Here is a 144,179-nt window from a genome sequence, read left to right as displayed (position 1 = left end):
CAAAACAGCATGGTACTGGAACAAAAATAGGCACACAGACCAGTGGAACAGAATTGAAAGCCCAGAAATAAATCTCAACACCTATGGGCATCTAATCTTTGATAAGGGGGCCCAAAGGATTAAATGGAAAAAGGAGGCTCTCTTCAATAAATGGTGCTGGGAAAACTGGGTTATAACATGCAGAAGAATGAAATTGAACCACTTTATCTCACCAGAAACAAAAATCAACTCCAAATGGATCAAAGACCTAGATGTCAGACCAAAAACAATCAAATACTTAGAGGAAAACATTGGTAAAACAGTTTCCCACCTATACCTCAAGGACATCTTTGATGAATCAAACACAATTGCAAGGAAAACTAAATCAGAAACAAACCAATGGGACTACATCAAATTGAAAAGCTTCTGCACATCCAAAGAAACTATTAAACAAACAGAGAGACCCTCTGGGAGAAGATCTTCACATGCCAAACATCAGACAAGAAACTAATCACCAAAATATATAAAGAGCTCAGCAAACTTATCACCAAAAAAGCAAATGACCCCATCCAAAAATGGGCAGAGGATATGAACAAAACATTCACCTCAGAGGAGATTCAAAAGGCTAACAAACATATGAAAAACTGCTCTAGGTCACTGATTGTCAGAGAAATGCAAATTAAGACAACACTAAGATACCATCTCACTCCTGTAAGAATGGCATACATCAAAAAGGACAGCAGCAACAAACGCTGGAGAGGATGTGGGGACAGAGGAAACCTTTTACATTGCTGGTGGGAATGTAAATTGGTACAGCCTCTGTGGAGAGCAGTCTGGAAAATTCTCAGAAGGCTAGACATGGACTTTGCATATGATCCAGTAATTCCTCTCCTGGGGTTATACCCCAAGGACTCCATAACACCCAACCAAAAAGAGGTGTGTACTCCTATGTTCATAGCAGCACAATTCATAATAGCTAAAACCTGGAAGCAACCCAGGTGACCAACAACAGATGAGTAGTTGAGAAAGCTGTGGTATATATACACAATGGAATACTATGCAGCTATCAAGAACAATGAACCCACCTTCTCTGACCCATCTTGGACAGAGCTAGAAGGAATTATGTTAAGTGAACTAAGTCAGAAAGATAAAGATGAGTATGGGATGATCCCACTCATCAACAGAAGCTGACTAAGAAGATCTGAAAGGGAAACTAAAAGCAGGACCTGATGAAATTGTAAGTAGGGCACCAAAGTAAAAACCCAGTGGTGAGGGGTAGACATGCAGCTTCCTGGGCCAGTGGGGGGTGGGAGTGGGTGGGAGGGATGGGTCACTGTCTTTTGGTGGTGGGAATGGTGTTTATGTACACTCCTAGCAATATGTAGACATATAAATCAGTAGCTAATTAATATGAGAGGGGGAAATTCAGTTGTATGTCTCAAAGTTTCTCAAAACACAAACTGAATCTTTTTAATATATAGGCTGTGTATTTGATATGCAGACTCTCTCAAAAGCCTAGACCAAGTAGATTAGAAGCATCCAATAGCACAGCTATATACAAGATACTGGATACTGTACAGCAAACCATAACAAAAGGACTTTTCAAAGTTAACCCAATTACCAAATAATGTGATGATAACATTAACTATCGATTGTCTTTTTGAACCCTAAGACAGCAGGAACCTCACATCTCCACTATAGAGCCCCTACTTCCCCCAGTCCTGGAACCCTTGGATAGGGCCCACTTTCCCGTATGCGTCTCCCAATCCAAACCAAATAATATTGCATCCGCCGATCACAACCTAACCAACGCAACGATTGCCACCTCAACATGCTTCACCTCAGACTGTGTCCAGAGACTTCACGTGTGGAATGGCAACCCTTCAGCTTCATTACTTGGGTGAGACCTTTCCTTTTATAGTACACTCTAATTTCATCTCAGGTAGTTCACTTTCTAACAAAGTCCCATAACCTAGATATACACCAGTTTCTGTGAGAGAGAGCTTATGTTCACACATATCCATAAACTACTGCAAAATATATACCTGAAAGCAGAAGTACACTAGAGTTTGCAGTGAGTACCTCCCTAACACTTCCTCTCCACTATTCCAAGCTTGGGATCCATGATTGCTCAACAATTTGTTTGGCTTCGTATGTTAACTCTCTTTTCAATCACCAGGTTCGAGATGCCACCAGGATGCTGGCCAGGCTTCCCTGGATTGAAGATCCCACCAATGTGTCCTGAAGCTCAGCTTCCCCAGAGACACACCTTACTAGGGAAAGAGAGAGGCAGACTGGGAGTATGGACCGACCAGTCAACGCCCATGTTCAGCAGGGAAGCAATCACAGAAGCCAGACCTTCTACCTTCTGCAATCCTCAGTGACCCTGGGTCCATGCTCCCAGAGGGCTAGAGAATGGGAAAGCTATCATGGGAGGGGGTGGGTTATGGAGATTGGGTGGTGGGAATTGTGTGGAGTTATACCCCTCCTACCTTATGTTTTTGTTCATTAATCCTTTCTTAAATAAAAAATTTTAAAAAAAAGATAGGGTATATGTTCACATGTATCCATAAATCAGGGCAAAATATATACCTGAAAGAAAAAGTACACAATAGTATATAGTGAGTCAGTATGAAGTTCATAATTAAATAGTGTCTACTTAGACTTAGATACCCTCCTCACCTACTTCCTATTATACTTTTCTCAGTCACTCCAAAGCTAACCTTATCAAAGCAAGGACTGCAAAAGCTGAAAAAGGGCAAGAGACTGGCATACTTTAACAATGACTTTTTTTTTTGATTGAGAGATGTTTTATTTATCAGTTCTGCACACAAAAGAAAATCACAATAAAAAAAGGCAAATACTGAACTAGACAATATAACCTCTTGGTCAGGTCAGTGGTTGCAACAATCCCAGGGTAAAAATTCTTTTTTTTTTTATTTTATTTAAGAAAGGATTAGTTAACAAAACCATAAGGTAGGAGGGGTATAACTCCACACAATTCCCACCACCCAATCCCCATAACCCACCCCCTCCCATGATAGCTTTCCCATTCTCTAGCCCTCTGGGAGCATGGACCCAGGGTCGTTGAGGGTTGCAGAAGGTAGAAGGTCTGGCTTCTGTAATTGCTTCCCCGCTGAATATGGGCATTGACTGGTCGGTCCATACTCCCAGTCTGCCTCTCTCTTTCCCTAGTAGGGTGTGTCTCTGGGGAGGCTGAGCTCCAGGACACATTGGTGGGATCTTCAATCCAGGGAAGCCTGGCCAGCATCCTGGTGGCATCTGGAACCTGGTGATTGAAAAGAGAGTTAACATACGAGGCCAAACAAATTGTTGAGCGATCATGGGCCCAAAGCTTGGAATAGTGGAGAGGAAGTGTTAGGGAGGTACTCACTGCAAACTCTAGTGTACTTCTGCTTTCAGGGATATATTTTGCAGTAGTTTATGGATACGTGTGAACATAAGCTCTCTCTCACAGAAACTGGTGTATATCTAGGTTATGGGACTTCGTTAGAAAGTGAACTACCTGAGATGAAATTAGAGTGTACTATAAAAGGAAAGGTCTCACCCGAGTAATGAAGCTGAAGGGTTGTCATTCCACACGTGAAGTCTCTGGACACAGTCTGAGGTGAAGCATGTTGAGGTGGCAATCGTTGCGTTGGTTAGGTTGTGATCGGCGGATGCAATATTATTTGGTTTGGATTGGGAGACGCATACGGGAAAGTGGGCCCTATCCAAGGGTTCCAGGACTGGGGGAAGTAGGGGCTCTATAGTGGAGATGTGAGGTTCCTGCTGTCTTAGGGTTCAAAAAGACAATCGATAGTTAATGTTATCATCACATTATTTGGTAATTGGGTTAACTTTGAAAAGTCCTTTTGTTATGGTTTGCTGTACAGTATCCAGTATCTTGTATATAGCTGTGCTATTGGATGCTTCTAATCTACTTGGTCTAGGCTTTTGAGAGAGTCTGCATATCAAATACACAGCCTATATATTAAAAAGATTCAGTTTGTGTTTTGAGAAACTTTGAGACATACAACTGATTTTCCCCCTCTCATATTGATTAACTACTGATTTATACGTCTACATATTGCTAGGAGTGTACATAAACACCATTCCCACCACCAAAAGACTGTGACCCATCCCTCCCACCCATTCCCACCCCCCCAATGTCCCAGGAAGCTGCATGTCTACCCCTCAGCGTGCTGGGCCCATAACAATGACTTTTAAGTTACTATCAGGCCACCCCATCAGCTGGGGCAATAGTCAGGGAGTCCTGAGATTCCCAAACAGACATGATGGGCCTAGACCTCAAATAATCCCTCTCTCCATTGTTATTGGTTATCTCTAACAAGAACAACAAAACAGACCCCTTTGTGGTCCCCCCATAGGACCTTGCCCTCAACTTGGATCAACAATGGTAGAGAATGTTCCATCCGCTGAAGGGAAGCTGGACAACATACTCTATATTCCACCTGAGGAAGATGGGTCCTGAAATTAGGGCAGCTTGGAACGGTTCTACTCATGACCACAGAATGTGAGCTCAGATCTACAGGGATGCAGAGGTTACACAGGCTCCTGAGCTAATTATGGGCCCCAGATCACATCAAATTGATGGGGTCTACAGTCAGCAATATTTATACACCTTTCCCATATTTGGGACTACTCTCTACCCTGATCCAGCATTCTGGTTCTTTTTCCAGCTACAACATCATCTTCCCCAGACAATAACTTGAACCCACCTGTATATCAGATTTCAGGCTCAGGGGGAAAAAAAAAAAAACCTAGTATAGGCATGGGCCCTTTGAAATATAACTAAAATATGCCTACTAGCTATCTACAAAATGGAGACACCTCCCCCCAACTGTTCATACGAACTATTCCTGCCTTTAGGTTCATGATTAATCAACAATTTGTTTAGCTTTATATGTTAACTCTCTTTTCAGCCACCAGGTTCCAGATGCTACCAAGATGCCAACAGACTTCCCTGGACAAACAACCCCACCAGTATGTCCTGGAGCCCTGCTTCCCCAGAGCCCTGCCCCACTGGGGAAAGAGAGAAGAAGGCTGGGAGTATGTATTGACCTGTCAGTGCCCATTTTCAGTGGGGAAGCAATTACAGAAGCCAGACTTTCCACCTTCTGCACCCCATAGTGACCCTGGGTCCATACTCCCAGAGGGATAAAGAATAAGGAATCTATCAGGGAAGGGGATGGAATATGAAGTTATGGGGGTGGGAATTGTGTGGAGTTGTATACCTCTTATCCTATGGTTTTGTCAATGTTTCCTTTTTATAAAAACAAAGAAATAAAAGCTTTAAAAATTAATCATTTTATATAATAATGGTGCCAATTATGACAATGGTAATATCACAATATATTATTGTATTGGGTGCAGGTAGATAGCATAATGGTTATGCAAAGAGACTCTCATGCCTGAGGCTCCAAAGTCCCACGTTCAATCCTCTGCACCACCATAAATCAGAGCTGAGCAGTTATTAATAATAATTAATATTAATAATAATAATAACAGTGAGACATTATCAAGTATTTACTAACAGGATGAAGTGTTCCTTTGATGAACTTTTCTTAGAGGCTTATAGGGAGAATTAAATATAGGTATTTGATATCACAAAAGCAGAATACTATCTAAAATATTCAATGCCCTATGTGTGATTTATGCAGTCAGGTCTGTCAAGCCTACTGTTGTTTTTCTTTGTGTGGTAACAGGGAAATGTGGATGTCACATTTGAAGACTGACAAAAGTAACCACTAGTACTTCCTGAGGAAGTGACAGGATGACAGAGTTGGAAAGGAGAGCCTATAAGGACCAGAGCAAGGAAGTGGAGGTGTTTACACTAGAAAGCAAGAAATGCTTTCAAATCCAATTAGACAGTGTGGAAAAGGGATTACATGTATTGTGAGTGGTTCAAAAGGACAAACTATAACATGTCAAAGAAGGTCACAGACTGGAAAATGTGGGTGGAAAAAGAAAACTTCACCAGCAATCCCAGTGCAAGCTACCTAACATGAAGTGGGCTACTGCCTTGTAAAACACTGGTCTATTCCAAGATATCTACAAGAATCTAAGCTTTGAGCTGAGGAAATAGCATTATGGTTATATAAAAAGACTTTTCTGTGTGAAACACAAAAGGTCCCAAGTTCAATCCCCAGAGCCACTATAAATCAGAACTAAGAGGTGCTCTAGTTAAAAAATAAATATAAAAAGGGCAGAGGTAGATGACATAATGGTTATGCAAAGCGACTCTCATGCCTGAGGTTCCAAAGTCCCAGGTTCAATCTCCCACACCACCATAAGCTAGAGTTGAGCAGTGCTCTGATAAAAATAAGTAAATAAATAACAATAATCTGAGCTTTAGAAAAGCTATTTCCATGGTCCAGGAGATATCACAGTGCATAAAGCATTAAACTCTCAAGCATGAGGTCCCACATCCTTGCAGCACATGTCCCCCTATCTTTCTCATTAATAAATGAATAAAATTAAAAACAAATAAAATAAAAGTGATTACCAAATTAAATGTTAAAAAACTAAGCCAGATAATATCAAAAGATCATTCTAAACCTAAACTGCTATTATGTGATACCTCCAAAATTATAATCTCTTTAATTCACCACACATACTTTCTATAGCAATCTCAGAAATGTATCTGTGCTGAGGCCAACCTGCATAAAAGTGATACCCACCCCCATAGGACCTTGCCCTCAACTTGGATCAACAATCATAGAAAATGTTCCATCCTCCAAAGGGAAGATGGACAACATATTCTATGCTACACCTGAGAAAAATGGGTCAATACTGGGGCAGCATGGAATGTTCCTACTCATGAGCACAGAATGTGAGCTCAGATCTATAGGGATGCAGAGATCACACAGGCTCCTAAGCTAATTATGGGCCCCAGATCACATCAAATTGATGGGGTTTACAGTCAACAATATTTATACCCCTTCCCCATATTTGGGAGCTACTCTCTTCCCTGATCCAGCTTTCTGTTCCTTTTCCCAGCCATGACATCATCTCCCCAGACAATAACTTGGATCCACCTGCATATCAGATTTCAGGCTCAGGCAAAAAAAAAAAAAAAAAAAAAAAACACTAGTATAGCTACAGGCCCTTTGAAATATAACTAAAATATGCCTACTAGCCATCTACAAAGTGGAGGAACCCCAAAAACTTTATCTGTACTATTCCAGCCGTTAGGTCCAAGATTGTTCAACAATTTGTTTGGCTTTATATGTTAACTCTCTTTTCAACCACCAGGTTCCCAGATGCTAGCAGGATGCAACCAGACTTCCCTGGACAGACAACCCTACCAATGTGCCTTGGAGCTCCACTTCTCCAGAGCCCTTCTCCCCTAGGGAAAGAGAGACTGGCTGGGAGTATGGATTGACCTGTCAATGCCCATGTTCAGTGAGGAAACAATTACAGAAGCCAAACCTTCAACCTTCTGCATCCCACAATGATGTTGGGTCCATACTCCCAGAGAGTTAAAGAATAAGAAAGCTATCAGGGGAGGGGAAGGTATACGGAGGTCTGGCAGTGGAAATTGTGGGAAGTTGTACCCCTCTTATCCTATGGTTTTATCAATTTTTCCTTTTCATATATAAAAAAATTTTTTAAGTGATATCCACAAAATTTCAATACACAATAGACTGAGTTAGGAGAAGTCAACTGGAGAAAGAATAAGTCTTTCGAAAGAAAAAAGTAAAAATATTTGAAGTCACATTAAGTGAGATAACTGAAAAGAGAAGAATAAGGAGTGATCTCACTTATATGCAGAACTTTAAAAAAATGGGAACAGAAAGGAGAAACACAAAGTAAAATTTGGGCTGTTTTGGTGTATTACACCAAAGAAAGACTTTGGGGAAAGAAGACAGGGAGAGGGAGCTTTGAGGTCCTGGTGTATGACAAAGGAAAAGGATCTAAGGTTTTTTGCAGACACAAGTCATAGTGAGATAAAAAATTGTGCCCATGTGTCAGAAACTTTACCATAGCCATTAAATCATCCCCCAACTAAAAAGAAAAGAAAATGTATAGTAGACCACATAAACATTTCTGTCCTGTACATGTTTAAAGTCTTTATATTAATATGTCTTTTGTTGTGGTGGTCACTGGGCTCTCAAGGAAACACTCTAGGTCAGCATTACATTTATTTTTTTAAATATAGAAAGGGTGAAGGGCTAGTAAATTAACTCTCATGTGCATAGTGTGCTGCATTCCCATGTGTAAAGCCTGGACTCAAGCCTGGCCCTTACTGCACTGAAAGAAGGTTTGGTGTTGTGGCCTCTTTCATTTTTTTTGTCTTCTCTGTCTTTATCTAAAAAAGAAAAAAGAAAGAAGAGAGAGAAAAGAAGGAAAGAGAAAAAAACAAAAAGAGAGAGGGTGTCGGGTTATAGTGCAGCAGGTTAAACATACATTGCGTGAAGCATAAGGACCAGCGCAAGGATCCCAGTTCAAGCCCTCAGCTCCCCACCTGCAGGGAAGTCACTTCACAGGTGGTGAAGCAAGTCTGCAGGTGTCTGTCTTTCTCTCCTCCCTTTGTCTTCCCCCCCCATTTCTCTCTGTCCTAGCTAACAACAACGACATGAATAACAATAATAACTACAACAACAATAAGGAAACAAGGGCAAGAAAAGGGAAAATTAAAAAATATTTTTAAAAAGAGGGGGTGGGGAACAAAGACACTACAGCATTGGAGCTTTCCCAGTGCCATGAAGGCCCAGGGTTCAAGCCTGGGTTGAGAGTATAACCAAACAGGCCTCTTCTCAAGTGAGCTATCATTCTCTGTATATACTGAGTCTTCACTCTGCCCTCTGCTGAGGATTTTATAGAGCTCATAAAGAAGGCTGTTTAAAGAAGGGATGTGTTGTATAGCAAGAAGAATCCTGTCCTCAACCTCAGGAATACCTGGACAGGTCTCTGAATTCCCAGGAGACAGTACTGATCTTGCTCCAGAGAACAGGGCCTTCCTTCTCCATCATGCTCTCCAGAGAAGGGAAGGTGACTTATGCCCACTAGGAAAGAAAAAGTTAGAGATCTTAGATGTGCCGAGCCGGTCTTCATCTTACTCCCTGGATCAGCAATAGTTTCAACATATGCTCATTAGAATGACCTTAAAGCCAGAAGGGGAAGGGACTGTAAACCGGAGAGGAGGAGCATGGTTTGCTGTCCCAGATTGTACCCTGACTAAGAAGGTAGAAACTGCCTTGGTAAGAGATAAAATTCCCTGTGACTGCAAACACACACAACATATGAAATCTAAATAAAAGCCTGGTTAACAGTTTTACATTGATTTTCTGTTTTTCATTATTCTTTTTCATTTTTATTAGTGATTTAATGCTGAGTTATAAAAGTATAAGATAACAGGGGTATAATGCCATACCTTTCCCACCACCAAAGTTCTATGTCCCCATTTCCTCCATTGGAAACTGCAGTAGTTTTCTCAAGATCACAGATATGTATTGACTATTATTTCTATAATTATCTGTCTATATTTATATATATATTTGTCCATTTTTTTCCTGTGGCCCTGCACCCTTATCCATTCAATATTACTCCCATATCTGCTACTACTTCTCAATGTCCTTCCTCTTTCCTCTTTTTTCTCTGGGTCCTGATGGAGTTGGAGTTCAGAGCCATCAGGTTATTGTCCCCTATCATTTCTCTCCCTCTGGGAGTATGAAACAAAAATTTTTATGAGGTGCAGAAAGTAGAAGGTCTGGCTTCTGTAATTGCTTCTCTGCTGAACATGGGCGTTCACAGGTGAATCCATACCCCCAGCCTGTTTCTGTCTTTCCCTAGTGGGGCAGGGCTCTGGGGAGATGAGGTTCTAGGACATTGATGAGGTCATCTGCCCAGTAAGGTCAAGATGGAATCATAGTAGTATCTACAACTTGGTGGCTAAAGGGCAGTAACATATAGAGCAGGATAAAATGTTTAATAAGCAGAAACCCCAAAGTAGGAATAGAGCAGATGAGAATAGGGAGTTTAGGGTGGAAAGAAGCTAGGAAGTCTATTTTAGGTAGGTTCCTAGAGGCCCATGACTAGTAATTTTTGCTTGGACTTGAAAGTTACCATGGAGGAAGACAAAAATATTGTCTGGGAAGATGGTGTCAGAGTTGAGAATAGGGCTAGAAAGTTGAATTAGAGCAGAGAGCAGCTCCCAAACTTGAAGAAAATATATAAATAGAAGTAATTATTTACCACATCAGTCTGACCCAGGGCCCATCTATATTCACATTTAGCACAGGAGCCTGTGGAACTTCTGAGTCCCTGTCAGTATGATCTGACAGTCCATGGTCACGTCACAGCTGGAACAGTCTAGACTGTTTTGAGGACCCATCAGGACTTCCTCAAGTGGCAGAGCAGGATGAACCAACCTTCCTTCAGCAAGTGAGGCAGTCCCTACTATTGCTACTTTATAGTGAGGACAAGGTTGTGAAGAGGCCCTCAAGAGGGCTTATAGTGACATTCCTAAAGGATGTGATCAGTGATGGTGAAGAGAATGATCTATCAGAGGTCTAGGCCCATCTATATGGGAATCTAAGGGTTCCCTGAGTAGGACCTCAGGTGATAAGATAGCCTGGTAGTAACCAAAAAAAAAAAAAAAAGTCATTATTAAGTAAGCCAGTCTCTTGTCCTTTTCCAGAACCATCAAACATAATGGGTAGCCTTTTCCAGGGACTGCAAAAGAACGAAAGGGAAAGTTAGGTGCATTGAAATCAATAGAGAGGTTGTGAAGGCTGCAGTGTCACTGCTGAGTCTGACTTTTGACCAGGATGGCTTACAGGGCAGTGACCAATTCCATAGTCAAAGAGATGACTCCTCAGACATCTGGGAACTTTCATGAACACAGAGAGAGAAGTACCTTTCATGAAGTAAAGAAATCTATCAGATTGAGAGAGTTGCTTCTGTAATCAAAAGCTACAGTAGCAGAACAGCAGTGGCATTTAACTTAGAAAGCTGAACACATTTCAAAAGCTACATGCCTGTGCAGTGGGTCTGAGTCTAAACATGGGACAACAATGAAGAAGACCCAGATTGGCAAGGACACATTTACAAGCCAAGGAGGGGGCGGTAACACAAAGGAGAATCTGGACTAGAAGAGTTGGCCACTCTCTCACATTCCTCATGATGTAGACACCACAACTAGCTCTTTTGTAGTCTCCTCAAAGCCTCCCAGTTTTGTCTGAGTACTTCTCAATTTAGATATCCAAACTTCTGAGTGCTGACACTCATCTAAGAGAAAAGAGACATTATTTAAACTAGAGAGGCACTGGCACCATTTCAGTCTGATTTTAATGCCTTTTGATGTACTTTCCATAGTTGTATTCTTCAGGTTTCTAGTCTTACAGATAGAGTACCCAGCTCCAATTTAAGTAAATAAAAAGTAAGTTTAATTTGGTATTGCAAAGACTCAGAGGCATGACTATGGTTTGCCCTTGGGAAAATCCTCAAATATTTATGATTCAGGAGGATAGTTTCCTAGAGAGGGAGGGGGAGAGAGAGAGAAGCAATCTGATGCATTTTAGGAAGGACCTGGAATCCCAATGCCCACAAGTATGAAATATATAGGTCACCAGAGCAAATCTAGCAAGTCTTCCCCCTTTCAAACATACTACTCAGGCTGACCCTTCTTGAATGCTGCCCTGAGCCTGATGCCTATGGATGTGAACAGTTACATTCTGCTAAGAGAGGGGGATATCCTTTATTTTAAGTATTTTTATTTGTTTTATTTTTGAGAGAGATGCAGAGAGAGAAAGACACAGAGAGAAATACCAGAGCACTGTACATCTCTGGATTTTGATGGTGTGAGGGATTGAACCTGGGACTTCAGAGCCTCAGGCATGAGAGTCTGTTTGCATAACCATTATGCTATCTACCCCCACGAAAGGGGTAGATATCAACAGCAGATACGACTCTTCTTTTTCTGCACCTCATTGACCCAGCTAACTCTGAGAAGGCACTTCCACCCATTCATTGTGTGAAATGAAAAGTAGTGAGAAAAGAGAGGTGTCCATGTTAATGGAGTACCTATATTTTGTGTCTGACACTTGACACTGTTACCACCAGGCATAAAAGAACTCTCTAACACTATCTCAGCTCTTGTGCAACTTCAGCTTGAAACTGGAGGAAGCAAGGGTGAGGAGGCATGAGGGTGTGCACCTCATAGAGTTGATAGCTACCAATCACGTACCAATTCAAAGAGGCCATGTTTGGAGATGTCCGTTTGTGAGAGTTGGGGCATGCCTTTTAGTACAGGCCTCCTTGGCAAACAGATTTACCTCCCAAGGTAATGGATAGATAATATCTGGAAATAAGTCAGGAAAATTGTTACTATTGGTCACAAAGTCAACCTCTTAACAAAATCCCCTTCTACTATCACCTCCACAGCTGAAGAACAAGGGATGGACCGATGGAGAGGAGCAGGAAAAGGCATTCCATGTGACTGTCTACCTGGAATTTGTGTTGCAGATGAAATAATAGTAAGAACAAGAGTGCTTATGTAAGAGAATATGATCTGGAGGGTGGGCAGTAGCACATCGGGTTAAGAGCACATGGCCTGAAGCACAAGGACGAGCATAAGGATCCTGGTTCAAGTTCTCGGTTCCCCACCTGCAGGAGGGTCGCTTCACCAGCAGTGAAGCAGGTCTGCAGGTGTCTATCTTCCTCTCCTCCTCTCTATCTTCCTCTCCCCTCTCAATTTCTCTCAATTTCTCTCAACAACAGCAATGGCAACAATAACAACAATAACAGCAACAATGGCAATAGAATGGGGAAAAAGGCCTCCAGGAGCAATGGATTCATAGTACAATCACCAGCACCAGCAATAACCCTGGAGCAAAAAAACAAAAAACAAAAAAATGGAGGTAGGAGAAAAAATTATTTTTAAAGTGCAGTGTTTACTAGCAAGTGCCATCTTTAGACCCACTTTGCAACTGTAAGACTAAAACTAAAAACAGTTGCCCTAGTAAAGATGAGATGCCCTCTGTGTGGAAGCCCTGCTGGCAGACAATGTCTCTTTCCACATCAGTGGGGTTGTTGATGAGCACATAAGAGATCACCCCCACAAGAAAGGGAAAGAAGACTGATGATGAGAAGTGCTCTCTGAGAAGGGGTTTGAGGCAGGCCTGAGATTTATTGTACCCTGACCATTCAGATGCTCTCTGTGTGGATCTACCAGACACTCAGGATTCAGGAAACACTAGTCTTTAATGAAAACAGTATCTTCATTTTACAAATTAGGATCCTGAGTCCTGAAAAAAGTGACAAGATGTCCCCAATGGATCAGAATGAGCTAGCAGCTGGTACCACTTGTGTGTGCATTTTACCCAACTTAATGCATTACTTTGACTAAACAGTTATCTTGGTCCTGAGCAAAGGGGTTGCTGAGGGTTTATTTCTCACATAAGAGTCCTGTCAGTAGGCTGTTTCATCTGTCATCAAAGTATTCCCAAAGACCCAGAAAGAATAACTGAAAGTATGGAGCTGGGCAGTACTGCAGCGGGTTAAGTACAGGTGGCTCAAAGCTCAAGGACTGGCTTAAGTATCCCGGTTCGGGCTCCCGGCTCCCCACCTGCAAGGGAGTCACTTCACAGGCAGTGAAGCAGGTCTGCAGGTGTCTATCTTTCTCTCCCCCTCTCTGTCTTCCCCTCCACTCTCCATTTCTCTCTGTCCTATCCAACAATGACAACAATAATAATAACTACAACAATAAAACAAGAGCAACAAAAAGGGAATAAATAAAAACATGTTTAAAAAAAGAATAGCTGACAGTAATACTTAACCTGGCTTTTTTTCCCAAAAAATAAAAAGGAAACATAACTAACCCAGAGTCTTTGATGACTAACAATTTCTAACACAATTGTGTAAAAAAATTTGCGAAGTCATTAGCAAAACCATTTAGAAAGTTTTAGATTGTTTTTCCCCCAAAGTCCTGGAGCTGCCCTAAGGACTGTGAGCTTGAGAGCCTTTACCCTGATACTTTCCACTTCCTGCTCATCCTCCTGTTACCAGGATGTGAATAGGGTGCAGAGGATAAGAGAAACTTCCTGAGGCTGCAGAGCTAAGGCAGGACTGACCCAGACTGGAGGAGATTCTGTCCAGCAGGGCTGGGAGGAGGAAATCTTGTTTCCTCTTCAGTCACCCAAAAGGTGGTACAGAGGGACGTGTAGGAAGTCAGGTCATTGTTGCCGAAGTCACAGCTTGTTTCTTAAACATGAGAATCAGAACTCCAGTTACCTGAGAGCTGAGAGAGAGGAGGGACCACATGAAGAAAAAACACTCTGGTTGAGGAGTCACATTGACTCAAGAAGGTCATATGACACTCCCAATCAAGAAATTCTGTGCCCAGGCACACTGAATACATTGGCCTCCCACACTAACTGTACCACTTAGTTTTATGCTCTACCAAAAGCAAGTAGGAAAAAATTCTAGTTTTGAAAGCTACTCCTCTATAGTTCAAATCAGAAATATTCAACATGCTTGGGAGGGAGACCAGGGAAGGAAGGCATTTGGGACCTATTGTTAGCAGGAGAAAAAAAATACTCACACTGTAAACATGTATAAATGGTCTGGGTAACTTAGTTGCCCAAGATCCTGTTGAGAACTTTTACTCATTATTCTTGTTATTGTTATAATCGGAGACATTCCCTCCTACACATCCTTCCTTGCTCTTGGCAGGAGATACATCTTGATCAAAAATAAAGAATATTCACACTCCCAATTATAAAAGATGGGGTTAGTTTGGAGTGAGGGGGAAAGTACACTATAAGAGCATTTTCCACCATTAATAAAGAATAGAGATTTTTATATACGTTAGCCAAGATGAATAATTTAGTCCATATAGTGACTTGTAAAAGAAATACAGTGGTCTGGGAGGAGGCACTGTGGATAAGCACTATTCTCAAGCACAAGGACCTGCGTTCAATCTCCAGCAGTACATATACTAGAGTGATGTCTGCTTCTTTCTCTCCTCCTTTCTTTCTCACTAATAAATAAATAAAGTCTTTAAAAAATAAATAAAAAGGAAAAAAATACAAGATCCATGATTTAGAAAGTGGTAAAGAACATTTTAGGAATTGCTCTTTGTAGAGTGAAACTTTCAGAATGGAGACATTGAAAATATATATATATATTTAGATTTTTTAAATTTAATATTTTTTTAAATTATTCAGTAGACAGACAGAAATTGAGAGGAAAGAGGGTGACAGAGAGGGAAAGAGACAGAAAGACACTTACAACATTGCTTCACCACTCGCAAAGCTTCCCCCCTGCAGGTAGGGACCAGGAGTTTGAACCCAGGTTCTTGAGCACTGTGTGACATGTGCACTTAACCAGGTGCACCACCACCCACCCCCAAAAGCTTACTTTCTACCAAACTTACAGAGATAAGATGCCACACCACCAACTTCAGGTATGAATTTACATGAATGAAGTTTAAATATAAAAAGGACAATCTGAAAGAAGACTGGTAGCACACCAGGTTAAGCACATGTAGTATGAGTATGAAGTGCGAGGACTCATGCAAGGATCTTGGTTCGAGTCCCCGGCTCCTCACTTGTGTGTAGGGGGGTCTTCAGAAGCAGTGAAGCAAGTCTGCAGATGTCTATCCTTCTCCCCTCCTGTCTTCCCCTCCTCTCTGAATTTCTCGGTCTTATCTTTTTTTTTTTTCTAATGGAAAAAAATGGCTTCCAGGAGCAGTGAATTCCTGGTGCAGGAACCGAGCCCCAGTGATAACCCTGGAGGCAAAAAGTAAATTAACTTTAAAAAATAATGCATCCATCTCACTGGCAGGAGAAAAGAACTGGGGGAGCCCTGCTATACACCATGGTTCTTCCCACTGAAGCCTGATCTCATTATTGGCACTATGGCTCATTGAGGGGGAGTTCCCTCTTCTCATTGAAGAAGTGGCAGGAATGGGAGATCTACCTCCCTTTTCTTTGCCTGACTCCTTTTCTGGTGCCAACTCCCCTTCAGAGAAGACTTACAAGGAATTGTTTGTGTAGGGAGTGGTTCAGTCTTCCCTTTCAGTCCCTACAGCCACCCCCTTCTGAGCTTCACCACCTAATTCCCAGCAGCTGTTTTGTTGTTGCAATAAGTGGGAACTCTTTCTTAATGTGGCACAGAGGTGTCTGTAGGCAGCCAACCATGGGACACCACTGGCCACAGCAGGCTAGATGTAGTTTTAGAGACTTGTTTGTGCTCCTGTGTGACTAATACTTACCTACATGTTGGCTGGCATGAGAGCTCTCTCCTACTCATCTGGCACTTGGAACACAATCAGATAGTTTCATAGTCACTGCCAAAATTATTCACAGGCAAAGTTAAGATGAATGACAAGTCCCCCAGAGCTCCAGGGACTCCTAGACAATACTGGGGTATGCTATTTTCCAGAGAGTTTACACTTCTTAGTTGACTATGTGTGGTCTGTTAAAGGAGTGGAAAATATACAGGGATGCCTTTAACTTCAGTCAAACAAACCCATGTCTATTTGCAAAATGACATTATATCTAAAAGAAGGAGGAGAGGAGAAGAAAGAGGAATGGGTGAGTGGGAAGAGAGGGAGCAGGGAGTGAAAAGGGCAAGAGGAAGGGAGCAGGGAATGAAAAGGGCAAGAGCAGGGAGAAAAGAGCAAGAGGAAGGGGAAAGAGAAGGAGAAGGAGGAGAAAGGTTTAAATTAGCTAAGAACTTAGTGATATAGCTAGCACCTAACAGGCTTTAGGGTTGAAAGAATAGTAAATAAACAAATGAGTAAGTAAATGAATAAATGGGCTGATAAGGAGACTTGGGAGAACAGAGGAAATAAACACACTCTGTACTCTAGGAATTCACCCAACAGATGCCTTCCATACATGAAAAATGACTAGTGAAAGACTGAATAAATTACAAAGCATTCAAGTTCAGAAATAAAATACTATGTGACTGTATTTTTAAAAGTTACATCTAGGGAGTTGGGTGGCAGCATGTTAAGCACAGGTGGCACAAAGCACAAGGACCAGCGTAGGATCCCAGTTCAACCCCCCCCCCCCCCCCCGTTCCCCAGCTGCAGTGGAGTCTCTTCACAATCGGTGAAGCAGGTCTGTAGGTGTCTATCTTTCTCTCCGCCTCTGTCTTCCCCTCCTCTCTCAATTTCTCTCTGTCCTATCCAACAACAAGGACATCAATAACAACAACAATAATAACTACAGCAATAAAACAAGGGCAACAAAAGGAAATAAGTAAATATAAAATAAACTTTAAAAAATTTTAAAACCTGAAAACTGAAAAAAGTTACATCTATACATATATGAACATGAAAAATACACAATATCTACTTTGAGTGAAAAAAAATCTGGGGAGTCGGGCTGTAGCACAGCGGGTTAAGCGCACGTGGCGCAAAGCACAAGGATCCTGGTTGGAACCCCGGGTCCCCACCTGCAGGGGAGTCACTTCACAGGCAGTGAAGCAGGTCTGCAGGTGTCTATCTTTCTCTCCTCCTCTCTGTCTTCCCCTCCTCTCTCCATTTCTTTCTGTCCTATCCAACAATGACAACAACAATAATAACTACAACAATAAAACAACAAGGGCAACAAAAGGGAATAAATAAAATAAATATTAAAGAAGAAAAGAAAGAAAATTTTTAAAAATCTGGCATAATGGTTATGAAAAAAAAAAAATTCATGCCTGAGACTCCAAGTCCCCAGATTCAATCCTCAGCACATAAACCAGAGCTGAGCAGAGCTCTGCTCTTTATCTGTCTATATCTCTCTCATTAAACTAAAATTTTAAAATACTAAAAAAAAAAAAAATCTAGAAACGTAACAGTATAGATTAGTAATGTGTTATCATTCGTATGGATTAAGATTTTTATTTATTTGCATAAACATATAGACTTTCTGGAAGAGTACAACATGAACAGTTATAATGATCATGTCTGAACAGAGAAAGATGGCTAAGGACCTGAGTGGAATCTTCTTCCTACTGAACACTACCATGAATTTTGAGTATGCATATGTAACCAGAGTAGATTTTTGTTAATAAAATAAAATCAAATGATAAAGTAGATTTATATCAATAGAAATAAACATACAGCTCCTGGCAGCCATTTTTTTCTATTTTATTGGAGAGAAGAGAAAATTTGAGAAGGGAGGGGAAGAGATAGAGACACTGCGACCCTTGCATTGGTCCTTGTGCTTCGTACTATGTGCGCTTAACCTGGTGTACCACCACCCCCAAACTTTTTTTTTAAAAAAAAAAAGAAAGAAAAATATAAATCACATCTCAGATGGTTCACTTTCTAACAAAGTCCCAAAACTTAGATATACACCAGTTTCTGTGAGAGAGAGCATATGTTCACACATATGTAGTATCCGTAAACTACTGCAAAATATATACCTGAAAGCAGAAGTACACTAGAGTTTGCAGTGAGTACCCACCAACACTTCCTCTCCACTATTCCAAGCTTTGGGTCCATGATTGCTCAACAAATTGTTTGGCTTCATATGTTAACTCTCTTTTCAGTCACCAGGTTCCAGATGTCATCAGGATGCCGGCCAGGCTTCCCTAGACTGAAGACCCCACCAATGTGTCCTGGAGCTCAGCTTCCCCAGAGACCCACCCTACTAGGGAAAGAGAGAGGCAGACTGGGAGTATGGACCGACCAGTCAATGCCCATGTTCAGCGGGGAATCAATTACAGAAGCCAGACCTTCCACCTTCTGCAACCCACAATGACCCTGGGTCCATGCTCCCAGAGGGCTAGAGAATGGGAAAGCTATCAGGGGAGGGGATGGGAAACGGAGATTGGGTGGTGGGAATTGTGTGGAGTTGTACCCCTCCTACCCTATGGTTTTGTTAATTAATCCTTTCTTAAATAAAAAGAAATAAAAATAAAAAAGAAAGAAAAATACAAATCACATCTTTAAAAGAAAAAGAGATCACAAAATATATACCACATGTTTTTTAATTTTTATTTATTTATAATAAGGAAGTACTGACAAAAGCATAGGATAAGAGGTGTACAACTCTACACAATTCCCGCCACCAGAACTCCATATCCCATCCCCTCCCTTGATAGCTTTCCTATTCTTTAACCCTCTGGGAGTATGGACCCAGGGTCATTGTGGGTTGCAGAAGGTGGAAAGTCTGGCTTCTGTAATTGCTTCCCCACTGAACATGGGCATTGATAGGTCGATCCTTACTCCCAGCCTGTCTCTCTCTTTCCCTAGTGGGGCGTGGTTCTGGAGAAGTCTGGCTGGCATCTTGGTAGCATCTGGAACCTGGTGGATGAAAAGAGAGTTGACATATAAAGCCAAACAAGTTGTTGACTAACATATTTTTTTAATACTCATGTGTGTGTACATAAGACATTAATTCTGGTTCGAGCCCCCGGCTCCCCACCTGCAGGGGAGTCGCTTTACAGGCAGTGAAGCAGGTCTGCAGGTGTCTAACTTTCTCTCCCCTTCTCTGTCTTCCCCTCCTCCCTTCATTTCTCTCTGTCTTATGCAACAACAACGACATCAATAACCACAACAATGTTAAACAACAAGTGCAACAAAAGGGAAAGTAAATAAGTTTTTTTTAAAAAAGATGTTAATTTATTTAAGTTGTGGGGGGAATAGAAAATTAGCACACATGTTACAGTGCACAAGGACCCAGGTTCAAGCCCCCAGTCCCCATCTGTAGGGGGAAAGCTTTGCCAGTGGTGAAGCAGGGCTGCAGGTTTCTCTCTGTCTCTATTTCCCCCTACCTTTTCGATTTCTCGCTATCTAATAAATAACAATAATAAAAAGTTAAAAAAAAAAGAAAAAGGAGCTTTCAAATTTTACTTTATATATTTCTGGGGTTTTGCTTTCTTTTTTTCTCCTTGGATGTTTGTATATTTCTTGTATTTTTTTATTTGTTTTTACTACAGCACTGCTCAACTCTGGTTTATGGTGGATGAGACTGAACAAGATCTTGGAGCCACAGGCATGAAAGCCTTTTGCATGTTCCCATTCCCTCTATTAGAAGCTTTATGGCATATTTATTAAGTAATTTAAAATATATTTTATAAATGAGACTGCTCTACATATTCTGATTAGCTATCATCTCAAAGATCTAGTATTAAGTTTTTTTTTAAAAGAAGAAAGATAATTTAAAAAGATACCAACAATCATTTGAGTGAGAAATTTGCACATGATCACATAAAGACAGTCTGAAAGGATATCTGCAGAACTGATAGCACTGGTTCTCTCTGGGGATTGAAAACAGATGACCAGGGAAGAAATCAATAGGAAGACATCCTTTACATGATGTGTAACTTGTGTATTTTTTATTTTTTTTTATTGTTGTAGTTATTGTTGTCGTCGTTGTTAGATAAGACAGGGAGAAATGGAGAGAGGAGAGGAAGACAGAGAGGGAGAGAGAAAGACAAACACCTGCAGACCTGCTTCACTGCCTGTGAAGAGACTCCCCTGCAGGGGGGGAGCCAGGGGCTCAAACTGGGATCCTTAAGCCAGTCCTTGCGCTTAACCCTCTGCACTACCGTTAACTTAACCCTCAACTCCCGTAACGTGTGTATTTTCTTTGTGCAATAGATATATACCACCTAGTGCTGTAGTCAACATTTTTATTACTTCTTTTTAAAATTTTTTTTTTGCTTAGGGTAGAGACAGAGAGAAATTGAGAAAGAGAGAGAGAGACAAAAAGAGAGAGAGAGAAGAGAGAGAGAGAGAGAGATGCAACACTGCTTCACAGCTAATGAAGATTACCCCCTATAGGCAGGGACCTAGGGCTTGAACCTAGGTCTTTGTACACTGTAATGTGTGCACTCAACCAGGTGCTCTACCATTTGGCCCATAAATTGTATTTAACCCTTTAAATATAAAAAATCCATTAGCTTAGACTGTGTCAATAATAAGATTAAATATATAAGAGAATTTGATAAATCAAGTGGCTAGTTCCCTCAACACCTGTACACACGATTCCCTTTCTCTTCTAGACATTGTGTTTTCTTGGGAACTGCTGTTTCCAGGCACCTGTGAAATCACCCCCTGGAAAGACCAAAGCACAGTTCCTCTCCTGTTCTGTCAGTAGTCATCATCCCTTGATATCCAGCCTACAGGCAGAGCCCATCCTACATAAAACAATATTGGCGCACGCCTGAAACCAATGTGTTGCAGTATTTTCTCTAAGTAAGTTATTGTAATCATTCAAAAATGGTTATGAGACTGCTGTGTGTAGGGACTAACAACTCATGCCACATTTCTTTCTTGCCTGTGTCAGGATCACAGATGAGATACTTTTAAAAAATCAGATTAATCCAATTTGATAGAAATTCATTTTCAAGTCTACCTTCCTTAAGTCACAGTGAATAGAGTATGTCTTCTGTCAAAAGGTCCTTTCTCTGGACAAAACCTACATTTTATATATAGTCCCACAATTTGCCTGGATGTTTTAGCATCTGGTTCCTAAAATAATTGCTCGAAAATTGGTCCAATTTTCCGAGAGTCCTAAAAGAAGGTCCCTCTGTGTCCACTGTGCCCTCCTCTCCCAGGCTTGGGGATCAGCTGCTGTTCAGACTCTTCACTGGTCTCTTACCTGCTCCTCTCTCTTTCCTCACTGATACATGATGGGATTTGTGGTTCACCTCAAATGTCTCGCACTTCTGACTGTGTAAGTTCAATCATCAAAAGGTCTTCCCCTGTTCAACAATTTGTTTGGCTTTGTATGTTAACTCTCTTTTCAGCTACCAGGTTCTGGATGCCAGCATGATGCCAACCAGACTTCCCTGGACTGACGACCCTACCAATGTGTCCTGGAGCTCCGCTTCCCCAGAGACTCACCCTACTAGGGAAAGAGAGAGGCAGACTGGGAGTATGGATAGACCCATGTTCAGCGGGGAAGCAATTACAGAGTCCACCTCCAGCAACCCACAATGACCCTGGGTCCATACTCCCAGAGAGATTGAGAATGGGATAGCTATCAGGGGAGGGGATAGGATATGGAGATCAGGTTGTAGGAATTGTGTGGAGTTGTACCCCTCTTATCCTACAGTTTTGTTAATGTCTCCTTTCTTAAATAAATAAATAAATAAATAAATAAATAAATAAATAAATAAATAAATAAATGGTCTTCCCCCTCTTCCACCAAGTGCAGTCTGCTGTTGAGACTCAGTCTAAACCTCTGAATCTATCCTCTTTCTCTAATGGCCCACCCCAGCCAGCACTCTTCCTCCTCACTGTCAGCCTTCTGTTGGCTACCTTTCTGGCAACTCACTGAAACATCCTAGGACAGACGACTTTTCTCCTGTGAAGGTCATTACTCATATTAGCTGGAAATAATCACAGTAAAGATTGGACCTAGGGCTTAGGTGGTAGGAAGAGAAGTGGGCCGGTGGAACAGAGCCATGCTATAGTGGTAGAGCCTGGCAGAAAGGAGAAAATCAGGTTAGATGCACCTTTTCTGGCCCTTCGTGTCAGGAGGGGAGCAACCCAGGAGAGGAGTGGGAGTGGAGCAAGCAGCCAACTCTAACTCTCTGGATTATCTCAGGCCTCCTCCCCAGAGTTCTGTGACTTGAGTACCGGAGTGGAGTCCAGAGACAAATATCCTCCCTTGCTTTCTCCCCACCCTCACCTTCAAGGTGCTTTAAGTCCTCTTCAGAGAACTGTCCCCAAGTTACTGAAACCACTTTACCCAAAATGCAGAGCCTGAGGCCCCGTGGCTCTTGCTCAAGGCAGCCCTGCCTAGTGACAGGTGCTGAGATAATTTGGAGAAATAACTGTCATTCCAGGATTATTCCACAGAATAAAGCTGAAAAGATTATGGTGGGGGGGGGATGTGGCAGTCTAGGACTTTGCCTGAAAAGCAGGGACCTTGAATACCCACAGTCCAGTTTTTTTTTTTTTTTAATTAACAAAAATATTTGTTTACTTGTTTAGGAGAGAAAGAGAGAGAACCAGAGCATGATTCTGACATATGTCATGCTGGGCATGGGGCTCAGGAGTCCATGCTTAAGAGTCGATGTGACCCTTTATCTACTGTGCCATTTCCTGGGCTATTCACAGCCCAGCTTTATCTGTTGGCCTGTCTTCCTAAGGAGCACGTGTTTCATATATCACAAGCTTGTGAAGGGTAGATAGCAGAATGATTATGCAAAGAGACTTTCATGCCTGAGCCTCCAAAGTCCCAGGTTCAATCCCTCACACCACCATAAGCAAGAGCTGAGCAGTGCTCTGGTAAAAAACAGAAATAAATAAATAAATAAATAAATAAATAAATAAATAAAATAAACATAAATCACAGGCTTAGGAGGCTTTCTCTGAGGGACAACTTCTGAGGAGCTTGGCCGGAGCTAGGAGTTAGGTGAAGGCCCTTAGCACACTGGAGAGCAACATGGTTTGGTTTGAGTTTTCTGATTTCCTAGAACATCCAACTTCTTTGGTGATTCCAGAGTGGTAGCAACAAAAAGAGATGGAAACTACGAGGATGACTCTTCATGTGTACTTACTTTATTTCTCATTGATTAAACCAAACTGTGAGGATTCAAGGTTTCTGCTTTCTATCATTCTGTGTTTAACCATGACTCTAGACTCTCTTAATCTGCCTCATATGCTGGCACTAGGAACCTGAATGCTGTACTTGCTCAAAACCAGCTGCCCTGATGTGAGAGCTCTGTAAATTATCAGGGGTAAAAGTCTTCAGAATCAGCAGATGTCAAAGTAATCATTAATCATTTGAACTAAATTTTACTAATTTTTTTCATCTTTTTTATTTCATTTTTTTTTTTTTTAGCTCTGGTTTATGGTGGTGTGGGCGACTGAACTTGTGACTTTGGAGCCTCAGGCATCACAGTCTGTTTGTATAGCCATTATGCTATCTACATTACCCTCTTTTTTTATTTATTTATTGAGGGATTAATGTTGTACATTTGACAGTAAATACAATAGTTTGTACATATATAACATTTCCCAGTATCCCACATAATGATACAACCCCCACTCTGCCATCCTGTTCCAGGACCTGAACCTCCACCCACTGACCCCAGAGTCTTTTACTTTGGTGCAATACATCAACTTTACTAAATTTTTTTATTTTACTTATTTTTATTTTAATGAGGAAGAAAGGGGGAAATAGAATAGAGCACTCCTCAGCTCTGGCTTATGGTGGTGACAAGGATAGAACCTGGGACATATAGATATACAGTTATAGAATCAGCCCATATTGTTGATCCTGGAAGAACAATTTCAGTTTTTAGTGAAAGGGATGGGGCACAAAACTCTGGTGGTGGGACTGTATGAAATTATAACTTACAATTTTGTAAATTAATATTAAATCACTAATAAACTATAAATAAATCAATGCCACACAGATGTATGTAAAAACTCTTCTTAAACCTGACAGAGTATCTGCTGGGGGTTGTACTGTTATGTGGAAAACTGGGAAGTGTTATGCATGTACAAACTATTGTATTTACTGTCAAATGTAAAACATTAATCCCCCAATAAATAAATTTAAAAAAAAAAACTTGACTAGAATTAACCCTTTAGTTTACTCAATTAAAGACTATTCCACACACTCACTCATTAGGTGGCTATCAATATATTTTAACAGAAGCACAGCACCACTGTAAAAAGATACTGTCACTACTCATCTAAAGTCAGAAAGAAAAGATGATTTCATTTATCAAGCATGATGCTCCTCTTTATTTTTTGTTTGAGCTGTGGCTATGTCAGCTAAGATCTGAAGTCTTTCTTTTTTAAAAAATGACTTATTTATTTTTACTAGAAAGAAACAGAAAGTGTTACACCCAGAGGTTCGAGTCCTGATCACACACAAGGAAGACTAGAATCACATTCAAGTACAAGAGCCTTTATTAGCAAGTTTAAGCTTGGACCACTGACACCATTCCATGCAAGGGAAGAGGGGAGACTCCGTGACCCTGATCATTCTTCATCCCACCTTTTTATAGTTATCACAGGGTGGGTACAGGTGAAACTATTTACACAGAACTAGGAACAGTTGGTTTCGGGTTAACAGCTGTTCTCAATATTCAGGGCTTTTCTCTAACCTCCACATTCCCCCCCCCCCCTTGTCTTTTGTAACTTCTGGGGCCCAATCTTGGGCCAATCTCTGTTTCTGACTACTGTCCTGGTATCCAGGTGAGGTTCAATGGGGTATGAGGAGCAGTAGCAGCAGGGACGAAGATTAGAGTCACCAGGAGAGAATTTGCAAAGTTTCCAGCAGAGCAACCAGAGCTTGAGCGGGTGTTTGGGGACAGACTCAAGTTGCCATAGGTCTTGAACTCTCCCGCCTCTGCTGCATGGATGTGGGAGTGGCGGATCCAAAGGCCGATACTGTCCACCTTCAGAGCCATGGGGGTGGCTAGGATGACAGTATAAGGTCCTTGCCACCGAGGCTCGAGTGTCTCTTTCTGGTGGCATCTCACCAGGACTGAGTCTCCGGGCTGGAAGGGATGAGGGTCTGGAGGAAGTGCAGCTTCATGTATTGCTCTCAGACTCAGCCACACATGCTTTGGGGCTTGAGCTATTTTCTATAAAGAGGCAAGTAGGTCCTAATCATTAATATCAGTGAGCAAGTCTGATATCAAGGCTGGGATTATGGGAGGGGGACGACCAAACATGATCTCAAATGGGGTCAGCTTTGCAGTATAGGGGGTATTCCTTACTCTATAAAGGGCAAAGGGAAGGAGAGTTATCCAGTCTATGCCAGTCTCCATAGTTAATTTTGTTAAGGTCTCCTTTAGAGTTCTTTTCATCCTTTCTACCTTTCCTGGGCATTGGGGCCTGTAGGCGCAATGTAATTTCCATTTTGCCCCAAGGACACCTACCAAGTTCTGGCTTACCTGGGAAGCAAAGGCTGGACCATTATCTGAGCTTAATTGAATAGGCATACCAAACCTGGGAAAAATCTCTTAAAGTAGTTTCTTCACCACTGTCTGGGCCATCTCCCTCTTAGTCGGGAATGCTTCAGTCCATCCTGAAAAGGTATCTACAAACACTAACATATATTTATACCCATATTTTCCTGGTTTTACTTCAGTGAAGTCTATCTCCTAGTAGACGCCTGGTCTGGTTCCTTTCTCATGTGCCCCGGAAATTCTAGGCTGACTGTTATCACCTAGACTTTTCTCCCTCAGCCAGTACCTCCCTTGCCCTTAGCTGTTCTTAAACCCCACCCCAGCCCCAGGCTGGAAACCCCCCCTCTGTGTAAGTTATTATTTTAAATCAAAGTTTACAGAGTCAGGTGGGAGTAAATAGCAGACACTCTCTTGCCTGAGGCTCCAAAGTCCCAGGTTCAATCCCCCCACACCACCATAAGCCAGAGCTGAGCAGTGTGCTGGGAAAAAAAAAAATCTGAGGCTCCAAAGTTTACAAAGTCTATTAGTGACCATGTGCCCCCCAAACTTTCATTTGCTGTATTTATTTCATGGATATCTCATAAAAGAGAAAGATGGAAAGAGAGGACAAAGCCCCACTGTGGTGTATGCAGTACCAGGAGCAAGCCCAGAGGCTCAGGCATACAAATTCTGTGCTATTCCTCCAGCCTGCCAAGACCCCTCTCCTTACCTCTCTCTCCCCCCACCCTGAAGACCCTGGGGGCCCTCTCCTCACCCTCTGCTCTGGAGAAAAATGGACTAAAGGGAGAAGGAGGGCAGCCACTAGCTCCCCACAAGGCCACACCCCTTCAGGCAGTGGGTGTTGAAGCCTAATACTCAACCTTGGCTGCTTCCCAGGGGTTCCCCAGTCCCCTCTCAAGGACAAGTCTACCATTAGTATGGGATTCCAGCAAAGAACTAGAAACAGTGAGACTCCACATACCCGCAATGGGAGCCCCAGATCCAGGTCAAGGGCTTGATATGTTGAGGCTCATGACACCCCAGAACAGACCCCTTTACTGAGAAGGCCTTCTGGAATATTTCCTAAGAAACACCCACACACATCCCCCTCCAAGTCACCCCTCCCCACACATCACCCATCTGTGTTCAGTTTGAACAGCACAGACATAATAACATAAAATAAGGTAAAATTAAAATAGATCTACTGAAAACTTGGGAGACAAAAGAAAATCTGAGATATAAACCTGACCGGTGTCATGGTCTCTATGTTCCTGACTCTCCAGATAGATTTTGTGCAGCAGCAGAAGCCACATGGTTGCAGCCACTTCCAGGCACTGAGATCCCATCTCTGGAGCCCATTTGCTCATGTGTAAGATAGTGATGATCACGTCTCACCAGTTGTTACAAAGACTGGGGGAGGAAGCACAGTGAAGAGCACTGGATTCTCAAACATGCAGTCCTCAGTCTGATGCCTGGCTGTATATGTCAAAGTGATGCTTTGGTTCTCAATCTCTCTCTCTCTCTCTCTCTCTCTCTCTCTGTGTGTGTGTGTGTGTGTCTCTTTCTCTCTCTCTCTCTCTGTCACACACACACACACACACACACACACATACACATTCTTTTTTGTTTTTTAAATACTTTTTAGAAGATTGGGGAGATCATTCCCAAATAGCACAAAGTTTGTCCAGAAGTAGACCACACAGTATCAGTTACTGGAGTTCCCACTGAGAACTCACTGTTATTTAGAGGTTTACATTATGTATTAGTGCATTTATGGATGAAGCATGCTATTTATGGATGAAGCAGGAGGACTGTGGACTTAGGGAAGGGACAGGTATCTCATTCTTTTATGCTTATTCCCGAATGCCTCTACCCCCTTCTTGGGAGAGACCTGCTTTCTAAGATGGGAGCAACCATTACTTTCCAACCCCAAGGACCAGTAGTTAAAGAAAAGAAAACAGTGCTATAGCCTGGGAAGTGATGTTCTGGTTCTCTATCTGTCCTCTTCCCTCTCATAAATATATAAATCTAAGTGGTGGTGTTTTGGGGGGAAATGGGGGAAGGGAAGGCTGACACTTGCTCCCTGCTCCCCATTATAAAAGGTCTGTCACACATTTTCTCAGCAAAGAATTGAAGGGAGAGCATGATTATCAGGTATATTATCTTTTAATTAGAAAGCATTCACACGTTAGGGCATGAAAGACAGACTTACATTACTTGGTGATCTGAGCAGAGAGATGGAGGGAGGGAGGGAAAAGAGGAGGAGAGGGAGAGAGAGACAGGGAGAGAGTAGGGAGAGAGGGAGGAGAGGGAGGGAGAGAGAGACAGGGAGAGAGCAGGGAGAGCAGGAGGAGAGGGAAGGAGAGGGAGAAAAGGAGAGACAGAAAGGGAGAGAGAGGGAGAGGGGGACAAGGAGAAGAGAGAGGGAGGGGGAGGGAGAGAGAAGGAGAGGCAGGAGAGGGAGGGAGGGGAAAAGATCAAAACTCCAAGGTTAAGCCCTTTAAAACCAAAGCTCCGCCTACCCTTTCTAAGCCAGGTCTGTAACCACTCCTACTTCTGGGAGGGACTTTCTCCCTCAGTGGTGGTACACATATTATCATACTCTAGGGCCTAGATTCAGTGCCCCAGTGCCAACTTGCAGGAGGAAAGCTTCATGAGCAAGAGAGCAGTGGTTCCTTCTCTTATTTATTTATTTATTTATTTATTTATGTATTTATACCAGAGCACTGCTCAGCTCTGGCTTTGGTGGTGTGGGGATTGAACTTGAGACTTTGAAGCCTCAGGTCTGAAAGTCTCTTTGCATAACCATTATACTATCTATCTATCTATCTATCTATCTATCTATCTATCTATCTATCTAATCTTTCCCTCTCTCTCTTTCTCTCTCTAGCTCCATCAAAAACAGGGGAGGAAATGTGGGGTTGCTGGGACTGGTGGAATTGTGTATGTACAGACTCCAACAGCAACTCTGGTGGCAAAAATGAAGAAATGAAGGGAGGAAGGGAGGAAAGGAGGGAGACAGGGAAGAAGGCAGGCAGGCCAAAACTAGTGCCATTGCCATTAAAGGCCAGGAGTCAGGATTGCTGTGTCTAGAGAAAGCATGAGACCTTAGATGCATTTGTGATTTCTGCCACCCAGTAAGAAACTCACTATTTAAGTTAATTTGTGACTTAGTGAATTTTATTTATTTTCCCTGTTTGGGGCAGTTCATGCACAACAAACTTTCCATCTGCTTCTGAGACAAGTGTTCCTCAGTCAATGTATGCTGGAATGTTTTTTTTTTTCTGGCTTTGTGCTAGGGTTTTAGCATTCACTAATATTGATTTTTTTTCAGTTTTTTATTCCTTTATTTTTTATTTTCTATTTTCACTGCAAGCCCCCCCCCCCCAGATTCCATCTCTGTAACTAACAGATGTCACAAGAGCAAGTCCAAAAATTCTGTTCATGAGAGGATGAGATTAGAAGGAGGGAGTTGAGAACTTTGCCTTGAAAGAGTATCTTTATAGTAAGCACACTTTTGAGGGAAGTTTAAGAATAGTGTGCTGGGTTTGGTGTTTTCCACTAAAGTAGGGCATGGGGGGAGGCTCCTCTCCTAGAGCATGATGGTCGAGGAGGACCTAGGTGGGGTCAAGAGTGTTATGCAGGAAACTGAGGAATGCTACACAAGTACTACCTACTGTACTTACTATTGACTAAAAACCATTGACACTCCCCCAATAAAAAATAAAATAAGAAGAGGGACACCAAACTTTCTCTCTGATTAAGAATGAAATGGAGGCACAAGTAGGTTTATTTTACAGAATAAGTAGTTAGACAGGTATGTTTGCTTCTATCATCACTAGGGCTTCACTGCTCCAGGCTGATATTTTTTTCTAAATAGAGAGACAGGAAGAGAGGGAAAGACACCAAACCACACACACACCCCAAAAAAGTCTCAGTCTCTTTCTTTGTCTCTCTTTTTCTACCTCTACTTCTCTATCTCACCATCTCCTTCCCTCTCTGTCTCAGAAAAAAAACTGTTTAAAGCATAGCAAAGTGCCTCTAGAATTTCTCACACAATTGATAAGTAACAATTATCTATGTCAAAAGTCATTATGAATATCATTATCATATTATTACTGATTAGCTTGAGCAGGGACTGATGATGACCATGAAGGGTGACAAAGTCACATTTTGGCTATGATTGTCCCTATTGTCAGCAGGTTATTCAGCACATAGCAGACATGCCAGCTCTGGCCTGTCTTGCCAGGTAAAGCTTCTAGAACTTTAGACTCAGCTCCCAATAAGTGACAAGGCAGAATCTATCACTATTACCATTAGATGCTTCTCTGTCTTGAGACTTGATAGCAGGAGATAGGGCAAACACACATGTGGAATGAAGGCTAGTAGAACCCTAGGAAGGTGCTTACCGAGTCACAGCTGAGTGAGTACAAGGATAGGGCCAGCTGGAATTAATGTGGGAGCAGTCTGGGGTGGAGGGAAGATCAGAAGATCAGCACTCATTGTTACTTGCTGCTAATTGAAAACAAAGGGAAAGGTAAATGTTATTTCAGATTCTTGACTAACACAGATAACTGAAGTGGTCATGAGGAACACTCTTGAATTTTTTTTTTAATTGATGACATCTCCCCAAGGAGTTGAAATGGCTAAACTGCCCCCAGATTCCCAGGTTCAGCCCTTCATTCTTTCCAGGGAATACTAATAGCCCTGACTTGCCTGAAGATTTTTCTGCCAAGAATGGGAGCAGGAAAAGCATGCTTCTAGAGGTATCAGCAAGTAACCTGATGGCCAGGCTAATAGTAGCCACAGGGAGTCGGGCTGTAGCGCAGCGGGTTAAGCGCAGGTGGCGCAAAGCACAAGGACCGGCATAAGGATCCCGGTTCGAACCCCGGCTCCCCACCTGCAGGGGAGTCGCTTCACAGGCGGTGAAGCAGGTCTGCAGGTGTCTATCTTTCTCTCCTCCTCTCTCCATTTCTCTCTGTCCTATCCAACAACACCAACAACAATAATAACTACAACAATAAAACAACAAGGGCAACAAAAGGGAATAAATAAATAAATATTAAAAAAATAAAAATAAAAAAAGAATTATATTAAAAAAAATAGTAGCCACAGTTCATCTTCAGAGCATCTTTGTATCCATGGAAATACTTCTTGATATACTAATTTTCATTCGAAAGTAGCCTGGGAGATGATTCAACAAATAGAGCTACATGGGTTCAATTCTAACACCAGACAGGAGCACCAAAGACAGAGACTGTTGGACTAGTGATTTGTGCTTCCAGTCAATCTCTCCCCCCCCCCCCCGCCCTCTCCCCTCTCTCTCACACACACACACAGAATGAAATGGGATGGGGAAGTGATTCAGCATTAGAGTGCATATAAAACAGACTTGGATTCCACTGCAACAAGAAAAGGTCAAAAATATGTGAAGTTCAGAATGTTCCTTTCCACAAAAGCCATCCTGTCAATCTGAAACACTTAACTCATCATTAATCATGAGAAACAGATTTTGAGGGCAGTACTCTGAACAAGCACCCAACTGCCGTGAACTCCTATTGCAGTTGCTTCCTATAGGTGAGAACACTGGATTTGAATACCAGGAATGTGCTTCTTTCAGATCTGAGGGAGATGAGATGACAAGAAAGATTTATTTAACGCAGCTACCTCTCTCCTTTCTTCCTTAGACTTTTTTCTGTTGAGTAAAATTTGATTTATTTAGAGATCAAGCCTGGTTGTAAACAGTCTTGAAAACTTTTGCACTGTTTTACTGCAAAAAAATTAATTTCTTTATTGGGGAATTAATGTTTTACATTCAACAGTAAATACAATAGTTTGTACATGCATAACATTTTCCAGTTTTCCATAGAACAATGCAACCCCTACTAGGTCCTCTGTCATCCTTCTTGGATCTATATTCTCCCCACCCACCCCCACCCACAGACCCCAGAGTCTTTTACATTGATGCAATACGCCAATTCCAGGTGAGGTTCTATTTGTGTTTTCTCTTCTGATCTTGTTTTTCAACTTCTGCCTAAGAGTGAGATCATCCCATATTCATCCTTCTGTTTCTGACTTATTTCACTCAACATGAATTTTTCAAGGTCCATCCAAGATCGGCTGAAAAAACTGAAGTCACCATTTTTTATGGCTGAGTAGCATTCCATTGTGTATATATACCACAACTTGCTCAGCCACTCATCTGTTGTTGGACACCTGGGTTGTTTCCAGGTTTTGGCTATTACAAATTGTGCTGCCAAAAACATCTACACAGATCTTTTTGGATGGGTGTGTTGGGTTCCTTAGGATATATCCCCAGGAGAGGAATTGCAGGATCATAGGGTAGGTCCATTTCTAGCCTTCTGAGAGTTCTCCAAACTGTTCTCAACAGAAGTTGGACACAGAGATATTGGTCTGTATGTTTCTTTTTTGGTTGTGTCCCTGTCTGCTTTTGGTATCAAAGTGATGTTGGCTTCATAGAAGCTGGAAGGGAGTATTTCAGTGTCTTCAATCTCCTGGAATACTTTTAAAAGTAGAGGTATTAGTTCTTCTTTGAATGTTTTGTAAAATTCATTTGTAAAACCATCTGGTCCAGGACTTTTATTTTGGGGAAGATGTTTGATAACTGTTTCAATTTCATTAGCTGTGATGGGCCTGTTCATGTTATCTACTTCCTGTTTACTTAGTTTTGAAAGTTGGTAGGTATCTAGGAAATCGTCCATTTCTTCCAGGTTCTCTAGCTTGGTGGCATATAGTTGTTCATAGAAGCTTCACATGATATGTTGAATTTCTGTGGTGTCTTTTGTGATATCCCCTCTTTCATTTACTATCTGATTTATTTGGGTCTTCTCCCTTTTTTGTTTTGTGAGTCTGGCTAAAGGTTTTTCGATTTTGTTCACTCTTTCAAAGAACCAACATTTACTTTCGGTTTGAGCCCCCAGCTCCCCACCTGAAGAGGAGTTGCTTCACAAGCGGTGAAGCAGGTGTGCAGGTGTCTATCTTTCTCTGCCCCTCTCTGTCTTCCCCTCCTCTCTCCATTTCTCTCTGTCCTGTCCAATATCAACAACATCAATAACAACAGTAATAACTACAACAATAAAACAACAAAAGCAACAAAAGGGAATCAATAAATAAATGTTAATAGAAACTCAGAGAAGGATGGTGATAATTTGGTGTACATTAGCACTAACGCTTATTTTTTCCAAAGTCCCCACCTGTAGGTGAGTAAGCTTCACTAGTGGTGAAGCAGTGCGGTAAAGTCTCTCTTTCTCGTTCTCTGTCTCCCTTCCTTCTCAATGTCTGTCTCTATCTAAAATAAATAACCAAATAAGTAAATATTTTTTGAAATCAAAATCCACATAAACCTAAAATGTAAGCAACTTTTAAAATGTTTCTGTATATTCACATTAGGATGCACTTATCCTGGTCTAATTTCTGCAAAGCCACATCATGCATACAGGCTTGCGTTCACTTGTTCAATCTTTCCTTCCTAATATACTCTGTATTAGGCTATGCAGCTGTGCAGCTGCATGTGATGCTTGCTGGGTAAGAGGGGGTGACTCAGCATCTCTTTCTCTCTTCGTGTTCCTGTGGATTGGAACTTATTGTCATGGACTTTATTTTAGGGAAACAATGTGACAGGTGAATTACTCTGCTCTTCATTCAGATTTTCTGACATGTTGGGGTTACAAAGAGAAGACCCAGTAAAAGACATACAAACAAGGTGTTGACTATTCTAAGAATCAAAGGAATCATTCTATAGGGCAAAATAATAATGGAAAAATAATGTTCACAGTGGGCAATTGACACTTTGTTGCTCCAAAAGAATTTCCTTAGTAGTCCTTCTCACAAAAAGAAGTTGTTCCGAATACACTGAGAGTTTTGTCTGCCTTGAGGTTTTTGGTATTCTTGTCACTTAGAAAAGTGGATGAGAGAAATCTGTTGAAAATTGGGCCAGCAAATAGCCCGCTTGGACAGTGGTCTTGCTTTTCCATGCATTTCACCTAGGGTCAAGCCACTGGAAGAAGTTTTAATGTTGTGGTGTGTCTCCCCACTCCCATATCTAACTGAAAAAATCAGCCAGGAGCAGTGAAGCCCTGACAACAATATCAACAACAAAGTTGCTGAATTTTGATAAAATGCAGCTACTAAAAAGGTAAAATTTTACCTTGATCTTGGGACTTGATTTGTTAATATGTTAGTATCAGTTCATTCATAGAGCCATCAGGTGTTCTGACTCCAGGAGCTCTTGTTGAGTACTCACAGGTGGAGTCATAAGGCCTAAGGTCACTAGAGGGACTACAGTATAAACACTGATCTGAAGAACTGTACAGTTTCAAGAACCACACAGCAACCAAAAGATAAAGAAGCATATAGAACCACTGACAAATCATAGCACTAGTAGTGTACAGTGCATAGTCCGAGGACTAGCTCTAACCATATTTAATGATATACATCTTTAGTCTGCACAGAAAAGCTACTCAGAAGTCAAACACATCCTCTTGAGGCCCTTTGTGAGATTTTACATGTGTGAGATTCTATATGCACTGAAAGCAATGTTTGTGAAAGAAAGATATACTTATTAGGATCTCTTTTCTTTTAATATAGCATGAATGAGATGACAAAGGACCTAGTGGGGGTTGTACTGTTATGTGGAAAACTGAGAAATGTTATGCATGTACAAACTATTGTATTTACTGTCAAACATAAAACATCAGTCCCCCAATAAAGAAGTTAAAAAATATATGCCATGAATGAATGACACAAAAAACCTTGCACATGTGTGACATCACCGATTTTTTAACTTTATTAGTGACTTAATATTGGTCCACAAAATTATGAGACAACAGGTGTGATTCTGCATTGTTCCCTTCACAAAGATTGATTATATGCTGGGCCACAGAGATATCCTAAGCACATATACAAATATAAAAATTATAAAATGTGACTTCTCGGACCATAAAGGTAATAAATTAGAAATCAACCAAAAAAAGAAAAGAAATTTCCCCAAAGTCTGGAGACTAAACAATATGCTTCTGAACAATAAAGGGATTCATTGCAGAGATCAAAAAGAAATTGAGAATTACCTTGATAGCAATGAAAATTAAATCAGCAACTAGACCCTGTGGGATGCAGCACAGGCAGTCCTCAGATGGAAGTTCATGGAAATACAGGCCCACCAGCAGCAACAAATGCTGGAGAGGCTGTGGGGACAGAGGAACCCTTTTGCATTGCTGGTGGGAATGTAGATTGGTACAGCCTCTGTGGAGAGCAGTCTGGAAAATTCTCACAAGGCTAGACATGGACCTTCCATATGATCCAGTAATTCCTCTCCTGGGATTATACCCCAAGGACTCCATAACACCCAACCAAAAAGAGGTGTGCACTCCTATGTTCATAGCAGCACAATTCATAATAGCTAAAACCTGGAAGCAACCCAGGTGCCCAACAACAGATGAGTGGCTGAGGAAGCTGTGGCATATATACATAATGGAATACTATGCAGCTATCAAGAACAATGAACCCACCTTCTCTGACCCATCCTGGACAGAGCTAGAAGGAATTATGTTAAGTGAGCTAAGTCAGAAAGATAAAGATGTGTATGGGGTGATCCCACTCATCAACAGAAGTTGAGAAAGAAGACCTGAAAGGGAAACTAAAAGCAGGATCTGACTAAATTGAAAGTAGGGCACCAAAGTAAAAACCCTGTGGTGAGGGGTAGACATGCAGCTTCCTGGGCCAGTGGGGGGTGGGAGTGGGTGGGAGGGATGGGTCACAGTCTTTTGGTGGTGGGAATGGTATTTATGTACACTCCTAGTAAAGTGTAGTCATATAAATTACTAGTTAATTAATATGAGAGGGGGAAAATTAATTGTATGTCTCAAAGTTTTTCAAAACACGGACTGAGTCTTTTTAATATATAGGCTGTGTATTTGATATGCGGACTCTCTCAAAAGCCTAGACCAAGTAGATCAGAAGCAACCAATAGCACAGCTGTATATAAGATACTGGGTACTGTACAGCAAACCCTAACAAAAGGACTTTTCAAAGTTAACCCAATTACCAAATAATGTGATGATAACATTAACTATCGATTGTCTTTTTGAACCCTAAGACAGCAGGAACCTCACATATCCACTATAGAGCCTCTACTCCCCCCCAGTCCTAGAACCTTTGGATAGGGCCCACTTTCCCGTATGCCTCTCCCAATACTTATCAAATAATATTGCATCTGCCGATCGCAACCTAATCAACACAACAATTGCCACCTCAACATGCTTCAGCTCAGACTGAGTCCAGAGACTTCACGTGTGGAATGACAACTCTTCAGCTTCATTACTCGGGTGAGACCTTTCCTTTCATAGTATTCTCTAATTCCATCCCAGGTGGTTCACTTTCTAACAAAGTCCCAAAACCTAGATATACACCAGTTTCGGTGAGAGAGAGCATATGTTCACACGTATGCATAAACTACTGCAAAATATATACCTGAAAGCAGAAGTACACTAGAGTTTGTAGTGAGTACCCCCCTAACACTTCCTCTCCACTAGTCCAATCTTTGGGTCCATGATTACTCAACAATTTGTTTGGCTTTGTATGTTAACTCTCTTTTCAGTCACCAGGTTCCAGATGCCATCAGGATGCCGGCCAGGCTTCCCTGGACTGAAGACCCCACCAATGTGTCCTGGAGCTCCGCTTCCCCGGAGACCCACCCTACTAGGGAAAGAGAGAGGCAGACTGGGAGTGTGGATGGACCAGTCAACGCCCATGTTCAGCGGGGAAGCAATTACAGAAGCTAGACCTTCCACCTTCTGCAACCCACAACGACCCTGGGCCCATGCTCCCAGAAGGATAGAGAAAGGGAAAGCTACCAGGGGCGAGGGTGGGATATGGAGATTGGGTGGTGGGAATTGTGTGGAGTTGTACCCCTCCTACCCTATGGTTTTGTTAATTTATCCTTTCTTAAATAAAAAAAAAAGAAAAAAAGAAATACAGGCCCATATTAATAAACAGGAGAAATCCCTAGTAAACCATCTAACAACCTAAACCAACTAGAAGTGGAGCAACAAAGAGACCCAACAGTCAGCAGGATACTGTAGACTTGATATCCCTGATGAACACTGATGCAAAGATCCTCAACAAAATCTTGGAATTGAATCCAATAAGATATTAAGAGAATAATCCATCAAGATCAAGTGAGATTCGTCCCTGGGAAACAGGGATCGTTCAACATCTGCAAGTCAGTCAATGTAATCCACTCTATCAACAAAAAGAAAGATAAAAATCATATGATTTTATCAATTGATAGAGAAAAAAACATTCAACAATTGGGAATGACTAAATTAAACTATCATTATTTTCAGATAATATGTTGATATACCTAGAGGATCCCAGAAACTCCGCCAAGAAACTACTAGAAATAATCAATAAATTCAGTAAAGTAGCAGGCTACAAAATCAATACCCACAAATCTGTGGAATTTCCCTACACAAAAGATGGGTCAGAGGAAATGAAATTGAAGGAAGCAATCCCATTTATAACTGAATCTATAAAGAGTAAATACCTAGGAATAAATCTAACAAAGGATGTAAGGGGCCTTTTCAAGGAAAACTATAAGGCACTGTTAAAAGAAATAGAAGATGACAAAGAGAAGTGGAAGAACATCCCCTGTTCATGGATGGGAAGAATAAATATCATTAAATAACAATTCTGCCAAAAGCAACCCATAGATTCAATGCAATCCCTATTAAAATCCCAACAACATATATCAAGGAAATTGAACAGATTCTTCAAAAATTCATGTGAACTTTTGAAAAACCACGAATAGCAAAAGAACTCCAAAGGAAAAAGAAAAAAAAATGGAGGTGTCACAATGCCTGACTATACTACAAAGCAGTGGTAGTTAAAATAGTGTGGTACTGGAACAAAAATGGTCATATGGACCAATGAAATACAATAGAGGGTCCATAACGTAACATACATATATACATATAGGTACTTCATATATGACAAACTGGTCAAATCTGCCCAATGGGGAAAAGAAGTTCTCTTTAACAAGTGATGTTGGCAGAATTGGATAGCCACATGTAGGAAAATAAAACTAGACCAGCAACTAACACCATACACCAAAATTAACTCAAAATGGACCAAAGATCTGGATATTAGACCTGAAAGTATAAAATACATAGAAGAACATATCAGTGAACCATTTCATTACATTAACACTGAAGATGTATTTGGAGACTTCACCCCGTGGGCAAGGGAAACAAAAAACACGATTGAACAAATATTAAATTAAAATTAAAATATTAAATTAAATTAAAAGTTTCTATACATCAAAAGAAAATTCTGTAAGGATAAACAGAAATCCTAGCAACTGGGAGAATATATTTGCACACCATACTTCAGACAAGCAGTTGATATCAACTGCCTATAAAGAACTCATGCAGCTCAACAAGGAAAAAAAAAAAAAGAACAACCCAATTAAAAAGTTCTCTAAAGGACATAGTGGGGGTTGTATTGTTATATGGAAAACTGGGAAATGTTATGCATGTACAAACTATTGTACTTACTGTCAAATGAAAAACATTAATTCCCCAATAAAGAAATTTTTCAAAAAAGTGTTCTAGCCGCTTCCCCAGAGACCCACCCTACTAGGGAAAGAGAGAGGCAGACTGGGAGTATGGACTGACCAGTCAATGCCCATGTTCAGCAGGGAAGCAATTACAGAAGCCAGACCTTCCACCTTCTGCAACCCACAATGACCCTGGGTCCATGCTCCCAGAGGGATAGAGAATAGGAAAGCTATCAGGGGAGGGGGTGGGATATGGAGATTGGGTGGTGGGAATTGTGTGGAATTGTACCCCTCCTACCCTATGGTTTTGTTAATTAATCCTTTCTTAAATAAAAAAGAAAAAAAAAGTGCTCTAAAGAAGAGAGATGCATGGCCCAAAGACAGAGGTAGAAATGCTCCAATTTACTCATCACCAGAGAAATGCAAATTCAAAGGGATATATGTACCCCATGTAAATAGCAGCACTATTCACAATAGCCAAAATTTGGAATCATCTAAAATGCCTTTTGACAGATGACTGGATAAAAATGTTATGGGACATGCACAATGGAGTACCACTCAGCAATAACAAAGATGATTTTACATGCTTTGGAATAAAATGGATGTAACTTGAGGACATTATGCTTAGTGAAGTAAGCAAGGAAGTAAAGGAAAACCACAGGATGATTGCACTCATGTGGAATTTAGAGAATTGAACACACATACTTGAAATAAATAAGCAAACTAAATGCAACCCATATTTAGACTATGAAAAACTATTGTGGTTATCTAGAGGGGCAGGCACAGAGTAAAGTGTGAAATTATAATCCTATTGATTTATATTCTCATAAATCACTATCAATGTTACATACAAGAGGGGAAGTAGATGTAATACTTCGAGTTCTTTAACTGCCTAAGTACAAACATCTGCTTTAGCCTAAGTACCAATACCTCATATTTGTAAGATGATCAAAATCTGACACTGGGCTTAAACTGTTTAAGGAGCTCTAAAAATATATCTGCATATATAGCATTTTAAACATCTAAGTCAAACACAACTTTAGGTCAGACAGACCAAGACCACTTGGCCCTGTCAGTATCTAAAATATGAAGATGTTCAGATACCACTAAAGGGCACAAAGCAAAGTGAGGTCTAATATATTACTATAGATACTAACCATTGGATTAGCATAGCAAACAAACTCCCAACTAACCTGGTTTTAATAACAATTAATTAAACCTATTCTTTTTTTTTAATTTTTTTAGATTTATTTATTCCTTTTTGTTGCTCTTGTTGTTTTATTGTTGTAGTTATTGTTGTTCTTGATGTTGTCGTTGTTGGATAGGATAGAGAGAAATGGAGAGAGGAGGGAAGACAGAGAGGGGGAGAGAAAGATTGACACCTGCAGACCTGCTTCACAGCTTGTGAAGTGACTCCCCTGCAAGAGGGGAGTCGGGGCTCGAACCGGGATACTTCTGCAGGTCCTTGCACTCTGCGCCACATGAGCCTAACCCGCTGCACTACTGTTCGACTCCCTAATTAACCCTATTCTAAGCTTTTTCTTATTTATTTATTCCCTTTTGTTGCCCTTGTTGAAGCTATTATTGTTGTTTTTCTTGATGTCGTCACTGTTAGATAGGACAGAGAGAAATGGAGAGAGGAGGGGAAGACAGAGAGGAGGAGAGAAAGATAGACACCTGTAGACCTGCTTCACTACCTGTGAAGCAACGCCCCTGCAAGTGGAGAGCCAGGGGCTCGAACCAGGATTCTTATGATGGTCCTTGAACCTCTAGGACTATGCCCATACTTCTTCATATTTCTTCTCTCTGTTTCCTTACCACCATACCACCTATGATGATCTCAACCAAATTGCTACTAGTGCTGTCATCCCACGTTATGCTGCTACTGAATTCTTACTATGGACTGCAATGAGAGACATGGAGCCTGAGATGTCAACCTTGCAACTCTTTCCTAACACATGGGACTACCTAAAACCCCCTTTCGATGAGACATCATCTAACAATGTTACAGATACTAGTTATAGGGTAGTGTTTAGGGTACTGAGTACAGGTGTACATGTAAGCTTGGGGCAACTATATAACTAAAAGTAATAGTATTCAGTGGTCCTTGATGATTAGACTTAGACCTAATAAACCTGGAATCCTAGTTGCAGTGCCTAAAGAAGGCATTATAAATTCTCTAATTGATCAGACCCAGACCAAATTACCTTAGCAATCTAACAGAAAGGCCCAAAGAAGACAGATCCCAAAAAGCTAATTCTAGTTGGACTGAACAAATGACACTCAATGCTTAAACAACTGACAGAAAGCCTAAGGTCATCAGACAAAGAGAGGACTACAAAAGTTGAATAAGGGTAAGAGACTGGCTCACTTAATAATGGCCCTGTTGGTCAATATCACACCATCTGGGGCCCTGGTCAGGGAATTCTTGGACTCCCATACAAATATGATGGGACTAGACCACAAATGGATCCCTCTCTGTACGACTACTGTTCACTTCTATCAGGAACATCATTACAAGCCCTCTTGTGGGCCTTCCCAGGACCTTACCCTACCCATAAAGCAGTTATGGTAGGGAATCTGCCACTTGAGGAAGACTGGCCCTGAAATGAGTGCATCCTGCATTATTCCCAGGTGTGATCATGAGCTGCAAGCTCAGACCAATAGGGACTTAGAGGTTACACAGGTTCTGGTGTTAACTATAAATATAAACATGAGCCATGGGTCAGGTGAATGGAGGTAAATAGTTAATTCTATCTATCCACAGAATATTTTCAATAATGGGAGCTACACTCTGTCCTAATCTCACTCTCTAACCCTTTTCTCTGACACCATTTTCTCAGACAGTGTTTTTAGCCAACTTCATGCTAGCTATCAAAATCAAGCAAAAACTACCATAGTCATGGGTCCCTATAAACATGCCTAAAATGGACTTATGAGCTTTCTTCCAGCCTAACATCGCTAATATCATCAGCTCTATTCCTACTTTTTGGTTCTTGTTCATTAATCATTTTGTCTTGCTCTGTATCCTGCCACCTTCCAGACACCAAGTTGCATTTGTTACCATGATTCCATCCTGACTTCTTTAGACAGCCAATTTCACCAACCTCACCTCTCCAGAGCCTTACCCCACTAGGGAAAGATAGAAACAGGCTGGGGGGGGGGGTGCAGTTTGGACAGTAGCACAGTGGGTTAAGCGCACATGACACGAAGCGCAAGGACTGGTACAAGGATCCTGGTCCGAGCCCCCGGCTCCCCACTTGCAGGGGAGTCATTTCATAGGTGGTGAAAGCAGGTCTGCAGGTTATCTTTTTCTCCCCCTCTCTGCCTTCCCCTCCTCTCTCCATTTCTCTCTGTCCTATCTAACAACAACATCAATAACAACAATAACTTACAACAACAATAAAAAAATCAAGGGCAACAAAAGGGAAAATAAATAAATATTTAAATTTTAAATAAATAAATAAATAAACAGTCTGGGGGAATGGATCAACCTGGCAATGCCCAATCCAGTGGAGAAGCAATTACAGAAGCCAAAACTCCTGCTTTCTGCAACCCAAAAAAAACTTTAATCCATACTCCCAGTGGGAGAGAAGTGATGGGAGGAAGAAGATAAGAGGGCTCTGAACTCCAGCTCTATCAAGGCCCAGAGAGAGAGGACAAAAGAGAGAGAGAGAGATTAATGTAGTAATAGGGTTATGTGTGGCTTGAAGGAGAAGAGAGGGCTAGACCTGGAAGAAAAAGGAGGTAATTATGTACAAATGTAGACATAGGTGTGGAGATGACAGTTAACCCATGTCTACAACATTAGAAGAACCACAGTGGTTTGCAATGGATGGACTCAGGATTCAGAACTCTGGTGGTGGGACCAGTGTGGAATTATACCTCTGTTGGCATGTAATTTTGTAAATCAATATTGAATTGCTAATAACCAAATAATTCTTCATCGTTCCCACCACCACTTACTACAGTAAATTATTCTCCCAAGGTTGCAGATATGACTTGACTATTATTTATATAACAATGTCTATATTTATATATATTTCCCATTCTTTCTATGGTATTGCCCTCTCTTCCTTTCTAAGTCACACTTACATCTATTACTATTTCTGAATGTCTTTTCCACCAACACCCCCCCTTCTCTTGCAACGTCCTGATGGAATTGGAATTCAGAACCCTCTGGTCATCTTCCCCTATCATTTCTCTCCCTTTGGGAGTATGGAACAAAAAAAAAATTTTTTCCCTTTTGTTGTCCTTGTTATCATCATTGTTGTTGCTGCTGTTGTTGTTGTTGGATAGGACAGAAAGAAATCGAGAGAGGAGGGGAAGACAGCAGGTGGGAAAGACCTGATTCACCACCTGTGAATCAACCACCCCCCCCCCCCGCAGGTGGGAACCAGGGTCTCAAACCAGGTTCCTTGCATTGGTCCTTGTGCTTTGTGCCATGTGCGCTTAAACCACTGCACCACTGCCAGGCTCCCTGGAACAAAATTCTTTACGGGGTACAGAAGGTGAGAGTTCTGGCTTCTGTAATTAATTGCTTCTCCACTGAACATGGCATTGGCAGGCTGATCCCTACTCTCAGCCTATTTCTATCTTTCCCTAGTGGGGTAGGGCTCTGCAAAGTTGGCGTTCTATAACACATTGATGAAGGCATCTGCCTAGGAAGGTCAGGATGGAATCATAATAGCATCTGCAACTTGGTGGCTAATGGACAGTAAGACATAAAGCAGGACAAAACAATTAATGGACAGGAACCAAAAAGTAGGAATAGAGCAGATGAGAATATGGATCTTAGGGTGGAAAGAAGCTAGGATGTCTATCTTAGGTAGGTTCCTAGAGGCCCATGACTAGTAATTTTTGCTTGGACTTGATAGTTAACATGGAGGAAGACAAATATATTGTCTGGGAAGATGGTTTCAGAGTTGAGAATAGGGCTAGAAAGTTGAATTAGAGCAGAGAGCAGCTCATAATCTTGAAGAAAATGTATGAATAAAACTATTTATCCAGGGCTTATATATACTCATACTTAGCGCAGGAGCCTATGGAACTTCTGAGTCCCTGTCAGTCTGATCTCACAGTCACAGCTGGGAACATTCTAGGTGTAATCATTTCAGGAACAGTCTTCCTTCAGTAGTACAGCAGGAGGACCCAGTTGCCTTTTGGAGACTGGTGCAGTCCCTACCATTTCTACTTCATAGTAAGGGTAAGCTCCTGGAGTGGCACGCAAGAGGGTTTATGATAATGTTCCTGATAGAAGTGACCAGTGATGGTGGAGAGAGAGAGAGACCTATTAGAGAGCTAGCCTAATCATATCTGTATGGGAATCCAAAGTTTCCCTGAATAACAAGTGTTGTTAAAATTCAGAGGCTCTAGCTGGCCGGGCTAGCTTCATGGGCGGGTAACAGAGACGACCAGAGACATACGGCTGGGCAGGGAAGCTGTATTTCTTTATTCAGGACCAACGATTCATAAACTAAGACAAACTAATCACCAAACAGAACTCTGCTGTCTCTTTGCGGAGCAAGCACTCTCTCTTACTCTGGAACTCAGGAACCCTCTCTCAGGGTTACTAGGGGCGGGGCCAAACGGGCTGCGAAACTAACTGGACTGATCCAATTCTCTTGGCGGGGGAGAACTAGAACAACCCAATGTAAAGCATACAACAAACAAGAGTCCTATGAGATTCAATCTAACTGAATAACGGAAAACCTACAAAGCAAATGGGGCTTTCATTGCCCCTTCTCCTTTGGTCTGGCCTTCTACTTTGCAGACTTCTAACATTATAGAATATCTCCTACCTCTAGTGCTATGCTTCCTAATTTCATAATGGATCTGTCCTTTGACCTCCAAGCTCTGCTGGCTACTAAATTTTCGAATAGCTGCATTAATAATGAACATTTATCCCATCCAGTTGGTATAAAAGCAACATAAATGTTTCAAGGAGAGACATTTTAAACAGTAGAGTTCCATCAGGTTGGGCACCCATTTACAATGTTTAGACCACTCTTAGAAAAGGAACTGCTGTGACACCTCATAAAATAAAATAAAAATGGGAGTCAGGCACAGCGGGTTAAGCGCACGTGGCACAAAGAGCAAGGACCAGCGTAAGGATCCCAGTTCGAGCCCCCAGCTCTCCACCTGCAGTGGAGTCGCTTCACAATCAGTGAAGCAGTTCTGCAGGTGTCTATCTTTCTCTTCTCCTCTCTGTCTTCCCCTCCTCTCTCCATTTCTCTCTGTCCTATCTATCAATGACGACATCAATAACAACAACAATAACTACAACAACAAAGAAAAACAAGAGCAACAAAAGGAGAACTAAATAAATAAATAATTATAAAATAAAATAAAAATGAACAAAGTTTCTGAGTAACTGGGAAAAAACAAAAAGATTCATTTTCTATAACACCCTTCTTTTCCTTTTCCCAAATAATGATCACATATATAAACTTATTTTGACAATAATGATAACACATACCTGAAAAGTAATGCCTTGGACATCAATTGGCTCTTTTAGCATGCCATTCAGCATGACAATGAGTCATTTGTATTTTTACACATGTAGAGAAACTATTATTTTTTTGTAGGTTCATTCTTATACTTTCTCCAGATAGGCAGGAAGCAACCTGAAGTCATTTTCATGTTACTTTCTATTATATGTCTCCATACTACATACGACCATCTTCACACTTTGGAATATTTGTTAGCAGGAAGGAGATGCTATTTTTTCCCAAGAAACCTAATAGCAAGGCAAGCAACATGCCAGGAAGCAGTGTTCTTCAGCAGAGGAATTGCTTATGACTCTTTGACCCTCAAGACTATATAAAAGAAAGATCTTTCCTCATCCCTACAACCATGGCCCCATTAACCCATCTACAGTGAGGTGAGAGAAGAGCTTTGAGAGACAGTGGAAATGGGAACCCAGGAAATGGGAAATGGATTACTTAAAGTTTTATTAGTGGGTTATACCAAAATAAGACTTTCTAGCCAGGGCCTCTAGGGCTTCACAAGAAAATAAACACTGTAAGGGTGTTGCCTACCCAACCACCAGGTGGTGGTAATTCCTGCCTGCTCCCCAAACACATATGTTCACAACTCCCTGGATTCCAGTTGAGAGTAGGAGGCAAAGAGTGGAAAGGTAGGTCAATCAGATACTTAGAAATGAAACAACCCAGGTGTGAAGCCAGAGGCCAAGTGGCTCTGCATGAAAGAGAGGTGGCAATTTTGTTTATCTCAAAAAAGCAAAATGAGAGCCCAAGTAGACTCAGTGATACCTGTTCATCTCTTCTTTTCATACAAAGTAAAAAATGCAGCTCCTCAAGCAACTTGGAAAAGATAGGATTTAACAATATCTCCTAAAGACAACATATTTTAGCCAGAGCTTACCAAAATCTTTCCACAAAATACTCAAGGAGATATAAACAGTAGTCAGGCAAGGTCTTACTGGAGAGGTACTAAAGGGAATTAAAAGGGGCAAGTGGGTGGTGCACTGGGTTAAGTGCACATAGTATGAAGCATAAAAACCCCTGCAAGCATCATAGTTCGAGCCCCTGGCTCCCCACCTGTTGGGGGGGTCACTTCATAAGTGGTGAAGCAGGGATCTTGCTCTGTCCCTCTTTATCCTCCCCTCCTCCTCTCTGAATTTCTTTCTGTACTATCCAATAAAATGGAGGAAAACGTCCACCAGGAGCAATGGACTCATACTGTAGGCACCTAGCCCCAGAGATAACCCCGGAGGAGAGGGAGTGGGGAAGAATTAAAGAGTATTACACGGTTCAACTTTTTGTGTTTTCAAAACTTTGCTCCATAGAATATCTGGAGTTCTAGACTATTTAGACTTGATAAAGAAATAGTTTGCATAATACATCCACAGAAATTCCCAATGCCTGTGTCAGACAGATAGATGGACAGATGGATGGATAGATGGATAGGATATGGAAGGATGGAAGGATGGATAAGGCAATGGGTGGATACATGGCTAAATTAAAATCTCTACTGGGGCAGGAAGAAAACACCTCGCTGACTCTCCTCAAGAAATCTCTTCAGTGGTCCAGGAGGTGGGGCAGTGGATGAAGCACTGGACTCTCAAGCATGAGGTCCTAAGTTAAATCCCCAGCAGCACATGTGCCAGAGTGATGTCTGGTTCTTTCTATTTATCCTCCTATCTTTCTCATTAGTGAATAAATAAATTCTTTATTAAAAAATCTCTTCAGGGGGCAGGTGGTGGTGCACCTGGTTGAATGCACGTTACAGTGCACAAGGACTATGTTCGAGCCCCCCGAGTCTCCACTTGCAGGGGGAAAGCTCTGTGAGTGGTAAATCCAGGTTGAAGATGTCTCTCTTCTTCTCTATTTCCCCCTCCCCTCTTGATTTCTGACTATCTCTATCCAATTAATTAATTAATTAATTAATAAGAAAACTCTTCAGTTGCTGGCATCTCTGAATAGAGACAAGATTTCCAAGCCAGAAGAGAAACTGTAGAGTAGGGAACACAAAGAAAAGGTCTAACTTGTATATAAACAGCAAAGGGTAATGAGAAAGACGGGGGAGTGGTAAATTTTCTGCCTCACCCCTCCCTGACCCCCAAGCCCAGAAGCTTGATTCAGGAAGGAAGAGTGGGCAGGCTTCTGAATTCCAGAGCTGTTCCAGTCTTTGTTTTCTCTACAGTGTGAACACAGAAGAGCCACCTACTTTAACAACAGCTATCCCCACCCTACCTTTCATCTTCCAGCTTCACCTACCAGTAAGACACATCACAAGATGGCTGCCTACAGGGGTCCAGTAACCAACATATCTTGCAAAGGCCACCTTGCACGATACCTGAACAGCAACATAAGACCCTAAGTGCTGCTGCCCCTACAGGAAATGACAGTTCCCCATTCCTGAATTTTCCTAGAATTTCAGATAGCCAACCACTGGCCTGCAAGAGCCTCTTGACAGAAACTTCAGCCACAATCAGTGTCCTTCTACACCCTAAAGTGATCAACAATTACAGTGAAACCTCATCAACTAGTGAAGCTACACTACAACTACTGCTCCTAACACAGAATCTAAGACCTGGCGCATCTTCAGCTGCAAGTCCCACCTGACCAGTACACTGCTGTCAGAGAAACTTGTGCACTGGGTTGTACTGCTCTGTGACTTGGGGTACACTTCTAGGTACATAACTGAAGTAGTCAAAGCATGATCTCAAAGAGATATTTGCACCCCTATATCGTCACAGCACTATGTGCAATAGCTGAGGCCTGGAGAGAAACGTAGACCTCATCAATGACTGAGCAAAGAAAGGAAATGTGTTGTATGTAGTAGAACAATATTCATTTACAAAAAGAAGAAGACTGGACTTCCGGAGGCTGGGCTACAAAGCAGCAGCTGTGTTTCTCTCCTCTCCTATCCCAGGTCAAGTAGGAATACCAAAGAAGATTACCTGAGACTGCAACAAGATTGGACTAGAACAAATTCAGGAACCTAGTAAATCACCGATGAGTGTAAACACATGTGGCTCGAGAACATGTGCCTAAGGAGAGATTGAGCACCTGGTTTACCAGTTGAGGCACCACCTCCAGTCTGTTTTACCAACAAAAAGGCTGCTGAAGGGAGGAGAAGACTCCCCTAACACTCACCAAATGCAACTGTGAGTCTCCATTACTACTTCCCTCAGAGGCTGGAGCAGCAGCCAGGAGGCCCTGTGCTGACATCTGGAGGCAGAGAACTGACCAGGAAACTCAGGAGGCCTCCGTGGTCTAGGAGTGGGGCTGTATAATGGGAGCCTTTCCTCATTGTTCTCCCGATGAGAACATGGTGAATAATTGCCTCAGAAACTACAGACTATAAAGAGGGCTTGTTTAGAAACTCACAGGGCCCACCAGTGCTGCCTGGCTTGGCAGAAAAGCTGAATTGAGTCTTGAGCTTTGGATCCTTGGTGTGTGAAAGTCTCTTTATAGAGGTAATACCACTATATTATCTCTCCCCCACCTTGCTTTATCTCTTGGTCGGGAGTGAGGGATTAAGCTAAGAAGCCAATTTATAGTTTAAAATCCCTGAGGATCCCATAGCCTACAGGGAATAAAAATAACAAAAGAGGCTTTAATAACCAATATGCTCCAACTCAGGGGATGAAATAATACTGAAACAACTTTGAATTTCCACAACTGTGAACTCTTAAAGTACCTTACTTAGACACAAGTCAATCCAGGGAAGAGGGATCAGTAATTTGAAAAGAACTGAGAAAGAGTGGCCTCATAAAATATTATATAGAATGGTTAAACCAACAAGAAGAAATATTGGAGAAATGAGCCAGGACAAGAGTCCAGCTAAAAGCCCCCCCCCCCCAAAGGGTGAAACACAGAATAATGAGGTCACTATCCAAACACTAGTTAAGGAAATAGTTACAGGAGTGAGTAAAGAGTTTGAAAGAATTTTCATCAGAAATGCAGAAACAACAAATGAGACCCTGGAAGAAAATACTAATTATCTTAAGGTTATTAGAGAACTGAAAGCTGAAATAGCTGAACAAGCTAAAACAGTATCAGAACAGGGTAACAAAATAGATGAACTCCAGAAAACAGTATAGAGGAGAGAGAATAGAATAAATGAGGCTGAAGACAGAATTAGCAAGATTGAGGACATATTAAGGACAACTAAAAAAGAAGAGATTAAGAGATATTGAAAACAACAAAGGAAACCTATGGGATGACTTCAAAAGAAATAATATACCCATTATTGGCTTACCAAAGGAAGAAAGAGAGGGAGGGGAAGAAAGCAGTCTTCGGGACACAATAGCTGAGAACTTCTCTAGTCCAGACAACATAAAAGACATAAAGGTTCAAGAACCCCAGAGGGTGCCAAAAACAATTAACTCAGACTTAAAGACACTAAGACACATCCTATTTAGAATGGAAAGGAATAAGGATAATGAAAGGATCCTGAAGGCTACAAGAGAAAAACAAAGAGTCATCTATAGAGGAAAACCCGTAAGATTAGCAGCAAACTTCTACATAGAGACACTACAGTCCAGAAGAGAATGGCAAGATATCTATCGAGTACTCAATGAGAAAGGCTTTCAACCAAATATCCTGCTAGACTGTCATTCAGACTACATGGAGGGATAAAAACCCTCTCAGACAAGCAACAATTGAAAGAATCAACTATCACCAAGCCTGCCCTGAAAGAAGTCCCAAAAGTTCTCCAATGAAGAGTCAGACCACCATAAATATGCCATATATCAGAATATACAAAAAATCTACAAGAATGGCATTAAAATATCTTAAGTCCTTGAAATAAATAAATGTCAATGTCCTGGATTACCTATTAAAAGACACAGAGTAGGAAGATGGATCAGAAAACACAGCCCAACAATATGCTGTCTACAGGAAATCCACCTAATTCAACAAGACAAACACAGACTCAAAGTGAAAGGAAGGAAAACTATCATACAAGCCAATGGCCCACAAAAAAGTACAGGAACAGCTATTCTCGTATCTGACATGATAGACTTTAAAACAAATAAAATTTTAAAACATAGGGATGGGGAGTCAGGCGCAGTGGGTTACGCACACGTGGCACAAAGCACAAGGAATGGTGTAAGGATCTCAGACTGAGCCCCTGGCTCCCCAACTGCAGGAGAGTCACTTCACAGGCAGTGAAGCAGGTCTACAGGCATCTGTCTTTCTCTCCCCCTCTCTGTCTTCCCCTCCTCTCTCCATTTCTTTCTGTGCTATCCAAAAATGATGACAACAATAAAAAAGGGCAAAAAAAGGGAATAAATAAATATTTTTTTTAAAAAAAGATAGGGATGGACATTACTTAATGCTCAGAGTATCAGTCAATCAAGAGGACTTAACAATTATTAACATCTATGCAGCCAATGAGAGGCCATCTAGACACATCAAACATCTACTGAAAGAGCTACAGTCATAGTAGGGGATTTCACCACCCCACTCTCTCAACTGGCAAATCATCCAGGCAGAAAATCAATAAACACATGAGGGAGCTAAATGAGGAGATAGATAAACTAGAACTATTGGACATTTTCAGATTCATTCACCCCAAGAAACTGCCATACACATTTTACTCAAGTACACATGGGTCATCCTCAAGGATAGACCATATGTTAGGCCACAAAGACAGCATCAGCAAATTCAAGAGCACTGAAATCATCCCAAACACCTTCTCACACCACAGTGGAACTAAACTAACACTTACCAATCAACAAAAGACTAGTAATAGACCCAAAATGTGGAAGCTCAACAGTATACTATATAACAACTACTGGGTCAAAGAGGAAATAAAGGAAGAAATCAAAATGTTTTGAGAGTTCAATGAAAATGAAGACACAAGCTATCAAAATAGCTAGGACACAGTACTGAGAGGGAAGTTCATAGCTATACAAGCACACATTAGGAAACAAGAAAAAGCACAAATAAATAACCTGATTGCACACCATAAAGACCTAGAAGAAGAAGAACAAAGTAACCCTAAAGCAGCCAGAAGTGCATAAATAACTAAAGCTAGGGGAGAAATATCATTGTAAATAAGGAAACCATACAAAAGATCAACAAAAGTAAATGTTGGTTCTTCAAAAGAGTGAGCAAAATTGACAACCCCTTAGCCAGACTCACAAAATAAAAAAAGGAGAAGACCCAAACAAAGAGGTTTGTAAATGAAACAGAAGATATCTAAAAAGACACCACAGAAATTCAACATATCATATGAGTCTTCTACGAACAACTATATGCCACCAACCTAGAGAACCTGGAAGAAATGGACAATTTCCTAGATTACTACAAACTTCCAAAATTAAGTAAAGAGGAACTAGATAACATGAGCAGGCCCATCACAGCTAATGAAATTGAAACAGTTATCAAAAACCTTCCCAAGAATAAAAGTCCTGGACCAGAAAGTTTTACAAATGAACTCTACAAAACATTCAAGGAAGAATTAATACCTCTACTTTTAAAGTCTTCCAGAAGATTAAAGACACAGGAATACTCCCTTCCAACTTGTATAAAGCCAACAACACTCTGATACCAAAAGCAGAGACACAACCAAAAAAGAAAACTACAGACCAATGTCTCTGATGAATATAGATACTTAAATATTGAACAAAATTCTTGCCAGCCAGATACAACAGAATATTTAAAAGATTGTTCATCATGACCAAGTGGGATTTATACCAGGGATGGAAGGTTGGTTTAATATATGTAAATCAATGTGATCCACCACATCAATAAAAGCAAGTCCAAAAACCACATGGTTTTATCAATACATGCAGAGAAAGCCTTTGACAAAATACAACATCCCTTTATGATCAAAATGCTACAAAAAAATGAGAATAGATAGAAATTTCCTCAAGATAGTGGAATCTATATATAGCAGCCTACAGCCAACATCATTCTCAATGGTGAAAAACCGGAAGCATTTCCACTCAGATCAGGTACTAGACAGGGCTGCCCACTATCACCATTACTATTCAACATAGTGTTGGAAGTTCTTGCCATAGCAATCAGGCAGGAGCAAGGAATTAAGGGGTTACAGATTAGAAGAGAAGTCAAACTCTCCCCATTTGCAGATGACATGATAGTATACATGGAAAAACCTAAGGAATCTAGCAAAAAGCTTTTGGAAATCATCAGGCAATACAGTATGGTGTCAGGCTACAAAATTAACATTCAAAAGTCAGTGGCATTCTATACAAACACTAAGAAGAAATTGAAATCCAGAAGTCAATTCCTTTTACTATAGCAACAAAAACTATAAAATATCTAGGAGTAAACCTAACCAAAGAATTGAAAGGAAATTGAAAAAGACACAAAGAAGTGGAAAGATATTCCATGTTAATGGGCTGGAAGAATTAACATCATCAAAATGAATATACTCCCCAGAGCCATCTACAAATGTAATGCTATCCTCATCAAGATCCCAAGCACATTTTTAGGAAAATAGAACAAATGCTACAAAGTTTATCTGGAACCAGAAAAGACCTAGAATTGCCAAAACAGTGGAATAGAATTGAGAGCCCATAAGTAAGCCCCCATACCTATGGACATCTAATCTTTGACAAAGGTACCCAGACTATTAAATGGGGAAAGCAGAGTGTCTTCAACAAATGGTGTTGGAAAAAATGGGTTGAAACATGCAAAAGAATGAAACTGAACCACCATATTTCACCAAATACAAAAGTAAATTTCAAGTGGATCAAGGACTTGGATGTTAGACCACAAACTATCAGATACTTAGAGGAAAATATTGGCAAAACTCTTTTCCGCATAAATTTTAAAGACACCTTCAATGAAACGAATCCAATCACAAAGAAGACTAAGACAAGCATAAATCTATGGGACTACATCAAATTAAAAAGCTTCTGCACAGCTAAAGAAACTACTACCCAAACCAAGAGACCCCTCACAGAATGGTAGAAGATCTTTACATGCCATACATCAGATAAGAGGCTAATAACCAGAATATATAAAGAACTTGCAAATCTCAACAACAAGATAACAAATAACCCCATCCAAAAATGGTGGGAGGACTTGGACAGAATATTCACCACAGAAGAGATCCAAAAGGCCGAGAAACACATGAAAAAATGTTCCAAGTCTCTGATTGTCAGAGAAATGCAAATAAAGACAACAATGAGATACCACTTCACTCCTGTGAGAATGTCACACATCAGAAAAGGTAACAGCAGCAAATGCTGGAGAGGTTGTGGGGGTCAAAGGAACCCTCTTGCACTGCTGGTAGGAATATCAATGCATCCAACCTCTGTGGAGAACAGTCTGGAGAACTCTCAGAAGGCTAGAAATGGACCTACCCTATGATCCTGCAATTCCTCTCCTAAGGATATATCCTAAGGAACCCAACACACCTATCCAAAAAAATCTGTGTATACCTATGTTCATAGCAGCATCGTCTGTAATAGCCAAAACCTGGAAGCAACCCAAGTATCCAACAACAGATGAGTGGCTGAACAAATGGAATACTACTCAGCTATTAAAAATAGTGTTTTCACTGTTTTAGTCCCATCCTGGGATGCATTGGATCGACCTTCTCGTGGTGCATCCCGTGAGTACCCATTCATTGGGGAAACTGACGATCCTTCCTAGCCGACTGAATCCACATGGATCCCAGTCACTTTCAAAGCCAGCAACAAGCAGCTCCTGCCAGCTTTCAACCTGACCTGTTGACTGGCTACGGAAGAAGGGCAAACGCTAGAAGAAGAAAGTCCCATCCTGGATGGATGGAGCTTGAAGAAGTCATGTTAAATGAAATAAGTCAGAAACGGAAGAATGAATGTGGGATGATCTCACTCTCAGGCAGAAGTTGAAAAGCAAGATCAGAAAATAAAAGTACAAGTAGAGCCTGACTGGAGCTGGTGTATTGTAGCAAAGTAAAGACTCTGGGGTGAGTGGGGGGAAGAGTACAGGTCCTGGAAAAGGATGACAGAAGAATTAGTAGGGGGTGTATTGTGATGTAGAAAACTGAGAAATGTTATACATGTACAAACTATTGTTTTGACTGTCACTTGTAAAACATTAATACCCCAATAAAGAAATTTTTTTTAAATACCGGTCATTTTTGACAACATGGATAAACATGAGAACGTTATACTAAGTGAAAGTAAGTCAGAGAAAGACACTCTATGCTCTCACTAACATGTCCAATCTTAAGAAACCGAATTAATACAAGAAATGACCAATTTGCTGCCGGGGTGAGGAGATGGAAGGAGAGAAATGGACTTAATGTGACCAAAGACTGTGAAATTAATAAAATGAATGAATCTGGAATTTTAACATACAATGTAATGACTATATTGACAATATTGTGTTGTATACTTGATAACTGTAAAGACAGTAAAGTAAAAAATCTCACCACATAAATAGATTATAGCTATGAGGTGATGGACAAGTTAACCTAACTGTAGTAACCTTATTGTGTTTGTAATAGGTATATATGGTAGATACACTCCACAGTAAAACCACCAGCCTTTTCCAAAATAGAGATCCCAAAACTCATCTGCTATATTCTTGCCTTTAGATTCCTATTGAAAAATTTTTATTTATATCTTAATGTTTTTTCTTTTTTAAGATTTTTTAATATTTATTTATTTACTTTTTGTTGCCTTTGTTTTTATTGTTGTTGTAGTTATTATTCTTGTTGTTATTGATGTAATCATTGTTGGATAGGACAGAAAGAAATGGAGAGAGGAGGGGAAGACAGAGAGGGGGAGAGAAGATAGACACCTGCAGACCTGCTTTCACCGCCTTGCAAGTGGGGAGCCAGAGGCTTGAGCCAGGATCCTTGCACTGGTCCTTTTGCTTCGTACCATGTGTGCTTAACCTGCTGCACTACTGCATGACTCCCATCTTAATGCTTTTTCAACCACCAAGTTGCAGATGCTACCATGATGCCAGCCTGACTTTGCCGGACAGAGGATATCACCAATGTACCCTGGAACCCCACCTCTCCAGACCCCTGCTCAACTAGGGAAAGATAGAAGCAGGCTGGGAGTATGGACTGACTTGCCAATGCCCATGTTCAGCAGAAAAGCAATTACAGAAGCCAGACCTTCTACCTTCTGCACCCATAATGATCTTGGGTCCATGCTCCCAGAAGGATAAAGAATAGGAAAGCCTTCAAAAGAGGGGATGAGATATGGAACTGTGGTGGTAAAAACTGTGTTGAATTGTACCCCTCTTATCCTCTAGTCTTGTTGATATATTTTACTTTATAAGCAAACTAATAACAATAAAATATATATGTAAAACACTAAAATTATAATTTAGAACATGTCAATTTTTCATGAATGAGTCTGTGATGGGGCTTAAGATACCCTTATAAACAGGAGTCGGACGGTAGGACAGCGGGTTAAGCGCAAGTGGTACAAAGCACAAGGACCAGCGTAAGGATCCTGGTTCGAGCCCCCGGCTCCCCACCTGTAGGGGAGTCCCTTCATAGGTGGTGAAGCAGGTCTGCAGGTGTCTATCTTTGTCTCCCCCTATCTGTCTTCTCCTCCTCTCTCCATTTCTCTCTGTCCTATCCAACAACAACAACATCAATAATAACTACAACAATAAAACAACAAGGACAACAAAAGGGAATAAACAAATAAATAAATATTTTTTTAAAAAAAGATACCCCAATAAACATACAGGCAATGCCCAAACTGCCTCATATCAGAGCACATTTTGAGAAATAAACCTCTGTATTCAAGATATATTCACCGGCATGAAATCCTTTGCTCTAGGTAAATTTGGATTCAATCATAGTTCTGCCAGTAGCTGACAGCCCAGCTGGATCTACAGGGGAAGATCCAGCCTACTTTGTGGCAATTGGGAGATAAGACAAAGTTCAGTACAGAAATGGCACTGAATAAGCTGAGCAGTAATGTTCAGTATTAGCCTTTGACACCACTGTGTTTTAAGACTTTATTTTATTGCATATAGGAATGAAAAAGGAAAGCAAAGAGGTCAGAGTAAACACCACTCCAGAACATGTGCTGTCAGAGACCGAGCCCATGACCTCAGGCAAGCAAGTCCATGTTCTTTACCAGCTGCTTTATTGTTATATCTGATTTTCACCAGTTTAACACTTATTGATCTTAATTTAAAAAAGAATATTAACCATTTGTAATCAAAAGTCAGATATTTTTGCAAATATTTTACATTTGATTTCAATAAGAATATTTCATAAAACCAGATGAGAAAATAAATTAATAGGATTGTTATCAAAACCTGGATAGTGGCACACCTGGTTGAGCACACATGTCAAATTACACAAGGACCCAGGTTCAAGCCCCCAGTCCTCACCTGCAGGGGGAAAGCTTTGTGAGTGGTGAAGCAGGGCTCTCTCTCTCTCTATCACCCCCTTCCCTCTCGATTTCTGATTGTCTCTATCCAATAAAGATACTAAAAAAAATTTTTTAAAGAAAGATTTGTTATCCAAACCCAGAAGTTTATGAACATTCCTATTTTTCTCCTCTCTCTATCTTTGCATATCTCTCTGTCTCTCTCTCACCTTGATCTTCTCCCTCAAATTCCTGATGTAGGTTTTTTCCACGAGATATCACATGTGTACATTTGAATAATTTAATATAGATTTGGATAGAGTGGCAGAGAGATAGAGTGATCCCAGTACAATGCTGTCACTTCAACGTGAAAATTAAGGTGCCTGTGGTCTAGAAGGTCCCACAGTGGATGAAGTGCTGGACTCTCAAGTATGAGGTCCTGAGTTCCATCCTTAACATCATGAATGTGCCACAGTAGTGTTATGATTTCCTTCCCCCTCCCCCATTAATAAACATTTCTTTAAAAGAAAAGGCATAAATTTTGGTGATTTGTCCAAAGTCTCTGTATTGAAATAAGTAGTTGAGTTTATATCCTTTAAATTAATTAAATTAAATAAGTAGTTGAGTTTATATCCTTTAAATTAATTAAACAAGGAGGCTATGAGCCAGGTAGTAGCTCACCTGGTTGAGCACATACATGCAAGAACCCGAGTTCAACATCCCAGCCCTCACCTTCAGGAAGACAGCTTCAAAAGCAGTGAAGGAGTGCTGCAGGTATCTTACTATCTCTCTCCCTATCACCCCTTTCCCTCTCAATTTCTCTGTCTCTAGCCAAAATATAAATTAATTAATTTTTTAAAGAAAGTCATGAAACTGAGGTTGTTCTGACATCTAACTAGCCTAGGGAAGCAAACCAAAACCTAGGCCTGTTACGCCTCAGGAATAAAAAATTAAAGCTCAAGGATAGACACTCACTCACAAATAGTGAAGATTTTTCCAGTGAAGGCAACCAATTAAACTATAGTCAATAAAAAAAAGGATAAATAGACAAACTCTAGTCAATCATAATTTTTAAAGATTTATTTTAGAAGAGCTTCACATGTGAGAAAGAGAAGCCAGAGCACTTCTCTGGGTCATGTGACAGCAGAGACTGAGCCAGATACATCAGCCAAGCTACTCAAGTGCTGTACCAGCTGAACTCCTTCCCCCGAGTCTAATTTTTTATTTCCTATTTCTCAAGCCCAGAAGGCCTTCTGGGTTCAGGACCAAAAAAAAATAAAAATAAAAATAAAAATAAAAAAGCTTGACTTGGTGGTATAAGATCTTGGCAAATAGTTTGAGTGGTCCAGGAGGTGGCGCAGTGATAAAAGCTTTGGACACTCAATCATGAGGTCTTAAGTTCGATCCCTGGCAGCACATGTGCCAGAGTGATGTCTGGTTCTTTCTCTCTCTTCCTAGCTTCTCATTAATAAATAAATAAAATCTTTAAAAAAAAAAAAAGAAAGAAAGAAATAGTTTGAGGAGAGGGAAGGGCTTTCTGCAACAAGACTGAGCAATGTAGGCTTTATATCTGTTTGGGCTTCACATTGAGTTCTTATGCCCTATTTGGGAGACAATAAAAGGCAGGAGAGCTGAAGGTTGATGCAGGCCAGTGGGAAGAAATCTAAAAAATACTAGAAATACTGTCTGCTGACACCCAGAAAATGATAGATTTTGGTAGGTGCACACATACTATGATATATGTGGGTTACAATGTCATCTCAGTCTGCTACAGATGTCTTCAAATGTCTTCTAAGTTGTGTTTGCCTTCATAAAACAATCAAACCTACCTGTAACAATTCATTAATCTGTTTGGTTTATAGTTCCCTGGATCATCCTTATAAGACATATAAAATTATTCTACAATATCCCTCTGGGAAAAGATAGACAAAGAACAAGGAAGCACTGTGTTGCAATCCTAACACCTTAGTACTACAGGGGGAAAAGAAATCAGACCTACTACCTCCCCATCTACTTACCTTCCCCTCTCCTTAAAAGGCAGGGAAATATAAATTGCTGTGTCTAGACTGTTTTTCTCAGACAGCTGAGAAAAGAAACATTTGTTGCTTTTTTGAGTCCTGGATCTAGAATCCTCCAGATGAAGGTTCAATGGGTAACTAAATTGATGTTATTTACAGAAATAGGTCTCTCTCAAAGTGGATGGAACAAGAAGTGAATAAGTAGAGAAGTAGCCTTTGATAAAATTAATTATTATTATTTAAGAAAGAGATAGCAGAACACCATTCACTTGTGTGTGGTGCCAGGAATTGAACCTAGGACCTCAGACATACAGAACATGTGCTTCACATCTGAGCCACCTCCCCAGCCCCAAAGTATCTAATTTTAAGTCTTCTCTATTTCCATTTCCTACTCTATCAGAAATTAAAAGAAAGAACCAACTACTAGTTCACATTTGAGAGTGTATCTTTTTTGATTAAATTTTTAAGATTTACTTATTAATGAGAGACCATCATAGCATTACATTGGCACATACAATCTTAGGGATTAAACTTGGGGCATCAAATTTGGGAGTACAAAGATCTATCCACTACACCACCTCCAGAGCTGCAAATTAATTAATTAATGTTTATTTTTTACTACAGCACTGCTCAGCTCTGGTTTATGATAGTGTAGGGGACTGAACCTGGGACCTTGGAGCCTCAGGCATGAGATTCTGTTTCTATAACCATTATGCTATCTCTCTCACTCCTTAAATAATTTTTATTGAAGAAATGTTTTGTAAAACTGTGGCTAAGAGGTGCAATTTTACGTCTTCCCAAAATATATGCTAATACACCACCATCAAAATATCATCTCTCTATACAGGAGGGCATGGAGTCCCCTCCTTCCTTTACTCTCCACCCCCCATCCCCGTAACCCCACCCTTAATAGCCTAAGCTCTACAGGCATGGAATACAGGTATATTACTGTTTTATCCTGTCTTTTTCCTTTGTTTTGTTAAATCTCACATAGCGGTGAAGTCATTTGGCATTTTTCTTCTTCAGACTTATTTCACTTAGTATGATTCCCTCCAGTTTTATCTGTATTACAGAATCACATATTTTTATCCACTCATTTGTTGTTCAATATGTAGCTTTTCCCCTGGATTTTGACTTTTGTGAACAATGCTACCATTAACATAAGTTTGCATTTATTTATTTCCATTAGGGTTATCACTGGGGCTTGGTGTCAGCACGACAAATCTGCCATTCTTGATGGCCATTTTCCCTTTTCTTGTCCTTCCCTTCCCCTTTCTTTCTTTCTGTTTTATTGGGTAATACAGGAAGAAATTGAGGGGAGGTGGGTTGAGAAGGAAAAAATAAAGATACACTTACAGACCTGCTTCACTGCTCATGAAGCATCCTCCCTGAAGATGGGGAGGAGAGCTGGGACTTGAACCTGGGTCCTTGTGCATAGTAATATGTATATTTAACCAAGTGTGCCACCACCTGGCCCCCACATATATCTTTTTAAAATGGTGAGTTTGCTCTTTTTGGATAACTAAAAGAGAGATAACTGGATCACATGGAAGATCTATTTTTAAGTTTTAAAGAAATCTTTATACTGTTCTCTGTAAAGCCTAGGCCAACATACTTTCCCACCAAGAATGTATATGTGTTCTTTTTCTTTTTCTTTTTTTTCCATGCTCTCAAGTAGAACAGACAGGTGGCCATAAGGCACAAGAAAAAAACTGATCATCACTTATTATCAATGAAATGTAAGTCAAGACAACACTGAAGCACAACCTCCCACCTGTGAGATGAGCCTACATTAAAGAGATCAGAAACAACAAATGCTGGAGAATGTCTTTAGTCCTTCCGTAATTCTTTCCTTTGTTTGATTTCCTGTTTCCTTCACCTGCTGGAATGTTAACAGCAAACCTTAAAGAAAAGAATTTGTGAAAAGGACCAGGGCAGATCTCAGCATTTGTATGTTCAGGAACAAGGTGGGACCACTGAGATTCCCCCGATGCCTGAAGGAAAAGACCAATGAAGTGAACAGATCAGAGTTTCTGCTAAAGGCCATCTACAGTAGCTTCCACCCCAGTTGAGAGAAAAGAGGTTGTTGACCTGTCAACACACCGCAGTCTTTTGTAGCCCAGCCCAGCATTGAAAGGGATATGTTTTACCAATTCTACATGAAAGTGGAATGGAGCATCTGGGAAGGTGGTCCAGCAGTAAAGCATGGGTTTTACAATATCCTATGGTTCATTCCTATTCTCTTTCTCATTAATAAATAAGTAAATCTTGTAAAATAAGAAATTGGAGTTCAAGTTCAGCAAAAGAGCTCACTTGACTAATTTACTGCTTTGCCCCCACTACATTGGAGGACATTGCAGTACTGTGATCCCTCTCCCTCTCCTTCTCCTCCTCCTCCTCTATTTCCCCCTCCCCTCTCAATTTCTCTGTCTCTGTCCAATAAAAAATTAAAAATAAATAAATAAATATTAGAGAGAGAGAGAGAGAGAAATGCCTGCATTTCTTCACTATTAATGAAGTTTTGCCCTGCAGCTGGGTACAAAGGGTTTGAACCTGGGTACTTGCTCATTATAACATGTGCACTCTACTAAGTGTGCCACCACCGTCTATCATTATTTCTGCAACTGATTCTATTTTATCTTTTGGCATAGCTTAGCATTGCAATTACTTTTCCTCCTGTTTTATAAATCCTAGGAGACCTTGGAGAAGTACTGGTAGGGATTACAACTTGGGGTAAACTAACCTGAAGATGATGACTGATGGTATTAGGTTACCCATCTTTATTCTGATCCTCCCAAAATTGTTCTCAACTGAAGTTTTATTAAGTACTTTTCCTGTAAAGTATTTGAGAGGAAAGAAATATTTCCTGTAATGATTCATAATTTCTTCCTAGAATGGAAAAACTACCAATTCCTAGAGTACAAACTGTTATTTTAAAAGTACGTCACTGCAGACCTAAGCCTCCACTTTGTATTTGACACACTCAGGTTGTGACCACACCCTGATGTGGCTTTTGTCCTAATAGAAAGACAAATATATTCTTTGACACCTTTAAGAGTGAGTCTCTTGCCTGGAATTGACTAATGTCACTGCAGGGTTCCAGAACTGCAAAAACAGTCCAAGGGAAGAGAAGGGACACATTTTCATTTCAGGCCCACTCTGCCAAATATTATGCTTGGTAGTTCACAGAAAGCATCTCATTTAATTTTAACAGTATTGTAAAACAGTCTATTGGGCATGGGTAGATAGCATAATGGTTATGCAAAGAGACTCTCATGCCTGACACTCCAAAGTCCCAGGTTCAATTCCATGTACCACCATAAGCCAGAGCCGAGCAGTGCCCTGGTAAAAACTATATATATATCAGTCTGTTACTCACATATGCAGATGTATGAAATGAGGCTTGGGTAAACTAAATGTTATGACAAGCTAAGAAGTGAAAAAATAATAATAATTTGATTCTAAATCTGTTCCTACTCCAAATATTTTGTTCTTTCCAATAAATTCCATAAATTTTGAGAAAGATAATACAAAAAGAGATACCATTTCCCTAGATCTTCTACTGCAATGCTTTTTTTTTACACCCCTCCCCTGCAATGCTTTTTAATATATATAAAATGCTTAAATTTATTTTAATCTAAAATGTACCTGTAGAGCACTGACTTAATAATGAATGGCATTACCACATCACAGTAATAAAATGTCATCACCTTGGAACTTAATGGAGTCAAATAAGTGAGGAAAACCAGAGAGAAAATGATAAATACTAGATGAGCTTACTTATAAGCGGAAATTTTTTTTTAATTTTTTTATTTAAGAAAGGATTAATTAACAAAACCATAGGGTAGGAGGGGGTACAACTCCACACAATTCCCACCGCCAAATCTCCATATCCCACCCCCTCCCCAGTAGCTTTCCCATTCTCTATCCCTCTGGGAGCATGGACCCAGGGTCATTGAGGGTTGCAGAAGGTAGAAGGTCTGGCTTCTGTAATTGCTTCCCCGCTGAATATGGGCGTTGACTGGTCGGTCCATACTCCCAGTCTGCCTCTCTCTTTCCCTAGTAGGGTGGGTCTCTGGGGAAGCTGAGCTCCAGGACACATTGGTGGGGTCTTCAATCCAGGGAATCCTGGCTAGCATCCTGATGGCATCTGGAACCTGGTGACTGAAAAGAGAGTTAACATACAAAGCCAAACAAATTGTTGAGCAATCATGGACCCAAAGCTTGGAATAGTGGAGAGGAAGTGTTAGGGAGGGTACTCACTGCAAACTCTAGTGTACTTCTGCTTTCTTACTTTGATGCCATACTCCAAACTCAGTCAATTTCTGCTTTGCGTTTCTACTTTTTTTTTTTTTTACATGCATAACATTCCCCAGATTCCCATTTAACAATACAACCCCCACTATTTCATTCACCATTTTTCATGGACCTGTATTCTCCCCACCTACCCACCCACCCCAGAGTCTTTTACTTTGGGGTAATACTCCAATTCCATTTCAGGTTCGACTTGTGTTTTCTTTTCTAATCTTGTTTTTCAACTTCGGCCTGAGACTGAGATCATCCCATATTCATCCTTCTGTTTCTGACTTATTTCACTCAACATGATTTTTTCAAGGTCCATCCAAGATCGGCTGAAAACGGTGAAGTCACCATTTTTTACAGCTGAGTAGTATTCCATTGTGTATATATACCACAACTTGCTCAGCCACTCATCTGTTGTTGGACACCTGGGTTGCTTCCAGGTTTTGGCTATTACAAATTGTGCTGCCAAGAACATATGTGTACACAGATCTTTTTGGATCGATGTGTTGGGTTCCTTAGGATATATCCCCAGGAGGGGAATTGCAAGGTCATAGGGTAGGTCCATTTCTAGCCTTCTGAGAGTTCTCCAGACTGTTCTCCACAGAGGTTGGACCAATTGACATTCCCACCAGCAGTGTAGGAGGGTTCCTTTGACCCCACACCCTCTCCAGCATTTGCTGCTGTTACCTTTTCTGATGTGTGACATTCTCACAGGAGTGAAGTGATATCTCATTGTTGTCTTGATTTGCATTTCTCTGACAATCAGAGACTTGGAGCATTTTTTCATGTGTTTCTCGGCCTTTTGGATCTCTTCTGTGGTGAATATTCTGTCCAAGTCCTCCCCCCATTTTTGGATGGGGTTATTTGTTGTCTTGTTGTTGAGTCTGGAAAGCTCTTTATATATGTTGGTTATTAAACTCTTATCTGATGTATGGCATGTAAAGATCTTCTCCCATTCTGTGAGGGGTCTCTTGGTTTGGGTAGTGGTTTCTTTTGCTGTGAAGAAGCTTTTTAATTTGATGTAGTCCCATAGGTTTATACTTGCCTTAGTCTTCCTTGTAATTGGATTCGTTTCATTGAAAATGTCTTTAAAATTTATGCGGAAAAAAGTTCTTCCAATATTTTCCTTTAAGTATCTGATAGTTTCTGGTCTAACATCCAAGTCCTTGATCCACTTGGAATTTACTTTTGTATTTGGTGAAATACAGTGATTCAGTTTCATTCTTCTGCATGTTTCAACCCATTGTTTCCAACACCATTTGTTGAAGAGACTCTGCTTTCCCCATATAATAGTCTGGGCCCCTTTGTCAAAGATTAGATGTCCATATGTGTGGGGCCTCATTTCTGGGCTCTCAATTCTATTCCACTGGTCAGTGTGTCTGTTCATGTTCCAGTACCAAGCAGTTTTGATGACAATGGCCCTATAATACAGTTTGAGATCTGGCAGTGTGATGCCTCCGGTTCTGTTCTTTTTTCTCAAGATTGTTTTGGCAATTCTAGGTCTTTTCTGGTTCCAGATAAACATTTGTAGCATTTTTTCTATTCTCCTAAAAAATGTGCTTGGGATCTTGATGGGGATAGCATTAAATTTGTAGATGGCTCTGGGTAATATATTCATTTTGATGATGTTAATTCTTCCAACCCATGAACATGGAATATCTTTCCACTTCTTTATGTCTTTTTCAATTTCTTTGAGTAGTGACTCATAATTTTCAGTATACAAGTCTTTCACTTCTTTGGTTAGGTTTACTCCTAGATATTTTATTGTTTTTGTTGCTATAGAAAAAGGAACTGATTTCTGGATTTCAATTTCTTCTAACTTAGTGTTTGCATAGATGAATGCCACTGACTTTTGAATGTTAATTTTATAGCCTGACACATTACTGTATTTCCTGATGATTTCCAAGAGCTTCTTGCTGGATTCCTTAGGTTTTTCCATGTATACTATCATGTCATCTGCAAATAAGGAGAGTTTGACTTCTTCTCTTCCAATCTGTATGCCTTTAATTCCTTGCTCCTGCCTGATTGCTATGGCAAGAACTTCCAACACTATGTTGAATAGTAATGGTGATAGTGGGCAGCCCTGTCTAGTACCTGATCTGAGGGGAAATGCTTCTAGTTTTTCACCATTGAGTATGGTGTTGGCTGTAGGTTGGCTATAGATAGACTCCACTATCTTCAGGAATTTTCCATCTATTCCCATTTTTTGTAGTGTTTTGATCATAAAGGGATGTTGTATTTTGTCAAAGGCTTTCTCTGCATCTAATGATATGACCATGTGATTTTTGGTCTTGCTTTTATTGATGTGGTAGATCACGTTGATTATTAAAAAAAAAAAAAAAAAAAAGGAAATACAAGATGGAATTTGTTCTGGGTGTGGCATATCACAGCAAAACAGAACTCAGGTGGAGGGGGCACAGAGATTGAGGGACAAAAAAGGCTTGGAGGGGGATGGGCATTCGCACAGTGGACTACGCGCATGTAGTAAGAAGCACAAGGACCAGCGTAAGGATCCCAGTTCGAGCCCCCGGCTCCCCACCTGCAGGGGGGTTGCTTCACAGGCAGTGAAGCAGGTCTGCAGGTGTCTTTCTCTCCCCCTCTCTGTCTTCCCCTACTCTCTCCATTTCTCTCTGTCCTATCCAATAATGACAGCAGTAACAACATTAATGTCAATAACAATAAGGGCAACAGAAAGGAAAAACTGGCCTCCAGGAGCAGTGGATTCCTAGTGCAGGCACTGAGCCCCAGATATAACCCTGGAGGCAAAAATAAAAAAAAAAAATGCTTTGGAGACCCAGTGCACTGTGGTGAAGAGGGACTGAGTTTGTGGTGGGGATGTATGCAGGCACCTATCACAGGGAGATAAGAAACTGTACTCAAATGTCAACAACTTTCCTAGATGCTACTATTGACTGAAGAGAGTTATTTAAAACATATAAAATCTCTTTTCAGGTCAATAAACATGATAGTGACTCAGTGTTATTTGAAAATATGGAGTCATGTGGCCGCGTGGTGGGTGCTCCTGGTTCAGCACACATGTTACAGTGCACAAGTACTGGGGTTTGAGTCCCTGGTCCCCACCTGCAAGGGGAAAGCTTTGCAAGTGGTGAAGTAGTGCTGCAGGTGTCTCTCTTCCTCTCTATCTCCCCTACCTTCTCGATTTCTGGCTGTCTCTATCCAATAAATAAAGGTAATTAAAAAATTGAATCATTTTTAAAAAATGAAGCAACCACAAGCTGTGGATTCCTAATGAGGTTCTATAGATACAGTAACAAAGGAAATTAAATGGAGAAGAAAACTTAAAAAGTGCATCACATGTAAATGTTCCCTTTTGGGATAAGCAGGCAGAGGCCCAGAGGACCTAGAGCCACACAGCTATAGTATAGGCAACAGAGGACAAAACTCAGTAGATGCTACAGAATGAACTCTAGATGAGAACTCTAAGAGGTTCACAAGAAATAATCACTATAACAGTTCAGGAGATAATGCAATGGATAAAGCCCTGGACTCTCAAGCATGAGGTCCTGAGTTAATCCCTGAAATCACTGTGCTCTGGTCTTGCCCACCCCCTCAATAAAATAAATAAATCTTGAGAAGGAAGAAAGAAGGAAGGGAAGGAGGGAGGGAGGAAAGGAGAAAGTGGTCTATATACACAATGGAATACTACTCAGTTATTAATAATGGTGATTTCACCGTTTTCAACCTATCTTGGATGGAGCTTGAAGAAATCATGCTAAGTGAGACAAGTCAGCAACAGAAGGATGAGCATGGAATGATCTCATTTATAGAAGTTGAAAAACAAAACTAGAAGATAAAACTCTAAACATAACCTAGACTGAAATTGGTGTATTTTCACCTAAGTGAAATATTTGATGACAGAATTAATATTTAGTCTGTATTAAACTATATAAATCTGAATTCTTTTTCATGCTCTATTGATTGAACATGTCTAGCTCTCACATCAACCCTACTCATGTCCTTGCTCCAATTCTCTAATTTACTCACTAAGTTCAGTTTGAGCATGAGGAGGAATTTTTTGGCCACAATGAAATTCATCATCACTCTCCAGAGATTACTGGAACATGATCGCAGAGGACCTAGTGAGGGTTGTATTGTTGTGTGGAAGTGTTATGCATGTACAGACTATTATATTTACTGTTGACTGTAAAACATTAATCCCCCAATAAAGAAAAATAAATAAATAAATAAATACAATTAACACTTCAAGAGGCTAAATAGTTTACTCTCCATAATGTAGCCACAACTCATCCAATCATTGGAAAACCTTACAAGCAAAGATCTTCCCAATGAAAAAAGGGCTCCAACAGCAAAATGGTTCTGCAAAAAGATTTTTATGTCTGAGGCACCAAAAGTCCCAGGCTCAGTCCCTAGTACCACCATAAGCCTGAGCTGGGAAATGATGTGGCTCCTGTAATTGTTTCTCTGCTGAGCACGGACATTGACAGGTAGATCCATACCCCTAGTATGTTTCTATTTTTCCCTAGTGGGATAGGGCTCTGAGGAGGTGAAGTTCCAGGGAAGTGTCATGGTAGCATCTTGGTGGCTGAAAAGCATTGACATAAAGCAGGACAAATTAATTAATAATCAAGAACCTAAAGGTAAGAATAGAGCAGATGAGATTTGGGATCTTCATGTTGGAAGAACCTAGGAAGTCTATTTTAGATATATTCTAAGGGACCCATGATTTTACTAAATTTTGCCTAAGCCCAAAATCTAACATGCAGGTGAGCTAAAGGTATTATCTGGGAAGATAGTATCAAAGTTGAGAATATGACTAGAAAGCTGGATCAGGGCAGAGAGTATCTCAAATCTGAGGGAAGTATATACCATTAACTGTAAATCCTATCAATCTAACCCAGGGCTCACATCTATTTATATTCAGCACAGGGGCCTGTGTAACTTCTGCATCCCTGTCAGTCTGGGCTCACAGTCCATGGTCACAGCTGGGAACATTCTGGGCTGCACTCATTTCAGGACCAGTCTTCCTCAAGTGGAAGATTATGTTGACCCAGACTCCCTTTTGAGGGAGTTTCTACTGTGAGTGCTCTACCTGAAGGCAAGATCCTGTAGAGGCCCACAAGAGGGCTTGAGATGATATCCTGACAGAAATGACCAGTGATGGTGGAGAGACAGATCTGTTAAAAGTGTAGGACCATCATATCTATGTGGGAATCCAAGAATCCCCTCGTGGGGTAGCCTGGTCATGACCAAAAGGGCCATCACTAAAGTGTGCCAGTCTCTTGCCCTTATCTAGTTTTTGTAGTCTTTATCTGATATTGTTAGAGTGATGGAGGGAAGTGAAGTAGGGAGTATATGAGGTTGTTTTGATTAAGTACTTTATGGTATCTTTTTAGGTCTTTCCACTAGTTTGTTGCACTTATTGACTCAAAGTACTCACTGAAGACTACTGCACACTTTTATCTTAAGGCCTAGATTTCCCCTAACTTATGGATCCATGTACACATATGCCCTATGTCATAGGCCCTGGTCTATGTCTAGGTTCTGTAACTTTGTCAGGAAGTGCCCCACCCGAAAGGGAACTAGGGAGTCCCATGAGCCAGAAAAGGTCTTGCTGGGATAGCCAGAGGGTGCTTCTTCCCAAGAAAGTGCTCTCTGGGTTGGAGAGAACTCAACTGGAGCCAATCTAGGCTGCTGCATGGGAGAGGGATCAGGAACTCATGCCACACTAACATCACAGGAGATACACTCTGGAACTCTAGGAGCCTGAAAGCAATTCTAAGTGTTTTTACTCAGAAAAGCAGCTTGTATATATACTAGCCAAGTAGGGTGTAACAGGGTGTGACGTAGAGAGGGTGGAGCAAAAAAAGAGACTGGTGAAAATCAGGGTGTGACAAGGAGAGGGGGTGAAGCAGGTGAGAATTCTACCACTGAACCACCAATGCCCTGGAGGGAGGGTGGTGCTTAGTTAACAGTGGTTTATGTAAACAAACTGCAGCTTTAAGTGGGATCAAACCAATGCCCTGCAGGCATGCTGGTGCTTAGTCAAGCAGGATTAGAGACAGAAGCTTAAAGCCAGGGGAGCTGGCATACTACCCAACAAGGTCTCACCAGAGTAATAGAGCTTGAGGATTGACATCCCAGGCCTGGTGTCTCTGGACACAATCCAAAGTGGAACTTGCTCTGGTTGCATTAATTTGGTTGAGATCAGCAGATGCAACATTAAATGGCCTGGATCATGAGAAACATGAAGAAACACAAGCAAAGCCCTAAGGTTCCAGAACTGGGAGAAATATGGATTTTAAAGAGAACAAGTAAGGTTCCTTACTGTCTTAGAGTACAAGAAAACTGTAGAGGTTAAAGAAAATCCCAGAATATTGAGAAAAGCCATTAACCCGAAACCAACTGTTTCTTGTTCTGCGCAAATATTTCCACCTGAACCCACCATGTGATAACTATAAAAAGGTGAGATGAAGCCCCCACACCTACGGACATCTAATCTTTGACAAAGGGACTCAGACTATTAAATGGGGAAAGCAGTCTCTTCAGCAAATGGTGCTGGAAACAATGGGTTGAAACATGCAGAAGAATGAAACTGAATCACTGTATTTCACCAAATACAAAAGTAAATTCCAGTGGATCAAGGACTTGGATGTTAGACCACAAATTATCAAATACTTAGAGGAAAATATTGGCAGAACTCTTTTCTGCATAAATTTTAAAGACATCTTCAATGAAACAAATCCAATAACAAAGAAGACTAAGGCAAGTATAAACCTATGGGACTACATCAAATTAAAAAGCTTCTTCACAGCAAAAGAAACCACTACCAAACCAAGAGACCCCTCACAGAATGGGAGAAGATCTTTACATGCCATACATCAGACAAGAGTTTAATAACCAACATATGTAAAGAGCTTGCCAAACTCAACAACAAGATAGCAAATAACCCCATCCAAAAGTGGGGGGAGGACATGGACAGAATATTCACCACTGAAGAGATCCAAAAGGCTGAGAAACACATGAAAAAATGCTCAAAGTCTCTGATTGTCAGAGAAATGCAAATAAAAACAACAACGAGATACCACTCCACTCCTGTGAGAATGTCATACATCAGAAAAGGTAACAGCAGCAAATGTTGGAGAGGGTGTGGGGTCAAAGGAACCCTCCTGCACTGCTGGTGGGAATGTCAATTGGTCCAATCTCTGTGGAGAACAATCTGGAGTACTCTCAGAAGGCTAGAAATGGACCTACCCTATGATTCTGCAATTCCCCTCCTGGGGATATATCCTACAGAACCCAACATATCCATCTAAAAAGATCTGTGTACACATATGTTCTTGGCAGCACAATTTGTAATAGCCAAAACCTGGAAGCAACCCAGGTGTCCAACAACAGATGAGTGGCTGAGCAAGTTGTGGTATATATACACAATGGAATACCACTCAGCTGTAAAAAATGGTGATTTCATCGTTACTCAGCTGTAAAAAATGGTGATTTCATCGTTTTCAGCCGATCTTGGATGGACCTTGAAAAAATCATGTTAAGTGAAATAAGTCAGAAACAGAAGGATGAATATGGGATAATCTCACTTTCAGGCAGAAGTTGAAAAACAAGATCAGAAAAGAAAACACAAGTAGAACCTGAAATGGAATTGGCGTATTGCACCAAAGTAAAAGACTCTGGGGTGGGGAGAATACAGGTCCAAGAAGGATTCAGAGGACCTAGTGGGGGTTGTATTGTTATATGGGAAACTGGGGAATGTTTTGCGTGTACAAACTATTGTACTTACTATTGAATATAAAACATTAATTCCCCAATAAAAAAAAAATCAAAAAAGAAAAAAAAAGAATAGGAAAGCTATCAGGAGAGGGAATGGGATACAGAGATTTGGTGGTGGGAATTGTGTGGAGTTGGACCCCTCTTATCCTAAAGTTTTTTCAATGTTTCCTTTTTTAAATAAACAATAAAATAAAATAAAAACTTAGAGAAATCAGTAAGAGGTGAAATACAACTACTGGATGGTTTCATTCAAATGTGAAGTCTGTACAACTGATACACATGAACTTGTGAAGAAGACAAAGAAGAAGAAGAAGGAAGAGGAGAAGGAGAAAAAAAAGGAGAATGAGGAGGAGGAGAAGGAGAAGGAGGAGAAGCAGTAGCAAACTGTCTCTAAGACTTTGTGAGAAGTATTGTGGTGAATGTTGGAAGGGTAGGACACAGAATTTTGGTGGTGGTGGTAGTGGGACTAAACCCTGTAACCCTACAATCTTGTCTGTGGCTAATCACAAAAATGAACAAATAAATAAATTGAAATTGAAATGAATTGTTTAAGCCACCACAAAAAACAAAAAAAGGTGAGATAAAAAATGATCGCGGTCGCAGACTCTCCCCTTGAGTAGAAGGGTGTCGGCAGCCCAAGCTTAAGCTTGCTAATAAAGGTTCTTGCTATTGCATGTGATTCTGGTCTTCTTTGCATGATATCAGGACTCGAACCTCTGGGCATAACATATATATATATATATAATTATTGTTATAATCAAGTTATTTGGAAGCTTTGTTTACTTTGAAAATACCATAGTTAGGATTTACTGTACCATACAAGGTTTCACCATGATTTATGTCATTTAATACTATTTACAAATATCCTAGATACTGACAAGACTGGTTGCTTATGGTCTCCTCAATCTAAGATTATAGGTTATTTAATATTTCACTTTTTTTTTTTTTACTAAAGCACTGCTCAGCTCTGCTTTAGGTGGTACAGGGGATTGAATCTGGGACTTTGGAGTCTCAAGTATGAGAGTCAGTAATTTGAAAAGTACTGAGAGAGTGACCTCATAAAATAATATATAAAATGGTTAAACCAACAAGAAGAAATAGTGGAGAAATGAACCAGGACAAGAGTCCAGCAAAAAAAACCCCAAAGGCTGAAGCACAACATGCTACCCCAACTCACTCTCCCCCTGCCAGATTTTAACATCAATTCTTCTTTTTATATATAACTTTTTTAAAAAATTGTCATCACTTTTTTCTTTTAATAATATTTATTTACATACTAGTGCACTGCACAGCTCTGGTGCTGTAGGGGGACTGAACTTGAAACTTCATAGATTCAGACATAAATCTTTTGCATACAAATTATACTATCTCCCCTGCCCCCTTACCAGCTTGCTGGCCTACTCTGAATTTTAGACTTTCCATCTCCTGAAAGCATAACTAAAATTTTCACAGTCTATCCACTTCATGACATCCCTAATCAATCATGAAAGTTAGATGTAAACAGAAAACAGAAAATAGAGTAACACACAATGTCAAATGATTCAAATAGATCAAGAAATAAGGTTGAACTGCCCCCAATTCAACATAACAACCAATCAATGAATTCCTCTGGTTATCTCCAAAATAAAATAATTTTTAGCTCATTTGTAAAATAAAAAAAAAAGTCTACACAAATTTCTCTTGGAAGGACCCAAATGAAGTTATACTACTAAATCTAGCAATATCAAAGAATCAGATATGTTTATTGTAGACTCAAGCAACCAAGAAAATTTAGATGGAAGAAAAGAATAAATAAAAAGGAAGTCCTAGCAAAAGTTAAAAAAAAAAAAAAAAAACTTCCGGAGGGGGTGCTACAAGCAGTAACAGATGTGTTTCTCTCCTCTCCTCTCCCAGATCAACTAGGAATATCAAAGGAGACCACCTGGGAACGAAACAAGACAGGACTAGAATGACTTCAGGAGCCAACCAAATCACTGGTGAGTGCAAATACATATGGTTGATGGACAGAGAGAAGCCTAGGGAGAGATTAAGTGGCTGGTAACAGTCCGGCAGTTTACCAGTTGAGACATCACCTCCAGTCTCTTTCACCAACAAAAAGACTGCTGAAGGGAGGAAAGGATTTCCCTGAGACTCACCAAGTGCAACTGTGAGTCTCCATTGCTACAGCCCTCAGAATCTGGAGCAGCAGCCAGGAGGCCCTGTGCTGACACCAGGGGAAAGAGAACTACCCAGGAAACTCAGGAGATCTATACCTCAGTGGCCTAGTGGTGGGGCTGTGACAGTCTCTTTGCATAACCACTGGATTATCTCTGCCCCACTATGCTCTATCTCTTGGTCAGGAGTCAGTGATTAAGCTAAGAAGCCTACTTATAGTTTAAACGCCCTCAGGCTCCCAAAGCCTACAGGGAAGAAAAAAACACAAAAGAGGCTTTTAAGCCACTGAGTTCCAAATCAGGGATTAAAATACTATTGAAACAACTGTTAACTTCCACAACTCTGAACTCTTTAATTACCTTATTTAGATACAAGTCAATCCAGGAAATAGTGATCAGTAATTTGAAAAGTACTGAGAGAGTGAGTGACCTCATAAAATAATATATAAAATGGTTAAACCAACAAGAAGAAATAGTGGAGAAATGAACCAAGACAAGAGTCCAGCTAAAAGCCCCTCAAAAGCTGAAGCACAAAATAATGATGTCAACACCCAAACACTGCTTAAGGAAATAATCACAGGAGTGAGTAAAGAGTTAGAAATAATTGTCATCAGAAATGCAGAAACAAGAAATGAGACTCTAGAATAAAACACTAATTATATCAAGGTTATTAGAGAACTGAAAGCTGAATTAGCTGAGCGAAGAACACAACTAGCTGAACAAGCTAAAACAGTATCAGAACAGAGTAACAAAATAGATGAACTACAGAAAATAGTATAGAGGAGAGAGAATAGATAAATGAGGCTGAATACAGAATTAGCAAGATAGAGGATGAATTAGGAAAAACTAAAAAAGAAAAAATATATCTCAAAAAGAGATTAAGAGACACTGAAAACAACAACAGAGTCCTATGGGATTACTTAAAATAATATACACATTATTGGCTTACCAGAGGAAGAAAGAGAGGGAGGGGAAGAAAGCAGTCTTCAGGCCATAATAGCCAAAAACTTCTCTAGTCTAGACAACATAAAAGACATAAAGGTTCAAAAAGACCACAGTGTCCCAAACACAATAAACCCAGTCTTAAAGACACCAAGACACATAATATTTAGAATGGAAAGGAATAAGGATAATGAAAGGATCCTAAAGGCTGAAAGAGAAAAACAATGAGTCACCTACAGAGGAAAACCCGTAAGATTAGCAGCAGACTTCTCCACAAAAACACCACAGGCCAGAAGTGAATGGCAAGATATCTATCGAGTACTCAATGAGAAAGGACTTCAACCAAGAATACTGTATCCTTGAAGGATGATGAATGACATAGTGGGGGTTGTATTGTTAAATGGGAATCTGGGGAATGTTATGCATGTACAAACTATTGTATTTACTGTTGAATGTAAAACATTAATTCCCCAATAAAGAAATAAATTTAAAAAAAAAAAAAAGAATACTGTATCCTGCTAGACTGTCATTCAGAATAGTTGGAGGCATAAAAACTTTCTCACACAAGCAACAGTTGAAGGAATCAACTGTCATCAAGCCTGCCCTGAAAGAAGTCCTGAAAGGTCTCCTATAAACAGCAGACCACCATAAATAGACCATATGTCAGGAAACTCTAAAACTCTACAAGAATGGCGTTAAAACACAAACTTACAATATGCTGTCTACAGGAAACCCACCTAAACAAACAAGACAAACACAGACTCAAAGTGAAAAAATAGAAAACTATCATACAAGCCAATGACCCACAAAAAAGAACAGGAAAAGATATTATTTTATCTGACACGATAGACTTTAAAATAGATAAAATTTAAAAAGATAGGTATGGACACTACTTAATGGTCAGAGGATCAGTCAATCAAGATGACTTAACAATTATTAACATCTATGCACCCAATAAGAGGCCATCTAAACACATCAAACATCTACTGAAAGAGCTACAGCAATATATTAGCAGCAGCACATTCATAGTAGGGGACTTCAACACCCCACTTTCTCAACTTGAGAGATCATCCAGACAGAAAATCAATAAACACATGAGGGAGCTAAATGAGGAGATATATAAACTAGAACTATTGGACATTTTCAGTCATTCACCCCAAGAAACTGCCATACACATTTTACTCAAATCCACATGGGTCATTCTCAAGGATGGACCATATATTAGGCCACAAAGACAGCATCATCAAATTCAAGAGCACTGAAATCATCCCAAGCACCTTCTCACACCACAGTGGAATTAAACTAACACTTACTAATCAACAAAAGATTAGTAATAGACCCAAAATATGGAAGCTCAATAGTATACTACATAACAACTACTGGGTCAAAGAGGAAATAAAGGAAGAAATCAAAATGTTTTGAGAGTTCAATGAAAATGAAGACACAAGCTATCAAAATAGCTGGGACACAGTACTGAGAGGGTAGTTCACAGCCATACAAACACACATTAGGAAACAAGAAAAAGCACGAATAAATAACCTGATCGAACACCTTAAAGACCTAGAAGAAGAACAAAGTAACCCTAAAGCAGCCAGAAGGACAGAAATCACTAAAGTTAGGGCAGAAATCAATAACATTGAAAATGAGAAAACCACACAAAGATCAACAAAAGTAAATGTTGGTTCTTCGAAAGAGTAAACAAAATCGACAAATCTTTAGCCAGACTTACAAAACAAAAAGGGAGAAGACCCAAATAAATCTAATTGTAAATGAAAGAGGAGATATCACAACAGACACCACAGAAATTCAACATATCATGCGAGGCTTCCATAAACAACTATATGCCACCAAGCTAGAGAACCTGGAAGAAATGGACAATTTCCTAGATACCTACCAACTTCCAAAACTTAGTAAAGAGGAAGTAGATAACATGAACAGGTCCATCACACCTAATGAAATTGAAACAGTTATCAAACATCTTCCCAAAAATAAAAGTCCTGGACCAGATGGTTTCACAAATGAATTTTACAAAACCTTCAAAGAAGAACTAATACCTCTACTTTTAAAAGTATTCCAGGAGATTGAAGACATTGGAATACTCCCTGCCAGCTTCTATGAAGCCAACATCACTTTGATACCAAAAGCAGACAGGGACACAACCAAAAAAGAAACATACAGACCAATATCTCTGATGAACATAGATGCTAAAATATTGAACAAAATTCTAGCCTACTGGATCCAGCAGTATATTAAAAAGATTGTTCATCATGACCAAATGGAGTTTATCCCATGGATGCAAGGTTGGTTTAATATCTGTAAATGAATCAACATGATCTACCACATCAATAAAAGCAAAACCAAAAATCACATGGTCATATCATTAGATGCAGAGAAAGCCTTTGACAAAATACAACATCCCTTTATGATCAAAACACTACAAAAAATGGGAATAGATGGAAAATTTCTCAAAATAGTGGAGTCTCTATATAGCAAACCTACAGCCAACATCAACCTCAGTGGTGAAGAAATGGAAGGATTTCCCCTCAGATCAAGTACTAGACAGGAATACCCACTATCACCATTACTACTCAACATAGTGTTGGAAGTTCTTGCCATAGCAATCAGGCATGAGCAAGGAATTAAGGGGTTACAGATTAGAAGAGAAGAAGTCAAACTCTTCCTATCTACAGATGACATGATAGTAATCCTAGAAAAACCTAAAGAATCCAGCAAGAAGCTTTTGGATATCATCAGGCAATACAGTAAGGTGTCAAACTACAAAATTAACATTCAAAAGTCAGTGGTATTCCCCTATGCAAACACTAGAAGAAGTTGAAATCCAGAAATCAATTCCCTTTAATATAGCAATAAAAACAATATCTAGGAGTAAACCTAACCAAAGAAGTGGAAAACTTGTATACTGAAAATTATGAGTCACTACTCAAGGAAATTGAAAAAGACACAAAGAAGTGGAAAGATATTTCATGTTCATGGCTTGGAAGAATTAACATCATCAAAATGAATATATTACCCAGAGCCATCTACAAATTTAATGCTATCTCATCAAGATCCCAAGCACATTTTTTAGGAGAATAGAACAAATACTACAAAGTTTATTTGGAACCAGAAAAGACCTAGAATTGCCAAAACAATCTTGAGAAGAAAGACCAGAACCAGAGGTATCACACTCCCAGATCTCAAATTGTATTATAGGGCCATTGTCATCAAAACTTCTTGGTACTGGAACATGAATAGACACACTGACCAGTGGAATAGAATTGAGAGCCCAGAAGTAAGCCCCCACATATATGGACATCTAATCTTTGACAAAGGTGATCAGACTATTAAATGAGGAAAGCAGAGTCTCTTCAACAAATGGTGTTGGAAACAATGGATTGAAACATGCAGAAGAATGAAACTGAACCACTATATTTCACCAAATAGAAAAGTAAATTCCAAGTGGATCAAGGATTTGGATGTCAGACCACAAACTATCTGATACTTAGAGGAAAATATTGGCAGAACTCTTTTCTGCATAAATTTTAAAGACATTTTCAATGATACAAATCCAGTTACAAATAAGACTAAGACAAGCATAAACCTATGGGACTACATCAAATTAAAAAGCTTCTGCACAGCTAAAGAAACCACTACCCAAACCAAGAGACTCCTCACAGAGTGGCAGAAGATCTTTACATGCCATACATCAGATAAGAGGCTAATAACCAGAATATATAGAGAACTTGCAAATCTCAACAAGACAACAAATAGCCCCATCCAAAAATGGGGGGAGGACATTAACAGAATATTCACCACAGAAGAGATCCAAAAGGCTGAGAAACACATGAAAAAATGCTCCAAGTCTCTGATTGTCAGAGAAATGCAAATAAAGACAGCACTGTGATGCCACTTCACTTATGTGAGAATGTCATACATCAGAAAAGGTAACAGCAGCAAATGCTGGAGAGGTTGTGGGGGTCAAAGGAACTCTCCTGCACTGCTGGTGAGAATGTAACCTCTGTGTCCAGCCTCTGTGGAGAACAGTCTGGAGAACTCTCACAAGGCTAGAAATGGACCTACCCTATGATCCTGCAATTCCTCTCCTGGGGATATATCCTAACACATCCTAACATATCCATCCAAAAAGATTTGTGTACACATATGTTCTTGGCAGCACAATTTGTAATAGCCAAAACCTGGAAGCAACCCAGGTGTCCAACAACAGATGAGCGCCTGAACAAGTTGTGGTATATATATACAATGGAATACTACTCAGCCTTAAAAAATGGTGACTTCACTGTTTTCAACTGATCTTCAATGGACCTTGAAAAATTTATGTTAAGTGAAATATGTCAGAAACAGAAGTATGAGTATGGGATGATCTCACTCTCAGGCAGAAGTTGAAAAACAATTTCAGAAAAGAAAATACAAGTAGAACCTGAAATGGAATTGGCGTATTGCACCAAGGTAAAAGATTCTGTGGTGGGTGGGTGGGGAGAATACAGATCCAAGAAGGATGACAGAGGACCTAGTGGGCGTTGTGTTGTTATATGGAAAACTATGAAATGTTTTGCATGTACAAACTATTGTATTTACTGTCTAATGTAAAACATTAATTCCCCAATAAAGAATTTTTTTAAAAAAAGAAAACAGTATAAGATAAACAATGATATTTTTAAAAATCTTTAAAATATCATATAACGTATGTCAATGTATTCCACATAAATCAATTGGTTTTGGTGTGGCTTTATAAATTACAGGTAATACAGCCACTTCAGTATTATTTTTCATGAACAAGAAGCCTTGTCCTCAAAATACAGGGTATTTGGAACCAAGTAAAGTAGAGTCTCAAAGCTCATTCAGCTGGAGTCCTCCTTCTCTCCCATTAGCCCAGCTACTATTGCTCATGGCCCAGTTGACTGGAGCCAGATCTTTCTTTTGCCAGATTCAACAAAAAACGGAACATGAAGAATGCAGTTTCTTACTCAGTCTATAAAGCCTGCAAAACTTTGCTGGGTATATCTGCTCATTTGGTGATAACTGATCTCCAGAAGCTTGGAAAGGGAAATTGTTTGGGTTAGCAAGTGTAGGTGTTTGCCCTGATTTCCTGCTCACATAATACTTTCATTTATTCTGTAAAATGTAGTCTGATAATTCACTGGAGACCAATGCTCATTTGTGCTAGTCCTTGAAGGTAACTCAGAACTAGTGTTTGGGGACATATGCTATCTATAAAAAACTCTAGTGGCTCAACTTTCAACAGCATGTTAATTCCTAAGCTGATTAATGAAGTAGAGTAGTCAGAAAGTATGGTTTATGCCAAAGGCCAACTTTTAGTCACAGTATTTGGTTCTCAAATTTCATCCAGTGACCTCCCAGTTTAACCCAGAGCCCAGGTCATAGAGTAAAGAGTATGGAACACTGGCAGATCTTAGCTTCTCTGAGATTCAGTTTTCTCAGCTGAACCTCAGCAAGGTCCCTTCCATCTCTGAAGTCATATGAATTCAGGATTTAATAATGTAGTACAGTAGAGCAGCGTGTAGAGCCTTATTCTGACAACACCAAGAGCAGGGTTTCCCACCAACACACAAACTACCAGCAATAAAAAGAAAAACTTCCTGGCTGGGAAGAAAACATAATTGTTATGCAAAAGGACTCTCATGCCTGAGGCTTTGAAGTACCAGGTTCAATTCCATGCTGAACAGTGCTCAGGGAAAAAGAAAAACAAAGTGCTCTGGGGAAAAAAAAAAAAAAAAAAAAAAAACCTTCCTATTGGCTCAGAAAACATAGGAAAATCTACGGGGGAGGGGGAGATGTAAAAATAATAATAGGATAATGGATAAGAATGTTATGCTCAAGATGAATAAGAAGAAAGAGGAGAAGAGAAATGGCCTGGAAAACAAGCTTTAATATACTCTTGGTACAAATAACAGACTGGAAGAGTTATATGACATGAAAAAGTGTATTTTCAGCCCATCTTGGGTGGAGCTTTAAGGAATCATATTAAGTGAGGTAAGTCAGAAAGAGATAAATGAATATGGGATGATCTCCACTCACAGGCAAAAACTGAAAAACAAGACCAGAAGAGAAAACACTAAGCAGAACCTGGACTGGAATTGGTGTATTGCACCAAAGTAAAAGACTCTAGGGTGGGTGAGGGGGAGAGTACAGGTCCTGGAAAAGGATGACAGAGGACCTAGTGGGGGGGGGTTGTACTGTTATGTGGAAAACTGAGAAATGTTATGCATGTACAAACTATTGTATTCACTGTCGACTGTAAAACATTAATCCCCCAATAAAGAAATTTAAAAATAAGTGCTTCTGATATAAGGCATAAAATGCATGATGCATAATGCTTTGTAACAATAAACATTAACAAATATTTTCACCAGAAAGAGTGGCAAATGCTAGAAGAAGAAGAACCAAAAAGAACAATAAGCAAATGATACATATATACATTTTTTTAAGCGTAAAGCACCTAGGAATAAAATTAAGCAGAAATTGTTTTAAAACTCATAATCTCAACCTGGGAGGCAGTGCACTGAACAAAGTGTCAAAGACTCTGAAGCATAAGGTCCTAGTTTTGTATCCTAGTACCACATGTACCAGAGTAATGTTCTGATCTCTCTCTCTCTCTCTCTCTCCCTCACTCACACAAATAAATATTTTTTTAGGTTTAAAATCCCAATGAGTGATATAGAAATTAGTTTTTTAATGAAAAAACACATTTTATCTTATACAGAAAAATATAACAAAATAAATATAATCTCCCTAATTTAAAATTTTAATACTATCCCAATCTTCTTCTAGCGTTTGCCCTTCTTCCGTAGCCAGTCAACAGCATCAGGTTGAGCCTGATGTAAAGTTTCGAGACCTCCTTTGAATCTGGAGAGGTGGCAGTTGTTGACTATGTGGGTCATAGACTGTCTGTAGCCACAGGGGCAGTTCAGGTCGTCTCTGGCTCCCCAGCGATGGAACATAGCGGCGCACCGGCCATGGCCTGTTCGACAGCGATTGAGGAGGGCCCAATCATAACGTGCTAGGTCAAAGCCAGGTTGACGCTTGCAGGGGTCTGTGATGAGGTGTTTGTTCTTTACCTCAGCTGACTGCCAACTCTGTTTCCAAGAGTCTGGAACAGAGAAGTTCAGTGTAGGCATAGGGGACCAGATTAGGTGACAAGACGTCAAGTGTTGGACAGGGTGGGCGAAGATGTCTGCGTATATTGGCAGGTCCGGTGGAGCGTAGACGTGGGAAATGAACCTAGATGATGCCGCATCCCGACGAATATCTGACGATGTTGCTAAGAACTGGCAGCCATGGAACCGGGGTGGAATGGATGGTTCCAGAAATTATCCTCATAGAGGAATATAATTTGGAATCGACCAAGTGGACATGGGGGCTACGGAACCATACTGGGGCACAGTATTCTGCAGTGGAATAGCATAATGCCAGAGATGGTGATCGTAGTGTGGAAGCACTTGTGCCCCATGAGGAGCTGGCCAGTCTTGCAATGATGTTATTCCTCGCGCCCACCTTTGCTGCAGTTTTTATGAGATGTTCGTGAAATGACAGAGTGCGATCGAGAGTAACGCCAAGATAGACTGGCTGGGCTTCATGCTGGATTCTCGTATCGCCAAGCTGCACATTAAGCTCACGCGGGGCCGAGGCATGGTGTAGATGGAAAACAGATGATACCATTTTTGCAGTGCTAGGGATTAGTCACCATTTTTTACAGTAATCAGATATCAGAGACATGTCTTTCGTGAGTGTTTCCTCGAGGATGTCAAACTTGGATGCCTGAGTTGCACAGCAGATGTCATCGGTGTAGATGAACTTCCTTGAAGAAGTTTCTGGGAGGTCATTGATGTAAATATTAAATAGCGTAGGAGCCAGAACAGAGCCCTGGGGGAGGCCACTTGAGACAAGTCTCCATCTGCTAGACTTGTCACCCAGATGCACCAGGAATCTTCTGTTTTGGAGAAGAAACGATATAGTGTTGGCCACCCATGGAGGCAGGCATCTTGAGATCTTGACTAGGAGACCACGGTGCCAGACCGCGTCATAGGCTGCTGTGAGATCAACAAAGACAGCACCCATCTTTAAATTCTTTTGGAATCCATTTTCAATGTAAGTTGAGAGGGCCAGGGCTTGTTCGCAGGTAGATCTTCCTGGGCGGAAACCAGCTTGGGTGGGTGATAGGAATTTCTCTGTAAGAGGAGAAATACGTGACAGAAGCAGCCTTTCAAGGAGTTTGTAACACACGGAGAGGAAATTGGTCTATAGCTGGCGGCCAGTGTTGGGTCTTTCTTTGGTTTCAAAACTGCTATTATCTTCGCACGACGCCAACTTTTGGGCATAGATTCAGATTCCAAGAAATATCCCAATTAAAAATACCCACAAGTTTACTTTAAAACTGACCAAGCTTATTCTAAAACTTGCACAGAAAAATAAATAAGCAAATGTAGTGGTCAAATTCCCATCTTTATGAGACAGGACTAACATGCCAAATATTAAAATATATTGCAAAATATAGTAGTAAAATTAAGTGAGCAAACAGATCATTGGTACAGAATATAAAATACAGAAATATATTTATATCTTTAAGTAATTTAAGGATTTATACCAAAAAATATACATGCATGAGACTATACATATTTTTTAAATATTTATTTATTCCCTTTTGTTGCCCTTGGTTTTTTTATTATTGTAGTTATTATTGTTGTTATTGGATAGGACAGAGAGAAATGGAGAGAGAAGGGGATGACAGAAAGGGGAAGAGAAAGATAGAGACCTGTAGACCTGCTTCACTGCCTGTGAAGCGATTCCCCTGCAGGTGGGGAGCCTGGTGCTGGAACGGGAATCCCTACTCCAGTCATTGTGTTTTGTGCCACATTCACTTAACCTGCTGCACTACCACTGTACTCCCTAGACTATACATATTTTAATTCAATTCTTAACCAATAGGAAGCAAATGAGTATCTGGTATCATTCAGTTACAAGAACATAAAGTTAAATGTACACTCTATGTATCACAACAACCAAAATCCCAGATAGCCTTAAATGTTAACCTCATAAATAAAGCCAGAAGAAAACATGGAGTAAAAAAATGGTAATATCTCATGGACTATTACTCTGACATCAAAAAAGATGAGACCGTGTCCTTTGGAACAAAAATGGATGGAACTGGATGTAATTATACTTAGCAAAATAAGTAGAGATGAAAGGCAACTACTGGATGGTTTCACTTATATGTGGAATTCAGAAATCTGATTTACAAGAATTTTCCAGGAAAAAAATCCAAACAAAACAGAATTAAGAAAACTGTTAGTAAGACTTGTGAGAACTCTGTTGTTTATCTTTGGGAGGATGGGTTTGGGGATACAGAACTTCGTGGTAGTGTAGTGTAATCTTATAACTAACTGTTAATATAAAATAAAAAATTCTTAAAAATAAAAATCAGACAATAAAAAAGTGAACAAAATTAATAATCTTAATCATGGATGGAGAAGTCTTGTTTTAAGTACTAGACAAAACTCCAAAGTCATAAAAAATGTTTGATAAATTATTTTTTAAAAATAAAAAGCATCATGATTTTATAAAGTATAAGCACAGTCAATTCCCAGCAACACCATAACCCAAAGCTGAGCAGTGCTCTGATCTAGAAAAAAAAGTATAAACACAGTCAAATGAAAAAACAGAAACAGCATTAAAAGTATACTCAGACAAAAGCAAATTTCCTCCATATGCAAAGAACTTCTCCAATCATTGACATCAGGTAGTGAAAAGTAGGTACACAGAAAAAAACGGGTAATATCTCTAAATTATGATGGGCAAAGAGTTCATAGAAATAGACATTCATGTGTCTGTTAGTCATAGGTAAAGACATTCAACCTCATTCTCAATATAAATGCAAAACAAAATTCAGAAGTGACAAAAGCCAGAAGGAAAATGTTCATTTGACAAAGGAAAAAAACTCCCATATACTGCCTGTGATTACATATTGAAACAGCCTCTACTAAATGAAACAGCCTCTCCTAAAGCAATCTAACAATATCTATCAAAACTCAGAGATATGCCCTGAATCACTTTTGTCACTTCTAGACAGTCATGTTCTTGGTATATATGCATGAGTGAGATGACACAGGTATGGGATAAGAATCGCAACCTTGCTCGAATAGCAAAGGAGTACAGGCAAATGTTCTCCAATATAGTATTGATGAAATAGTGACCTACTCATATATGACCAGTGAGAAAAAACAAAGTGCTAAGCGATATGAGAATATGTCACCAGGTATATGACAAAGTAGCAGATATACTCACACATACAATGATAGTCAAAGCATACCACCAATACAAGAAACAAGAAATTACCTCAGGGAGTGGTTGTGGAACAGGGCTAAGTAAGAAGGGCAGCTGTTGTTGCTCTTTCCAATATATAAGTTTTAAAGATTTATTTATTTTAATTAACAGAGGGAGAAAGAGTGATTTAGAGCAATATTCAGCTCAGTATATAGTATGATTATGCTAGGATTGAACCTGGGACCTTTGGGCCTTTAACATAAAAGTCTAACCAGTTTGCTATCTTTCCCAGTCCCAATTTCTAACTTTTGAATTTTGCACTAGTCAAGAAGTTTTAATTAATGCAAAAGTCAGGAATAAAAATGCAGATTTTTTTCAGCCTTACACAGGACCTGCAATATCTGATTCTCTAGGGAAGGAGCCAGGGGTTCTGTAACTGTTATCAGGCATGCTGCGTGATTCTTGTCTGAGCACAAAGACATTTGAGAAGTCCTAATAGACAGCAACACCAGCAATGTGTACTTATCAAAATAATAATGGTAACAAGTAATGAGGCAAGGAGACATGAACTTTACATTTTAAAAGATAAAGTCTAAGAAACCAATGCCAAAATCTTGCATGCTTTCCTGGGCGCTGGGGATACTTGGCATATCTAAGCACAGAAAGATTTTTTTAATATTTATTTATTTATTCTCTTTTGTCACCCTTGTTGTTTTATTGTAGTTATTATTGTTGTTATTGATGTCGTCGTTGCTGGATAGGATAGAGAGAAATGGAGAGAGGAGGGGAAGACAAAGATGGGGAGAGAAAGATAAACACCTGCAGTCCTACTTCATCACCTGTGAAGCAACTCCCCTGCAGGTGGGGAGCCGGGGGCTCGAACCGGGATCCTTATGCCCGTCCTTGTGCTTTGCGCCACGTGTGCTTAACCTGCTGCGCTACCACCCAACTCCTGCACAGAAAGATTTTACATTCTAAGAAGTAGTCCCTTCTCTCTGCTGTCAGCCACTACTTGTTTCACCAGTCTTTATACTTTTCAGAATGGTTTCTCCTAATCTTTTGAATTAAGTAAGAGTTATATGTAAAGAAGATAAACAAATTACTCAATGCCAGCCAAGATACACAGTCTATGGTCACTCTTTTCCATCTAGTAATTACATACTGCTAACCACTGTATACGTCCTAAGGAGCCTTAAACTAGGAGAAACACACATGCTTACAAGGATTTTTCAACACAGGCACAACTGTGATGCAAATCACAATAATCTTTTGGATGTTTATGAGATGCTAGGGAGAGAGAAGGAGTATAGCACCTGAGTAGATAGTTCTGTCTACCCCTGTGTGTTCTTCAACCCCATCCCCTTCAAGTCAATGAAAAGACGAGACGGTAGAGTAAAGAGCATGGACTTTAAAATCAGCCTGTCTGGGCTGAAATTCCAACTCAACCTCTGTATGATCTTAGGCAACTGATATGACTTCTCTATGATTCTGTAGACAACCTGTAAGATGGACACAGCACCTCCTCACACACCTCTCATGAAAATTGGACCAATCAATATATGTACAGTGCTTTGCAGAGAAACTAGCATATAGTAATTGCTAGATAAAATTTGTGGGGGTTTTTGTTGTTGTTGTTGTTCAAACAAGTTTGCAAGTGCTACAGTAATAGAATTCAAAAAAAGGGAAAGCCCCAGGGAAGGGGTAGAGACCCAGAGAGGAAAACCCTGTAATAGCTAAAGAGAAGACACAGAAGGGAAAACAACAGTGAAAAGTTGGTTGTTTCCAAGAACTCAGAACCCAACTACAAGATATCAAAGCAATGGGCCAAGCAAAGCAAAGCTGTTTTTTCCTTGTTCTGTGGTCTGCTCAACTGCCAGACTTTTCCATTTTCCGGTCTGGGTGCATAACACTGCACAAGTTTTTTTATAAGGGGCCCTAAACTAAGCAGATCCAGTATCAGGAGGGGATGACACTTCTTATCAAATCTCTACATCATGACTATGTAGATCACCCTCTACAGATTAATGGGACAAGAGAGCTTGGCCTCCACAGATTAAAACCAAGATGGTAAATCAACAGGCTAGAAGGAAACTAATTTCACTAGCTTCTCAGTCATGGAGGAGTCTAAGAAGTTCCTCTGGCATTCTGGGTGGTGGTACAATGGCTAAGGCATTGAACTTTCAAGCATGAGGTCCTAAATTCTATCCCTGGCATCACATGTGCCATAGTGGTGCTCCTGTTCTTTCTCTCTTCTTCTCTCTCTAATAAATAAATAATAATAATAATAAAACAACTACCTCAAGGGACAGCCCACCTAGGACAGTGCCTGCTTGTCAGTGAGCATGATTCTGGCTTGAAGCCCTATGCACTTCATGGGAATACTGTAGCACTGGTAAAACCTTTGGTGTTGTGGTGTCTTTCATAATTTCTCTAATTTATTATTGCATAGAGACTGAAATTGAGAGGAGGATATAGAGAGGGAAAGAGACAGACAACTACAGTCCTGCTTCACCACTTGTGCAGCTTTGCACCTGCAGGAAGGGACAAGGGGCTTGAACCTGTGTCCTTGCACACTGTGATGTGTGAGCCTGACCAGGTGTGCTGCCACCTGGCCCCGATCCTTCTATGTGAAAAAAGGTGAAACCTCAGACTTGGAACACCAGGTCATAGACCCAAGCCACCTTGTTACATACAATCTGAATAATATAATTGCATTAAAAAATGTAAAAAGACTTTCAAGATCAAATAACCTGATTTGCTAACTTTATGTTTGTAGCAGATATGGAAGAACTTACCCCAAAACTAAAGTCTTTATAGTGAATATATACCATGGGATCCACTAATAGGAGAAATATGAATCTCATGAACTAATTATAATTAATGATTTACATATTTTATGAGAAAGGGCAATAAAGTGTGGAGAACCTGAGAATAGCCTAGCATGTGTAGTGCTGAGGATCCAAACTTGGATCATGCTTCTAAGAGTTCTACCCCTGTGCACCTACTGCTGTATCACTCTACCACTCATACTAGTGATATCCCTATATACTAAATAGTGCCATCAACTGTGGACCATTACTTCCCAGTGGCAGCTACTAAGCAGGAAGAAGAGGAAAATGTCAATTACCTACTAGCTCTCCAGTGCAGAATATGAACCTGTAACATCTGCAACATCAGAATTTCCCTTTATAAACTGTTCAGAACCATCAACTATAACTTATTTAACAAAATTGCCTGTAAATGTCTTTAGCCTGTCAATTTGCTTATATCTTACAGCTGAAACATCTGAAAGCACCAGAATTCCTCTCTTCTGTACACCCTGCAGACTATTATGCATCCCTGATCATCCCACCTGAGACCAAAGCAGCAGGACTGTTTAGAATCTGAAGCTACAGCCATACAGACAGACCCCATTCTGAGGCCTGAATTTCTCATAACTATAAGTACCAATTATTTACTTAAGAGGCTCATTTTGAAAAATGTTTTCTAAATCATTAGTACTTGTCTGCCACATAAAAAAATCTAATCATATCTGTTGTCAAAGTTCGGGGCACCAGTATGCCGGGCTAGCTTCATAGGCAGGAGACAGAGACCAGGGACACACGGCTGAGCAGAGAAGCTGTATTTCTTTATTCACAAGCTAACGATTCAAAAAACTAATCTAATCTAATCTAATCTAATCACCACACAGTTCTGTCCTGCATCTTTCTCCTCCAGCAGCAGTGTCAGGAATCCAGGAAGTATATAGGATAGGGGGCGGGGAGAAGCAAGAAGCGCAAAAAGGCCAGGGCTAAACCAAATCTCCTGGAGGGAGGGGGGAGACCAAACCAATGTAACAGAATGATCATGTAAATGGACCACAACATCAAGCAATGTAACAGAAGGGATCCCAGAAGCAGAACTAGAAGCATACCAATAATTCCCCCTTTTCTTTTTAACTAATTGACCATAGTATCAGGAGTGTGGGGTGAACAGAAACCTATATCGTACAGGCATTTAAAAAAAAAAAAAAAAAACTGGCACAAACATGGAGGAACAAGTAAGCGAGCAACAAGAACCAGTGCGCTGTCAAGGGAAGGCCTGAGGGGGGTGTTTCTTGCCTCTGTGGGCAAGGCTTTATCAAGCTAAAGGACGTTTTCTTGCCTCTGTGTGCTTCTCTTGGCTTGACGGGTGTTTCCTACCTCTGTGGGCATAATCTAGCATGGGGAGGATATGGCCTATAAAGTCCCAAGGCAGCTGGCTGCAGTCAGTCTTTGAGAAATCCAGCAACATAAAGGAAAGCTACTGTAGGGTTGTGTACCAGTAAGTCTGACAGAAGTGCCAGTTCAAAGCAGATGTCCACCAAAGAATTGCCAGGAGGTGAATTGCTGCATGAGGAAGGTCAGCTGCTGGAATTCTGCTTTTCTATAGAGAACTTGACAGCTGCAATTCACTTACTTATGAAACAAAACTTGTAGCAGGTTAGAACTTTACCACAATTGATTACTCGATGATTATAATTGGTTTAAATATCTTTATAAATTTGGAAGGTCTTTCTCGTTTCATTTTAAGACTCCTTAACCAATTTAAGTGCAATAAAATGTGGTAAGGCAAAGAACCACTGCTAGAGCCTCAGGCATAAGAATCATTAGCATAACCATTGTGCAATCTATCTTACACCTGGGCTGGTTCTAGCTCTAAATGAGAAGGTATTTGAGAGCTTTACATATCAATAATGTCTTATTTAACCTTTTGTTACACCCATTCAAGATGGAGACACACCCTAGGTGTGCACAGGTTTTTCAGACCAATTTAGTTAAAATATATTGATTTTTAACTAATTTTTACCTCAGACTTTAAATGTAAGTTAATTTTACCTTTATGAGAATTATTCTGAAAACCTTTTTCATTTAACTTTTCCTGGTAAGAATGTAGCCTTAAATTTACATTTTAACTTTAAAGTTAATGTTTACCAAACTTTAAACACACACATAAACATGGTCTTCAATACACAAGGAGAAAAACTTTTGTTACAAAGACATGTCATTTTAAACACGAATCTAGATCTGCACTGTCCCAGCCGTTGGGGGGGGGGGGGCGCCATCCAGATGTGGCCTCCCACACAGCTCCACTTCTAGGAATTGTAGGTTGCCATCACTGCACGGATCTCTGCGTATTCTAGCTCCTCTGCCTTCAGAGCCAAGCTGGGGATCTCGGCCAGGGGGCCCAGTCCTGGCAGGGAGCCCGCTGTCTCCGGGTGATCCAGGATCTGCCCAGACTTCAAAGCAGGAGGGCGGGCAGGCCGGCCTTGCAGAAGGCGCGGGCCAAGGTTCCCCGGGGGTGATGGCCAGGATGGGCTGCAGCCCTGCCCGCCATGCCTGCTGCCCTGCTCCCGAGGCTGCAGCAGCCACGTCAGCAGCGGCAGCATGTCTCCGAGCCCCACCCCAAGCCCCATGGTGGCGACCAGGCTCCTGCGGGAGGGCTGTGGGCGGAAACCAAAGTGTGGCCCAGAATGAAATGTTCCAGAAACAGAGAAACAGTCTCATGGAGAAAGGGCAGAGGCCTTTGGAAACCTCTTCACAAGCAGAAAAGCAGCCCATAGTGGATAGGTAGCCAAATCTTCACTTATCTGGGGGATGGGCAGGTCAGGCCCCACGTTGGGCGCCATATGCCATCAAAGTTCAGGGTGCCAGTATGGTGGGCTAGTTTCGTGGGCAGGAGACAGAGACCAGGGACACATGGCTGAGCAGAGAAGCTGTATTTTTTTATTCACCTAATCTAGTTCTGTCCTGCATCTTTCTCCTCCAGCAGCAGTGTCAGGAATCCAGGAAGTATATAGGATAGGGGGCAGGGAGAAGCAAGAAGTGCGAAAAAGCCAGGGCTAAACCAAATCTCCCAGAGGGAGGGGGGAGTGAGCCCAAACCAATGTAACAGAATGATCATGTAATGTAACAGAAGAGATCACAGAAGCAGAACTAGAAGCATACCAACACATATCTGTGTATCAGAGTTTCCAAACATCAGGAGATAACAAGTGTCCACGAACTGACTTGCTATTTCAACCTAGAAAGAAATGCATTTTAATTTACAGCTGCCTCATTCTGGATGTTTTGTCTTTTCTCCACCCTCCCCTTTATCCCCTATGCACATCCATTATTTTCTTTTCAGACTAACAGGGATCCAAAGACAGCAGGGCATTGCCATTAACACATGAAGGCCACCACAATGGCTTCAAACTGAAAGCAGCCTGCAGTCTGGCACAGCCACCAAACACTGCAGTACCGTCCCCACAGCTAATTTATCTATGATCTGAAATTACATCAAATTTCCAAGGACTGGGGAAAACATTTCCCATGAATAAGAAGTTAATTTATTTTCAGGGGGGAAATGAATGGCTCCCTTTTGCTTTCCTGACCCTCCCATAGACTTCAGGAAACAACACTGAGTGACCCTGAAGAGAGACCCCAGATGGAGCCTTCAGTTCTATGCCACAGCCTAAAATCAGACCTGGGTGACAGAAGACATAAATTCTACAACTCACAGTAATGGTTCTCAGGGCTCTTTAAGCTGGGGCACACCATCTAGTTAAGTGGACTCTAATGAGAAGCTTTGTACAGCATGCTCCAGGGGAGGGGTGTGGATTGGATTTGGGACAAATCAAACCTATGCTTTATACAATTGCAGGTGACAAAGTTACTGTTGAAAAAGCTGCTTGCTAGTGGGCTGCATTTTGTAAGGACAAGCACCACCTCTCCCCTTACTCTGTTCCTTGCTGCTTATTTCCTGAAAGAATTCTACTTTGTTCAAAAGGGAAGCTTCAGAACCTAGCTATTTCTTAGGGCTGCAGGGTATAATACTGATATTTGGGCCTAATGAATTTCAATTAAAAAAAATCCATTTTCCAGTCAAAGCATGAGGGTGACCATTGGGCTTCCCAGCACGGTGGAGGGTGAGGGGGTGGAGGTGGGTAGTGGGGATGGGACACAGTCCTTTGGTGGTGGGAGTGGTGTTTATGCACAATCCTATTAAAGTGTAATTATATAAACCACTATTTAATTAATGAGGTGAAAAACTGATGATATGTCTAGAACTTCTTAAAACACAGACTGAGTCTTTTTAATACACAGGCTGTCTTTGATATGCTCTCTCCCAAAAGCCTAGACCAGGGAGAACAGAAACAACTGGTAGCACAGATATACAAGATGCTGGGTATTAACCCCAAACCTAGATATAGTCCAGGTCCCCTGAGATAGAGCATAGGTTCACCCGTGCCCATAAACTAGGGGAAAAATAGATACCTAAAGGCAGAAGTACACAAGAGCATGCAGGGAATACCCCCAACACTTCATCTGCACTATTATAGTCTTTAGGTCCATGATTGTTCAACAATTTGTTTGGCTTTGTATGTTAATTCTCTTTTCAGCCACCAGGTTCTGGATGCTGACCAGACTTCCCTGGACAGACGACCCATCAATGTGTACTGGAGTGCCACTTCCTCAGAGCCCCACCCTACTAGGGAAAGAGAGAGGCAGACTGGGAGTATGGATAGACCATTCAATGCCCATGTTCAGCGGGGAAGCAATTACAGAAGCCAGACTTTCCACCCTCTGCAGCCCACAACGACCCTGGATCCATACTCCCAGAGAGATAGAGAATGGGAAGGCTATCAGGGGAGGGGGTGGGATGTGGAGATCTGGTTATGGGAATTGTACCCCTCTTATTCTATGGTTTTGTTAATGTCTCCTTTCTTAAATAAATAAAATAAAATAAAGAATATTTTAACTGCACCCTCATAATACAGTGGCTGTTAGTAAATGACAAAGCTACCCTACCCTTAGGCAGTCAAAATGAAAGGCTGACATTTTGTATTATAAAACATTCTCCCTATTCCTAATGTCCACTTAAAAATGAAAAAGGCTGTTCAGATCATCTACCTTCTGTTCACTGACTGCAATATCAGATGAGACTGTGATACTTTGCAAAAGGTGAAAAACTAGAAAGAAACTCGTTCTGCTTCAGAGCTTTAGATTATCTTTTATTCAGAGGAAAAGACACTCTGGATTGTTGGAGTGGTTTTAAAAATTGATCCTCAGTGGAATGGTTATAATCTCAAATGATGTCATAGAATACTGGGTCCTTTTCATTTACAAATAAAATAAAATCAAAGTAAACTGAAAGTACTGACTTCATGTGTCACCTCTAGATAAACTAAGGAACAGCTCCAAAAAGAATGCATTGAAAGAAAGTCTATAAGGCAACCTGCAAACTGTGTTATTGTTTTGTATGATTATATGTAGCCATATTCAGTATTAAAATGAAGCCAGAAGGGAAGAAATTCACTGTACAGAAGACAAAGCAATACCCTTTTTATTTTTTAAAACTCTGGTGAAATAGGTTTCCATGACATCCCATTTAAAAAAAATAATAAATGTAAGCCAACCTGCCTGTGGGTCAGTCACACTGGAGAGACTCCATCATAGTGCACAGATGCCAAGTGTGTCTACAAATGTCACATGATAGGTAGTAAATTCTGTTGCATTTTTCCAGCATGTATTCCACAGTAATGGAAAGGAGGGGAAATATCAGTGTCCTTGTATAAAAATGCTTAACAAATGGATGAAGGCAATTTTCCTGAGAAGATTTGTTCTTGAAATATTCTTAACAGTTGGAATATAGAAATGGGATGTAGTTGTAAAAGAAAGCATAAGAATGTCTACGTTAACATTTTTCTTTTTAAATTATTTAAGTACCATTAAGTTAAAGTGTTTACATTCATTATAAAAAATGTTGTTAAATCTTATGAAAGTGATTTAACACTGATTGCTGCAACGCAAATTGCACTTTTTAAAACAATTATTGTATACATGGAAGAAAAATATCTGGTTTGCTACCCTGTTTACAAATCTGACTGACTTCAGATCAGTCACACAATATGAACTTTGAGAACAGCAGTCATAGTGTAATTGCAATTATGATGCAGTCTCCTAAACAGAAATACATCAACAAGAGATTTCATGAACCGACTTGGCCTCCAGGTGTGTACCAAATGGCCTCAGGCGGTCTTCTCCAGGGACACATTGGGGTCTGGATGTGGAAAGGGCATGAGGAAATTCTGGAACAACCGAGGAAATTCTGGAACAACCAAAATCCATCAGAAGTACATCATTTGGGACAATACATATCAAAGTTCTGCTTTGTTGTTTTGTTTTAATCACTGGCAATGTTCCTTAGCAGGCAAGGCCCTGGTCTTAGTCCCAGTTTCTGGAATCGGCTCAGTGGACAACAAATCCCCCGGCAGATCCAAGGGGCTGCATGACCCAGAAGGAGACTACGTGCTGTGGGCCCCACTGGCCCTTCCCGGCAAGCACTCCATCTTCTGTCTCATTCTTCCCCTGACAGGGAGTGGGTGGTAAGGCTAAACAAGCCTCTTAGGAAATTTTGTATATATCTTTCAAAAATCAAGGCACGAAGATCACGTGTCAAGACTGTTTTTTGTCAACATACTCGCACCAATGTGAACTGCTTGACAACATCAGCGCAGGTCCTGCAGGCTGCTGATGCTCTTCAGTCCCCGCCAGCCAGTCTCAGGCTAGGGCGAGAGCACACCAGGAATCCTGTCTCACGGAGGATGTGACTTCAGCGGGGGAGGCCAGGCTTACACCTATGAACAACCCATCTTGACCTGAGTACTTGAGCTCACTGTTCTCCAGATTACTGTTCTCTGCCGGACCAGACATCACTGAAGTTCCCACCTGGCCAAAGAGAGAGAGCAAGAGAAGCAGAAAAGGGGTGAGGGAGAGAGAGACAATTATGAATAAATTAGTCAGGTAACACATTCCAGTTAGACAAAACATGGAGAACCAGTGAAACAGGGTGCAAAAGCAGCTCACTGTGTGCAGTTGCTACTCCTGGCAGTCTCAGAGTCTGAGATATATTCTGTTAGCTTGATAACTTGGGGCAGCAACTACCAACTAAGAAGTACAGTTGGACTAAGGTATGAAAAAGGAGCTAGAGGAAACCCATTCATTTCCTCAGTGATAGTTGAGTATGTCTCCTGTTGTGAATAAAACCCCAATGACATAGGTAAGTAGGTAAGATTGCCCACACAATCTAGTCAGTGTTCAAATGAGGAAAAGTTAGAGTCTTGCACACACACTCACATGTGCATGTACACACAGAGCAAAAGCACAGGATTTAGCACTTACACAAAATCTGTAAAAGGAAACTACACAGTTCAGTCTGGGCTAAAAAATGAAATGTCTGAGCACTGACTTCATAGATAACTAACCCTTGCTTACAAAAGTTTCAATCTCTACTGCATTTACCTTCATTCTTTCCAAGAACAGACCATGTTTAAAGCAGACCACATTTGAAATACAGTACAGGTAACCTATGTCCCTCATAATCACAGAGAATTATTTTTTATGACAAAAGGTCACCTTTATCTTATTTTATTTCTTCCTTCCCTCCAAATGAGAAAGGCCAAATAAAATTATATAATTTAATAAATGAACCAAAATAACTAAAGTCATGCTTTGAAAAAACAGTAGCATGTGACTTTAGAAAGAGAGGAAAAAAAAAAACTGTCACATGCTATTTAATCATGCCTTTTTTCTTCTAAATAATAATAAATCATTGCTTCTTCCAAGCTTTCAGGGTTCCATTTCATAAATTACTAGACACTTGTTTTGGGATATGAGTAGAACATTTGTGTTTTTCAAAGCATTTCTTCTTTACATACACATTCCTACTGACTTTTAAAAAATACCCACTTTTCTGGGAGTTGGGCAGTCTCGCGGCAGGTTAAGCGCATGTGGCACAAAGCACAAGGGCTGCCCTAAGGATTCCGGTTCAAGCTCCCAGCTCCCCACCAGCATGGGAGTTGCCTCACAGGCAGTGAAGCAGGTCTGCAGGTGTCTATCTTTCTCTCCCCTCTCTCCATTTCTCTCTGTCCTATCCAACAACAACAATAAAAACAAGGGCAACAAAATGGAATAAATAAGTAAATATTTTTTTAAAAAAAAACTTTAAAAAAGGGAGTCAGGTATAGCGCAGTGCGTTAAGCACATGTGGCACAAAGCACAAGGACCGGCATAAGGATCCCAGTTCAAGCCCCCAGCTCCTCACCTGCAGGGGTGAAGCAGGTCTGCAGGTGTCTATCTTTCCTCCTCTCTGTCTGCCCCTCCTCTCTCCATTTCTCTCTTCCCTATGCAACAAGAACAACAACAATAATAACTACAACAATAAAACAACAAGGGCAAACAAATAAATATAAAAAAAATTTTTTAAAGTAGGGTCAGGTAGTGGACCTGGTTGAGTGCATGTTACAATAAGGAAGGACCGGGAGTCGGGCTGTAGTGCAGCGGGTTAAGCGCAGGTGGCGCAAAGCACAAGGACCGGCATAAGGATCCCGGTTCGAACCCTGGCTCCCCACCTGCAGGGGAGTCACTTCACAGGCGGTGAAGCAGGTCTGCAGGTGTCTATCTTTCTCTCCTCCTCTCTGTCTTCCCCTCCTCTCTCCATTTCTCTCTGTTCTATCCAACAATGACAACAACAATAATAATAACTACAACAATAAAACAACAAGGGCAACAAAAGGGAATAAATAAATAAATAAATAAAAGAAAAAAAAAGAGAAAAAAAAAGCCGCTCCTACAATAAGGAAGGACCCAGGTTCCCTTCGAGGCCCCAGTCACCACCTGCAGGGAGAAACCTTTGGGAGTGGTGGAACAGGGCTGCAGGTGTCTGTCTCTCTCCCACCTTCCCTCTCAACTGGCTGTCTCTATCCAATAAATAAATAAATAAATAAAATTTTTAAAAAATAATTTCAATAAACTAAAGTTTTGAATTTTACTGCATACAGTAATATTGCAATTAGCTTTGGCTCAGAACCTTCACAAGTAAACCAAATGCATATCTAAATTTAACCCCAAAGAAACAAAGGGTGATACTCAATTAGGAAAGGATTCTCCATTTCAGAAAGGGGTTACTAGCCAAAAAGAGTAAACTCCCTTATAAATGTCTAATATATAAATCTTTTATAAATGCTCTACAACATACACCTGCTTTTGTTTCATTTAATATGACTTCCCTATAGCAAGACATATTTTCAAGCCATCAACAGCAAGGTACTGTTGAAAGTCAGGTATTGAGGCTATCAGTTCTGAGAGAAGGTTGTTGCCCTGGTAGCAGTAGCAAAGTTCAAGTAAGTGAAAACTAACTTACTTTCTCTCTCTCTCTCTCCCTCTCTCTCTTTCTCTCTCTCTCTCTCCCTCACTCCTTCTCCTCTCTCTCTCTGTGTGTGACTCAACATTGATTTATAAAATTATAAGATAGCTCTACACCTTTCCCACCACCTTTCTGTGTCCTCATTACCTCCTTTGGTTACAGTAGTTCTCCCATGCTTATAGATGAGTTCACTATTATTTCTATAACCATCTATCTGTCTATATTTGCCCTTTTTTCACTATGGTCCTGCCTTCTCATCCTTTCAGTCACATCTACACCTATTACACTTCCAAATTGCCTTTCCTTTTTTCCTCTTCTCTCTGGTTCCTGATGGAGTTGGAGTTCAGAGCACTTTGGTTATCTTCCCCTATCATTTTTCCCCCTCCTCTTGAAAGCTTTCCTATTCTTTATCCCTTTGGGAGCATGGACCCAGGATCATTGTGGGGTACAAAAAGTGGGAGTTCTGGCTTCTGTAACTGCTTCTCCACTGGATTTGAGTACTGACTTAGTTGACTCATACCCTCAGCCTGTTTCTATCTTTCCCTAGTTCAGTAGGGCTCTAAAGAGGTGGGGTTCCAGGACATGATGGTGAGATCGTCTGTTCAGAGAAGTCAGAATGGTGTTATGGTAGCATCTGCAACTTGGTGGCTGTAAGGTGGTAAGAAATGAAAAACATTCCACAGTGATCTTACTCTTAACTGTCACTGTCCCTTCTGCACAGTAAATGTGTTCACTTTAATAGGATCATCATTCCTTTTACAAATAAACTACATTAAAATCTTAGTATCTTAAGTATTACCCAAATGCCTAAGAAATAGCTCCAAGACTGTTGCTAAAATACCTGTTTTCTTATGTGCTCAGACAAAAGTATTAAGCTTGTGGTCAGGAAGGTGGTACGGTGGCTGTAGAGTTAGACCTAGAAGCATGAGAGTTCTGAGTTCAATCCCTGTCATTGCATGTGCCAGATGAATGCTATAGTTTAAAGAAAAAAAGAAAGAAAGAAAGAAAAAAAGCCAGCCTACTTGAAATAAAAAAGTACTTTTGTTCAAAGTTTGACTTATTTTCAAATGGTGATATACTATTAATATTTACATGGGTCATCATTATGTATGATGTATGATATTTTCATGAAAATCTTGCCAATATTTTAACTTTATTTTTATTTTATTTTATAAGACAAAGAGAAATTTAGACAGAAGAGGGAAATAAGGAAAGAGTGAAGCAGACCTGCTTCACTACTTGTGAGAATTTCTTTCCACCTGCAAGTGGGAGCCAGGAGCTTGAACCTAGGTCTTTGCACACTGTAATGTGTGCACTCAACCAGTTGTACCACCACCCAGCCCCTTTTATGACATCTTTATATATCAAGTTTACTTTTACCCTAGGAAAAATTGTGTGATGGCACATGACATGATTATAAAGGTGAAACTGTGACAACCCCAGTAACCTCCTTCTTGAGCCAGCGGTGCAACATCCCCTTGCACTTAGAGCAAGCAAGGACTTGATGCCCTACTCTGTATGTTCACTTCTGGAAATATAAGGGGAAATTAAAAGGAAGGAAAAGAAACCACACCAGAAGACACCCATTCCAGGGTTACGTATAAAAGTGGAGACCATGGAAATAATCTAATGTCAAATAATACGGGAATGATTTGGAAAAGCAAGGCACATCCGCTCAACTATTATGCAATCATTTAAAAATCTTATTAAAATAAAATCTTTTAGTAAAATGGAAAAAAATCCTTGGTGCAATGTTAAATGAACAAGAACAAAACATAAATTCTAACAATGCCATGTAAAAGTGTTCTAGAGAGAACCCCAGAAAAGTTTGGACAACAGAAGATCATTTGAGAAGGTCCAACCTACTAGCCTTTTTTTTTGGGGGGGGGGGGAGAGGGGATCTTTTAGTTGAATGGCACAATGTAGCCATTGAATCCTTGAAAGAAATTTAGCTCAGATCTCATGGAAAATGCAGCTATTTCATTAATCTAAACCAACTAATATCCTGAAATAAAACTAGAAGACAGTACTTTGGAATGCATCTTTCCTTCCACAGGCAGCTTTTCTCTGATACAGTATAATATAATGGTGGAGCAGAAATCTGTGTGTTTCCATTTCCAGCTTATCTAGCCTCCACCCTCCCACAGACAACTGAAAATGGAGGTACTTCCTGTTGAAAGATCGTGTTATCAGCACCAGACCCAGCTAGGGCCTGGCAATAAAAGTAGGCCAGGCTGAGTAGAGAGTAGCAGTAGAGCTGGACTGGGGAAAAAAAAAAAAAAAAAAAAAAACCTCCCCCAAAAAGGACATGACTTCAGGGACAACTCTGTGCAGCCAGAGTAGAGCATGGAAAATATTCATGAGCCTGGAAGTAGTAGGTACAACTCATCATCACTAGATTATTTTTTATTTTGCAATCAGAACTCCACTGCCTTGGAAATGTATCTAAAAAGTGAAGGATTTTACTTGAGTCAACATGCAGCAGTGTCTGGCTCACCAATAACATCCTTTCATCTCCTTTAAGTCACATATTCCATAATAAACACGCTGAAAGATAGCCTAAGCTTCAAAGAGGTCTGAAAACATCTTCCACTTCTGTTACAGTATTCCTAAGTGGATTACTTTTACCATACAGACGGAGGAGGAAAACAGAGGTTTTACAAAACTTTAGCAGCTGGTTAGTCATACACAGAACTGAAATAGTTCATGATTGCCTTCATCTTTATCATGATGGTTGAGAATTCATGAACACTCTCCAGAACAAACTTCAGACACTACTTAGGTTCATTAATCAAATAACCAGATTTAACAAGAACTATCAACTAAAGGTGTTGGTATGCTTCTAGTTCTGCTTCTGGGATTTCTTCTGTTACAGTGCTTGACGTTGTGGTCTATTTACATGGTCATTCTGTTACATTGGTTTGGTCTCACTCTCCCTCCCTCTGGGAGATTTTGGTTTAGTCCTGGCCTTTTCGCTTCTCCCCGCCCCCTATCCTACATAGGGGGTTCCTGACGCTGACTCCGGAGGAGAAAGATGGAGGAGCACATTGTGTGGTGATTAGGTTGTTGGACTGCTTGCCCACTCGTGAATAAAGATTAAACTGTGTTCTCAGCTCAGCCTTGTGTCCCTGGTCATCTGTCTACCGCCACGAAGCTAGCCTGGCATACTGGCGCCCTGAATTTTGACAACATAAAGGTAGTTGTGCTTTAGATAATAGAAAGATTTTAGATGATGTGCCTTCAACTCTAGTGAAACCACACCATGCTAACAACTACTAAAAATGGGTAGGTAGTATGCCTTTCAGATACCAAGTTGCAGATGCTACTATGATTCTATCCTGAACTCCATAGGAAGATGACCTCACCAATGATCTCACCTCTCCAGAGCCCTACTCCACTTGGGAAAGACAGAAACAGGTTAGAAGTATGGATCAACCTGCCAATGCTCCTGTCCAGCAGAGAAGCAATTACAAAAGCCAGATTTCCTACCTTCTGCACTCCAAAAATAATTTTGGTCCATACTCCTAGAGGGGGAGGAATACTAAGGAAAGATGACTATAGGGATCTGAATCCCAATTCCATCAGCACTGAGAGAGAGAGAAAGAAGGGAAAAAATGAAAGACATTCAGAAGTAGAAATAGGTGTAGCTGTGACTTACAATGGAAGAAAAGGCAGGACCGTAGAAGAAATGAGAAATATAGGTAAATAGATGACAGATAGGTAGATAGATAGATAGATAGATAGATAGATAGATAGATAGATAGATACATGATAGACAGACAAATAGATGAATCCCTGCAGTTTCCAATGGAAGGAATGGGGACACAGAACTCTGGTGGTAGGAATGGTGTGGACTTGTAGCACTGTTATTTTGTGATATTGTAAACCACTAATAAAAAAAAAGTAGTAAATCATCACCTACCTAAACATAAGCAAATGTCGATTTAGAGTTTTCACACCTGTCTAACAGAACATTTAAATCAGTACCCGTTTATTCCAATTCTTTCCAAAAAATTAATTTCCTAAAATAATTTTTTCATATTCATTCTCACAAGCTTGAGTATTGAGCCTGACAATAGGTATTGAATTGAGTCATCACATATGCTAGCATCCATCCTTAAATTGTTCCAATTTTTTAAATTAATTTGAAACAAGAATGATACTAACATGATATTTAATTCATACCCATTAGGTCTCCATGTTCTAGTAACTCTGTTGGCAGACAACCATGAGATGCATAATATATGGCATTTATTCCAGTAAAGGAATTCATTTTCTTCAACGATTCATTTAGCAACAGTATTTGAATATTGTAAGCCAGATTTCTTAAGACTGGTCATGTTGTCCCATAACATTATTTTATATTTTGTGATAGTTTTTTAGATTCTTACAGAAGGGGGAGTACTATAAAGAATTTGGAATCTGCAAATGAAAACATGTAATAAGATGAAGCCTTCTAGTATGTCACCTCACTCTTTACCCAGTATTCTGGCTTTCAGATAGTGATAATAAGTGACTTATTAAACAAGCCACAGTTCTATGATAAATTGAATGAACATTGTATGTATTAAGGTATTTAAAGAGTAATACAGTTTTACTGCTTTCCTAATATACACAAAGTCACTGGCTATTAATGTAATGCAGTGACGTTTCTTTAAACACAGAGAGAGAGGAAGAGGCCTAGAAAAGACCTTGAGCTCAAAAATGAAAGCATGCAAACTCCACATGCCAGAATGCTTACTGCCAGGGTGACGTGTGACTTTCACTGCAAAGGCCAACGTGGTCAGACAAGAACGTTAGTTATTAGAAGGGGCTGTGAAAGAAGAAAGGGAACCTGGCACATAAAGAACATGAAGATAAAATGCCAACAAAATATTTATGTTCATAGCTTGCAGAAAGTGGCAAGTGGGATATTAATAGCTGTGATGATTGGTCAACTCCCTGGGAGTGCTTAACAGTCCTGGACTGGGAAGCAGGAGACATCGGTTCCAGTCCCGACTTCAGCACAGGCTTGTTTTGTGGCCGTATGGAGTGACTCAGATCCTGGTTTATAAATGAGACAATAATAGCACCTAACCACAACTCTCTCACAGACCCTTATAGAAGATTAATGACTTTGTAACTCATTTTAAGAATTCATTTAGAAAAGGATATCTTTGGACTACAAATTGGGGATGGGGGTGACATGGACACTTGCCTACTAGGGAACAGTCTTAATGATCTCATCAAATCAATGGTAATCTGAACATTTTGAGAAGTTTTCACTAATTTAGTACTAACTGCATATGGATTTAAACCACAGCATGAGAAGGACTTTAGTACTACCAGTCTTGTCCCCCTCCCACAGTAGATTTATCATGAACAGCAAATTTCACTATTATTTTTTCTATGTACCTACTACTGAAATTGTAATAACATTTTATTAATGATAATTTGCACAACACACTTCATATATTTCACTACAGGTTACTCACACTTCTCTGCCACTGCTTTCACATCTATTTTAGTGGAACAATATTTGATACTAAAACTACTTATCAAAATTTAATCAGGTATCTTAAAGAAAATATTTCTTCTCTAGAATTAGAAATGATAAAACATACACAGAACACCTGACACATAAAAAGTACTTGATAGAAGCTAATTTTCTGGTCTAATGTCCACTGTCTTACGAGCTATAAAACATGGGGGAAGGGGCAGGGGTAAACAGCATAATGGTTATGCAAAGAGACTCTGATGCCTAGGGCTCCAATGTCCCAGGTTCAATCCCCTGCACCAACATACCAGAGCTGAGTAGTGTTCTGGTAAAAAAAAAAAAAAAAAAACATGGGGAAAGAAGAAAATGTCTCAAGATGAAATTCACAGCAAAATGTAACAAAAGCCCATTATTGCTTGATTCTCAAGTCCTCTAGAGGCTCCTAGGATATTCAAGACTTGGTCATTTCTTTGCCCCTGCTTCAACAGCCTCTTAAATCAGAGTTCCACTTCACAGTCAAAGTCCTCTAAGTGAAAGTGATTCACGTGTATAGAAATCCTTCTGAGCATATCTTTCTTCAACTTAACTAAAGGTTAATAATAAGACACTCTTTATGGCCAGCCAAAATGCCATAGGAAATCCAAAGGGATTCATTCAAACACATGTTATATATTGTAGTGGAATTGCACATGATATATACATATATTATCTGCAAGTTTCATAAAATTGTTTATTCTTTTGGAATATTCACAGAATATTTCTTCATCTCTTATTTCAAGTAGAGGTATATAGGTTCAAGCTCCAGAACTAAATACCAGAGCTGAACAGTGCTCTAACTCTATCCCTCACCCATTAAAAAAACAGCAAAAAAAATTTATGCTAATCATATTGAGAATAAAACATGAACATGTTACCATTTCCCTCCTACATAATTCTATGAAATAATCCATAAAATACAAGTCAGTCAACAAATAAAAGTTAGTAAGATTTAAATAGCCTTACAGTCCACAGAAAATAAAAATGCCAAATAAAATCAGATCTCTATTCTGGTCAATTAAATACACATTTTCCAGTAAATCCACATGTACAAAAAAATTTTTTTAGTCGGAATGAAAGAGTTTTGAGAAGTTTCATTTATCTTTAAATTCAGTGTCACAAAACTTAACCAACAGTCTCTCAAAAACTGAATTCAGCACATAGTTCAACACAAAGCATTCCTAAGGACCAAAGTGGGGGCCACTTTCACACTGGACTACGTCAAAATGAATGCCTCCCTTCTCCCCAGAGCTCCAGAGAAAACACAAACTAGCAACAAGTACGTCAAAATGTGCAAGAATAAAGGCTTCAGAAGATCACAAAAACCATTTTCATAGTGTTTGAGATTTATGCTAGAATGTCAACTGTCAATGCCCTGTACCAGGAACTCTGCTTCTGCTAAGGAAGCCATGGAGCACAGCTCAAAGCACCAAAACGCTGAGCTCTTACCAGGCTAGGTCAGGAACCATGTCACAATGGGGAGCCTGGCGTTCCCTCATGAGCATGCAGGGCATAAACATCAGAATCTGAGAGGAACGTATTTGAATGTCCAGTTGGCAATCTCCTACAGCTAATTTCTCAAGGGGGGAATAAATAAAGTGAACAGCCAGTGTGATAGGACAGTCGCTGTAACAGCCTTCCACTTCCTTACTGTTACTCAGTCATCTCTAAGTAGAAGAAAGTGCCTCCCCCAATATGTTCCCAGTCTTCCTTTGGGAATATGCCCAAGATTACTCTGTTTTGCAACTCAATGGCCCATATTAAGCTAGGATAATCAGGTCAGTGACAAAGGCCACCGGAGATCAATCAGGCAGACATGTAATCATCACGGGAGACTGAACACTGAGCACAGTGCTGTATATAACATACACATTTCCTAAACACCAGATATGTCTTGCTATGTGGATAAAACATTTCCTTCACCTACAACACTTCAAAAAAAACTCTATAAGCAATCAGTCACGACACCAGCCACTCTCCAGCATCATACAACATGAACAAAATGTGGAAGATGATACATCTTTATCAACAGTTTCACAAATATTTCTGCTAGGGGTTCACAGGTAATTCCTCCAGCAGTCTTCACGGCTGTCCAGCTGCCATGTCTGCCACATATACAAAGGTTCAGCCCACACAGAGAAGACCCGAAAAATGCTAAGGGACTAAACTCCTTAGCAGTGACCTAGCAAAATTACATCATTATTAGAAAGAGACTGTTTACAAAGGCAGCCAGCAGGTCGATTTCTGTCAACCAAGTATAGCTCCTCACAACTACACCAGGTGGGAAATGATGAGATGTCTGTTATGGTTTGACCAGAGAAACCTTGTAAGCTGGAGGCCAACTGAGTGTTTTACTGGGAGGGAGCAGATAGTATAACGGTTATGCAAAGAGATGCTTGCTCATGCTTGAGGCTCTCAACTCCTAGGTTCAACAACACCACCCCCCACCCCACCCACCCCACCCCCCAGCACTGACATAAACCAGAGCTGAAAAGTGCTTTGGTTAAATAAATAAATAAATAATAAAACTAAGTGTTTTACTCAGGGCCAGGCAGAATGGGTCCCTAGGAGAAGGGCAAGCTAAGCCAATTCCCACTCTCAGAAAGGTATTAGGGAGAGTCAGGCAGTAACACAGTGGGTTAAGCTTGTGTGGTGCAAAGCTCAAGGACCAGTATAAGGATCCCAATTCGAGCCCTGGCTCCCCACCTGCAGGGGAGTCACTTCACAGTTGGTCTTTCTTCACAGTTGGTCTTTCACAGGTCTTTCTGTCCCCTTCTCTGTCTTCCTGCCTCTCTCCATTTCTCTCTGTCCTATCCAACAACAACATCAATAATAACTACAACAATAAAACAAGGGCAACAAAAGGGAATAAATAAATATTTGAAAATATATATTTAAAAAAAAAAGAAAGACAGGTACCAGGGTAGATCTCTTGTTTAACCCTTGGCATCACCCTATATACCAGAGATGGAAGATGGGGGCTTATCCTCTGAAAACTACCTTCTGTCTACAACTCAGAGCAGGTTTCCCTGGAGGCACACTGAAAGATCTGGTGTGTATCTGCTTTTTAATTCCCCCATATTCTGAAATTCCATCTTTGCCACCTGATCTCTAGTAAGAAATTTCCTCTGAAGGGCGTTGCCCAGAAAAATACTTCCACTTACTGAGTCCTAGGGTGAGAGACAGCAAGACAAAGAAACCTAAGCACTATAAGACCAGATGCAAGACTCAATCACCCTTCATTTTAAGTTTCCCAAAGACCATTGTTGAATGATAACTCTTAGATATCACTCCTCTTTCAGATGTGGATTCTTAAAAGCTAAAGCTGGGGTGTGTCACCAACAAAACAGACTGGAAACTGGCAGCAACCTATTTCTCAGAGAAAGAGCCACTGAGACCAAAATACCTGTCTGCTTCCTCAGTGCTTTGAAAAACCTGAATATTATTTTGCCTCATAAGCAACATAATTATCTACAGACTTAATCTTTTCAGACTTCCTTTAAGTCTGTTTAACTTACCCATTTATATCCTTAAAAGTTAAATCTAACCCCTTCTATTAAAAAATACACACATAAAGGGAGTCAGGCGGTAGCGCAGCAGGTTAAACGCACATGGTAAAGTCCAAGGACCACAGTAGGGATCCTGGTTTGAGCCCCCAGCTCCCCACCTGCAGGGGGGTCACTTCACAAGTGGTGAAGCAGGTCTGCAGGTGTCTATCTTTCTCTCCCCGTCTCTGTCTTCCCCTCCTCTCTCCATTTCTCTCTGTCCTATCCAACAATGATAACATCAATAACAACAATAACTACAAAAATTTAAAAAATGCAACATGGGCAACAAAAAATTAATATTTTTTAAAAATACACATAAAAAATTTACTTTTATAAAGTCTTAAGATATGTAACAAAAACTGACAGACTTTTCTGAAATTGTTTCATTAAAGAAAAAAAAAACCCAAGACTTTGATCAGTCAACAGAGAGAATTGTCAATATACTCTGACATGTTTTTAAGGCATATTTATTAATGAGAGTCAGGGCATCACTCCGGGGATTGAACTCAGAACCTCATGCTTTCAAGTCCCACACTCTATTGCACACTCTGGACTGTCAAAATTTTTATGGTTTAATCTTTGTTTGCTTAAACTGATAAAAACCCAATGAAAAGAAACCAGCACTGCAGTTCCCAAGCCCAGGCTCAAAGACACCTTAAGGGCAGCTGTTACCATTTCACCTGCAGCCCTTGCTCACAAACACACATTTCCATGCTCCACCCCAAGGAACTGACTCAGAAAATCCAGGGTGGAGTACAGGAATCTGCAGCATTTTAAAGGACCACAAACAGGGCAAGACTAAAAGTGACAAACAAATACTTAGTAAAAAGGATTTTTTAACACTGCTTTTTCTTCCATAAGCCAGTTTCAAAACCAAAGAACCACACAACTGTGGTCAGATGTGGAGTACAGGCTCCATCCTGGATCTCACTGAGGTCTAGTCATTTCTAAAGAGCATTCCAGGTATGCTTGGGAGATAGTCACACAGGAAAAATGCTTTAGAAAAAGTAAGTTTCAATCACAATTTTACAGAAACTAGCTGAGTGATCTCCACAAAGATGCCGGTTTTGCTTGTATTCAGGGGCTCTCAGTTTATAAAAATAGATTTGGGCACAACTAAGATGCATTTGAAGGAATGTATTCCCACAAGGAAGTTGAGTGAAAGAAGCTTAGTTGCATTTAATGAAGAGCTTTGCTTTGTGTAGGTGACTTTTTAAAAATATATTTATTTATTCCCTTTTGTTGTCCTTGTTGTTTTATTGTTGTAGTTATTATTGATGTGGTTGTTGTTGGATAGGACAGAGAGAAATGGAGAGAGGCAGGGAAGATAGAGAGGGGGACAGAAAGATAGACAACTTGCTGTGCTACCGCTACCGCCAGGCTCCCTGTGTAACGGTTTTCAAAAAGGAAAGGAATACCACCAGCATGGCTAGACACTCCAGGTCTAACAACGGAACTCTGCACACGTTAACCATCTGTGCAAGAGAAGACATTTTGAAATATTGTATCATATGCTTCTTTTAAAGCATTCTCCCCACTCTTGCCTCATGACTGGTTTTTAAAGCTTCAGATTTGTGACCCAGGAAGTAGCACAAGGCATGAGGTGTTAAGACTATCCAACCATGAGATCCCAAGCTTGCACTAAGGCATCACATGTGCCAGAATGATATTCTAAATTCCTCCTTCTCTTTTATCATTAAGAAATAAATCTTTAAAAAATAATAATAGTAACAGGGGTCAGTTGGTGGCACACTGGTTAAGCTCATACATCATCATGTTCAAGGACTCGGGTTCAAGCCCCGCTCCCCACCTGCAAGGAAGGTCCACTTCCTGAGTGTTGACGCAGGTCTGAAGGTGTCTCTCTCTCTCCATCTCCCCAACCTTTCTCAATTTCTCTCTGTCCTATCTAATAATAAAAGAAAAATAAAGGAAAAAATGGCTACTGGGAGTGGTAGATTCATCATGCAGACACTGAGAACCAGCAATAACCGTGGGTAGCAATAAATATACATATGTATTTACATATATAGTAACTAAAATCCAGATTTTTGTCACAGTATTCCTCCCCCGCCCCCCCCAGCAAGTTATCTCTGGCACTGTACAACTCTACCACAGGTTCTTTCATTTGTTTTTGCTTGCTTATATGCTTGTTTTGGTTCAGTGTCTGGGTTTTGTTTGCTTTACAGAGAGACAGTGACAGAAAGAGAGATCTGCAGCACTATTCCACTGCTGGTGAAGCTGCCCCACTGCAGGTAGGATCCAGACACTTGAACCTGCATCCTTGCTCATAAGGTTTATGCTCTACCAGGTGAGCCCCCACCCAGCCCCAAGGGATCACATTTTTAGTGGAGGTGGAGAAGGCTGGAATTAACAAGACTCTTACACACATAAGGAAGGTGGGTGGTACCAAAGGAGATAAGGAGGAACCTTAACTGTCTCTAGCTCCTGCCTAATAAGCTTAACCTTTTCTATGGTTGGCTTGAAAGAGAAGGTATGGGATGAGAGAAGTTGAAATTGATAAGCAAAATAAATTTAAATAGCATTGCCACTAGAACACTAGTAATTTTTCTATCCTGCATTAGAAATATACCTGTGGGGCGGAGGGTAGACAGCACAATGGTTATGCAAACACTCTCATGCCTGAGGCTCCAAAGTCCCAGGCTCAATCCCCCGCACCACCATAAGCCAGAGCTGAACAGTGCTCTGGTAAAAAAAAAAAAAAAGAAAAGAAAAATACCTGTGAATTTCTCAAATATATATATATATATATATATATATATATATTCAGATAAAACCTTGAAAACATATCCAAAGCTCTTCAAACCCAAACTTCTTGCTTTTACTTGGGTAACTTTAACCATAGAAGTCATATACATCTTAAGAGGTTTATAAAGTACTAATGTGTACAAATCAGTAAACTGCAATTTTTATAAACTAGTAGCTACCAGTTGACTGAACTGTTGGTTTAGATATTGCACATGATAAGACAAAATGAATGATAGATAGTAACCCATTACCTAAAGTTTATGCAGTTTTAACACTTACCCCTGAGGCTGTAGTTTGCGCTGTAGGTGAAGTATTTTTGCTGCAGTCATCTGAGTTAGAAGAGGTGGATGTGGGAGTCATGGGGACAGGATTATTGCTATTACCTGAAATAGTCAAAATTAACCTCATAAATACAGATGTACTGCTAAGGCTGGAAAATACTTCACAACAAAACATTTTATCCTTAATTACCAGAGCAAGTCTTTGATTTATTTATGTTCTTCGGTTTTCGTTTCCTGGTCTGAATTCCCTCTTTTTTCATTGCAAGTGGTCTAGGAACCTAAAAAATTTCACAGACATTAATAAATACTATATAGAAAAAAAAAGATAAATTTTTAACTAGAGACACACCAGTATTGAAATCACTAGTTTAAAAGAACCTGGTATAAAATTCAATTCAATTCATATAAACTATAGGTCAAGTTTACAAGGACTATACTTTCCTGATCAAACACAGAGATCCTTCAGAGAAAAGTGGAAGATTTATCATGAAGAAAATACTTCTTTTAACTTAGACTTTGTTTTAAATAACTTCATTTCAAGAGTAAAATCACTGAATGGATATTTTGACTTCAAAGAGTTCACGTATCCTCTGCATTGTATGATGATTTTCTTTTTTAAGATTAAGCATTGCATGCTATTCTTATATGAACTATAGAATCTTTATAACTGAAATTTCTAAAACTGGGACCCTTGCAAAGAAAGCATGGGACAGTTTATAAACAATATCCTTTGTTTCTTACTGGTATGTTAGATATTTATGTTAAAATAAATAGCATCCAAGATTCATAATGTGCATAAAGAAAAACAGATTTATTTTCATCTCCTTTCCTTTGCTGTTTTTAAAATAGATGCTATGTATAAGTAAGAGATCAAATATGTGTCAAAATACATGCATGGAATATGAACACACCCTATGGAGTTTCATGTAGAGTCCACAAGCATTGCACACAGGTTCACCCTCAGCATTTCTACGCCACAGAGTGGTTGTTGTGGTGTGACAGTTGGCACAGGACAGTCCAAGTCGCCGGGAGGAAGGCTGAAAAGCAAGAGTAAAGATACAAGTTATTTAAAACAAAAATATACATTTATTATGTTGATTCTACAGACATCAATGTAAACATTCCTGTGATCAACAACTATGTACCTGATTATAAAGAAAAGATCCCTTAAGGAAGAGATCTGGAAATGCAATTAAGTTGACCTTTTGGGCAAAGAAATTGTTTCATATAGTGTACTCTAGGGGCCGGGTGGTGCGCAGCTGGTTACAGTGCTCAAGGACCTGGGTTCAAGCCCCCAGTCCCCACCTAAGGGGGAAAGCTTTGCAAGCAGTGAATCATTACTGCAAGTGTCTGTCTTTCTCCCTCTCTACCTCCCCCTTCCCTCTCAACTTCTGGCTGTCTCTATCCAATAAACAAAGATAACTTTAAATATATATATATATTCTTAAATATAGTGTACTCTCTCCCTTATGTTTGATTTGCTACAATTCTAGATTATAGAATAACCAAGACACAGTCACTAACTCCACTCATTACTCTCAGATACCTAAGACAAAAATGTAGTTCATGTGCCCCAGTGGCTCTGGGCAGTCTCCACTTGACCTGAAAGCTGGGGCAAATCAGTAATGTCAGGCATGTAAAGAATAATAAGCCAGGAGCCTTGGAAAGAAAAAATTTTAGGGGGAAAAAATCTGTGGTGCATTGCACTAAAATAAAGGAGGGGTGGGGTGTTCAGGTCCTGGAACATGATGGTGGAGGACCTAGTGGGGTGGGGGGGGGGACAGTGTTATGTGAAAAACAGAAATGTTACACATGTACCAACTACTGCATTTTACTGTTGACTATAAAGCATTAATCCCCTACATAAAGAAAGAAAAAAAAATCTGATATTGGAATGAACTACTTGTAAAGAAATGTACTGATTCCATAAGCATAGCCAACTACAACCTAAAACTTCATATTATTCATTATTGAAAAAATAAGGAATAGGGAGTCGGGCAGTAGTGCAGTGGGTTAATCGCAGCTTAAAGCACAAGGACAAGCTGAAGGATCCTGGTTCGAGCCCCCGGCTCCCCACCTGCAGAGATATCGCTTCACAAGTGGTGAAGCAGGTCTGCAGATATCTTTCTCTCCCCCTCTCTATCTCCCCCCCCTCCAATCCTCTCCATCCTATCCAACAACAATGGCTACAACAATAAAACAAGTGCAACAAAAGGAAATAAATAAATAAATATAGGGTGGAGGGTAGATAGCATAATGGTTATGCAAAGAGGCTCTCATGCCTGAGGCTCCAAAGTCCAAGGTTCAATCCCCCACACCACCATAAGCCAGAGCTGAGCAGTGTTCTGGTTTAAATAAATAAATAAATAAAGAGAAAAAATAAGGAATGTTCATGGAGTTAACTGATTTTGGCACTGTCTTGTAAACTGGAACTAACTAATCCTATTTACCCTGTCATATAATTCTTGCTGATATAAAGGGTTAAATTTTCTTATTCATAGATGGGGTGAAATAATATCAAGAAAAGTCAACTATCTAGCATTGTCTCTCTATGTGTCATGATTCCTTTAAATTCATAACATCCTTAGAGAATGTATGCCCTTTATATGTGAATTATAAAAAGAATATGCATTAGGAGTAATTCCTCCCCAGGAACAGAAAATCTAAAATTTAATTTTATAAAGAAATCTTTATGAGAAAGGGAGAAGCAGAGTATCACTGTGGCATAGAAAGCTGAAGAGCTCAAATCTGGGACCTCATGCCTGCACATCCTCTAGTAGCTGAGCTACTTCCTAGTTGAAAAATTTCCTTTTTTGAAATTACAGGTTCATGTTTTAAAAAAACTGCTCTTGGACTTCAGCAAAAAGTAAAAAAAGATGCAGAGACTGAATCAAGCTGAAAGTTACAGACTTTGGAAGCTAGTTCTTTCAATTTAAGAATATCTATTAAGAACGGACAAAAAAATTATAAATGGGGTAAGCATGGAAAATTCAAACTAAAAGAATTTCCTAGTGTAAGATCAACATTGGCGAATTTAAAAGACAAAACTGAATTTTACCTGTACAGTTTGAATGCTTTCATATTTGCACTACTCTTCACAGACAAATCATAAAAACAAAGACACTGGGCAAACCTCAGCAATGCAACATTTCTTAAAGGTTAGCACTGAGAATCTATTTGACTTTGGGTTGAAATGAATATGCCCCACTGACAGAAGACCTGTTTGAGAGATGACTTTGCCAAAACAATGAAAACACAAAATCTTACACACATCAGGGCTTCTTTTTCCTTTTCAAGGTTAAAAGAAAATTTTCCTAAGAGAGTATTTCTTTCTCTTCATAAATGTGAACCAGTAAGCTAGGGGCAGAAAGGCTTATTTTATAAATAGGCCATTTATGACAGTTTCCAGTGGAATTTGGAGCCAGTGTGAAGCAAACCTGTTATCAGAATTTGCCATTACAACAAAGAACTTTACAACTGTCAACTGCAGATCATAAGTGAAGTCAATGCCCATAAACATGTGAAATGAAGGTGAATGGGCTATAAAAGTTCCCTGTAACAAATGATCTCAGTTATATCTCTCCCACAAGGAATCCAGGTTACACCATAAATCTCCTATTTTGCAATGCATTGCAAGTTCAAATTCACAGTGATTGGTTCTGTACTGCTGGCTAAACAAACCTGAGTTCAACATTCTCTGAGAACTAAGCTTATATCCATCAAGACCATAACTAAGAAGCCCACAAGGATAACTAATTGATAGACACACCCTACAATTGGTACCATTTATAACTCATTCACTCAGAGCATATTGGCTGACCTTGGTTACTATAAGACACCTGCTATACAAAAGAAAAACTCATGTACTCAGTGATTAAAAACTTGGGGTTTCTGGTTATTTTTACTCCTAAGTAAGTGCATGAAACAAACGGTGAGTTACTACATCAAATTTTTAATGCAAAGGAACCAAAATGGCTACTGAGCAACCAGTTTGTTTAATGTAGAGTATGTGTGATTGCAAGTTCATTTAGTTCTCAGTTCAACTGTTCCTCTCCCCCTCCCCCAAAAAATTTGTTGCTTATATATTGGCTAACATATGAAGACAAGAGCTTCCTTAGAATATATCTTCAATTACCTTTTCTTAATATAAAAAATGAAAACCATGGGAAAGAGGCATGGAAGTTAAGAAGCCCCTTGAAGAAAAACTGAAGTGGTAAGGAGGTTGTAACAAGTTTAAAGCACACACACTCATTAAATTAACCCTGACCATTTGATTTTAAATGCATTAAAAACAAAACAGCCATAAAACTAATTGCTTCTCTTTAAGGTGTCAGACTTACATTGTAATGCAATTTCACTCTAATCTATTTAACACAAACAACATGTGGAACATTTGTTCCTGCTAATTAGAGTATAACAATTAAATAAATTAGATACTCAAGATGCCTAGCTTCTTAGCTATAAAATATTCTATTCCAACTAAAAGGTTTCCGGATGTGAGTGTTTGGCTAAACAAATGCTAGCGTTACAGTGGAGTGTAGAAGCTTTACTTTTGTCTAATTATTAGAGCACTAAACACCCCACCCTTCTAAAACCCTCAAAAAGACAATCAGATTAATCCCTGAAGAAAATCAGCTGCCCTACTTAAAAAAAAAAAAAAAAACTGTTCAGATTGATAAAACTCTTCAACTCAGTATACAGGCTGCATTTTAATTTCTCTATAATTCTCTAAATGGTCAAATTTCAAAATAATAATGGCTGGAAAGTAGACTTTTGTTAGAATCAAAGGCAATTCAGAAGACTTCTAACATGTGGAGCTAAATCCGTTTCAGCTCTGAGCAGGGGTTAATCAGAGAAACCCTTAGCTGGGCTAAAATGAAAGGGCCCCTAAAAGAAGCTGAAGGTAGAAGTGGGTAGAACCACTGAGTGGATTTTTGTTGCTTCCACATTGGTGTTGTGAAGCATTTGGGTTTTCTCAGCATAAAAGCCAAATCAGAGCAAAGAGTACCCAGTATCATAAGCTCTTCACCTCACCTACACTGCTATAGGCAAGCACTGCTGTCCCGGAAATCACTCATTTCTAGTAAGATTACCGTTTTCGTGTGTATCCTTCCCAAACTGTACATTTTAGGTACTTCTGAACGACATGTACAGATTTAAATGTGCAATTTTGTGCTTTAAAAAAAGATAGGGTAGCATACTATACACCTTGCTTGTCGTCGTTCCCCCCTTCCTATTTAAGAAGATCACTTGTAGTGGAAGGTTACTTGCAGCTGCACTCCCTCTAGATCGTTAGCCATGGCCGCAAACGGAGAGCCGCGGAGTGGGTGGAGGTCACAGCTTTGCCCAGCCCTGGGGTCCCGCTGGGAGGCGCAAGGAGCCCGCGGATCCTCCCGCTCACCCCGCGGGCATAGAGCGCTGGGAGCCCTGAGGAGGGTCCTCTAGCCCACGGCCGAGCCGCGGGGCAGGGCGGCGCCCGCACTCACCACACGTTTCTGCGGCTTGATGAGGGGCCGGCTGAGGCCGTTCATCTTGCTGTAGAGGCCGCAGGCGTTGCACAAGTAGTGGCCCGTGCCGTCCCGCCGCCACAGCGGGGTCTGGATGGAGCCGCAGTTGACGCATTCGCGGCTCTCCGGCAGGTCCTCCAGCAGGTCTGCGGATGAAAGCAGAACAGGCGGGGTTAGCTAAGGCCCGCTGCACCCTGCCCTCCGCGCAGTCACCCCAAGACCACACCCGCCGGGTTCCTGGCCCCCTAGTCGCGGCGCTGGACGCTTGCTGCCCCGCTTCCCCTGGAGACCTGCTCTAAGGGTTGCTGCTCAGTTGCCCCCAGAGCCTGTGCTGATGTGCTTGCTACCTATCTGCTGACCTGACACTGATGAACCCCGGAACCCATCCAAGTCGAAGACGGTGCTGGAATGGGAGGCCAAACCCTCTGTCCCCAAGGCCCTCAGGGCTAAGATGAGCTAGAGGTGGGGGGCAAAGGGGTCTTCGTAGCCAACGTCCATTTAACTACAACACTTCCATTTGGCCCAAGCGAGGGCCATGGTGTGAGTTCTGACCATCTCTCCCTCTCAGATTCCCCTGCCAAGGAGCCACCAATACACTTTCATCTGCTTGGGGATCGGTTAGGTTTTGTTCTGATTTTGTCTTGCTTATGTCAAGTCACTGGAAGTATTTTATACATGTTACCGTTTTCTTTCTCTTTTTCCTGCTTTTAAAAGGGGGTATGGGAAGTTGGAATTGATTAGGAAATGACACAGGTGAGAGAGGCAGAACAATAGCACTAACAATAACAAGCAGACAGCCAAACACTACTACTACTATTCTGATTTCAAACTAAATCTAATGATTGTCCCTATTTGCAAAAACTTTATAAGTGACTGATATTTTATTGATTCAGAAATTTACTGTGATAGTTCTAAGTAAAACTATTTCCTGTTTTCCTGTATTAAAAATGTCAACTCATGAAGCCTATCTAAATAAATGTGTGACTTTGCTAGTTTTTGGTTCACAAGTAATTTAAACTGTTGATATGAACAAATATATATATTAAGTAAGTTTTTAAATATAAGAACTCATTTAAATAGAGGGCTTAAATATTTCCATTTGACTTTAAAATATTTCTGAATCATTTTACAATTTTAAAGTAATAATCACCACATTTTAGGCATTTAAAGTATTGTATTTTAGGGTATTTTACAGTTTTATTGAAGATTCTGTTACTGAGTCCTTTTTATCCTTTCTCTGTCTACCACCAACTATTTCTTCTAATGATATTTAAATGTGAGTGATGTAACAATGCCTTAACTCTTTACTAATATTATTTGCTCTAAGAGGCAAATCTCTTTTCTCAAGAAATAAATTTGAAAGAAACTAGCATCCTACACAACTATGTTCAAAGTTGCCATGGGGATACCACAACTTAGAACACGTCCACACAAAGATTTATTCTTCTCCACCCTAAAAGCCACTATTGACTGCAGTAATCAGTAAAATGCTCAGGACTTCAAGGACACTGAAGTTAAACAAGGTATTTGTCTTTGTTGTTGACTTTAAAATGTTACCTATCAGAACCTCTCTCCTGGAGAAGCCGGCCCTTTGCCTGGCTTCCTTCCCCTTGGCTAGAAACAATAAAGTCTCCCAGCAGAAGGCAGTGTGAACCCTACAGGTAAGACTCTCTAACCATCTGAAAACCTCAAACAAAACTTGTATCAAATCCACTCTGGACAAAGGTAAGAAGTTTACTTGTTTACTTATTTTAATTCAATAAAATCTGTAACTCCTGTTCTTTCCCTACCTTTTCTCACCCCTCACCCAGTGGCCACACAACCCTCTAATCACCTAAAATATGAAATAACTACCTGTTTTAAAATACACATGACAAAATCTGATTTCACTAGCAGCCCATTCATCAGCCTGCCCCTGATTAACAGCTGGAATGATTCAGGGAGTAGGGCAGGCCATGAACTCAAGAGTTTAGGATGCTGGGTATAGGGACTGGGTGAAGACCCCTACCACTGACCCATCACCAAAATGGGGGAGGAGGGTAGAAGGCAGGAGTGTCTGAAGCAGCTTCTCAAAGGTCTCCACACTTCAAGGTGAGAAAGCTCGACACTCCAGTTTTAGGTGTATAAATTTATGCATGTCTTTAAAATTATCTTTTTTTAAAAAAGTGAAGCAGAGCTAGATTAAGAGAGACTGAGGATAGGTCTCTCCAGCACAGCTGTGAGGACAGCAAAGTTAGGATCATTGCCTTTCCAGTCCTCCTTCCCATTTTTTACAGTTTTCATAATTTAGTGTCCTTACGGAAGGTGTGGGGGGGGTAGGTGAGAGTATAGACTAAATTTAAAATGAAACAAAGCATGAATTGCCTACAGATCATACCCTAATGGGATTCCTATACAGAACCAGTTACCTTAAACATTTGAAGATCAATTACACATCTTTTGGATTACTTTACTTTTTTTTTTTACACCAGAAATATGGTGATGACACTAAATTCAATCAACAAACTAAATCACACTAAATTGAATCACTCCAACTTCAGCTGTCCTCTATCCAACACACACCTTTAGGATTTCCTGCTGTATTCCCCACTTACATAAAGCCTTATACTCTAACCACCTCCACCTTCTCACCCTTTGATGATCTCCCCATCTCTGCTACAGCTAGACACAGATCCCTAAGTTGTAAGAAGACAGTGCTAAGCAACCAAATCTCAGTAACATTCCCCCCACACACACTAGATACTCTTTAAAGACACCAGTTTTGTTGGGGAGAAATTGGAATTTTGAGAGCAAAGTCTTAGAGCTGGCAGGAGGGTGAATTACCCAAAACCCTCAGTGTTAGCAGAAGAGGGTTGTTCAAATCAAAACCCTGATTTTCAGGCCTGATGTTTCAAATATGCTTCTGAACAAAGTTGTTAGGGTCCCCAAAACACTTACTGTCCCTAAATGGACTGAGGCTCTCAGGAAAAACCCAAGACAATACTAGGTAAATTCAGATGGAGGTGGCTGCCAAAGCTCACCTCAAACAGAAAAAAAAAAAAAAGGTTTGGTTTTATAAGTTTATCAGGTTAAATAAAAGAGCCCTGAAAAGCACTGAGAACCCAAAATATAGTAAAGGTAAGTCCAGATGCCTTTGTCCAGCCAGACAATTCACACCCTTCCCGGCTTCAGTCAAAAAAGCACTTTTCAAAATGGGCTGTCTCCAGGTATTTTTGAGGGAAGAAAAAAGAAGTGTGTGTGTGTGTGGGGGGGTTCCCCCAGTCATCCCCAAATTTCCCTGGAATATGGGTGGGAATGGAGTTTAGCATATGGACAACAAAAAATCAGCTAAACTCTGAAAGAATGAGTATGTGTCCCAGGATCCCTGGTATCAGCCTGGTGAAAGGCAAACAAAAACACTCAGTAGCCCTACCTTCGCCCAGCTGGTACCCTAAGAGCTTGTCCTCCAGCTTTCCCTCAGGGATGTCAGGAGGCCAGGCGTCCTGTCCTCTCCTTTCCTAGTCTCCTCCCAGGGGACAGGAAGATGCCTTGACCCTCATGGAAGAAAACACAAGCCTCACCTTAGGAGAGCTGAACTGAGTGAGATAGCCTGTTTGTGGCTAGAAAGTGTATCAAGCCTCGTCTGGGATCGTTTCTGCCAGTTACCCACGCAGTCAGAATTAATCAGCTCCCCAGAGCTTCCCAAGGCAGAGAAAGACCCGTGTTGTGTGCACGGGATGTTTGTACTCGCTCTCCTGGAAAGGAACCGAGTCAGTCTGCAATAATCGGCAGCACTTCAGGCATCTAGCCCACCTGATCGCCCTACCATGCACCTGCAAAGGTGGCAGGACTCCAAGTTCTACAAGCAGTCGCCCACCATCCAGACCCCCGGCCCCAGCACGAAGCCGCTTACCTGCGTTGGGGCCCCGCGACACCGGGAGCGGGGCGCCGGCGCGACTCTGCAGACTATGGAGCACCGGGGTCTCGAAGGGCCCTGCGGGCCAGGCAGACGTCAGCGGCGGCCCCACATAGGGCGAGTAGGGGGCGGAGTGATGTGGGTGGTGGTAGGTTCCGTTCAGCGGCCTCGGGGTGCTCAGGGAGCTATACTGGTGCTCGCGTGCGCCCATGGCCGCCAGCCCGCCGCCGCCGCCCACCCCGGGGGCGGCCCCACTGCCGGCTGCCGCGTAGCCCCCAGCATCCCGTGCCACGCCATTGGCCATCGAGGAGGGGGTAGGGTAGGGAAAGCGCGCCGACACGTGCGCAGCGGCCGAGCCCGCGCCCCCGGGGCCCGCCGCCCCACCGCCTGCCGCTCCGCCGCCGCCGTACGGGGGGCTGTCGGCAGAGGCTTGGGGCCAACCGGGGTGCGCGCCCGCGGCCCCCGAGTGGTTGGCGGGCCCGCTGCTCGGGCCCTGGAGGTACGGCAGGCCGGGCAGCATGGAGCCCACGCGCGCCGTGGACACGTAAACCGGGGAGCTGACCGCGGTGGCCGAGTGCACGAAGCAGCCGGGCGCGCCCTCGTAAGCGGCTGGGCCCTGGCTGGAGAGGGCCGCCAGCGTCTGGTACATCTCTTCGGGCTGTTCGGGGGCGAAGGGGCTCCGCTTTGCGCCGCGGCTGGACCACAGCAGTTTGCTGGCGGTGGCAGCCTGGTCGAGGTCAGTGAAGAGCTGGAGGTCCTCCCAGCTCGACAGGGCGCTCCCGGGGGTGCCTGTCACCCCGGGCGCCGCGGGCCCGTGCGGAGCGCCGAAGGGATGCGAGGAGTAGGGGCCGAGCAGGAGCGAACGGGCAGGCGGCCCCGCAGCCGCCTCGGTGTCTAGCTTCTGGGTCCGACAGCTGCAGGCTTCGCGGGGGCCGCGCTCCCCGGCCCGGGAGCAGCAGCAGGAGGACGAGGACGAGGTGGGGGACGGCGGCATGAAGGACTCCCGCGCTGGAAAGGCCCCCGAGTCGCTGGCGTCTGCAGTCTCAGAGGCTCCGAAGGGGATGGCCAGCTGCGAAGGACCCGCCGCCGTCTCGGGGTGGCGCTTTGGCGTCGTGCAGCTGCAGGCGTCGCCGGGACCGCGATCCCCACCCAGGGAGCAGCAGCAGGAGGAGGAAGACGAGGTGGGGGGAGAAGGCATGAAGGGCCCCCACGCTAGAGTGGCTCTGGAGTCGCTGATGTCCGTCGCCCCAGCTAGCTTGGGCAGGCCCAGGGTTCCCGAGCTTCTACAGACTTCTGGGTCCTGGGGGGGGGGGGGGGGGACAGTTGGAGAAACAGAATGGAGTGAGCAGACGTGCAAGCAGTACAGTCCACTTTCACACTCCCTGCCTTACTGTGGAGAGTCTTCCCAGTTCCTGCTTCTGCCCTGGGCGCAGAGAAAGTGGGGGTGCGACCCCCAGCAGCCACTACAGGACCCCAGAGGAACCGGGTCTCCGCCCCCCTCGCTCACCCCCTCCCCCAGTGAAGCATCCTGTGCGCTCCGTTTCCCGGGGGTGACGGAGGCTGGCCCAGGCTTTCCTTCCGCCCCAAGGTGGCTTTCCTCCCGGCCCAGGACACACAAAAGTTTTCTTTTTTTAATGGCTGTGCGTGTGGGCACCGCCTTGTCCCGTCTCTGCACGGTGCCCCAGGCCCCAAGCTCTGCATCGTGACGGTTGTCCGCGTGGAAACTACTAGCGCAAAGACTACAACCTGCCCCCGAAAACGAAACCGCTGCCCTCTTCCAGGCTGGCTCTCCCCGCGCCTCCCAGACCCAGCGAACTATACAGAGCGCGAGTCCTGGGGAGAAATGCAGCCCGGCCCGGGAAAGTGGAGCGACAGGCCGAGACAGCAGGCTCGGAACTTCCACTCGGGGGAGTGCGGGGTGCCGCGGGGCTGGGATCGCACCCCAACAAATCCCCAAGCACCTTGGTCGCAGCGCACGTCTGCGGGCATCAGTGCGCGCCCACGGCCGCCCGTCGGGCCACCCGCGCCAACCCCGCAGCAACTCAGACAGTAGGAAGGCCGCAGCGCTCCGCGGGCAGATGGCTTGCGGCAGAGTGCAGAGAAGAGGGGGTTACCCAAGGGTGGGGGGCGTGAGACCGCCCCGGAGCCGAGGCCACCCCAAAAGGCAGACAGGAAGAATGACAGGGAGACCCCCAGGGGGTGGAGGAAAGGCACCCGGCCTGGCCTCCTCCTGGCTCCTTTTCCAGAGCGCGTCGGCCGGTAGGAGATAACCAAGCTAAAAGCTATGGTGCCCACCCCCCCCACACACACACACACACACACACCGGCTAGATAGCTCTAAGTCTCCGGGCCCGCCCGACTGCCGACTCCCGCCCCTTCGCGCCGAGATAACTCAGCGCAGATAAGCACTTCGGGGAGAAGAAAAGAAACCAGAAGTGGGCCTGCAGTGTCCCGGGAAATCTGGGAGCTGCTACAGTTTGCGGAGGTAGAGAGAGAAGACCCTCGGAGCGGCCGGGAGACAAGGTCGAGGGACCAGCGATGGTGGGGAAGGGGATGAAGAAGATGAAGAGAGAGAAGGAAGAGCAAGGGGCGGGCAGACGAACCTGAAGTGGGCCTGAAGTGGGAGCAGGGCGGCGGAGGGTGCTCCCGCTCCCCGGCGGGCGGGCCAGCGAGAGCAGAGGCCGAGGGCGCTGGCGGGCAGGCGAGCGCGAGTCCCGGGGCTGCGCGCCGCGGCAGGAGAATAAAAAGGAGAGAGGAGGCGCCTCTTGCTGCTCTGCCGGAAAACTGCAGCCTGCGCTCCTGATTGGACTCACCGAGCCTAAATAAACAGCACTCGCAGGAGGGTGCCAGGCTGTGGGTCGGAACTGCGCTCTGCGAGCTGTCGGGCGCTGGAGGTGAAGAGGAGGAGGAGCGGGCTGGAGAGAGGGGAGGGGAAAGCATAGGGTGGGGAGGTGACGGGACGGCGGGCGGGGGAGGGGGAGCACGCCTCGGGGCAGACAATGCGCGCCCGCCGAGCCGCCCGAGGGTGTGGGCTGAGCCTCCAGTGCCGGCCCGGAGTGGGGAGAGTCCATCCCTGGGGCGCCCGGCCCAAGCCGCTGGGGGAGGGGAGGAGGTGGCAGGAAGCCTGAGCTAGCCCACGACCCACACCCAGCCCGCTGCAGAGCGCTTTTCCCCGCCCCCAGTTACACACGCACCCACGGGGCGGGGGTGGGGGTGGGGGTGGCGGGGAGGAACTGAGTGCGCAGCCCCGCGCAGTCACAGCAGTGAGAAAGGCGCGCCAAAGCCTGGGTCACCGCGCCCCCAGAATCAGAGGACCGGCTCGGGGGGCGGTGCTCTCCTCTGCAGGCCAGCCTCCCTCAACGTGAATTGAGCGTTCTGCCCCGCGGTGGCGTGCCACCGACCTTAAACTTTCTCCGACCTCTTTTGGAGACCCGGGAGTTGAGGTCGAGGCGGCCCTCAAGAATCGAGGGTTCTGTGACAGCTCCTCATCTCCGCCCTGATATTATTACTATTATTATTATTATTATTTCTTACATACATAGATTAAATTCCTAGGACTTTGTGGCAAACTCACCTTAGGGAAGCAGCTAAGCTTTAGGCTATTTGAATTCGAGGTGGTGCAGAGTATAAAGTGCGCAGGTAAGAACGGGGCTCCCTCTGTCAGTCATGTGCAAGGACTCTATCTAGCCCTTTGAGCTTTCCCTGAAGAATTTCAGGTAAGTTTCAGGGCATTGGAAAGGTGGGGGCGGGGGTCACCTGCCCTGGACCCGGCACGAAACATGGCTTCCCCCCATACAAACACGCCCCTCCAAGCAGCTGTCCCCACTGTATACAAACTGATATGATCCTCAGCCAGCAAAGGGACTGGAAATGAGCGTCGCGGGGTTATCGGCGCCAATCTGTCAGCAACAAGTTGACCGCCACAAATCCCGCCGCGGTGGGAGCTGTGGTGTATGTCTCGGTTCCCCCCACCACCACTACTACATACACAGGATTTCTTCCGACAGACATGACCCCTGACGGCACAAAAGAGAAGGTTTTAACTAAGAAGTTGTTTAGGGAGCATGGATTATTTTAACACTTCTTCCCCAGGTAAATCGATGCCCTAAAGGGTAGTTTTTCTTAAGGTGTCTGTACTCTGGAAATTTTATCTATTTGTCGTGTACAACCCCACCCCCCCATTTGGGGCAGGAAAAGAAGCCTAAGTAGAGTTGAGCTGGTGTGGGTAGGAGCATTGTAAAAGTTGGTTTGAAGAAATTGGAGGCTCCTTGGCCGAGTGGAGGTTTCTTAGTATAATCTGAGTTATGAACCTGTGTGAGAAGGGAATCAGGCCTGGCTGCATAGCGGAGGAGGGCCCGTGGTGAAGGAAGTTAGCGATGATTATTTTCTTTCTTTCCTTTTTTATTCTTCGTTGTAAATTTCTGTTAAACTCTTCTGAATGCTAAATTGCTAGCAAGAAGGTCTATAAACCATTCTCATCTAATTTAGTCACTTTTATTACACTCTTCTGTGCCTCCCCCAACCAATGCTGCATCTCCTAATTTCAGTGTGGCCACATTTCCCAGACTGAAGGTAGAAAACCCTGGAACAGAGACTGACAGCTGGAGCAGGATCCAGGGGCTTTAAACTTTAACCAGAGTTCGATCCAACGCGACTATGAAAAGGGAGTCTGGTTGCTGCCTTTTTCTAATTCCAACCTGGCCTTTGCCTTTCTTTTGGTTTTTACATAGACTCCAAAGTGTTATTTCTCTCTCTCTCTCTCTCTCTCTCTCTCTCTCTTCAAAGGCTCATTTGTAAGCATTTGCCTAAATGTTTTGTTTTCCTTTCAATGCAACTGTTTGGAAATGCTTTCTCTTCAAGGCAGACTTAGCATTTCTATCTCCGGATGGATTTTCCTAGTGAAGGTAGGTTAACAAGTCAATCTCTTGGCTAAATCGGAGTACAGATTCAATGGCCTCCAAGCTTGAGTACGAAGGAGTCAGGACTCCACTGTTTCCTTTTGTGTGCTTCTTTATTTTCACAAGTGCAGACCAGAGGGTCCGGTATGGATTTCCTAGAACAGCACCTGACCCCCAAGGGACCTGCTTTCCCCCAAGCTGATCTGAAGGTGCCATGGCCCACCTATGCTGGAAGCCAGATGAGCAGATATTGATTGCCTTCACCCTGTGCTGATTTTCAGGTTCCTTTCAAAGTACTTACTCTACACACACACACACACACACACACACACACACACGTACTTTTTTTTAAAAAATAATTTGTGGGCTTTTATTCTTTGCAGAGTCACAAATTGGTTTTGATTTTCTAACCAAAGGAAGGGGGACAGAACTATTTTTTGTTCGTTTGTTTGTTTGTTTTGGGTTTTGTGTATTTTTGTTTTAGTCTGTAACCTAAAAACAAACAAAGTCAGACTACTCGACCCTTTCAATATGCAGATTACCCCGAGGAGTGATCTCCAGATTTTCATTGTGACATGCACCCCAACTCCACACAAGCACACATTGGCTCCTAGGCCAGTCGCTGCTCTGAGCACCCAGGCTGGTTCTGCAACAAGGGAGGAATAGGGTGTGTGGAGAGACTTGCACCTCGAACCAAAGAGAAGGCAAGAGCTAGAGAAGACCTCCCAACCCCCATAGTGTCCGTGTAGCTGGGCAGGTTCTTAGAAATGGCCCTTCTCTATGGGTCCTTCTCTTCTCTCCCCTTCCCCGGGTCTCTACTTGGGGACGTTGCTAGCCAGAAACGAAATCATCTCTCTTTAGACTTGTTAGACCCTAGAAGTGGCCCCTCAGGAGCCCGCGGTCCCTCCAGGCTCTCCCTTCCCGCCCACCAAGACTGGCCCTGAGCGCGGCGTGGGGGGGGGGGCTGATGGTCTGGGCCTCGCACATGTGTTCTAACCCAACCGCAGCACCGCAGCTGGGGCTGGGGCTCCGCGGCCAGTTGCGGCTCTGAGGCCATTGAATCTGTACTCGTATTTAACACGCATCTGGCTGGCGAGGACCCGCATCCCCAGAATGCTTTGAGACCCATTTCACAAAGCTCATGACCGCGCCAGCCCACATTTCAGATAGGGCAGGGGGGTGAATACAATTCCTAAATTTATGCTTCCACTTTTTTTTTTCATAATCCCAACCGGATTTATGGGGTCTCCTCTCTTACAACGTCTGTCTTGCCCGGCCCCAGGGGATCCCCAGAGTCCAGGACACCTCAAGTGGAGGTGGCAGCATCGAGTGCTCCTCCCTCCCCCGCTCCGAGGTCCCCTCTTCGCTTCCCGGCTCCCAGGTCCCCTCCTCCCTCCCAGGCTCCCCGCCGCCAGCCTGTCCCTGCCCCGGCCCGGTACGAGGCTCGGGAGGTGACCGCAGTGCCATTCCTCCCCGCGTCCTGGGGACGTGGCTCGATGTGCCGCAGCCTCGGCTGTTAGGGCTGTTAAGGGACGGCGGAGAGGGCGCGGTAAAAGCCCCGCGCAGGGCGCCTCCCAGCCCGCCCGCCTCCCAGCCCGCCCCTCATCCATTAACCTTTTTACTTTCTTCTCCCCTCTCTCTTTTTAAAGCTTGTTATCGGGGCCACCCAATGACCGACGAAAGATTCCCCCCTGCCTTTGCCTTTTCCCCAAGGCTGCTTTTAGCCAAATCAATCCAGCTTTTAGGCCCGAGCTGTGTCGCGGGAGATGGAAAGGTGTACTCCGTGGAGGCGCCGAGAAGCTAGAGGCTCTCGGTTCCGATAAAGACATTCCACGCCGGCGCCGAGACACTCCCGGGTGTCCACGAAGAATGCGGCCGAGCCCTGGGGTGCCAGGCCCTGCGGCCTCGAGCCGGGCCACTCAGGGCTGAAGCTACGCTTCCCAGACACACCGTCTCTCACTTTGCAGGAGAAAAGAAAGGAAAGGAAAGAACACTTCGCTGACCTCAGTGGGGCATAGTTGCCAACCCGTTTTAATGCTTTTCTGATAGCGGGTAACGTGACAAAATCAAGCCACCCCGACCTTCTGGGCCACTCCCTGTGGTTTTGCAAGTGTTGCTCCACTTCTGGGGGTGGTGAACAGACCGTTCAGAAGCGGTGATCCCGGTTGGGTGGAACCGCCAAGCTAAGGGTAAGTGAGGGTCGGCAGGTGAGAGGTCCACCATTCACTCCCTTCCAGGCTGACCGGATTGGGAAGTACAGTGTTTTCCACCATCGACATCACTTGTTTTACTACATAAAGTTGGGGTTGCCAGTAGGGCAGGGGTGCGCCTGGGGGGGGGGGGTGCGCCCTTTCCCTAAAGTTGAAACTGGGGCTATTAGTTTCCTGGTCCAGAACTGGAAAATGGGTTTGGGAAATCAGACACAACGTTTAGGATTTACCTCACTACGTAATTTCTCCTCCCCTTGTGTAGATGAGCACACACACCCAGAAGCCTTTTGTATATTGGGGGCGGGGAGGCTGGAGGAGAGACTAAAGAGACCCCCTGGCTCCTCTGCAGTGGGTGGGTTCTGCTGCCTTCCCCATCTGTTCTTTGGTTATGTGGGAGACAGGACTGTGAATTCCAAAAGGCAATCCAATATCTTTCACTTCTGTCTGTCACCTCATGCTGGGTCCTAGAAGCTCATGTCTCACACATATACCACGAAATCCAAAGTCATCTATGCCATCTATCCCCACACCCAACCCCCACACACAAACTCTAAAGATGAGAAACTCAGTGTGAATCAAAGCAAAGCTCTAGGAGAAAGAGATCACTTCTGCTCCCATGAAGAGGAAAGCAAGTGATGCAGAAACTTCCACACTACTAGTCAGACTGGACTTGGGTTCTCCCTGGATTTTGCTAAAATCATTAGGTATGCAGACAATGTTGATTCTAGGGTCAGAGTCCAGATACCATTGTCTGAGGGCTGTCTCAGCCTAGAGACCTTTCTCTATAGAGGTAGAGAAATTGAGAGAAGAGGAAGAGATAGAAAGGGAAAGAGACAGAGAGACACAGGCAGCACAGCTTCACCACTCATGAAGCTTTCCCCCCACAAGAGGGATCAGAGGCTTGAGCCTAGGTCCTCAGAGACATTTCTGAATGTCCTCCATCCTACCCCTTACGTCTACTGTGTGTGTGGGGGGGGGGTGCTGGTAAGGGGAAGCAGAAAAAGGAGGTAAGCTTTTGAGAATTTATAACACTCCTCTAGTCAAGTAAGGAAAAGAAATACCAGAGAAATTAAAAATTACTGCATTTGCTACACAGAACTATGGAATCTGTATCCTGCTATGTTGCAGATATTCAGAGAATTATGACCAAAGGGTTGTCTGCCTGTGTGCAGACCTTTGCTTCACTGCACTTGCCTAGTATTGCTGAGTGTTCCCTGTACAAAGAATAGAAGAGGTAGCCCCTACTTCTGAAGTGTTTACAGTCTAGAAGGCTGGAATTCTGTCAAGTCAGGTGGGCAAAGCACCACAACTTCCAAGACAGGATTTCAGAGCCTTTATTCTTTTTCTGGAAAAGTATGCAGACTCAGCTCATCCTCTAGACTTCATGGTTTGTTTAAAGGGGGGAGGGGCAGTAGGAGGAAGTCCCTTCTAGTTCACATACTGGATTTTTTTAAAATAGCAAAATTAACTATTTCTTTGAATCAAATAATCATAGCAATTCAAACCTAATAGTATGCATCACTTTGTGGGGGAAGAGTTTAGTGGTTTGCAGTACATTTGTTGACACATAGGAATGATTACTCACCTCCCTGTGGTAAATACACACTGAATTTCTAGGACGAAAGAGAGAAGAAGGGCTGGGGAGATAACATTATGGTTATGCAAAGAGATTTTCATGCCTGACGCTCAGCGGTCTCATGTGCAATCCCAGCACCACCACAAGCCAGAGCTGAGCAGTACTCTGGTTGCTCTCTTGCTCTTTCTCTTGATCTTTCTCTTTTTATCTCTCTTTCATTAAAATAATTAATAGATAATATATATTTTAAAAGACTGGAGAACAGCTTGTCTGGGATTGAGTTCTGACTTCACCACTTCCTTGCTGCCTGATCAAAACACGTTGACTGACTTTTCTGTGTCTTAGTTTCCACATTTGTAAAATGAGAATGATAAAAGTAACTTCCTTACAGGATCATTGAGATAAGTAAGATTTCTAACTTTTTTTTTTTTTTAACCAGAGCACTGTTCAGCTCTGGCGTATGGTGGTGCAGGGGACTGAACCTGGGACTTTGGAGCCTTAGGCATGAGAGTCTGTTTGCATAACCATTATGCTATCTACCCTCTGCCCTAAGATTTCTTATATGTAAGTAAAGAAATGAAAGACAAGTACCAGATGATTTCACTCATACAGGACCTAGAGAACTGATACACATAAACTTGGAAAAAAAAGCAAACAATTTGTTTCTTTTTTATTATTTTAAAAATTATATTAGTGAATTAATGGTGATTTAGAAAATTACAAGGTAAGGGGGGAGATAGCATAATGGTTATGCAAAGCGACTGTCATGCCTGAGGCTGCAAAGTCCCAGGTTCAATCCCCTACAACACCATAAACCAGAGCTGGTAACAAAAGAAAAAAAAATTACAAGGTAACAGGGATACAACTCCTCACTGTTCTCACCACCAGAATTCTGTATCCTATCCCTTCCATTGTAAGCTACAGAAGTTCTCCTAAGGGAGCCAGGTGGTAGCGTAGCGCAGCGGGTTAAACACAGGTGGTGCAAAGCAGGAAGAACTGATTAAGGATCCAGTTCACCACCACAGGAGGTGAAACAGGTCTGCAGGTGTCTATCTTTCCTCCTGTCTTCCCCTCCTCTCTCCATTTCTCTCTATCCTATCCAATGACTACAACAATAAAACAACAAGGGCAACAAAAGGAAAGAAAGAAAGGAAGGAAGAAGAAATTACCTTAAAAAAAAAAAAAGAACAAGTTCTCCTACGATTGCAGATATGGGTTAATTATTATTTCTACAACCATCTGTCTATATTGTATACATTTGCCTCCCCCACACACATTTTTTTCCCCCTCTTTGGTCCCATCTCTTCCTTTCCAAGTCACACATACACCTATTACAACATCTAAATGTCCCTCCCTTTTTCCTTTTCTCTCTCCAGGTCCTCATGAAATTGGAGTTCAAAGCCCTCTGGTCACTTTCCCCTATCACCCCCTGAAACACACACACATACCCTAGGAGTATAGATCAAAATGGTTTTTGGGGTGCAGAAAATGGGCATTCTGGCTTCTGTAATTGCTTTCTGCTGGACATGGGTATTGGCAGGTCAATCTATACACCCAGCATCAAACAGTTTCTAAGACTTTGTGAGAACTTCGGTGGTGGGTGCAACTTACTATTGGGCAGGGTTAGATAGGATAATGACTATGCAAACAGACTCTCATGTCTGAGGCTCTGTCAAGTCCCAGGTTCAATCCCTCGCACCACCATAAGCCAGAGTTGAATTGTGCTCTGGTAAAAAAAAAAAAGAAAGAAAGAAAGAAACTTACTATTAAAGACAACTAAAAAATGAAGGGTGGGAGTAGATAGCATAATGGTTATGCAAAGAGACTCTGATGCCTAAGGTTCCAGAGTGTCACATCACCATAAGCCAGAGCTGAGCAGTGCTCTGGTTAAAAATAAATAAATAGGGAGCCAGGCAGTAGCGCAGTGGGTTAAGTGCACATGGTGCAAAGCGCAAGGACTAGTGGAAGGATCCTGGTTTGAGCCCCTGGCTTCCCACCTGCAGGGGAGTCACTTCACAAGTGGTGAAGCAGGTCTGCAGGTATCTGTCTTTCTCTCCCCCTCTCTGTCTTCTCCTCCTCTTTCCATTTCTCTCTGTCCTATCCAACAACGACAACATCAACAACAACTACAACAATGAAACAACAAGGGCAACAAAAGGGAATAAATTTTAAAAAATAAAAAACGATTTAAAAATAAATAATTAAGTATTCTTGCCTTTAGGTTTATGATTAGTCAACATTTTTTCTGACTTATATCTTAACTATTTTTCAGTCACCAGGTTCCAGATGCTACCATAATGCCAGCCTGACTCTCATGGGCAGAGGACCCCACCAATTTGTCTTGGAGACCCACCTCCCCAAACTCCTGCCCCACTAGGGAAAGAAAGAGACAGGCTGGGAGTATGGATTGACCTGCCAACACCCATCTTCAGAGAAGAAGCAATAACAGAAGCCAGACCTTCCACCTTCTTCACCTCATAATGATCCTGGGTCCATACTCCCGAAGGAATAAAGTTTTCAAGGGAGGGGATGGGATAGGGAGTTCTGGTGGTGAGAACTGTGTGTATCCCTCTTATCCTATGGTCTTGTTGATATTTCCACTTTATAAATAAAAATTTTTTAAAAATCAAAGAAAAAAATAAATTAAATAATAAAGTAATAATAATAAATGAAAAATATTCCTTATATGTAAGAATAATAAGCATTTTGGAGATTCCAAGGTTTGATCCTCAGCACCACCATAAGCCAGAGCCAAGCAGTGCTCTGGTTTAAAAGAGAAAAATAATACTAGATATTGTATATGTGAACTTGTTCTTACCAATATTTTGGAATGAATGAATATGTGTCCTCAGATTTCAATTTCCTGTGTGATCCAACTGTCATCCAGAACTCAATCATCCCCAGGAGAGAACTTCTTAAAGAGACTAGGGAAATCACTCAGTTAGCAAAGCATCTAATTTGCTCTTCAGGGGTTCCTGGTTTGATCCCCAGCACTGCTTGTTTCAGTGTGGTGTTCTGGCTTGTCTCTCTCATGTGACTCACACTCATATGTTAATATAAAAGTGAATCTTTAAAGAAGAGAACTTTTAAAATTTTTTAATATTTATTTATTTTCTCTTTTGTTGCCCTTGTTTTTTATTGTTGTAGTTATTATTGTTGTTATTGATGCCATCGTTGTAAGATAGGACAGAGAGAAATAGAGAGAGGAGGGGAAGACAGAGAGGGGGAGAAAAAGTTAGACACCTGCAGACCTGTGTCACCACCTGTGAAGCAACTCCCCTGCAGGTGGGGAGCCAGGGATTTGAACCAGGACCCTTAAGCCGATCTTTGCGCTTGGGGAGTGGCAGGCTTGAACGAGGATCCTTGTGCCGGTCCTTGTGCTTGGTGCCACGTGCACTTAACCTGCTGCGCTATGGCCCAACTCCCTAAAGATCCCTAAAGAAGAGAACTTCTCTGAGCATTTAGTCAACTTTGAGACCATTTTTCACTAGAGGTCTCTGGCTTTTTCTCCATACCATCAGTGAGGACCTTATTTATTGCATTATGGTAGGGAGAGGGATGAGATGAACAGGTCCTTTGCTTTTGTTTCCTTTGAAAGGGAAACATTCTTTGTCGCCCCCCCCCCACGCCCCCTAAATGCCAGTGACAAACTCTAAAGTCTATAAGGCAAAGATAGCAATCTTGAAGCTCATCCTTCTGCTCTAAGGAAAGAATCCCAGGTTCAGTAGCACCTATTCCAGGAAGCAGTAAGGAGTCAATTTACAGATTACAACCTTGGGATTGGAAATAGATTTAAGAAGCAAAAGAGTAGCTGAATGAACTTGATGAGCTAACTATACTTTTCTCACATTTTTACCTTTGACTGCATTACTGTCTGTGCAGAAGACATTCTACTTAAATTACATTTGACCAAGGAATAAAAAAAGACTGAGAAGCTATGAAGTGCATTATTGATAGAAATAAATCTAGGCCATTCTAGATATTTTCCAGGTGATTCTCTTTGTGTTTTTTTTTCTTTATAACAACTCAACATCTAAAATAATATCTATACATCAATAAAGATAACTTTTTTTTAAAATTCATGTGCCATAACACAGAGTACCTTATTTAGGTAAAATATCAAGGAGAAAGAATTGCTTTTCAGAAAGCAAAGTCTACAGGGAACTTGCAAAATGTATCCCTCTCTGCTTTTTCTGGGGTTTGTGTCCTGAATATGCCTTTTTTTCTCTCTCTTCTGACAGTCCCGATCTTCTCTCCAGTTGATTTACTGAGTGCTGTCATTTCTCTGCTCTTTACTTTCACAATCACACATTCAAACCTGATAAAGTTCAAGACCCTAAATTCTTGCAGCTTTCCCAGATTTACAGTCCTCCTGCTCTCCACCCCCACCCCCATCAGAGGTATGAGGCTGATTGGATCCTCATGGAGAGAAGTCTAGGGAATCAGCAGAGTATCAAGGGTCCATAGGGAACTTCTGCCAGCTCTGATAACCAAAAGAACTTTAGGTCGCTTCCATCCTTCTGCGACCATCCTCAGAAGTGATTTCAACATCCTAGTTCCAGTTTATGAACTGCCTATGGGCAGGTGTAAGAACTGTACCTCACATAATTTAGAATTGGTAGATATCCAATGCAAAATCACAGTTTGCTTGTGTTAGTGCCTGGTTTTCCTGGATCTGCAAAGCAGACTTCTGATCCAGAGAAGTCACTTAACCCTTCAGTGCCTCAGCTGCTCTATCTATAAAATGGTAGAATTATTACTTTCTACAAACATCAATCACAAACTAATGACTTGGGTCCTCCTCCCTGAATGTAGTTCTGTCAGGGTCCAGAAAGATCCTTAGCATATGCCTGATCTGGCTTTTACATACTGTCAGGTTAAAACCTACAAGTTAATCTAAATACTATAATAATGGGCTAAACAAAAGTATTCATCTCAAAAGACGAAGTTAATTTAGGGCTAAGTTTGCAAACTACTGAACAGTCTTCAGATGGAAAATACTATTGAAATAATCTCTTCTTTGTCTAAACTGTCTAGTTTAGACAAAGTCACCAGTGATGAATGCCCTTGTTTTCAACATGGTTACTATTTATTGTGTAGGGATTTCATATACACTGCACTGTAGTCATTTCATATGATTAAAAATATGTCTATTTTTAATATTTATTTGTTTATTCCATTTTGTTGTCCTTGTTTTTATTGTTGTAGTTATTATTGTTGTTGTTGTTGTTGAATGGGACAGAGAGAAATGGAAAGAGGAGGGGAAGACAGAGAGGGGAAGAGAAAAATAGACACCTGCAGACCTGCTTCACTGCCTGTGAAGCGACTCCCCCGAAGGTGGGGAGCCAGGGGCTCAAACCAGGATCCTTCCTTCTCCACAGAGGTGAAAAAAAGCAATGTGACTTAATAGATATCAAATAACATTTGGGGGCGGGGGTACTTCTGAACCAACTTACTGCTCTTTTGTAACACCACAAATTAAAAGCATGCAATTATCCAATGTAAATAATATGAATATTACACCACTTTTAAAGACCGACTACCACATAGTCCATGCCCAGTAGAGGATAGCAAAAAACCACATTGTGAATACACAAATAAAGCTGTGAGCCCTTATACTTCTCATTAGAGAGCTTAGCATGCTATGGGACAAAAAAGAAAGGCTGACTAAGTAGGCACCTACCCAGTGGTTGGACAGGTGAACCAGCAGCAGAATCTGCCTAGCCCTCAACACTGTGCCTAAATGAAACACCCACACAGAGGCTGATAGCATGGAGATCTGGGTACAAATCCCAGCTCAGCAGCTTACTCTTTGTTGAGAAATGTGTGTCATTGTAGAAGTGTCTTAGTATCTCTCCTTTTATTTTTCTCATAGATAAAAAAGAGAATGATAATAACAGCATTCACCTCAAATAATTGTTTATATCACACATAGGTGAATTCCTTCCTCCTCCATCTACCCTGTTTGTGGTAGCTTCTTTATGTTCAGGCAATACCATGTTCATTGGACCATGTAGCATTTATCAGATTTTTTGTTTGTTTGTTTTTTCATTGTACCATGTCTTGCTGGATGATTTTTCTCCCATACTCTGTGACACCTGAGGGGCCTGGGTCAGGTGTGCTCATCTATGTATCCCCCGTTGATACAGGCATGAAATAGTTTTCACTGAATATTTGTAGAATACATATGATAATATTGTGAGTTTTAGATGTGTAATTCCAAATACAAAACATAAAATCTGAAACTGTCAATGTCACACAGTTTCTTGCCAGAAATTCTTTACAGGACTTTTTCAAGATACAACTTTTTTTCTTATACATCTTTCTAAATAGAATTCTCAATCAAGGGTAGGAGTAGACAGCATAATGCAAAGTGACTTTCATGTCTGAGGTTGTCTCACGTTCAACCCTCCATACCACCATAAGCTGAACTCTGTTGAAAAAAAAAATTCTCAATCAAGAGATTTGATCAGCATGTACAAACTATTGTATTTATTGTCGAATGTAAATACAATTAATTAATCTCCCAATAAAGGAAAAAAATATTTCCTAGAAAAAGGAGAGAGAGAGATTTGACCATCAACTTGGAAGAGGGGAGAATTGAATCTTGAACAGAGTTGATTATGAACTGGTATAATTATAAGTCACTTTCTTTTTTTTAATTTTTATTTGTAGAAAGGAAAGCACTGATAAGACCTATAAGTCACTTTATAGCTCAATAGATCTAATACAAGAAAATCGTAAGTATAGTCTGGGGAAATTTTCCCAAGTATTTTGTGACTAGTCTTTAAAGGAGCTGCTATGCGACACTTACTTTAGTTAGACTTTGTTTCTTTACACCCCCATTTGCCTCTGTGTTTATAGATCTTATATTTCACCACACCACATTACCTCCTTCATTTTTTGCTTAATCTAGTTTAAGAATACTGTCACTGGGAGCAGCAGCATACGGGTTAAGCGCACATAGTATGAAGTAGAAGAACCCTCCTGAGAATCTCGGTTCAAACCTCCAGCTCCCCACCTGCAGGGGGGTCTCTTCATAAGCAGTGAAGCAGGTCTGCAGGTGTTTGTCTTTCTTTCCCCCTCTCTGTCTTCCCCTCCTCTCTCAATTTCTCTCTGCCCTATCCTTAAAAAAAAAAAAAATTAAAAAATGGCCTCCAGGAGCAGTGGATTCCTGGTGCAGGCACCAGGCCCCAGTGATAACCCTGGAGGCAAAAAGAAAAAAGAAAGAAAGAAGAAAAAAGAATACTGTCACTTCCATTTCCCATTGTGTTTTTCAGAGTAGTCCAGGTTTCTCTTCTGTGAGTGTGTGTGTGGTGAGGCAGGAGGGAGGGGGGATTGCTACCTAATTCAGGAACTGGTAATCTATTTGAAAGAAACCAGCCATCATCCACACCAATAATCCTAATCCCTGGAAGATCTCAAGTACTTAGGAAACAGGACAAGACAGGCGAAGGAAAGCAACTTGGGGACAGGGGAGAAGTGGCACACATTATAAGAATACTAAATAGTTTTTACCTTATATAAGTTATTATCATTATTATTATTATTATTATTATTACCAGAGCACTGTTCAGCTCTGGTTTTTGGTAGTGTGGGGGCTTGAACCTGGAACTTTGGAACCTCAGGCATGAGAGCCTGTTTACATAACCATTATGCTATCTATCCTCCACATTATTATTATAATTTTAAGTGTTGCCATCAGTGGTCTGAGAGGTGGTACAGTGGTTAAAGCACTGGACTCTCAAGCATGAGGTACCAGAGTAATGTCTGGTTCTTCCTCTCTATCTTCCTACCTTTCTCATTAATAGATAAATAAAATCTTTAAAAAAGAGAGAGAGAGAGTTTCCATAATAAATAACCTCACAGTGTTTTACAGACACCTTTCCCAAGGAGATAAGAAAGTAAACCTGGCAGTTCGAACCCCGGCTCCCCACCTGCAGGGGAGTTGCTTCACAGGCGGTGAAGCAGGTCTACAGGTGTCTATCTTTCTCTCCTCCTCTCTGTCTTCCCCTCCTCTCTCCATTTCTCTCTGTCCTATCCAACAATGACGACAACAACAATAATAACTACAACAATAAAACAACAAGAGCAACAAAAGGGAATAAATAAATAAATATAATAAAATATTTAAAAAAAAAAAGAAAGTAAACCTGGGTGGGGGTGACATAATGGTTATGCAAACAGACTCTCATGCCTGAGGCTCTTAAGTCCCAGGTTCAATCCCCCACACCACCATAAACCAGAGCTGAGCAGTACTCTGGTGTTTCTCTGTGTGTCTCTCTCTCTGCATCTCTCTCAAAAATAAAAAAATAAATAAATAAAATAAAATAAAAGAAAGTAAACCTGGGTGCTGGGCAGTAGAGCAGCGGGTGCAAAACGCAAGGACTGGCGTAAAGATCCCGGTTAGAGCCCCCAGCTACCCACATGCAGGGGGGTCACTTCATTTCTTTCTTTCTTCCTCTCTGTCTTCCCCTCCCCTCTCCATTTCTCTCTGTCCTAACAACAACAGCTATAACAATAACAACAATAACAACCACAACAAAGGCAACAAAAAGGACAACAAAATGGGAAAAATAGCCTCCAGGAGCAGTGGATTTGAAGTGCTGGCACCGAGCCCCAGCAATAACCCTGGGGATATATATATATATTTAAAAAAGAAAGAGAGAAAGAAAGAAAGAAAGGAAGAAAGAAAGAAAGAAAGAGAAATTAAACTCATGGCAGAGTGTGTCTAGCTCAGAAGTAAGAGTGTTTGACTATAAAAATTATACCCATATGTCAATGACTGCACTCTCTAATAAACAGAGAAAAAAAAAAATCTAGGTTCTTAAGCACAGACCCAGATCTTCATCAACTGCAAATCTTCTGCTGTTGTACTCTTCTGTTCCACAACATCAAGAGCAAATGTCAGTAGTATATTTTCTCTTGTTTGTTTCTTCACAGATACTGTGAGCTAAAGATGAGGAAGAGAAACATTGCTTTACTTCTTCCCTTCATGTACCAACACAGGGCCTCACTGCAAAGGCATAATTAATAAGCCATTCAGGGAGAAAATAAGCATCCAAATAGGTGATTTTCTGCTCATAGAACAGCAGCCAGTAGCACCAAAGGGTTCTGGGGAGACTAAACAACAAAGAGTGATATAGAAGGAAGATTCCAGTTCAGACTCCCTGAGCCTCAAGAAGAAAAACTAGATTTCCTGTTTTCTTTTGAATCAAGATATGTAAAGATATGTAAAGTCCAAGCAATGCTATCAAATAGCTCAAATTGGCGTTGATCATCTGTTCAATATCCAGAGCTACATAACCAGCATGAGCACTTATCAGTCTGCCCCATTCAATCTTTTGATTCTTTCCTCTGCCAGCAACACATTTTCCAAACAGATGGCCACTAGATGGATCTAAGTAAACATACTACCAGGAGGTAGTAGGCAAATAACTAGGCCATCAATGTAGCAAACTGTTAATTCAGTGAGGACTTTGTATAGTATGTGGTTTTTTAATTATTTTTTAAATATTTATCCCCCTTTGTTGCCCTTGTTTTATTATTGTAGTTATTGATGTTGTTGTTGTTGGATAGGACAGAGAGAAATGGAAAGGGGAAGACAGGGGGAGAGAAAGACACCCAAAGACCTACTTCACCGATTGTGAAGTGACCCCCCTGTAGGTGGGGAGCCAAGGGCTCGAACCAGGATCCTTATGTCGGTCCTTGTGCTTTGTGCCACCTGCGCTTAACCTGCTGCACTACTGCCCCACTCCCAGTATGTTTTTTTTTTTTTTTTAAGAAGTGACTGATAGAATTTCTGGAACTTGGCAATTTAGAGGAAGAGATTAGGGTCAGAGTCTCAAACTCAAATTTATTCCTACTAAGTAAGTTATATCATCTATCACACTTGTAGGTCAGTTAGACTTTATTAAATTACAACTTCAGCCATAAATACTTGAAGTACTCACGGCACTCTTCGTGTGTGTTTCCCATCTATAACTTAAATGTTTTTTTAAAGATTTTATTTATTTATTATTATTTTATTATTTTTTAAAATATTTATTTTATTTATTTATTCCCTTTTGTTGCCCTTGTTGTTTTATTGTTGTAGTTATTATTATTGTTGTTGTCGTTGTTGGATAGGACAGAGAGAAATGGAGAAAGGAGGGGAAGACAGAGAGGAGGAGAGAAAGACAGACACCTGCAGACCTGCTTCACCGCCTGTGAAGCGACTCCCCTGCAGGTGGGGAGCCGGGGTTCGAACCGGGATCCTTATGCCGGTCCTTGTGCTTTGCGCCACCTGCGCTTAACCCGCTGCGCTACAGCTTGACTCCCTTATTTATTTATTAATGAGAAAGATAGGAGTAGAGAGAGAAAGAGCCAGATATCACTCTGGTACATGAGCTGCCGGATATTGAACTCAGGACCTCATGCTTGAGAGTCTAGTTCCTTAACCACTAAGCCACCTCCAGGACCACTAACTGTTTAAATCAAATATTAGAAACCATTGAACTTTTGTGTTCAAACCACCTAAATATGGAAGATATTTTTACTCTTAGAAAAAAAATTCCTCCTGCCCCACACCTATGGACATCTAATCTTTGACAAAGGGGCCCAGACTATTACATGGGGAAAGCAGAGTCTCTTCAACAAATGGTGTTGGAAACAATGAGTTGAAACATGCAGAAGAATGAAACTGAATCACTGTATTTCACCGAATACAAAAGTAAATTCCAAGTGGATCAAGGACTTGGATGTTAGACCACAAACTATCAAATACTTAGAGGAAAATATTGACAGAACTCTTTTCCGCATAAATTTTAAAGACATTTTCAATGAAACGAATCCAATTACAAAGAAGACTATGGCAAGTATAAACCTATGGGACTACATCAAATTAAAAAGCTTCTTCACAGCAAAAGAAACCACTACCCAAACCAAGAGACCCCTCACAGAATGGGAGAAGATCTTTACATGCCATATATCAGATAAGAGTTTAATAACCAACATATATAAAGAGCTTACCAGACTCAACAACAAGACAACAAATAACCCCATCCAAAAATGGGGGGAGGACATGGACAAAATATTCACCACAGAAGAGATTCAAAAGGCAGAGAAACACATGAAAAAATGCTCCAAGTCTCTGATTGTCAGAGAAATGCAAATAAAGACAACAATGAGATATCACTTTACTCCTGTGAGAATGTCATACATCAGAAAAGGTCACAGCAGCAAATGCTGGAGAGGGTGTGGGGTCAAAGGAACCCTCCTACACTTCTGGTGGGAATGTCAATTGGTCCAACCTCTGTGGAGAACAGTCTGGTGAACACTCAAAAGGCTAGAAATGGACCTACCCTATGACCTTGCAATTCCCCTCCTGGGGATATATCCTAAGGAACCCAACACACCCATCCAAAAAGATCTGTATACACATATGTTCTCGGCAGCACAATTTGTAATAGCCAAAACCTGGAAGCAACCCAGGTGTCCAACAACAGATGAGTGGCTGAGCAAGCTGTGGTATATATACACAATGGAATACTACTCAGCTGTAAAAAATGGTGACTTCACCGTTTTCAGCCGATCTTGGATGGGCCTTGAAAAAATCATGTTGAGTGAAATAAGTCAGAAACAGAAGGATGAATATGGGATGATCTCACTCTCAGGCGGAAGTTGAAAAACAAGATCAGAAAAGAAAGCACAAGTAGAACCTGAAATGGAATTGACATATTGCACCAAAGTAAAAGACTCTGGGGTGGGTGGGTGGGGAGAATACAGGTCCACGAAGGATGATAAATGACATAGTGGGGATTGTATTCTTAAATGGGAAACTGGGGAATGTTATGCATGTACAAACTATTGTATTTACTGTTGAATGTAAAACATTAATTCCCCAATAAAGAAATAATTTAAAAAGAGAAAAGAAAAAAAAAAAGAAAAGAAATTCCTCCTGTGACTAGCTCATGGGTAGAGAAGGAGAAAATTACTATTTGCTTTTGCTGAGAAATGTGAGCCTGTTTGGATCACTCAGGTTTCCATAAAACTGACAAGTCAAAAGTAAGTTTGCTGTAGGAAATAAGGCATTTTATATGTAAATATTTAGAGGCAACATGAGAGCACTATGCTAGAATTTCAAAAATGATTAAAATAATGATGGTAAATCCTGAACTCTTGTGAAGTCAAACAAGATACAACTTGCTAAGTAAGAAATGAACAATCTCCAAATGCCATGTTATTCAAGAATGCTGCCCTATTACAGGGATTGACTCTTACTTAAAATGAACCAAATATCAAAGAAAACTAGAATGTTAAAATTAGAATATGCCTCAAATCTCATCAAATATTACATTCTTATGGGAAACCTGAGACTCAGAGGGTCCCCAAAAGTTCACCTGAAGGTTGCTGATCTGAACCTTGGGTGAGAATTTACCATAGAAATAGTATGAGAAATGATGGCTAGAAACCAAAATACTGTCTCCTCCCCTCACCCCACACCATACAACATTGTGTGCCTGAGCAGCACTGTTCTCTGCAAGCGTATTCCATTTAGTCCGTATTGTAGATTAACATAAGCAATCAACTACCATTCGAAATATGTCAGAAGGAACACAGACCCCAGAGATGGAGACATCTGATGCTAGATACAAAACATCTCCACCCTTCTCTAAAATATTAGAAGACTTTTGGTTACACAGAAATCTTCTCTCAGTAGTCTGACCAGTGAGGACATTCATGTGATCATGTAACTAAATTTCAGTGAGGAAAGGTTCATGGTAACTTTAACCCAGGAGCTCCTGCTCCACTTTGCTCATTTGTTTCAGGTAGCAAAAGGTGATGGTTCCTATCCATCCTGGCATTCAGAAGAAGAAAGGAGAAAGAAAACCCTGGTCACTGAATTTCAAGCAGTATCTCTGTTTCATGCTGTTTGGACTCTGTAAGTCATAAACCCTTGCCTGGAACACTGACCTTGACTTGGGAATGGAACAGACTGAGATAAACCAAGCAAGATCTAAGGTTAAAGTTGAGATCATTTCTCTTCAAAGTATAAAGCTGATGATGTAAACTAAACTGAAAAATGTAGACCCACTGAGATGTGTGAAGGGGAGACATGGGTAGATAACCAATATTCATCAAGCCACCTTGACCCCTTCCCAAACTACTCATAAAAGGTATATGTGACATGTCAGAGTGAAGGGAGCTAGATTAGCAGAAGTCGGTGCCCAGTATGGGGACCAGAGGGAAAGAAATAGAAATGTTCTATTTTTGTTAATTTCATCTTTTTTTTAAAAAAATTATAAAATGGAAATATTGACAAGACCACAGGATAAGAGGGGTACAGTTCCACATAATTCCCACATCTTTTTTTTTTTTTTGAAGAGTGATAGAGGCAGAGGGAGAGAGACAGAGAGGCAGAGGAAGAGAGAGAGAGAGATAAAGACTGTAGAACTGAAGCTTTCGATGTTGGGGTGGGATTGAGGTTTGGGCTTGAGCCTGGGTTGTGCTTCTTATGGCAAAGCAGCACACTATCCAAGTGAGCTATTTTGCCAGCCTTTCATTCTATCTGAGTATACTCTACTTCCGCCTTCTAGAAACTTCAGACTGTAGCTTCCCAATAATCTTTTCCTGGTTCACTTTGAAGTGACTATATATTATCTACTTTCCTCCTCATTCTGCTTATCTAAGGGCTCTAGAAAGATGACTCATTACTCATTCCCATTATCAATCTTAAAGTGATTTTGGTACCCATTTACTTCCCAGTTTGTCTTGAGAAGAAACTATGCTTGTTTTGAATCCACTTTTTGCTCATTTCTCTTTAGTCAGTCATGTAGTAGGAATTGTAGTGCTAGCTATTAGGTTACCTAGAGAAATGCACAAACTGGGGCTGGGTGGTGGCACACCTGGTTGAACACACACATCACAGTACACAAAGATGCAGGTTCAAGCCTCTGGTCCCCACCTGTAGGAGGGAAGCTTCACAAGTGGTGAAACAGTGCTGCATTTATCTCTGTCTTTCTTCCTCTTGATTTCTGCTTTCCCTCTCAATTTCTCCGTCTATGTCCAAAACAAATAGAGATAAAAACAGAAAAGCATTTTTTTCCAGAAAAGTGTGACTATGATCACTTGCACTTTCCCAACTACCCATATATTAATACTCATTAATAAAAACACATTTGAGTTCATTCATGAACCACCAAGCTGTAAAATGTAATAAATGGGTTTGTGATTAGAAAATGAGGTGGAATTGGATTTGTGGCAATAAAAGAAACACAGGAATAAACTAAAGAAAGGGTCAACTACTTATGTTTCTTAGCAAAATACTCTAGATAAAGATTGGCTTCAGTGTCACTCTCACTGTAAACCCACCCCCACCCCACCCCCACCCCACCCCCACCCCACCCCCACCCCACGTTCTAAAATGGTGGTTTTCTAAAGTGGTAACTGGCTCACAGCCCAGGCCCCTATCTCCAGAGCTTTCCACAGTTCCAACTAGCATAGTCTCTGCTTGACTGGAAGCCTGGAGATAAACTGTTCTGCTAAGAGTTAAAATTTAAAAGCTAAGTTATCACACTGTGATAGTATTTTATATGACTCTAATGGCTCACGTTTTCAATAATTGGAAGGGATTTGTACATGCTGTGTCTAGCTGCTGAGGTACAGTAGGTGCTGAACAAAACATTCCTTCTGACACCTAGACTCTGAGGTAGAAGACACAGTGGCAGAAGACAAGCAACAGAATGGCATTTTCTTTATAACAATGGCAATTTTTATAAGAAAAATTGGCTTTTGTTATATACTATTTTGGTAAGTAGAGCATTTGTTTCAGAATAAAATAAATATTACCTTTAGAGTAGAGTAGAATTGATTGATTGGATAGAAGCAGAGAGAAAACTAGAGGAAATGGAGAGATAGAGAGAAAAAGAGAGACATTTGTAATACTGCTTCACTGCTCTGAAGCATCCCCCTACAGGTAGTGACCAAGAGTTTGAACCCAGGTCCTAGTAACATGTTAGCTAAACCAGGTGCACCATCACCTGGCCCTGAGAATACTATTTTTTTTTTGAGAGAGAGATGCAGAGGGAGAGGGAGAGAGAGAGACAGAGAGACACACCAGAGCACTGCTCAACTCTGGCTTATGGTGGTACGGGGGATTGAACCTGGGATTTGGAGCCTCAGGCATGAGAGTCTTTGCATAACCATTATGCTGTCTCCCCTGCCTTAGAATACTAATTTTTAAAGTACTCTTGCATTTGATGGATTTCTCTGCTAGTATTTCCTTTATCTTTTCCTTCCTTGCTTATTACTGTCCTTTTTTACTTATTTGCTCTTAATTAAAGCACTACTCAACTCTGGCTTACAGTGGTGCTGAGAACTGAGCCTGGGATCTCAGGACCTCAGGCATAGAAGACATTTGTATAGTCATTATGCTATCTACCAAGTCCATTGCTTTTTCTTTTCTTTTTTCTTTTTTAACTAGCAGAATTTCGGCATTTGAAAAAGTAAAATTAGTGGGGGTTGTATTGTTATATGGGAAACTGGGGAATGTTATGCATGTAAAAATTATTGTATTTACTATTGAATGTAAAACATTAATTCCCCAATAAAGAAATAAAAAAATTAAAATTAAAAATAAAAAAAAATAAAAAAGTAAAATTATCTTTAGTTTAGGATCATTAAAAATATGACATTTAGAACATGCAGCTCACCCCACAGGGCACACACCTTACCACATGCTAAGCCCTGGGTTCAAGCCCCAGTACCACATGGATAGCATCAGGGGGGACTCCCTGGATGGTGGAACAGGGCTGAACTGTCTCTCTTCTCCTTATCTCTTCTTTCTCTAAATTTAAAACTAAGAGGGAAAAGTGACAATAATAAGCACACTGATATTAATTTTCACTTTTTTGTGATGTGAGAGAGAGTGCACAGAAGGTGGAGAGAGAGATCACAGTACTGCTCAGCTCTGGTATATATGGTCCGTACAACTGTGAATTACCCTACTTGTTACAGATACTCAGAATTGAATTTGGAGGAAAAGATCATTTCTCTTTCATGATACTAGAGGCTGTTTAACAGGAAAGGAGTTGTTTTGAAATACTAGTTTCTCAAATGTCAGCATTTAAATATATGTGGAGCACAAGTACTTACTTGGACTTAAATGGATATAATCTTTTTGGAAAACAAGTTAATAATCAACTTTAATGGTTTATTGTGTAACATTAGATTATCTCCAATACTGGCAAATTTTAAAGAATTTATTTGAAATTTCCCCCTCCCATTACCACTTTTAACAAGAAAATAGTTAAATGTGGCATATCCACACAACAGATCATTCTATTGTTATTAAATAATTGTTTTTGAATAAAATTTAATAATTGGGAAAATATATCTGTGGAAATATTTCTATAGCTTCTAGCATAGGGGAGTTTTATTATCATTGTGTGTGTGTCTGTCTATTTTACATGTTTCTGTAATGAACATGTTTTATTTTTTGAAATAATAAGAAAAATAAATCCCAGGAATTCAGGAAGACCCAGGCTGGGCCCTTGCCCTGGGTGTGAAGTCTGGCTGTCAGAGGGCCAGTGGATCAGGAAATATTTATCCTGTGCCTAGTTTGTGCCAGGCAGACAGACAAATTATTTTAAAGTGAAACAAAGTAATACCAGCTAGAAGGCATGTCAACTGAGACCCTCAGAGCTGAGAGTGAGTTTGGACTGTGGGAACAGATGCAGGTGCTTGTATTTGCATGAATTGACTCTAACGACTGGTACATCCAGAGAAATAAGTAAATTTGAGTACAGTATACTGATAATATTTTAAAATTAAAAAAAATCGTTGACCCATTTATTTATTTACTAATGAAAGCAGGAGAGAACCAGAGCATTACTCTGGCACATGTGATGCTGGGGATTGAACTCAGCATTTTTTTTTTTTTTTGAACTCAGGATCTTATACCTAAAAATCCATTGCTTTGGGGCCAGGCAGTGTCACACCTGGTTAAATGCATACATTACAGTGCACAAGGACCCAGGTTCAAGCCCCTTGTCCCCACCTGCAGAGGGAAGGCTTCATGAGTAGTGAAGCAGAGCTGCAGGTGTCTCTCTGTTTCTTTCCCTCTCTATCTCCCCCACCCTGTCAATTTCTCTCTATCTCAATCCAGTAATAAATAATAATGTAAATTAAAAAAATCCATTGCTTTATCCACTGAACACCTCCCTGGTTGCTAAAAATATACTATTTTTTAAAGCTTTGTATTGGGGTAAAATAATAGTTTACAGGACATAAAATTCAAGATAATAATCATGAACAAGTACACCTAATTGCTACATATACTTTTTGAGAAAGAAATAAATTACAAGAACATAAAGGAGCAGAGAAGATAAATATTTATTAAGAACCAGTTCGTCTTCTACCCCCTTTTTAATAGCCTAAGCAGGAGTTACTATTCACACATAAACACTGTCAGATTGTAAAGAATACTTTTGCTTCATCTTTGTCATGCTCATTACAGAGCAGTGATTCTGCTATATACAGTCATGCTGAGGTAACCAGAATTTCTCAGATTTTCTGGATAAATGAAAGATTCCATATTTAAGACTTGAGGTCATGATCAAGAATCCAGCTTAAGATAATTCATGCCTACAGGAAACATCTGTTTAAATAATAATTGGTGTTTGCACACTGATCACATACAATAGGTAAAAATGTACACAACAATGACTCAGGAGAAAAAGTAAATATTTGATTGTGCAGAAAACAATTAGCCAGGAGAATGCTAGCCCTATTGATGAGTTTGCTCAAAGTAAGCATCTTCTTTTAAAACATCATCTATGGTAGTCAGGCGGTAGCGCAGTGGGTTAAGTGCACTTGGCACAAAGCTCAAGGATCGGTTTAAGAATCCCTGTTCGAGCCCCCGGCTCCCCACCTGCAGGGGAGTCACTTCACAAGCCATGAAGCAGGTCTGCAGGTGTCTGTCTTTCTCTCCCCCCCCTTTCTTCCCCTCCTCTCTCCATTTCTCTCTGTCCTACCCAACAACAATGGCATCAATAATAATAATAATAACAATAAAACTCAAGGGCAACAAAAGGGAATAAATAAATAAAAGCGTCATCTGTATGCAAATAGAAGTGAGTGTCTATATACT

At 41.2% G+C, this 144,179-nt stretch overlaps 1 protein-coding gene and 1 long non-coding RNA gene across 6 annotated transcripts; one reads left to right on the top strand and one right to left on the bottom strand.

Moving 5' to 3' along the window:
• Positions 1-24,813: 24,813 nt before the first annotated feature.
• On the bottom strand, positions 24,814-120,500 carry GATA6 (GATA binding protein 6). Of its 3 annotated transcripts, none has more exons than XM_060173565.1 (8): positions 119,969-120,500; positions 117,363-118,665; positions 113,450-113,616; positions 108,875-109,000; positions 108,154-108,241; positions 107,962-108,065; positions 30,225-30,330; positions 24,814-25,509 (listed from the first exon to the last, which is right to left on the bottom strand). In XM_060173565.1, the coding sequence occupies exons 1-7, from the start codon at positions 120,434-120,436 to the stop codon at positions 30,229-30,231; spliced, it is 2,358 nt and encodes a 785-aa protein (XP_060029548.1). In that variant the 5' UTR covers positions 120,437-120,500; the 3' UTR covers positions 24,814-25,509; positions 30,225-30,228. The 3 variants fall into 3 exon arrangements, with proteins under 3 accessions (XP_060029548.1, XP_060029549.1, XP_060029547.1); XM_060173566.1 differs by lacking the exon at positions 24,814-25,509 and adding an exon at positions 25,548-26,413; XM_060173564.1 differs by lacking the exons at positions 24,814-25,509; positions 30,225-30,330 and adding an exon at positions 91,964-93,380 and having other exon boundaries at positions 119,969-120,497.
• On the top strand, positions 120,132-128,599 carry LOC132533148 (uncharacterized). Of its 3 annotated transcripts, none has more exons than XR_009545051.1 (3): positions 120,132-120,259; positions 123,913-124,452; positions 128,322-128,598. It is a non-coding gene; the product is annotated as an uncharacterized LOC132533148 (long non-coding RNA). The 3 variants fall into 3 exon arrangements; XR_009545052.1 differs by lacking the exon at positions 120,132-120,259 and adding an exon at positions 120,825-121,081 and having other exon boundaries at positions 128,322-128,599; XR_009545050.1 differs by lacking the exon at positions 120,132-120,259 and adding an exon at positions 122,770-123,008.
• The last annotated feature ends 15,580 nt before the right edge of the window (positions 128,600-144,179 follow it).

Source organism: Erinaceus europaeus, chromosome 15 (assembly GCF_950295315.1).
Source record: "Erinaceus europaeus chromosome 15, mEriEur2.1, whole genome shotgun sequence".
NCBI classification, from domain to species: Eukaryota; Metazoa; Chordata; class Mammalia; order Eulipotyphla; family Erinaceidae; genus Erinaceus; species Erinaceus europaeus.
This window is presented reverse-complemented; position numbering and strand designations above follow the sequence as displayed.

Bases quoted from the DNA above. Each gene is read 5' to 3' on its own strand.
- GATA6 (XM_060173564.1), bottom strand. From the start codon at position 120,436: ATGGACTCTCCCCACTCCGGGCCGGCACTGGAGGCTCAGCCCACACCC. The intron at 109,001-113,449 runs GTGAGTGCGGGC...CTTGCTTTTCAG, and splicing joins TCAAGCCGCAGAAACGTGTG to CCTTCCTCCCGGCGACTTGG. The intron at 108,066-108,153 runs GTAATTAAGGAT...TGACTATTTCAG, and splicing joins TAAATCAAAGACTTGCTCTG to GTAATAGCAATAATCCTGTC.